Source organism: Scleropages formosus, chromosome 2 (assembly GCF_900964775.1).
Source record: "Scleropages formosus chromosome 2, fSclFor1.1, whole genome shotgun sequence".
Lineage (NCBI taxonomy): Eukaryota > Metazoa > Chordata > Actinopteri > Osteoglossiformes > Osteoglossidae > Scleropages > Scleropages formosus.
In genome coordinates, this window is record NC_041807.1 from 8,156,289 (window position 1) to 8,300,467 (window position 144,179).

General features: G+C 41.3%; 1 long non-coding RNA gene and 1 pseudogene across 1 annotated transcript; one reads left to right on the forward strand and one right to left on the reverse strand.

Moving 5' to 3' along the window:
- Positions 1–5,155: 5,155 nt before the first annotated feature.
- Positions 5,156–56,605, reverse strand: LOC108939601 (uncharacterized). Its single transcript, XR_001966518.1, has 3 exons — positions 56,516–56,605; positions 5,703–6,201; positions 5,156–5,271 (listed from the first exon to the last, which is right to left on the reverse strand). It is a non-coding gene; the product is annotated as an uncharacterized LOC108939601 (long non-coding RNA).
- A 10,831-nt stretch (positions 56,606–67,436) lies between these two features.
- LOC114912421 (uncharacterized) lies at positions 67,437–68,967 on the forward strand (annotated as a pseudogene).
- The last annotated feature ends 75,212 nt before the right edge of the window (positions 68,968–144,179 follow it).

Below are 144,179 nucleotides of genomic sequence, written 5' to 3' on the forward strand. Positions count from 1 at the left end.
TGACATGCAAAATCCTTACTGTAATACTGTACCTTTTAGCAAATGGAACGCTTGGAAATCTAAAATATGCTCTTTCCCATTGACACTAATGCAGAAAACATTAAACAACCATCTAAAACAAATATTTTTGTGAAATATCTAAGTGCCTAAGACTTTTGCACAGTACTGTACATTCTTACTAAAGCAACAGGCAGGTGACTTCTACTGACAGTTTTCCCTGAAAGAAAACTTTCAGACAATTTTGTTTCAGTATGAAGCACTGTTTCCTAAGGCACACCACTTTCTTAGGTAACACAATAAATAGTCATTCTATCAATCATATACAGCTAAAAAATTAAACTTAGTAAAGAAGTTTATGAAAATTAAACTGCAAACAAATATTTAAAAAATGTGAAAACATTATCCAGGTGAGGTAACAAAAGGAAGACAACTCCAAAAATCACTTCACCATGGGATCACCAAAATGCAAATTTTGCTTATAGCTGCAAATCTATGCCTGCATCAGTTTTGTATAGGCTTTTTGTATTTTTTTTCTAGGAGTAATTGATGATCAGTCAATAGCCAGGGGAGAACTGGATGGGGAAAGGATGCCTGGAGTGTGAACGCATCTTTTCATTAAAACATAGGATCTAATTGTTAATGGGGATGACTCACAAGACACATCACAAAAAGTCCATATTAATGAGCTGTCCCATTTACACTGAGTCACACTCTGGTCAAAAAGAATTATTCACTGTAATCTGATCCCTTTAATCCCCATGATTTACTTTATGTATTTTGGGAAAAATTGTTAATATTAATTTAATTGCATTGAATGTGAAATATGCGGAATTTCTTCTGGCAGGGAGCAAAGCTACAGCATTGTTTTCTGTCTACATATGGGTTTGAGTGAAACTGTAAAATAACCTGCTATCACATCATTAATAGTAACATATATTTAGCAGATGTCTTCATCCAGAATATATAATGTTACATTGAACACTGATATACTTACAATGATGTAATCATTAATACAGCAGGATATTTTGGTTCTATCAGTGCAGGGTAAATGTCTTGCTCAATGGCTTTCAAAGCAAAGACCTGCAAATTGTAAGGCAACAGCTCTAAGTATTATGCTGCTTGTCTTAGTTGGAGAGATTGCAGATCCATCCGCAGCAGAATCAGACCAACATAACTGTTCCATAGCATGCTGAGCATTACTTACAGTGTGTTGCAAAAGTATTTGAGTCCCTTAAAAGTAAGCACCAGTTTCTGAATTGCAAAACATATATACACATACTCTTCCATTAAGTATTTCTGCTGTAAGCCTAAGTGTTCTAACTAATTTGAATGTCAACATAAATAATTTGTCAAAAGGTCATGAAAAAACTGGAAAATCGTTGCTTGTATAAGTATTCAACCCCCACACATTAATATTTAGTAGAGCCTCCTTTTGCTGCAATAACAGTCTTGAGTCTTTTGGGGTATATCTGAAGCAGTCTTTGCACACTGCTCAAGAGTGATTTTGTTGAATTCTTCCTGGCACATTTTCTCAATATCATTCCAGTTGGTTGGATAGTGCTTCAGGACTGCAATATTCAAAAAGTGCCACAGATTCTCAGTGGGGTTGAAATAAAGACTTTGAGTAGGCAAGACATTCACTTTTTTGTTTTTCAGCCATTCCAGAGTTGCCTTAGCCTTCTGCTGAGGATCATTGTCTTGCTGTAAGGTGAACCTCCTTCCAAGCCTCAGTTCTCTTCCAGTACTTCTCTGTATTCAGTTCCATCCATTCTTCCAGCAGTCTTTTCAGTGCCTGCAGATGAAGAGCATATCCACAGCATTATGCTGCCACCACCATACTTTATTGAAGGGATGCTGTTTATTGAGGTATGGGTAATGTTAGGTGTGCACCATACATAGCTCTTTGAATTTTGGCCAAAAAACCTCTATCTTGGTTTCACCTCACCACAACACCTTTTCTCACATCCAAGCTGGGTCTTTCTCATACATTGCACCAAACATGCATTTTTATGGATATTCTTCCACAATGGCTTCTTTCTTGTCATTCTCTTAAATAGGCCAGTGTCAGAGAACTCCTAATATTGTGGATTTATGCACATGTACTCCAATTTCAGTAATGGACTTATATTTGCTCATTTAGCTGACACTTTTCTCCAAAGCAACTTACAATGTTAAGGTCACAATTATTACATGCTTACAATCATTGACCCATTTATACAGCTGGGTAATTTTACTGGAACAATTTAGGGTAAGTACCTTGCTCATGGGTACTACAGCTGGAGGTGAGGACCAAACCCACAACCTTTGGAGCCAAAGGCATTAGCTCTAACTGCTATACTACCAGCTGCACCGCTTGTGCAGCCTTTTTTTCAAAATGATGGCTGGTATCTTTGTTTCTTCCCATACCAATTTATATCTTGTTTGGGCACTAAGTTTTCTTTACACAGTGACTGTGTGAAACATGTGTGATACACCTTCCACTTCATGATGATGGATCAAATAACGCTCACAGGGACATCCAAACATTTTGATATGTTTTGTACCATTTATCTCTTACTTTTGTAGTATGCTCTTTAGTCTTCATTTTCACAGTGGGTTCACAGCCTGGCTAATGACCTCTATATAGAATGATTTTTATATCCAGAAAATGTGACCATTAATTGCCCACTGATAGAAACTAATTCAATTACATCCAAATAAGAGGCAAATGTGTCTTGTATGGGAACAATTTACCACTTTAAGCTTTATTTTGTTTGAAAACTTGTGCAAACAGCACATTTCAGTTTTACATTTTATTTGTAATATCAAAGGACAAATAACTAATTTTGGCTTTTGAAATCGACTGTTGGTGTAAAATAAACCTTAGTAAAAATAGAGATTTGTAGAACATTTGTACATATCTTTTGAAATCCAGAAAAGGTGCTAACTTTCAAGGGGCAACACAGTGCGCAAAGCCAAAGGGTGAGGGGACACTCCCAAGGTGGGACGCCAGTCATATAAGTTATGAATATACAAAAACATAATTTTGAGACATGGTTTGCAAAATTAATTTTCTCTGCATTTTGGATTGACAAATATCCATAGCTAAATTGTTCATAAAATTGTCATTTTTGAGACAGATGTTCAAGTTTGAGGGGGGTGTGGTGGCGCAGTGGGCTTGGCTAGGTCCTGCTCTCTGGCAGGTCTGGGATTTGAGTCCCGCTTGGGGTGCCTTGTGACGGCCTGGCATCCCATCCTGGGTGTGTCCCTTCCTTCTCCAGCCCTGTGCTCTGTGTTGCTGGGTTAGGCTCTGGCTAGCCACGACCCTGCTTGGGACAAGCGGCTTCAGCCAGTGTGTGTGTGTGTGTGTGTGTGTGTGTGTGTGTTCAAGTTTGCATGCAGTGCATATTCTGTACATGTGAGGAGCACTTTAGCTAGAGATAACAGCCTGTGACATGCAATCCTGTATCACTTTTCCAACCAGATACAGTAACATGACTTACATATTATGTTAGCTGTGTAGATATTGGTTTACATGCGATTACATTTCAGCTCTTGGTTTGTGTAATGGCACACTAAAACTTGAGAATCTGTTGCATTTAATACTGTTCTTCAGAGAGTAGAAGCTCTACATTGTTTGCATGATACCATATATTATGTAATAGCATCAACACACAAATATCAGGAAATGAGAATAGCATTCCATGTATAACATGTACATGTAATTCTAAGTCAAAAGAAAAAAAAAAAACAAGATGAGTGAATCTATAACAAATCACTATTTTTAAATACACAAATGGGTACTTTTTATGTTTTGGAATGATTTCATCTGTTACTGTACCACTGTATTTCTTTAGAGTGTTAGGGAAGTGGAAAATGATGTGGCATGAGCTGAGTCGGGATTGCAAGCGTGTTCTGGTATTGCTAGAGCAGTAAAGAAAAAGCAGCCCTCAGACTAGTTAGGAAATATTGTGTGCGAAAAAATCAAGTGGCCAACTTCAGAAGAAACTCTGTGTAAAACTCAAAGGGTGGTTCAGACAACATACAAGGCGGTCATGCTTGGTTGGTGTGTTAACAGTGTTGCACTCTCATTAAGCACATACCCTGAACAGTGATTACAGCATTTATGGAAACTCATTTTTCTGAACCTGTTTTATCACCCAACCATACAAAATGTGCACATTAGTGTTTCATAATGTCCATAATTCAATTTTAATTCATGTTAATTACTAATATGAGGTGTTCAGTAAAGTAATTAAATTATAGTTAGATGAAAAAAACATTTGGACAGCTGCTCATGGCCACTTACTGTTGTGAACATGGAAACTAATACAAGTGTAATGATTTTATTAACTTTTTCAGATCAAAGGAAAACATTAAAGTTATTTCTCTTTTTATAAAAATTTGACAATCAGTTTACTGAAAGATGATATTACAGTGCTAATGAATTAGTCATTAACTATAAAAGATTACTATGGGCATGTTAAATCAACAAAACCACTTATAATAACTTCGATCAAGAAGGGCACAGCTATTTACGCAGAGCGACGTAACAATAATTAGAATTCAAAAGGGCAGGAAGGGGGTGCAGTGAGTAGTAACACTGCCTTATAGAGAGTGAGTAGTGCAAGAGAATGTGGGTTCAGTCCTCACTTAGTCTGTGTGGAGTTTGCATGTTCTCCCTGTGTGTGGGTTTCCTCCTACAGTCCAAAGGAATGCAGTTCAGGTGGGTTGGTGACACTAAACCTCCCAAAGTGTGTGTGGCTATCCTGAAATTGACTGGCGTTCCATCCAGGTTAAACACCCCTAGCATTGTGGGACAGGCTCTTAATCAGGACAAAGAGTTAAAAAAATGGAGGGAATAGGTAGAAAGTGTTTTTTAACCCAAAAAGGCAAAGTCTATATGAAAAGTGCAAATATTTACTTATTATATGGTCTTTTATACATAAATTAAAGCCGTATAAGGCATTTTGTAACATTTGAAGAACAAACAGATGTAATCATTTGAGTTAATGCTCCAGCTTGTTAAAAAGTTGTCTGACCTTGTAGCAAAAACTACATGAATAGCTAGCTACTTGAATGAGCAAATAGTTAACAACTGTCTAGCAACAGTAAGAAACAAGTTTATATTTAGCTACAAAGGAGTCTTTCTTACAGATTAGATTTGTATGGGGATCTGGTAGTTTCACTAGCTAAAAACAAACTAGACAAAAGTGTTTCATTGTGAATAAGCCAGCTATGCTTTTCCTGGTATAAGAGACCATCCACATAACGTCATGCCACCAGGAGTTGCTGAAACAGAGGAGGAAATACACAGTTTAGTTGGCATGCAACCAAATCAAACCATTTTTGCCTTTGAAATAGTGCTTGATTCATATAAGGTTTTCTCTATAAGAGAATGTATAGTATATATTATTCATTAAGGACTACTGTGAACTTTGCTGAGCTGTATACCTTGTTTCACTATTTTTGTTAACTAATAGTATGTTTTTATACAATCTGAACAAGCTTTAACAATGAAAGCTCTATCTTTGCATTTTGGGACCTTTCATGGCATGAATATATAACAAATAGCTAAAAATTTTATCATCTTTATTCATTTATGTGTTCACTGAAACTGAGCTATCATATATGATTCATTACCACTATTTACGTTATTTGTGGGAAATTGATGTAACAGGAAAAACATTTTTTCTCCTGCATTTTCATTAACGCATTAATACATTGGCTTTCTTCACCCAGTGCTGTTCCCCCGTCCTTGCAGCCTGTAACAAAATTGAAAGAGCCTTGAAAAACAAGGAAGAAAATGCACATTCCCCTCCACAGCAAAGAGAACAGGGAGTGACAGCTCTCGTAAATAAAGCAGCCTTCACAGAAGCACATTGAAACAAATGCCAAAGAGTGTGAGAAGGTGTTGCTGGGATTACCAATGACGGCCTAATGGCTGCCACGGTGCACAGGCGGCCGGGCCGGGTCTGACTCACCGCGTCCCCATGGGGTCCCGGCTGACGTCACTCGGAGACCGTGGGTCAGGCGCAGTCCAGAGCGCGGTGCTGGTGGAGCCCTGCCGCACAGACACTATCAGACCGCACATCGGCGGACTCCGCTGCATGAGGGGGGAGATACCCCAAGGTTTTTTTTTTTTTTTTTATTACTCTTAATGAATTCCACTGAATTCATGGTGCATCCTTTGTGTTTGCTGAACTGCCATCTACTGCAGGGCTGGTAACAGGAAAATAGGAAGAGACCATAGCTATAATGATCTTTGCATCCATGTGAATGCACATCTGTGCATATATAATTACCATTTACTAAATAATCACCATGACCTCTCCCAGGGCTTAATACTAATGAGTTCCTATATTGCCCAGGGCATAGACATATTCTTTCAGTTCTAAAATTCAAAATGTGTGCGGTAGCTGGGTGCATTACAGTACAGAATAGAAATTATACATAGATAAAAGTGGTATGTTTACTTTAGTGTTTATACTTGATGCTAAGAATGATTTAAAAAACCTTTGTGTAAATATTCTAAGCTCACAGAAGGCTATAGTCCCCTGACAGTCTTTTCTGGAAAAGAAATGTCCACCAGTACAACAGGCTGTCTTGTAGACAGAATGCAATGGAGCAATGTATTGTAAAGTGAATGTAAACAAGTAGGCATTAAAACTGTTAATGGCTTTGTTCTGGTTTAAAAACGTGCTCATAACAAATTAAAAAGAAAATGATGTAATAATGCAAAGGATATAAAGAATGCCTCCCTATAAACTCTACCAAACTGATCACTTCAAGTACAAATGTGACAGGGAATGGGATGTTTGGTTTTTCTGTCCATCTGCCAAATCCCCCAGTTGACCTACAGTCTGAGCAACCAGCTTCATTTAGCTACACACCTGATACTTATCCACTGAAATGACCACAAAGAGCCAGCTATGGCACAGAGAACAGAGAAGAATGCACTTTGTTGTCATGTAGCTGCCATTATGATCGATGCAAACAAAGCAAAAAAATTGTACAAGAAACAGAAAATATACTATTATTTTTTTATACTGACAATTTTTGGTATTATAAATAGAAAATCTTTGAAGAATGCTCGTTTCTTTCAGGTGTCTTAAAAACTTCGTTATTATGTTAACAGCTGAGGCTTTCAGTTCAACTTCTATATATCCACAAAGAGGGGTGAACCATTTTTCTTGGTCATTTCTTAAAGATCTAGACATGGACATAAAGAGGCTTTGAAACAGTAGATGTGAATCTGCAGTTTTAACAAAGGCCTCTGTGCCAGATATGAGTGAAATGTCAGTCTATATAGTCTGATACACAGTCTCTGATATGAATTATCTGTGTAGAACAAGTATTTTGATGTGGTCATCTGGGGAATTTACTGGTTTTCTTGCTCTGGTTATGATTGATTTTTTTTTTCAAATTAATAGCTAATTAAACATCACATAGAATGATTTCTGTTATCTCGGTGTTGAGGTATGCTGTTGATGATTGCAAAGTGCTAGTCAGTTCAGATGGTTGCCTTGACCTACTTTTAATGGAGATTGCACTATGCATGGACTATGAAAGCTCTGAGTGTGCTGCAGAGTAGATGCTGGTAACACCAAGAGTAAGATTGGTTTCTAAATATATCTGTGATGGTACAGTCAGCAAACTGTCAGCAAATAATATGTCAAAACTAGATGGAAACGAGTTTCCATCACAACAGGGGCACGGTCGTAGATAATAGTGCTCAGGTGTCCTGTAAAAATTTGTGACAGGGCAAACTTGTCATTCAGTTGAGAAAAATCAATCCTGGAATCAGAATAAGTTGTGTGTGGGAGGGGTGGGAGTACATCAGTTTCAAGACTCTAAGTAATACATACACAACTTATTTTAGACTTACAACAAAGTACAACTCTGCACTCGCAATCTGGAATATATTATGGTGAGGTGTAGGCCTTTCCATCTTCCTTGGGAATTATCTGTGGTTTTTGCAATTGCAGTCTACATACCACCACATGCTAAAGCTAAGTTAGCACTTGAGTTACTACACTCAACTATTAGCCAACAATTCAAATCCGGAAGGAGTCTTTACTGTAGCAGGGAATTTTAGTCAGGTAAATCTCAGGTCAGTTCATCCAAAATTCTGTCAGAACGTTAAATGCTCAACCAAGGGTAAGAACACACTAGACCATGTTTATACAAATGTTGATAATGCATACAAGGCCCTGCCCTGTCCCCATCTAGGACAGTCTGACCATCTTTCCTTGTTAATGTTACCTGCTTACAAGCCATTCATTAACAGATTTAACCAACTAGCAAAATGGTTAGAGTATGGCCCGATGATGCAATGTTACAACTATAGGGCTGTTTTGAGTATACAAAGTTGGGTGTATTTGCTGAAAACAACTCCTTTATAGATCTAGAGCAATACATCGAATATGTCCTGTCTTACATTAATTACTGCACAGAGAATGTTACCACAATTAAGGAAATCCTTGTGTTCCCTAATCAGAAACCCTGCATGACCAAAGACATCAAGAGTTTACTAAAACAAAGAGATGCTGCTTACAGGGCCAGTGACACAGCAGCCTATAATTTAGCCAGGGCTAATCTAAAATGAGGTATCAGATCAGCAAAACTTTGAGGACAGTTTTAATAACAACCCCCAACATATTGTAACGATCCATGTTACTGTTTTAGGAGGGAAACCTTTGTAATGTAAATAGTTGCATTGTGGGGAATAATGTTAAATGTGGGTGTGCAACCACTGGGGGCACTTAGGGGGAAAATGATGGGGTGACTGTGCCTACCAGTGTGTGGAGAGAGTGCCTTGGGATGCTAAGCAGGCTGGGAAGGTAGGCTGTAGATACAGGTCCTAGAGGAAACAGGGTCCTCGGACTGAAAGCATTATTTCCTTAGTGCCAGTGTTCAAATAAATCGTTTGTCGTGAATGCTGTCTCTGCATTCTTCTTTGCCCCATCCAAACCCACGGTGCTCCGTGCCACAATATGTGGCATGGTATACAAGCTGCCACAGACTACAAAAGGAAGGATAATTTGCTTATAGACAGTAATTTATCCATAGAGGATGAATTTAACATGTTCTTTGCCCACTTTGACAGAGAGAACAATAGTAGGAAAACGGTTAGGCCTGCACTGCCATCTGACCAACATCAACTGCCGACACTGGACACTATCGAGGTCAGAAGGGTTTTGTGTAGTGTCAATGTGAGAAAAGCGGCTGGTCCTGATTCCAGGACCATATATGTTATACATATATATGTTCCAGGGCATATATGTTTAACATATGCTCCATACATCTGTTCCAGGGCATATACTTTGTGCTTGCTCCAACCAGCTGACAGGTTTTCACCAGCATTTTTAACCTCTAATTGACCAGAGCCATTCTCCCTACCTCCCTTAAAACTACAACGATTGTGCCCATTCCCAAACAAAATGTGAGTTGCCTGAATAACTGTTGTTTGATTGCACTTACACCCTTGATCTCCAAGTGCTTTGAGAAGTTGATTCTAGCACATATTAAAAGCATCATCCCTGCCACTCTGGATCAGTATCAGTTTGTCTATCGGGCAAACAAGTCAGAGGATGCAATCAGCCTTGTTCTCAACACTGCTTTGGAGCACCTGGATGGGCCAGACACGTATGTCAGAATACTCTTCATTGACTTCAGTTCGGCCTTTAACACGGTCATCCTCAACGTACTGGTGTTCAGACTCCAGAATCTAGGCCTAAGCACAGCCGTCTGTAGTTGGACTCTGGACTTCCTGACCAACCATCCTCAAAACGTTAGGTTAGGAAAGCACACATCCTCCAATCTCATCCTGAACACTGGTGCTCTGCAGGGATGTGTGTTGAGTCCTTTGCTGTATGTACTCTTCACCCATGACTGTCTACCTACTCATGCAAACACTATTGTGAAGTTCGCAGATAATATGACAGTTATTGGTTTGATTACAAACAATGATGAGACTGCATACAAGAATGAAGAATGAGGTATGAAACCTGACAGCCTGGTGCTCTGCCAACGATCTCATTCTTAACATCAGGAAAACAAAGCAGACTGTGGTGGACTTCAGGAAGAAAAGGAGAACTGACTTTAGTCCTGTGCTCATAAATAGAGAAGCTGTGGAGAGTCCCCAGTTTCAAATTCTTGGGGGTGAACATTAGAGGACTTCTCTTTGGCCATACACACCACTACATAATTGGAAAGGCACAACAACACCTTAATTTCTTAAGACTGATGAGAGTGAGACTGCCCCAGGATCTTCTCGTGAATTTCTATTGACGTACAGTGGAGAATGTACTGACATACTGCATTACAGCATGGTACGCCAGCTGCACAATAGAAGACCAGAAGGCATTTATCTGTCCAGATGTCAGAGCAGGGCCTTCAAAATTATCAGGGGCTCCACTCACCCTGCACACCACCTTTTTAAACTGCTCCCCTCTGGCAGGCAATACAGGACAATTCACTCACATACCACTAGGATGGAAAACAATTTCTTCCCTAGAGCTATGAAACAGCTGAAGACTGCCTGATTTTACCCCCGGAATACACACATAATATATGTAATAGCACATGCACCTCAAAAGTTTGTTTTGTTTGTCCTACTGTTTTACTGTATTTTGTTTAAATTGTTTAGTTTTCTATTTTCATACCTAAGTGGTTGTGTTTCATATTGTTTGAAGAACTCAAGGAATATCATAATTTCATTGTTTTGTACAGCAGTACAACGATAATAACGTCTTCAAATCAAATTCTAATACATTTCCCCAGGAAAAGTCAAGTGACTAGCAGTCATATCTTGACTAGTTATGGTCCAGGTATGAACCCAAGACCTCTGCATGTGCACATATGTTCATCAGTTTCAGGTCCCCACATGAACAACACCTTGGCACCTCTGGCTTTTGTGAAGTAGCTGTTGGAGGAGGAAGCCTGCACAATCAATACTAGTTCCAGCTTCTGTTGCAGCATATGAGCCCTACACATTCACTGAGCTCAGGAGTGCAAATAATTCCTGCCATATTAGACCAAATGTTATAGCAGCAGAATGTATGGAGAGTGCAGGCAGCAATGTAATGCTTAAATCTCCTCTAAAGAATAATTAGCAGCCAGAAAATATTGCATCCCTGCATCACTATACAGTGACTGGATCATAGCCACTGAATGACATTGGTATGGTCAGGAGGAGAAATTGAGAGCAATGCCAGAAAAACTGTTTTGTTCCTATTATGCTGACATTATATGGAGAGTAAATCACTTTTTGGGTCCTGTACAGTTTCTATGTGTTGCCATGGGGATGCTATGCTATTTTTCCTTAGCAAAGTTGGCACTTATTGAAAGCACCAGAGAAAATACCCAAGGACACCAATGTGATAGAGCAATGCAAGTATGAGGCCTGCATAAAACACTGTGTCCATGACAATGGTCAACCCCTTTGCATGGAGAAGCAATAATGGTAATAAGGAATTCACTGAGAGCCATTACTTAAGACAGCAGGGAGAACTGTAAGAAAAGTATGCTGGCTGTGCCAGCGAGGCGACGTGTTGATTGCTTCTCCTTGCAGACTTGTTAGTTTAGTGTATATTTTTTAGTTTGTGTCACTGTTCTTCCATCCAGTTTATTCTCTTATTACTTTTGACTGCCAAACACTTCTGCAAATACGTGAAACAGTGCGATTAGACGCTATTCTTAGCGTTAGAGAGCCGAACTCGCTACCTTCACTCTGCCGCGAACAACATCATGACCACGTCCCACCTGAGACCACACAGAAGATGCGATCTCGGAAATGGGGCCGCAGGGCCGGCATTCAGGTGAGAGCGAAACACCGCGGGCTACAAACTCCGATGCCCAGCATTTTCCTGTCCAACGTTCAGTCTCTGGACAACAAACTGGACGATCTCAGAGGGCGACTTAAATTCCAAAGAGATTTACGGAACTGCTGTGTTTCCTGCTTTACGGCGACGTGTTTCACCGCCAGCACACCAGACCACGCGGTTCAGCCCAAGGGCTTCTCAATCTACCATGCAGATCGGACTGATTCATCAGGGAAAAAGAGAGAAGGGGGCGTATGCTTTCTAATTAACAACGCATGGTGCACGAATGTGGAAGTGATTGCACAGAACTGCACTCCGGACCTTGAATACCTACTGATCAAATGCCAACCGTTCTACCTACCTAGGGAGTTCTCGGCTGTGCTCATGGCCGCAATTTACATCCCATTCCAAGGGAACACACACAGCACGTTGAACAAACTGTACCACGTCGTCACTAAGTACGAGAACAAGCACCCAGATGGACTGTTCATTATCTTTGGGGACTTTAACCAAGCCGATTTCAAGAACGTGTACCCCAAGTACCATCAGTACATCTCCTGCCCCACTAGAGGCTCAAACACCCTCGACCACTGCTACACTTCACACAAAGGTGCGGACCACTCCCTGCTGCGTCCACACCTCGGGCAGTCAGATCATGCCTCGATTCTGCTGCTCCCAGTCTATGAGCAGAAACTCAAGCAAGAGGAGCCTGTGACGCACACTGTGCAGCGCTGGACACCAGAAGCGGAGGAAAGGCTCCAGGACTGCTTTGACTCCGTGGACTGGGACATGTTCAGAAACTCATCCTCCAATCTGGACGAGTATGCCACAATGGTCACGGACTTCAACAGGTTCTGTGTAAATGTCTTCATACCACATAAAACAGTCCACTTATTCCCCAACCAAAAACCATGGATTACCGCAAAAATCCGAAATAAGATCCATGGAGACACAGACGCGTACAAGAAGAGCAAGTTCGAGCTCCGCAAAGCCATCGCCAGCGCGAAACGGGAATACAGCAGGAAGGTGGAATCACAGTTCAACTGCACTCAAGATGCACATAGGCTGTGGCAGGGAATCCAAACATTAACGGATTATAAACCACAAAGGCGGTCATTGACAGGTGCCGCTGCATCTCTCCCGGATGAACTGAATGCGTTTTATGGCCGCTTCGAGTTCGAGAACAAAGACCCTCAGCTGCGCATCCCCACAGTACATAATAACACCGATCTCACCGTCTCTGTGGCACAGGTGAGAAAAACTTTTAGCCAAGTCAACATCCGCAAAGCTGCTGGACTGCGTGGAATTTCAGGGCGAGTTTTAAAAACATGCAGTGAGCAACTGGCTACTGTCTTCACGGACATATTTAACACAGGATAATGGCGTCGCGGACGGTCCCGATGTTGCGAGGAAGATTAAAATAGGGGTCGGCGATGAAGGACTACGGAGACTGAATGCGTCCGGCTTGACTGACGACGAACAGAAACGTCCCGAAAAATTATGGGAGTTATTTGAAAAGCAATTAAAGGTTGCTGTGAACTTCAGGATTCACAGATTAGGCTTAATGCAGTATCGACAGCGCGAACATGAAACCCTTGATGAGTTCGTCACTAGAGCCCGAGCACAAGCACAGTTATGTGAACTCTCTGAGGACGAAATGCAGGAGAGAATCGTGGAGCTTGTCATAATGAGCACGCCCATGGATAACTTCCACAGAGAGCTGTTGGGAAAAGAAAAAGGCTTCATGCTTCAGGACATGCTCATGGAAGACAGAAAACATGAAGCTGCGCTCATCGGCACCCGCCAGTTACAGACTCTACAGGATAAGAAAATCGATCACATCGGGATGAAAAAGCCATGTGGCCGTTGTGGGCTACACCACAAACCCCGCGCATGCCCAGCGTATAAGGATGTGTGCAAGGGCTGTGGGAAGAAGGGGCATTGGAAGAAGATGTGTCGATCTGAAAAAGGTAGAGAATGTAATGAGAGACGAAACAGACCTGAGAAGAGAGATGGCAGGAGGAAAAAGGGTGCAAAGAAGGTTGATGCTGTGAGGGCAAGCAATGATTGCTCCAAGGCAACCGATGACAGCTCCGAAAGCTCCGAAGATGAATTTGCCGAAAAGTTTCATAGCATAGACATACACAGCACAGAGGTTCACACCCGAGATGAAGCCTATACAACAATTAAAATCAAATATCCTGGCTGCAGCAAGTCAAAACTCATGAAAATAAAAATAGATCCGGGTGCACAAGGGAATGCACTCCCACGCCGTACCTTCCGACGGATGTATAGCAATATTGACCCAACAGAGGCCCTGAAACCGATGGGTATGACGAACCTGCATCTTACAGTGGCCACTCCATACCATGTTTCGGGAAGCTCCCCATGCAATGCAAATATGACACGTCCGGGTGGGTGAGTACAGAATTCCATGTCGTAGATGCTAATGGCCCAGTGTTACTCGGGTTACCAATGTGCACTGCCCTGAATTTGCTCACTTTCAATTGCCGTCTCGAATCCTTAGAAAAGGCTCCAATCAAAGTGAGTGCTACAGAGGATCTAGTAAAATTATACCCAACGCAGTTTGACAGGATTGGTAAATTAGAAGGCCCAGCACGAATCATTTTGAAGGAAGATGCAGAGCCACACGTTGATCACCCGAGAAAATTTAACATCAACCTTAAACCGAAAATTAAGGATGAGCTCTGTCGTATGGAGAAACTAGGGGTCATCAAGAAAGTGAGAGAACACACAGACTGGTGTTCCAGTATGGTATGCAGCCTCAAGAAAGACGGGTCACTCCGTTTGTGCCTGGACTCTAAGAGGCTTAATGAAGCAATCAAGAGATATCCGCACAAAACCCCTACATTAGAAGAGGTAAATCCTCAATTCCATGGAGCAAAGTGGTTCAGCAAGCTCGATGCTAAAGCTGGGTACTGGAGTGTACAACTCGATGAACAATCACAGGCACTTACTACATTCCGCACACCCCTAGGGCGTTATTGCTTCACACGCCTACCTTTTGGCCTCAACATAAGCCAAGACATATTCCAGCAACGCGTGGCCGAAATCTTGGAAGGCCTGGAAGGGTGTGTTGGAATTGCAGACGACATTTGTGTATTTGGCAAGACAGAAGAACAGCATGACAAACGCTTATTGTCACTCCTTGAAAGGGCGAAGGAGACAGGGCTGGTGTTCAACTCGGACAAGTGCTTCATAAAGCAGAGACGAATTGCATTCTTCAGGAATGTTTACAGCGAAGATGGAACCTCACCAGACCCAGATAAGGTAAAAGATATAAAAAACATGCCTAGCCCACAGCACAAGGAAGATCTCCAACGCTTTCTAGGACTACTGACATACATGGGTTCCTTCATACCAAACTTGAGCCAGAAATCTGCAAGCCTGCGTCAGTTACTGAAAAAGGAAAAGCCATACGACTCGTCAGAAGATCACCAACAAGCCTACGATATGCTCAAAGATGCAATATCAGAGTATTCTAGTATGGCATACTTTGACACCACGACTTCAGTAACACTTGAAGTTGACGCCTCGCTGAAAGGACTGGGTGCGGCACTCCTACAAAACGGGCGCCCAGTGGCATTCGTGTCAAAGACCCTAACTCCTACTCAAACTAATTAGAGCAACATCGAACGGGAAATGCTTGCACTTGTGCATGGAATCGAGAGGTTCCATACTTACCTATATGGCCGGCATTTCTACATCAACACAGATCATAAGCCCTTGGAGATGATCTGCAAGAAACCAATAATAACAGCCCCACCAAGACTGCAGCACATGCTCCTCCGAATCCAAGGATATGACTTCACTGTCACATATAAGCCAGGGCATCTAATGGTTCTGACCGACACACTATCACGACTGCCAAACCCAGAGGACAACACTGCTGTGGAGGTGGAACCAACCATCCACGCAATCACCTTTGACTTCATAAACTTCAGCCTCGTGAAACAAAACGAGTTGAAGGTCGAGACTCGACAGTGCCCCGTCCTCAATGCACTTGCTGAGGTGGTGTACCAGGGATGGCCTGAGAAACTTATAGAGCTACCCAGTGATCTGCGAATATTCTCGCCATATCGAGACACAATCGGCATCGATAATGGCATTCTCTTTAAAGGAAAGCAAGTCATCATCCCAGAAAGAATGAGGCATGACATCCTTACACAGCTTCACAGGAGCCATCTTGGTATCAAGAAGACAAGACTGCTTGTGAGGGATTCTGTCTACTGGCCGAACATGAACAAGGATATAGAGAGGACTGTAAAGGCATGTCGATTCTGTCAAGAGGATCAAGACCAAAACAGAAAAGAGCTAATGATCGAGAACGAGGTGCCACTGAAGGCATGGCAGACTATTGGGAAAGACCTTTTTGAGATTAAAGGAAGGCAGTTCATCATCATCGCGGATTATTACTCAAAGTATCCATTTGTAAAGGAACTACAAAGTCCAGTGACATCCAAGTCTGTCACAAACGTTTTCAAAGAGTTATGTGGCATGCTCGGAAGGCCTGACCAAATAAGATCTGACAACGGCCCACAATACTCAGCAACAGAATTCACTAACTTCTGCAAAGAATGGGGTATAACACTCACAACATCGTCGCCCCACTATCCCCAATCCAACGGTTTTATCAAGCGCCAAGTCCGAACCGTGAAATCATGCATTAAAAAGTGCATAAAAGCCAGAGAAAGCATATCACAGGCTCTTCTCAACATTCGCGCCACTCCAGTTGACAATAAACTCCCATCGCCTGCAGAAATGTTGTTTTGCAGAACTATTGCCACCCTTCTGCCATCACGAAAAGGAGACGCAGATGACAATGTCAAACACAGGCTCATGCAGAGGAATGAGACGATGAAGCACCAGTATGATGCCCATGCCAGGAAAGATCCACTTCCACCACTGTACCAAGGCCAAGAAGTGAGGGTCCTGGATGATTCTACGAAAACCTGGACTCCAGGGAAAGTCATAACTCAATGCCCAGAACCAAGGTCATATGTTGTTGAGATTTCCAGCGGCGTGTCCCTAAGGAGAAACAGGAGACACTTGAGAGAAGCGCACCCACCACCAAGTTCAACCACCTCGCAAAGTGACACACCCCAGATCACTGATGATATCACGCAAGAGTGCCCGGTTACCAAAACCGAGGTGGGAAATCACCCTGATGTGATCCTTACACGATCTGGCCGTACCATTAAGAAACCAGACAGATATCAATAAAGGAAAAGAACACAACACGATAAAGAGAACATCTCAACACGAGTAAGATGGTCTGCCCCTAGGTAACTTTACTGGTAATTTCTTAGAATATTTCTGTTCCATAGAGGGGGGTGCGGTGGCGCAGTGGGTTGGACCACAGTCCTGTTCTTCGGTGGGTCTGGGGTTCGAATCTCGCTTGGGGTACCTTGTGACGGACTGGCGTCCCGTCCTGGGTGTGTCCCCTCCCCCTCCGTCCTTACGCCCTGTGTTGCCAGGTTAGGCTCCAGTTCCCCGTGACCCCGTATGGGACAAGCAGTTCTGAAAATGTGTGTGTGTGTGTATTTCTGTTCCATTGTGAAGACGTAAAAGGGCACGAACTCTTGCTGTCTTACGTTATGTATATTAGTTATGTTCACACATTTCATTTAGCAGTGTAACTTGGGGGGGGAGAGTAAGCTTCTATATTCCTTTTGTGAAAGCATCGTTATATTGAGGGGTATTATTGATGGGTCTTGCAGTTGTATATTCCAACTGAAAGATCTTTTCAAAGTTTGTAAGTAACTTTGTCTAATGTGATATTTGTTTTCGTTGTATAATGAGGGGGATGTATTGGGAGGTTCTTCTTTCATATTGCCTCGTTCTGGTATAACAAAAAACCAACATGGCGGCACCGCATAATAAAGCAGTATTAAAGAAATGTCTGTGTCGGAGCTTAAATGTGAAGCATCTTATAACCCCAAGAACACTACACTCTGGACCCACTGCAGTTTGCCTACCACCACAACAGATCCACTGAAGATGCAATATCACACACACTTCACACCATTCTGTCTCACCTGAATAATAAAAACTGCTATGCAAGGCTATTGTTTGTAGACTATAATCCAGCATTTAACACTGTCATCCCAACCAAGCTGATCCAGAAACTACTAAGGCTGGGACTGAGTGCCGCATTGTGCAATTGCATCCTAGATTTCCTCACCAACAGACCCCACCGTGTGTGGATTGGCAGTAATACTTCCTCCCCACTGATCCTCAACGCTGGCACTCCACAGGGAAGTGTCCTGAGCCCAGTACTATACTCCCTGTTCACACCTGACTGTGTGGCCAGTCACAGCTCCAACACCATCATAAAGTTTGCTAATGATACCACCATTGTGGGTCTGATCACCAGCAACGATGAGACGGCCTACAGAGAGGAGGTGAGGCTCCTGGCAGAGTGGTGCCAGGACAACAACCTGTCTCTCAATGTCAGTAAAACTAAGGAATTGACTTCAGGAAACAGGATACGGTTCAGGCACCCATCTACGTAGGAGGGGACATGGTAGAGAGGGTCAACAGCTTCAAATTCCTCGGGGTCACCCTCACTGCCAAACTCACATGGACTGAGCACACAGCATCGACCATCAAAAAGACCCATCAACACCTCCACTTCCTCAGGCCTCTGAAGAAAGCCAGGATGTCCACTACAGTCCTCACCACTTTCTTCAGGTGTGCTGTGGAGTCCGTCCTCACAGGGTGTATTACATCCTGGGGTGGCAGCTGCTCCATACAGGACAAGAAAGCCCTACAGAGGGTGGTCAAAACAGCTCAGAAAATCATCGGCACACAGCTACCAACAGTCGAGGACACCTACACCACATGCTGCCTTAGAAAGACGATGCGCATCATGAGAGATCATATTCACCCCGCACGGGCATTTTTCTCTTCCCTACCATCTGCAAAATGGCTTAGGTCTATTCAAACCCACACAGCTAGGTAAAGGAACAGTTTTTACCCCACTGCTGTAAGACTATACAACACTAACTAATGTGCCACCTTTAGTAACTAGAGTTGGACTGCTCCACCCAAGCACATTGGTAAATTACACTATCACTTTAAGCATTCTCATTCTCTCATTCTGAGTTCTCTGACTGTTACCATTATTGTTACTACTGTTACCATTATTTATTGTTATTGCTGTCATTGACACTGTTTTCTTTGTGCTGTATTTCTATTGTCCTTGCCCATAGTCTCTGGAGAAGCATTCAGGAAGATTTTCATGATACATGTTCACGGTACTTGTATCTATGACAATAAACTTGAAACTTGAACTTGATTAGTTTGAACATGATATAGCTGTATTAGAGGTTCCTAACCTTTTCTAGGCCACAGACCCCTTTTAGAATTTGATAAAAGCTAAGGAACCCTCCCTGAGAAATGTTCATAAACTTGATTAAAACCTTACAATATATTGTACTGAAAATTATCTTCACATAGACTTGTCATAGACAGTAACTGCATATTTATTAAACTTATTTAGATGGACAGTGGTATTTTCAAAGCAAGTCTGCACTTCATGAAACCCAGAAACCCATCCATAAACCCCTGGTGGTCTAAGCACCCAAGATTAAGAACCCCTGCTCTATATCAATGGTACAGAATGCCTTAGTTTCCACATTTTTAAATGAGCTTTTCATGATTTTGCAGGCTCCGGTTCCCCGTGACCCCGTATGGGACAAGCGGCTCTGAAAATGTGTGTGTGTGTGTGTGTGTGTGTGTGTGTGTGATTTTGCATATGTGCTGAAAACCACATTAAGCATTTCATGAAGTCATGTTTTAGCATGAGTTTACAAAAGTTACATAATTAAGTTAAACTGTTAGCAGGATACCTGAATGAAAGTTTAGATTTTATTCAGCTGTTGGGTGTCCTTCCTGAAAAACCAAAATTTTGATGGGAATTTCGATGGGAGGTCAAACAATCGAAACATGTCCTGGAACAGCAACGCTGCAGTTGTCGTTGCTGTGGGGAGCCTTTTGAGGGAGATCAACCTGCAGGCCTTAGAGAAACTACCACTACCAGAACAGAGGTGCTCCCCTCAGTTTGGCAGGTCGGGGGGGCGGGAGTCTGCAATGTGACCATAGCCAATTAGGAATGGGCAAGGGTTCTGCTAGTCCAACAGGGAGCTGTCATGGAATCTTTAGTTGAGCACAGGTTGTACAGGCCATTACAAAGTCCAACACATCTTTGATGGTGGGCCACCAAAATCTCCCAGAAACCAGCTTTCCGATTCCCCGTACTGGGAATCATGGGCCCAGTTTAGAAGGTGGGAGCATATCAATACAAGGACATTCTTTGCCTATGGGCTTTTCCCTGGGTCCTGGGTTCTGCTCTTTGGCGGTCTGAATGTCATCCAGGAAACCCCATTGGATTGGGGCTACAAACCAGATAGCTGGCAAGATAGGGCCTGGGTCCTCATCCCTAGGAGAAACTTCAAACTCTTCAAATGGCATTGCCTTTTCATTCTTGGATCCTGGACAATATGTGATCGTAAAATTGAACCAGGTGAGCAGAAGCAGCAGTGCCTGCCAAGAACTGTCTTTTAGCCTTTTGGAGGTATTCCAAGTTTCAATGATCTGTCAGCACTAAGAAAGGGTGAGTGGTACCCTGTAACCAATGCCTTCATTCTTCCCAGGCTAGCTTAATAGCCAAAAGTTCACTGTTCCATAGATCATAGTTCCTTTTGGTGGGTGAGAGTTTATGTGGGGGGGAAAGGCTACAACTTTGGGGGTTTTTCCCACCTCAGAAGCATCCACCTCCACCACAAATGGAAGCTTGGGATTAGGGTGTCTCAGAACAGGGCCTGAAGTGAAACTTGTTTCAGATCCTCAAAGGCACGGAGAGCCTCGGGGTTCCAACAGAGTCAGAAAGGCGCACCATCCATCAGTTCAGTCAAAGGGGCAGTGACAGAACTAATACCCTTAATGAACCAAAGATAAAAATGTGCAAAGCCCAAAAATGCATTTGACTGACACATTTTGTTTGCAGCCGCAAAGTAACAGCAGAGACCTTTTTTGCATCCATCTCCACCCCCTGGAAAAACCCCAAAACTCCAAAATCCTGTGAAACTGGAATCTCTCCCCCTTTACACACAGCCTGCAAGTAAACCACAGACTCTTTCCCACCTTTTCATCCCTACTCTGCACTCCTCCCTCTTACTGTTGACAATTGGCATGTTTTTGTCATGGTTTCCACATGGAAAGGAGGTGTTGGACCCAATCGCAGTGCACAGGGTGGTTTATTCAAAGGGGAATCCAAGCTCGTAATCCAAAAAAACAGGCAAAAGGTCACCAAGGTACAGACATAGCAGCAAGGAGAATCCAGAGATGAAATCCGAGGCAAGCTGTGAGTTGAAGAAACCAGGAAGATGAGGAGATGAAGGATGAGGGAACAGGGAACACGGAGAGGGTCAAGGAGGATAGGCGCTAACGTTGTAGTCAGGTAAGGTTGAACTAAGGTTCCGCACACTGTTGTGTCCAGAGCCGCTCTTTATACTCCCATCCCGTGATCAGCCACAGGTGTCCCTTGTTGTGTGGAAGCAAGAGGCATGACAGTACCCCGCCTCCATGAGCGGCACTGGCCACTCTGTGATAGTTAGGAGGACGTCCCAGGGGCTTGGGCACTGATCGATTCAGATGGTCCCTGTGAAATGTGGAAATCAAGACTGGGTCTAAGATATCATGAGCAGGCACCCAACACTGTTCCTCTAGCCCATAACCCTCCCAGTCCACCAAATACTGTAGTCTCCCTCCCTGGCGGAGGGAGTCCAACAAGGCATGCACTGTATAGGAGGGCTCATCCCCAGCCTGTACTGGAGGTGGTGGCGTAGTGTCTAGTGGTGGTTAGTGCAGGGATGTGGCACAGGGCTTAAGGTGGAAAACACGGGGGTAGTTGAAGTCGATAGAATACAGGAGTAACAGGGCAGAGAACCTTGAAGGGACCAATGTATCTAGGACTGAATTTCTTGGCAGGGTGATTCCAATAGAGGCCTTTTGTGGACAACGAGACCCTTTGTCTGCTTGTTGCTTGACTCTGTCGCTTCTCCTTAGCAGATGTTCTCTGACTGCTCACCACATTTCTGCACTGTCCTTGTACCAGGTGTCCACAGCTGGTACGTCACTGGAGCCAGAGTGTCATGGAAACAGAGGGGGTTGGTACCCCAACACACACTGGAAAGGGGAGAGTCCTGTGGATGCGTGGGTTAGAGAGTTATGTGCATATTCAGCCCACGGTAAGTATCTTGTCCACTGCTGAGGTTTACTGGCACAATAATTGCATAGGAAGCGGCTGATGTCTTGCTGGAGCCATTCTACTTGCCCATTTGCCTGAGGATGTTAACCTGACGTTAGACTTACAGACACTTCCAACTTCTGACAGAATACCTTCCTGACTTGGGAGGTGAATTGTGGCCTGCGGTCTGACACAATGTCTTCCGGCAATCCCGAGAGGCAGAAGACATGAAGGAAGAGGAGCTCTGCAGTTTCAAGGACTGTGGGGAGTTTGGGGAGAGGAACAAGACGGCAGGCCTTGGAGAACTAGTCGATTATCGTGAGCGCAGTAGTCTTACCGTCTGAACTCGGAATGTCCACAAGGAAGTCAAGGGCAATGTGGAACCAGGGACAGTTAGGCACAGGTAGGGGTTTGAGGAGTCCCGCAGGTTTCTGAGTCGAGGATTTTACTTGGGCACAGGTCGCGCAGGCTCGGACAAAGTCATGGACATCCTCCTGGAGGGAAGGCTACCAAAAATGTTTTTGGAGGATGGCTTGAGTCTTGCCAAAACCCGGGTGTCCAGTGGCTGGGTGGTCGTGTGCCCATTGCAGGAGCGTGGGTCACATGCTGGTTGGGACCAATAAGTGGTCTGTGGGTTTTTTGGGAGGTGCAGGCTCTGCTTCTTGGGCTCTGTGGAGATCCTGAAGTGCGACTGGACAGGGGCTACCACACAATTCTTGGGTAGAAGATACTCTGGGGTCTTCGAGGTGGGGTCTCGTTCGTGCATCCAGGACAGGGTGTCGCCCTTTGTGTTTTTACTGCCAGACCTGTGCGTCACTGTGAAGTGAAAATGCGTAAAGATCCCACCTGGCTTGTCGGGGATTCAGGCGTTGGGTGGTTTACAGGTATTCCAAGTTTATGTGATCTGTTAGCACGACAAAGGGATGTACAACCCCCTCAAGCCAGTGTCTCCATTCCTTGAGGGCCAACTTAATCGGCAGGAGCTCCCAGTTACCGATATCATAATTTCACTCGGCCTGGGACATCTTCTTAGAAAAAAAGCACAAGGATACAGTTTAGCAGGGTTTCCCTGTCGTGACAGCACTGCACCTACCCCTGTCTCTGATGCGTCTATCTCCACGACAAATGGTATGGATGGATCCGGGTGTCAGAGGATGGGTGCAGAGGTAAATCGCTTATTCAGGGAGTCAAAGCCCTGCTGAGAACTGTTTGTCCAGAGGAGTTGAGATCGCTTACCTGCGGTCAAAGCAGTCAACGGGGCCGCTATGGTACTGTGGTTGCATATGAAGCGGCGATAGAAGTTTGCAAACCCCAAGAATCACTGCAGGGTTTTCACAGTCATTGCACAAAGCCACTGGGTAACAGCTCTTACCTTGCCTGGATCCATAGCCACACCTTCGCTGCTCAGCACAAACCCCAAGAATGAGATCTGTGTCTGATGGAACTGACACTTCTCCACTTTCACAAAGAGGCGGTGTTGTAGTAGCCAGTGTAACACCTGCCGGACCTGTTGGACATGCTGTTCCCGTGACTGGGAGTAGATTAGGATGTCATCCAAATACACTAAGACACCATTGTTCACCAGATCCCGTAATACATGATTCACAAAAGCCTGGAAAACACTGGGTGCATTAGCAAGGCCAAAGGCATCACCAACTATTCGTGGTGGCCAAGAGTGGTGCTGAAAGCCGTCTTCCATTCATCCCCCTCCCTGATCCTGATCAAGCTGTAAGCACTCCAAAGATCTAATTTGGTAAAGATCTGAACTTTGTTCACTTGTTCTAGAGCCGCTAGGATCAGGGGCAAAGGATGTGGATATCGGACCGTGATACGATTCAGACCTCTATAATCTATGAACGGACGAAGACCGCCATCCTTTTTCTCTACGAAAAAGAACCCGGGCAAAGCAGGCGATGTAGACGGGCGGATTATTCCTGCTGACAGTGCTTCATTCACGTACTGCTGCATAGCTCTTTGTTCTGGCAAGGAGAGCGGGTACACACATCCCCGTGGAGGCACTGTCCCTGGGAGGAGGTCTATAGCACAATCCTAGGGCCGATGAGGGAGCAGTGCTGCTGCCTGTTCCTTACTGAAGACCTCCGCCAGGTCATAATATTCCAAAGGCACCTCTGCCTGTTGGATGGTGTCTGAGCACTCAATTGAGGTGGCTCTACATGGTAACAACAAGCACTTCCTGTCGCATTGGGGCCCCCAGGCCGCCAACTTCCCCTTACGCCAACAGAAGACAGGGTCATGTACGGACAGCCAAGGGAAACTAAGAATTACTGGAATGTCTGGTGAAGTAATCATATAGAAGCGTATATGTTCTCTATGGCAGGCCCCCACTCCCAGGAGCAAGGGCTCGGTTTGGGCATCCATGACCTCCTTCCCCAGTGGTTTTCCATCGAGGGCACTGATTCGCATCGTTAACTTGGATGGGTGCCGGGGAATGCGATGCTTCTCAGCAAACCCGCTGTCCATGAAACAGCCTGCTGCTCCAGAGTCTACTAGGGCAAGTGTGCAAACCGTGCACTCCCCCCATTACAGAACTATCGGAACCGTGAGGCAATTACCTTGGAAGGTTCCACTAACCTTAGATTCTTGACAGGCCTGGCAGTCGACACGGAGGTGACCCGGGCAGCCACAATACAAACAAGTAGTTCTGGATCCAGCGTTGTCACTCCTCTGGGGTCAGCCAGCCGTGCCCAACTTGCATTAGTTCTGACTCTTCTCACAAGGTAGGGGTAGCAATCATGGTCAATTTGGGGCGACGGTTCCTGTCCCGAGGTAGGTCGTCGATTGCCACTGCTGTTTCAATGAAGCGGTCAAGCTTCCAGTCTTCTCCCGATATGTCACTTCTGCTTTCATCTTGGGGCTTAATCCATGCCAGAAACTCGCCAAGAGGGAGGTTTTGTTCCAACCACACTGCTCTGCTAACTCCAGGGAATATTCTGCCATGGAGCAGTTACCTTGTCTGTGCTCCATCAGGTGCTCACTTGCGACGGAAGGGGAATCCAAGCTCGTAATCCAAAAAAACAGGCAAAAGGTCACCGAGGCGCAGACATAGCAACAAGGAGAATCCAGAGACAAAATCCGAGAGACAAGCCGTGAGTCGTAGAAACCAGGAAGACAAGGAGACGAAGGATGAGGGAACAGGGAACAAGGAGAGAGTCAAGGAGGATAGGCGCTAAAGTTTTACTCAGGTAAGGCTGAACTTAAGTTCCGCACACTTTTGCATCCAAAGCCGTTCTTTATACTCCCATCCCGTGATCAGCTGCAGGTGTCTTTTTTTGTGTGGAAGCAGTGGGCGTGACAGTTTTTCAGAGACGAAGTGAAGTCTTCTCCATTATGGAGACGTTCTAGGCATCCACCTGCCCCTGCTGAACCTCCCTGCAAAGTCACATTTTACAGATTTAATCTTCTGTAAAACTGAAATCTTCTACCTCCTGCTGTCATACAGATCCATCACCTGCCCCTTTGATCCAATTCCTCAGCTAGACTCACCACAGTTCAAAACTACAGGCCAGTCTCCCTTCTCCCTTTCCAGAATGATCTCCTTGACAAGTATCAGTCTGAATTCAAAGCTGGATATTCCACCGAGAAAGCTCTCCTGGCAGTGACAGATGCTCTCCATTCAGAGCAGCATCCCTCTTCTCACTCCTCATCCTCTTCAACCTGTCTGCAGCATTTGACATTGTCAACCAGATTCTGTTCTCCTCTTGGACTGCTTGGAAAAGAAACTGCACTACAATAGTTTGAGTCCTACCTATAAGGTAGATCTTACCAAGTGATCTGGCAGTGTTCCTGATCTCCTCAGCCTCTCAACTAGCATCCCACAGGCCAGAGTACTGGGCCCCCTACACTTCTTAATCTATACCTCATCCTCGGCCCTGTCATCACCTCCCACAGATTCTACCACTGGAACTTCAACGATACCCAGCTCTTTCACTTTATGATCACAGCTATGGACATTTCCTCACATATTGTCACCTGCCTCTCGTGTATCTCCACTTGGAGATCTTACAACCTACAGCTCAACCTCTCAAACAGATCCTTCATCTCCCAGCTGGTCCAATTTCCTTTCAAAAAGTGGAAAACTGGATAGTTCTCCAATTTTGCCTACCTCATGAGTTAAGAGCCTAAGAGTGATGTTAAGAAAGACTTGATCATATCAAAGCCACAACCAGGTCCTGCAGATACATCCTGCATAACAGCTGCAGGATCCACCCCTATTTCTAAAACTACGCAATTCCTGGTCCAGGCCAAGATCATACATCGCCTGGACTACTGCAACTCTCCTGTCTGGCCTTTTGGCCTCTGCCATAAAAATTCTCCAGGTGATACTGAATGCTGGTGCACAAGATGCATTTTTCTTGCTAAAGCGTTTCTGTGTGTCACTCCTCCTCATCTCTACATTGGCTTCCTATAGTTGCCCAGATCAAATTCAAGACTCTGGTTACAGCCTACATAATCAACAGATCTACTGCCTCATATCTGTAAGAGCTGATCACTCGCTACATCCAAGCAGACTGCTACACTCCACCTTTGCCTGCTTGCTGGTCCCACACACAAAGGTCCATAATCTAAAGCACAAAGGTTTTCTGTTCTGGCTCTGATGTGGTGGAATGATTGTCACCCTCACTCAGAACTGTTGAATCTTTACATTTAAGAAGGCTCTCAATTCACCTCTCACTGCTCCCTTGATGTCATAAGTGCACGATAAATGTGTGTTAATCTTCAGTAATTCAAGAAGTAGTTTTTGAATGGATAAACTTTCATGCAGCTACTCATGATGCATACTGACTAATATGGTGGAATGTGACAAATTGTCTACTATTGTAGATTGTTTACTAATCATGTGTCTGCATCCAAGTCTCTCCTGGAGATGTAATCCACTATTTTTTCTGACATGTATGTTTCTTTTCTTCAAATTACCTGCTAAATGAATAAATGTAAATAACCCATTTTCCAACAATCATTGCAAAACCTCTCCAACAGAGGCACTCTTCATGACAAGAAGAAAATATCAAGATATCACCAAGACATACCAGAACAAACTGGCCAGTCATATCTGTTAGTACTTCATAAAACCCCTGAAACACTGAGGTGCATTAACCTCATCAAAAAGACATGACAAGATATTCATAATAGGCAAGTGAGATGCAAAATGTCTTCCACTCACCCACAAGGGATGCAGGTATGTAACAATTCCTGCCTTAAGGTCTCGATAATCAATAAAGGTCCTCAGCCCACCATTTTTCTTTTCTATACATAAGCAGCCCAGGTATGTGGATGGGCAAATTATGGCCAAGTATAGTGTCTCTGATAAATACTTCCATAGCTTGCTTGGGCCAGGATAGAGGGCATATCTTTCCTCTAGGGGTGATGGGACCGAGTAAAACCTCTATAACACAATCCTAAGGTCAGTGTGGTGGGAGTTCAGATGCTCGGACCTACTGAAAGCAGCTGCGAGATCCCTATATTCTGGGGAAAGCATAAAGTGTCTTCTGCATGACGACTCTATGGATGTGGCGGCAAAGGGATGTGAAAGACAACACTACAGGCATTGTCTACCCCTAGAGAACAGTTCACCTGTACTTCACAAAAAAACCAGGTCATGGGAAACCAACCACAGATTTCCCAAAATGTCTGGGGTAAAGGGTGCCTTCATGATGTAAAACCAATTAACTCTGGATGTGATATAGACTAACTTGAAGTATGACCAGCATGGTCCACTTGTCAATTTCACACCCAAAGAACTCTCAGTCTAGGGAGCGAGTCTGCAACAGTTGTTCACATGGTTCTACATGTACCAAGGGTCTCATAGTGGCATTATCTAAAAAAAAAATTCCCAGCAGTCCCACTGTCAAGAAATACTGTAACATCTATAACTTGCCCTGGCTAAGAAATCTTAGCAGCTAAAAGTAATTAAGTATGATTAAAAATGCCACTCACCTCTTGCTGTGGATGTGCAGGTCCATGGGGTGGGTTGAGAGTGACAAGACTTAGAAGTAATCAGGAGATCCACAGTAAAAAGAATTAATTTTGGAACCAGCATTTTTACTAACCCTGGGTGAGATGTCCCTCACTGATCCATATTAATTTGTTTCTGTGACAGATCCAAACCCCTGCAGATCTTCTCATTCACCCGTTGTCCTTCCTAGTTCATAGTACAAGGGGAGCAAACTGAGATATGGGGGCTGGTGAGTCCATTACCAAAACAGGTCCAAGCAGGGTGATGACCATGCAAGGGGTTGCAGTTGTAGTATCCACACTATGGAATCATTAAACTTTGAAGGCATTGTAACTCCACTAAGGTAGCGTAAGTTGGGAGATTCTTCTGTAACATACAGACATGAAATGAACACAGGAAAACTTGTGATGTGTCTTCAACTCTTTTAAAGGGATGGGAGCTGGTCATGAGGTCAGTTGAAAGCAGGTATGTTCACTCAGTTACTTGGATCTTGATTGGTGCCTCCGGATGTCATTAAAAATTAGTTATGAAACACTGAAGTTAAAATCAGACTGCTATTTTTTGACAACAAACGGTTCTCATGGGGTTTTAAGTCCAAAACTGAAACCAAATGTTTCAACGGGAGGAAAACAAAAAAACTTTTTTCCAAAAAACCCAAATTTCACCCTCTTAGTTCCCCCACAGTACTATTAAAAAGAATTGTAAGATCATATGATTAAATACTTATACAGGTAACTGCTATTCAAGCTTCTTTAATAAATGAAAACAGAGGGAGTGATAGAAAATTACCTCTGATATTACAGTGAATCAATATGAGGCTTAGTCAAAGTCTGTTCTACAAGACTGTTGTGGTAGGTCCAATGCAACAGGGTGAAGAACCAACGAAAGCGTCAGCTATGGGAAACGCGTACAAAATGTAAAATGAACCCTCTGTCCCTCTTTTTTCTGATAAGTATACAGTCTGACAGATGGCTGCAGTGGTCACTGCAAGGTTGAGGAATGCATAATTACACAGCTGCAGATGAGGAGATGCAAAGACGGAAGTGAAGGCTGACATTGACGAAACAGGAATCGTTTCAAAGACAATGTTCAGACCTGAAGCCAACAATCAACGTGAACTGCTATCATGTACTGAGATAAACTGTTTAATAACACATTGTGAAAAACTTGTATTATTGAGCTAAACATTATAGCCATTAAGTCATCTAGCTACCGTCTTGTAAGAGTTACAAACTGTAGATATTGTGTTGGGATAAGTTACTAGACAACAACTACACAAAACTGTAGCACACAATGAATTGTCAACAAATATTCTATTATGTAAAAATAACCAAATTTTATTGCAACTTAGTCAATTATAAAATTTAATTTATGTGCTTTGAATTAGCAACTTTGATCACCTAGGAAAATCCCCAAGTCATACCCCAAGACATTCCCCTCTCAAGTTATGGGAATTTGACTCTACAAAGAGTTTCATTCAATACCCCTACTTCATTTGTCCACATCAAATCAGAATCAAATTTGCATTTTGTGCATCCCAACAGCTGAGAGGTGTGAGACAAGATTCACCATCTGGTTTTCTTCACAGTTATATTTAAGCTTGTGCTGTGTTAAGTTCTTAACCTCTGTCCAATTCTTTGCTATTTTCATGTTATCTCTGTAAGTATGGCTTCTGTTTGGACTATCCAAACAATGTCAACTTATTTGGTGATTGCAGTTCATTTTCAAAGTTTTTTTATTTATTTAGCCTTGATTGTTCTTTTCTACATTGAAGGCTGAATTAATAAAAACTGTGTATCACATTAATGTTTTTTTGGAAATATTCATTTTACAAACATTTATGTACACAGTTTGTAATACCTGAAATATTTGTAATACCTGAAAAATCTGAAAAATGTTGATAGACAGGCATACAGTACTATGCAATAATTAAAAGAGAAACTGCCCTGTTACTTTGTGTCATGATAACTAATGTCAACTATTGAAGTAATTGTGCCCATTTTAATAAGATTTGGTTATCGTGTTTTAGCATAAATACATGTAAAAATATTTTACCAATAAAAGTAATGGTAACTACCTCTTTGATTTATAATTCACCTTGCAAAGAGTTTTTTAAGGTACAATTTACCTTTGTAAGGCAAGAGATGACTGTAAACTCAATTACAGATTATCACTATAGCATTCTACAATACTGCTCTGGGATAATCAAAAAAAATTTCAGAAAAAGAATTGTTGTTTGAGTGAGTGTTTTAATGAATCCATTCATTTTCAGAACCTTTTGCTTTGAGGTAAGTCTAATTGGTCCAAAATCCTCACTATGGTTGCATAGATACACACACACACACACACACACACACACACACATTTTCAGAACCGCTTGTCCCATACGGGGTCACGGGGAACCGGAGCCTACCCGGCAACACAGGGCGTAAGGCCGGAGGGGGAGGGGACACACCCAGGACGGGACGCCAGTCCGTCGCAAGGCACCCCAAGCGGGACTCGAACCCCAGACCCACTGGAGAGCAGGACCCAGTCCAACCCACTGCGTCACCGCGCCCCCCAACTGCATAGATACAGTAGTACTGAAAGTTTGCTAATCCTTTGTTCAACAAAATATGTACATTTTTCCACCTATGCTCCCCATAAAAAAAACAAACATGAGACTATGTCAATCTCCATTTGATGCAAAGTGATTCCTGCTATTATAGTTTAAACAAGGCTAAAGAGATGCACTTTTGTAATCATGGGTTTAGACTACAGAATACATGTGTTCCTGGGAGGCTACGTGGCATTCTCCAGGCAGGATACCAATTATCTTTTTTAATATCAGCAAAGCATCCTGGACACCCCAAATCGGATGAGACAAATCTTATCCCAGTTTAAAGAAAACAGCAGTAACCAAGGGGCCATTAGAGGTGCTGGAATATGGCAGAAGAGGGGTTGCAGGCGTGCTGCTTGAGTGATTAAGATTGCACGTCAAGTGGAAATGACATTGTTGTTCCCTCCTGGGGGTCTGTGGGTGGGGAAATCCTGTCAGAGTTCAGTCATCACCGGTTAACATATGAAGATGCCACTTCACCAGATATTTGCATATGGGGAAAAAAGTGAAGTACCTGCCAGATTTTAATGTCATTATGAACATCCATTGTGTCTCAATGATGTTGTAAACCAGGCTTTGGGGCCTGGAGACTTAGAACATGACATACTTTTCTTTTACCTATATTTTGCTGGACAAAGTTAATGGCCATCAGGAAATCGATGTCTATGGAACTTTAAAAGAGCTTTTTCTGTAAAACAATTATCACTAAAGTCTGCAGATAGATATTTGGTCAATATTGGCTTCTTGGTAATATCAGCTGTTTTGATATTCCTTTCTGTATTATTCAAGTAGATCTAGTCTTGTGAATGGATGTTGAAAAGACAGTGAAGGATGCTGATACCGAACTCAAATTGAACCCCACCTGAAAAAAAAGTTTAATTTTCTTTTAATTAGTATGTAAAATTGAAATATTGTCCTCAAAAAAAAGGAATTACTATCTGAATGTATAATACATAGGGGGGCGTGGTGGCGCAGTGGGTTGGACCGGGTCCTGCTCTCTGGTGGGTCTGGGGTTCGAGTCCCGCTTGGGGTGCCTTGTGACAGACTGGCGTCCCGTCCTGGGTGTGTCCCCTCCCCCTCCAGCCTTACGCCCTGTGTTGCCAGGTTAGGCTCTGGCTCCCCGTGACCCCATTTGGGACAAGCGGTTTGGAAAGTGTGTGTGTGTGTGTGTATAACACATCTACTACGTGTAGCTATGCCGAGTGCTGAGTTCCTAAAGTCTCGTTCAATCGATGTTTTTGTTCCAGTCCAGAATGCCAGTACTGTCTATGCCTGCTGCTTGTGTTCCAGTCCAGGTCCAGTGTTCCAGTCCGTTATTTCATTACACCTCCGTGTTTCGCTTTTCACCTTTGTGAAAATACACTGTGTGTCACTTCGACCTGCGTTCATCGCTGCACCTTGGCACTGTACTTTACAGTTTGCACTGTGGACTTATACTCTGCACGTGGAGTCATTATACTTTATATGTAAAGTCCTTAAACGCCACAGCAAAGGGTTCGTGTCAGTCTCACCTCCAGGGATGATAAACTGAAATTCCGCTTTATTATTGGACACTTTAGGGGGTGCGGTGGCGCAGTGGGTTGGACTGGGTCCTGCTCTTTGGTGGGTCTGGGGTTCGAATCCCACTTCGGGTGCCTTGCGGCGGTCTGGTGTCCCGTCCTGGGTGTATCCCCTCCGGCCTTACGCCCTGTGCTGCCGGGTAGGCTCCGGTTCCCCGCAACCCCGTATGGGACAAGCGGTTCTGAAAGTGTGTGTGTGTGTGTGTGTGTGTGTGTGTGTGTGTGTGTGTGTGTTTGGCACTTTGAAGACGAGTCACTCTGATAAAATTCCAGCCATAAAAAGAGGGCCTGCCTAATGTAATAGTACATTTGCTAAAGACTTGCAAACATATGTAACTTTAGAACTGAGCTCTAGAAAGTTTACAAAGGTGGGTTTGTAATTTAGTAAAACAAAATACACCAATTAAAATGTTCATTACATGGCTGGTAAATAGAACAACGATTAGCAACTGCACTGCATGGAAAACGTATTTGAGAGTTAATTTTATTTCATTTTGCTGAATTACAGTTTTCCTCCATTTACCTGAAAAACTTGCAGATATGATAGTTATTTTAATACTGTTACTTTAGTGTGTTTCAGTTTTAAATTACAGGACACTCAGTAGTGTAGCAATTATGGATAATAACTTGGAGCCTAAAGGATAAATTTCTGTTTCTATTAGTTGTAAGTCACTTTTGACAAAGGTGTCAGGTTATTATACATAGTGAAGTATATAAACCTGACATTTCAAGTTGCCTGGACAAAGATGCCAGATCAAGGTTAAAAATATTTAGTAGGGTGTGAATTTTTTTTTTATTATTATTTGTATATTTGATTAGCATAGCGGGAAATATTAAATTTTATTGATAAGTAGTTTATAGAAAAATATTCAAAATGTCTTTTCCATGAGTTAAAAGTGTTAAAGAGTTAAAACCATTATCTTTTCTAGTGATTCATAAATGAAATGACTAATTTAAAGAAAAGTAATTTCATTCTTGACTAGTATCTTTGACTTTATTCTTTTTACCCTTCAATCAAGAATGTTTTTGGACAAGTGCTTTCTTTTCTGCATTGCTTGAGTAATGTTTTTGACTACTCAAACTCCTTCCATGGAATTGAAATATAACTATCATACTAACAACCACAGGCGCGTGGTGTGGTTGCATGGTGGATTCAGCTAGTGCCCGCTGTATAGCGGGTCTGGGGTTTGAGCCCTGCTTGGGGTGACTTGTGACAGACTGGCATCCCGTCCTGGTTGTGTCCCCTCCTCCTCCGGCCTTGCACCCTGTGCTGCCGGGAAAGGCTCTAGCTGGCCATGATACCACTCGGAACAAGCAGTTGCTGACTCTGGATGGATGGATGGACTAACAACCACAATGAATAACAAAGACCAGCAATACAAGAGCAAGCAGACCACCCCCCACCCCCCGGCAAAAAAAAAGCACTTTAATATCTATTTGTCCAAGCACCACTAGGTCCTAATAACTGACATGTTGTCAGCAGATTACAGTAAAATAAAGAATATTCCCAAATCCATTCATGTTTAGGAATAGGTGAAATGTTTTATAGTGTAGTATCCAAGCAAACTACACTTCACAGAACATTTTCTTGTTTAAGAAGTGCAGTCTCCTTCAAGCACAGTGGTGTCAAACTTTACATCCATTTGTCTTCAATTCACAAAAATTTCAGATAAAAGAGGGAATTGCAATTTGATTAATCATGTAGCCTACATGAATGGAACAATGAGCAGTACAACTGAAGAGGGACATTTTTCCCAGAAATCTCATAGCGTTGGGATGATTGCTGTTCTTACTCTGCAGTGGTTTTAGGACCAGAACCCCAGGAAGGTAAAGCAGTGTAACACTCAAGAGAAAAGAAAACTAACCTGCTCTCCAGTGAAATAGCTAGTTTCTTCAGCTACTAACTACATATTACCACCTAAGTGCTTACGATAAGTTTTCATTAGTTTATCACTCTACCAGTTTAGTCCTGAAAATAAACAGCACTGTAATTTTTATGTGCAATGAACAGTGCAAATTTCCTGACATCTGCCAAGGCCTCGGGTTGAATTATTTGCTGTATCATAAACCATATTATTACCATGGGGATTGTTTTTCCAACCAGATATTTGCCGTTTTCCCCTGCTGTCAGTCTCCCAGAAGGCCCCTTTGTGAGAATCACAGTGCAGTGCTCAGAATATTACAGGTTGTTGCGACATGTTATTTTCTTTACCCACCTATTGCTCCATAGGAGTTAAACCTCTCAGAGGAGCATAATGGATGAGAAGTGTTGAAGCTGATGTTTGAGTCTGTAAGACCCCCCAGCAAGGAGGATTATTTTTTTAACTGTAGTTATCTACAGGCTCATGGGTGTTGATTACAATCTCCTTAAAATCACTAGGCTCTGTAGTTTCCAACCTCGAGAGTCAGACAGAATTTCCTCCTCTTCTGTCAAAGCACTCCTGATTTAAAGTGTGGAAAATATTTTCATACATGTGCCATTTATATCAGAAAAAAAAGACAAAAACTGTGACCCTAAGTGATAAGCAAAGAATACCATTTGTGCAGTACAAAATAAAAAGTAAATTCAGTTTCTATTTTGTCTGACATTAGTTTTACTTCATTATAATGTACCAGAAAAAAAGCATATTGACAAAAATGTTTTTCTCAAACATTGTGGTGTTAACTTGGTTTTGATTGCCATTGCTTTGTAAACATGCATTGCTAGCTTTGTCTCAACTGTCCACATACAGAAGGGCACAGTGAGAGGCTCTTAGAGGCTTCCTTGAAACAGGAATGAAAAGTGAGCTTAAAGAAGGCTTTAAGGAAAAATTTGTCAAAGTTTATATGTGCATCCTTTTTTTATTACCAAATAAAAATTGAGTGTTCTAATTGACAGCAAAATGTCCTTGCTGAAGCTGTAAAATATGTATGGAAGCTTTCTGAAAATTCATGAAATGCATATGTAGTTGTGCAGATGGCATCCTGTTGTGTAGCAAATTTGTAGGTAAATTGATAGTTTTGTCTTTTCTTTCTAGATGTTTGAATTCTTAGTATTCATTTTAGCACATGGAGTATAAAATGATTTTTTTTTTTTTTTTTTTTTTTTTTTTAAGTATGGATTTTGAAGAGAGAACAAAATTTCACAATTGTGGTAAAATGCAATACAGGACAACCATTATACATCAGAACTATGGCAATTTGTCACTGAAATAGTAAGACCTGGATTAATTAGCCTGTTGCACTAGAATGATTAGGTGAGCTAAAAGAGAGAAGCAGATTTGCTGTTTGGCCAGTACATCCATAATGACCACAGGGAGTGAAGACCTCAATTTAAAATCTCTTCTGGGAGATTTATTAAAAAAAAAACACACACACACACACACACACACACACACACACACACACACACACACACGAAAACTGTGCAAGCTGATAATGGTAGTTATGTGTAGATAAAGTCAGGATGTTGAAATGCTTAATTCATGTGCTATTAAGATGTGTTCTGTAGTGTGATTCATGTATGGAATCGTTTAGAAGAGACATTGAGAACATTTGTTCAAATTTATTTTGGTTGTCATACACTTTGATTTTCATTTCCTCATAAAACAACTTTGAAATCTATATTTTCCTCTAAGGTGAATAGTCAATCTTTATAACAAAACAGTTTGATGATAAAACAGTTTGGTTGGACTGACAGAAGATAAATCCAGTCCCTATGTAAATTGAAGACATTAATGCTCAATATTTAGGTCATCACTAAGTGTCTTCCAAGGCCAACAACAAAGAAGTATCAAACTAAATGTTGAGTTGCAGTGAAAACATATAGCTATTCAACCAATTTCTAAAACCGCTTGTCCTGAGCAGGGTGAGTCAGAACCTAGCCAGGAAGTACTTGACACAAGGCTGAGAATACATCCTGGACAGGATACCAGTTCCTCACAGGGTTGCCTCACACACAAACTCACCCAGTCACACACTAAGGGCAAGTTAAAGTCAATTTAAAGTCCACAGTTCACCTGAACTGCATGTCTTTGGACTATAGGGAGAACATGCAAACTCCACCACACAAACTGAGGGGAATTCAAACAGAAATTCTCTTGCACTATCCAGGCACTATGAGGCATCAGCAGTACTCGCTGCACCAGGAAACATATTGAAACTAAAGCAGAACAGAACTGGGTCACAAAACGGAATCAGTATACCGGGAGAGAAAAGCCAAAATATACAGCAAACATTCAAAATACACATGACATTATATTACACCTGCTCTACACAAGAACCCAGTCCAACCAGCATCCCCATGAAGCCACAGAGAATAACATTCAGCCTTGCCTTATTGGGTACCAACATGGGCATTTCATTGAGATTGTCAAGTGGGGATCTCCCTTCATCAGTGTTTCATTGAATTGGGCCCATGACACCTCCGATAGGCTCAAAAGTGTAGTCTGGTATCCCAGACCTACCACCCCCTGCACACATTAGATGCTCTTCACCTTCAGTAAATACCGCAACTCCACAGACTGTACCCCAGTTAAACCACAGCTCCATACATACTGTTAAACAAACCACCTTCACAGACTCAAACCATCATGGGTTATCACCAAAGCTGCCAGCAAAAACTGTAAGTGCGCCACTCCACGAACTTAAACTAACCTAATTAACAAGGCCATACCTCCTTAATTATCACCAGCTGTCTTCCATTACTTAACACCTGCCACTAATTTTACATTTATTTATTTAGCAGACACTTTTCTCTGAAGCAGCTTCTAGTGAACTCTATGTAGTGTTATTGCCCCTCCCTCCCTTTCTTATTCATCAAGGTAGCTTACACTGCTAGATATACTACTCACAATGGGTCACTCCTCCATATATTAGTGGAACTCTCCTCTCACTCTCTCTCACTATGGTTGACATTTTCCTGGAGGAAACCCATGCGGACATAGGGAGAACATGCAAACTCCACACACACTAAGCGGGGGATAGAACCCATGTTCTCACACACCACCCAGGCACTATGAGACAACAGCACTATTTGCTGTGCTACTGTGCTGCCCCAACCTGTAGCGGTGGTAATTTTACCAGCAGTATACACCTTCCTCCAACCTGTAACCCCAACTACCCTGCTCCCCTCTTAACCACAACCACTGACTTGCCTTCTCAGCCATCTCAGACAGTTCCTTCATTGCCAGCCTTAGTGGGCGGTCTCTAATATCAAACTCCCCCAACAATGACATAGCTAATTAGCCACAAACCCCCTGACACCTACCTCTACTGGTCTCCTGTAGGCCTGCCACCCATGGTCTCTTGCATCTACCTCCAGATCTGCATACTTTGACAATTTCCCCTTGTATGTTTCCCCAATAGCATGCTTGAAGAGCATTATTAACTTTATAAAGTACATGATCCGCTCACACTCTGAATATAACACCATATCTGGACACAATGAAGTAATTGCAATAACCTGTGGTACCTGGAGCTGTTTGCCCACATCAGCCAGCAGCTTCCAGTCCCATGCGTTATTCCACCTACCAGGGCATGTCCGCTCTTGCATAGTGTTACTCTCTCCTGCCCACACAAATCCTGCAAGCAGGCAAAGAATTCACCACTTGCCACTTGCTCTGAAAAACACCTGCTAAACATCTAAGAACTTGATCATGGCACCAAGTATAGTGCCCCTGCGCAAAGCTAACTCTGACAAAATGTGCCTCAGGATCGCCACACAGTTTAAAAGAACCATCACCACCAGCCCATTGCTTAACATTCTGTGGCATTGGCAGCATGTCATAAGTCACTCCAACAATGAACTTAATGCGACTCACCTCCATAGCCCATAGATCTTGCCAACGTAGCTTCCTCTTCTCCATGCCTTCCCAGTTCACCCACTGACCCTGCTTAACTAATGCGATCACGTTCACATGTCTCGCCTGTTCTTCTTGCTCCCAGCCCTGCTCAACGACCAGCCCCTGTTTGTCTGTTTCCGGGACAGCACTTCACAACTGCTACATACAGCCAGAGCCAAACCCTGCCTTCCCCCTCTGGACGTGTCGAACCACGTCCAACAGTTGCGCCCCTTTTGCGTGTTGGAGGCATCTCTGGGGTTCCACCCCCTCCCCATCCTCACCAACAGTGCAATTTTTTTCACAGATCCATCTTTCGACCCTTCTAGAGTCAGCTCCAAACTCACTTTCGCACACATATACTCCTCAGGCATATATTAACAGACAAAAGTGGGGATACTTCATAATACAGCCACATTGCATAATACAACTCTAAGGCAAAGGGTTACAATATTTAGCAAGGTGGTTATACAGCCCTTTCAAAAAGGATCAAAAAAGGTAACCTAATTTTCCATAGTTCCTTCAGGTTATCTTACAAGTCAAGTATTTGCTTCTAGTAAAAGAAAGTTCACCTGAGTCATTCATTTATGAATGGAACGTAGTATTGATCAGAGGGTGACAAATGAAAGTTTTTGTTGAAGGTCTTTTGAACAGTTGAATGAACCACACTAAAGTAAGATTGTGCCTTTTCACACTCTCAAAAATAAATATAGAAAAATTTTGGGAGTGGCCTAACACAGCTAGGATCTCCCCAAATATATCCTAGGAATACAGTGGATTAAGCAAAATTCTCTAAATGAACCAGGAGTGCAAAGCAAATCTCTAATAACTAAAAAAAGAAGTACTTCTTTTATTAAATCTAAACAAAAAAAACACATTAATTTTACCTAGTAAACATTACACCTGCATCATGAACAAATGAAAGGTGCTCAGAGGAGTAAAACAAATGGGATACACAGCTGAAAAAGGGGAAAATAGTGACATGTAAGCTATTTTGACAGTATGAGCAGTAACGAAATAAGAAAATTACATTTTCAGGGAATCTCTTAGACTACAAGTTAATATGCACTTAAATGTTTACTTCAGTAATTGAAGGATTTGAAGATCCAAAGTTAGTAACAGGAAGTTCTACAGATTGCATCTTCAGTGATACTTTACTTGCAAATATATTTGTTACAAAGAAAATTAGACTTCTTTACATACCCAAGGACCCATTTCTGACATTACAGTTATCACATTTAAACTGAAATTTTTTGCAAAATAAGATATGTATTATTTAGAGCAACATCGTTATTCAGGAGATAAAAGTTGAGGGATTATGGCTGAGAGTTTAAATCAGGAGTCAGTTTTGTACATGTGGCATCCATATGTCAATCCTTTGTCCAAGTGGGTTTGCACCCAATCTACAGAGATGTGGTGTCCATAGGAATGAATGTGGGAGTGAATATGAATATGTGGTATTGGCTGGAAAATTGCCATCAAGTCCAACTGATAACAAACCTTAAGCCTTGTGCTTCCAGGATTGTTTCCACATTTCACTAACCTTACTTTGATATGCATTTAGTGAAAATCATGACTAAATTTTCAGACCATATCGCCCACTCCATAGTCACAATCCTTCACCTGGTTACCACACGTATTACAGATATTAGTCATCCAACACACACATGAATCATTATCCCACACACAAGTTACTAATCATATAATTTACAATGATTTCTTCTATTTTTTAAAAAGATAGCTGTATTCTTTGGAAATCTAATCAAACAAGATTAAATTTAGACCTGCTTTAACACCTGTTCTTCTTATTACTAAGTTAAGGGCAAATGCATATCTTCATTTTCAGCTATGAATCCTTAAATCCCCACATCATTAATGCAATTTGCTCTGCTTAGTAAATATGCATGATGGCTCAGTGTTAGTTTTGTAACAAAGAGCCCTTCAAGGATTTCAAAAATCAGTTTTAATCTGGTCAGTCTTTTTTTGTTTTTATGATTTTGGTTCATGCATGCTCTCATTTATACTGGTAGAATATAAAGAACAGAAGAAGTCTTTCTATGATGTAATTTGGGGACTGGGTTTATTTTCCTGCTGAGGTCCCTCCATCCAAACTGCAAGCTAATTTTTGTCATTCAGCTCATACTCAGACTTTAAGAGGAAGATGTACAATGACATGGCAAGACAGCCACTTGGACAGACCTGAGTCCTCATTCTGGCATTCCAGTGAGTAAAGTTGAATAAGTAAAACAACACCCAGAAAAAAAACTATCCTTTGGACAAAAGGCTCTTGGGCTTTCAGCCTGTTTGCTTACTGTTACCAATTGCTGCAGTCAGCTCTGGAGAATTCATTGTTAATCCCATGATCCTCCCAGACTGGGTGGCAAGACAAGGCCAACCTTGTGTTTAATTATTGTGATAGCTGTTGGTCCTCAGGAATTTGGAATGCATTTACGTTTATTCATTCAGCTGATGCGTTTCTCCAAAGCAACTTGCAATATTAAGGTTATTCTTATTATTATTCTTACAACAATTTATCCATTTATACAGCTGGGTAATTTTTTTTCACTGAAGCAATTTAGGGTAAGTACCTTGCTCAAGGGTACTACAGCCAGAGGTTGGGGGACCAAACCTGCAACCTTTGGATCCAGAGGCAGGTGCTATGCTGCCAGCTATTTCATGCAATATTTCCCATCTTTCCTGTTCTGGGTTTCTTTGGTCTGTGTCATTAGTCTCTATGGTATGTCAGAGTGCAGGGGGCCTATTAAACCAAGTTCACTGTGTAGAACGATGAATCCCACTTATAAGTTATTGACTTAGGTGGGATTTAGTGGGCAAATCAATCACATGCTATGTGTGTATGAGGATCTATGTTTCTGTATTTGAGTCTATGAGTGTTGCATACTCTTGCATACGTTATCTCAGTTAACCTCGGTACGTAAAAGGGTATATAAAGCATTAGAATGTATTATAAATTAAAATATGTTGCTTTACAAAAAAAACTGCAAAGCCTCCTCCAGGCAGTTACCCCTGGTCCCCAGGTAGATATATCCAGGACTCTCTTTTTTGCTTTTCTTTTTTTATATCAAAGTTTTAATTGAAAGTCAGCGAAACGCAGGGCTCCTGGCTGCACCTTCAGTCGGCTTTAATATCTCTGTCTCTTTGGCTGGATTTGATCTGTCTCCCATGAGACCTGGGCCCTGCGTCATTCTAAAAAATCATTCAAATGGTTTCGACCTCAAAGACTTTCATTGAGAAATCTTTTTATAGCAAGGGAAGCACACGGCCCCCCTCATCTGATTAGTATTGCATGCCGCGTCCCTCTTGTACGCCTGGAGACGGGGCGTAGCTGTTGTGTTTCCATTCTTTCACATCCTTCCAACAGCAGAGGTGAGTCGGAACCACAGATGGGCAGCGTGTGCTGAGCATACTTCAGATCTGTAACAGCTCACAGGGCTGCAAGTTGAAGAAATACACATACCCCTGGCCACCAGCCATGAAGCATCTTTGCCAACATGCATGTAATGAGGGCATTTATTAATATACACAACACAAAATGTGATAATTTAATATTTCTCTTGCTTATGCTTCTCTGTAGTGTATTGCTTCCTGATTTATGAAACATTCTATTGTATGGATTGCAGTGTTTTAGGTGCATGAAAATAGTCAAGTACTTTCTAAAATGCTCTGAACAATCTTGATAGCCATTTATTCAGTGATCAGAGATTTCTTAGCTTGGAGTTGTAGATAAGTATCTTATCTCCCTGGAAGCTGATATGAGCTTACCTTTTGCTATCTAAAGTTGCCTTTGGCCAGATCTACAACCTAAGAGCTGCAGTAATGATAATATTAATAGGGATCATAATTTTCAGGACCATTGCAATAAAATTGGACTGAAGATAGAATACTGTGAAAAACAATTTAAATCTGCAGAGTAAATTAAGAACAGCTTCCTTGACACCTTTATAAGGATACTGTAACAATGTCATTGACATGATAATACATGTCATGGTAGGTTCGTGACAACTTTCTTAACTCCTTCAACAGCTGTCATAACCTGGTTTGAAGCATGGGATTCAGATCACCAGCTGTCATAAAGGACACCATATTTAAAATAAAATATAGTAAATGAACTGACAGTTTTAATCCTTATCCTTCAATTTCCAGTGATTTGGTCTTGTTAACTGTAATGAATTTTACTTTGAATAGGTGACAGAAAAAGTCAATCCAAGAAGGGCCAACCTTCATCTCAGCACACAGAAGTTTTACTTTTGTTGTGGAGTTATTTTATCTGACATGTGACATGGTATTCTTTTGGTTGGTGAAAGTGTATAATGAGTGATTAAAACCAATGTAATTGTTTAGCTACTCTGATAAAGAAATAACTCAATGTCTAGATATCAATGATGATGGATGAGTACAATTATCTAAATGGCATTGTGCAGGCAGAAAATAAAACTTGAGAAACTAACAATGCTTTTACAAAGATTTTACAATAAGTAGATAATTTTATTTATTGCTTTAGTTTACTAGATTAGACTTGGTAGCTAGCAAAACACTAAATGCTAGTGAGATAAGAATTATAGCTAACTGGTTAACAGTGGCAACCACCGCATCGCAACAACTAAGGCATATGGATGCCACTGTCAGAGCATACGGTTTATTAGTATTAAAATATGAATTTGGTATAACCTGTGACAAAGTTCCCATATTGCCTCTGCATTGTGCTAAAATGTTTATTTTTCATGCTCTTGGCATAATATGTGTTTCCACCAATAAACAACCAGGATAAGACCCCTCTGCAAAGCTCCTGAAGTTTGCAGACAACACCACAGCTATCGACCCCATCTGGGACAGTGACGAGTCTGCATACAGGAGGGAGGTTGAACAGCTGGCTGGCTGGTGCAGTCAAAACAACCTGGAGCTGAACACGCTCAAAACAGTGGAGATGATTGTGGACTTCAGGAGGAACTCCCCAGCACTTCCCCCCCCCCCCTCACCATTCACAACAGCACAATGTCAGCCATGGAGTCCTTCAGGTTCCTGAGTCCTGCAATCTCCCAGGACCTGAAGTGGGACACCTATATTGACTCCATCGTGAAAAAGGCCCAACAGCGGATGTACTTCCTTTGCCAACTGAAGAAGTCAACCTGCCACAGAACCTGCTGATCTAGTTCTACTCAGATGTCATTGAGTCTGTTCTGTGCACTGCCATAACTGCCTGGTTTGGCTTGGTTACCAAATCAGACAGAATTAGCCTGCAAAGGACGGTCAAGATGGCTGAGAGGATCGTTGGTGCACTCCTGCCTACCCTTCAGGTCTTGTGCAAGACCAGAACAAGGAAGCAGGTGGGCAAAATCATCACTGATCCCACACACCCCAGGCACAAACTCATCACACTTCTCCCCTCTGGCAGGCATTACAAAGCACTGTCTGCCAGAACAAGAAGAAACAAGAACAGTTTTTCCCTCAGACCATCACCCTCATGAACACTTAACACTTCCCTTTAGGTTTCCTATCAGTACAATATATCCCATCACTTTTGTAATTTACTTTTTTTTGTATTTATTTTTTTTTAACTCTGTAAATATGCTGGGGTGGCGCGGTGGCGCGGTGGCGCAGTGGGTTGGACCACAGTCCTACTCTCTGGTGAGTCTGGGGTTCGAGTCCCGCTTGGGGTGCCTTGTGACGGACTGGCGTCCCGTCCTGGGTGTGTCCCCTCCCCCTCTGGCCTTACGCCCTGTGTTGCCGGGTGGGCTCCGTGACCCCGTATGGGATGAGCAGTTCTGAAAATGTGTGTGTGTGTGTGTAAATATGCTATTTACTTATTCTGTGTATGTGTCAGCTGTCTGTTTTTTCTATTGTCTGTAATACTGAAAGCACTAAGCACCAAAGCAAATTCCTTGTGTGCGTCAGCACACTTGGCAAATAAAACCTCATTCTGATTCTGATTCTGATATTGTAATTTCATTTTTACTTTTAAGAGTGTTAGGAAGAAAACATTATATTCACTGTAATGTATGAAAGTAAAATATACAGAATCATTTGAAAGGTATAGTGCAAATGTACACCACATTTTAAGCATTTGTAAAAGATTGCTTACAATTCTAAAAATTCCCTAAGATTTAATTACTTGTTTAATAACCCTTTATACTTATATTTACAAGTTTATTACAGGTTGTATTATAGGTATTATGATAGGCAAAACCAGGACAATTTTATGTGAAGACTTTAAGTGTGCCAAAAATGTTTCATGACAGCGTCATGTACAGAGGTAAATGCTAGTGTAGCAATGAAGCATGTGGATCTCTACCTAAAGGTTGCCACTTCAAGCACCACTGCCTAATACTGCTAAAATACCCTTACAAAAATGGATGAAATATTTTGTGTAAAAGTGTCAAGATAAGCAATGAATTAGCAGTAATAATGTATAAGCTGTAACTGGTAATGTCACAACAATTTTAGCACATAATTACAAAGGAATGAAAAAGACAAGGCCAAGTAAAGAATTATCACTACTTCCGCGCTGCAGAGAGTAAGAACGCAATAGTATGGTTATATTGTAATTAGGCAGCTAAAAAAAAATTGTACCGTAATTTCTGGTAATTTATGACAGGATTTTAATCAAATCTGGCAGACATCATGTGGAGATACTCGATATACATCATAAATAGCAAACATGGAAAAGAAACCGTGAACCTTTGACCACGAAAAATGCAAATAAAAATTCTGAACTTACTGAGTGGGGACAATATTACTGTGTGAAAGCAATAGTATGATGATATCCCTGCGAAGCTTAAGTGTGTTTGATGTCATTTTACTGTGTACATAAGCTTGGTGGAATTCATGAATCAAATGACACATCTCATTTTCAGCAGAGCAGGGTGCACAGTTTCAGTATTTAAAAAAAAAAGACTCACTGTGGTGTTAATTTGCCAAAATTATATATATCAATTACAACTGATTGCCCTATTTTGTCTCAAAAATCAAGATAGTTGCATCTTTCAATTACCATCCTCAGCTCAAGAGATAATTATGGTAATTCTGAGGCAATTACACTACACTGGTAGTCACCTTGCTTTTCACGGTGGAGCAAGCCGTCTCTATTTTAGTCAACAATAATTATTTAAATTACTACTAAAGAAAAAGAAATGTGCCCTTAATGGATGCTGAAGTGTAATTTTGTGGTAGTGTTTAAAAAGGATTATTAAAATTATATATTTAAATAGGAATGAGCATGACTCCATTTCTGCTGATCTGTGTCAAAACTTAGGACACTTTTTGCATTTATAAAATTGCAAATGAGAGGGAAACGTACATGCTACAAGCCATTTTTGCACCTGATTCCTGAATCTGCCCGTTAAAAACATCAAAATCTGTGGATTAGGATTGTTTGGTATTGGTGATTGTTACTTGGAATCTGCTTAAGCAGCCTTGGGGTCTTACTGGCTGCAGATGACAGGAAAGTATTCTGTTACTTCTTTGAGTATAGTGATAGCCTTGCAAAATTTCAAACAATCATGTGTAATCAACAAGACGGCATCATATTGGAAGAATTAGCAGTCCTTGGAGACATGAAAGGAGACCCTACAAACCCATGTCTTGACAGAATGAAGCAAGGAGAACAAGTCAAAGCTAATTTCCAAGTTTGCAGAATTGGGACTATCTGTGGCCCCAGCACTTATAATTTGAAAAATGTGTAATAATGCCCACTGTTTCTGCCGGAAATAGAAACATAAGCACGTTGTTCATATATTATATTGTCTTTCACTTTTTTCTGCATTATCACATAGAGGCGCCAGAGATCCATTAGAACCATTTGACATGCCCGTCATGAATTATTACAGTATTATTGCTAAATTCATTGTCATGTTACTGCTCCTTTAAATGCCACTTCTAATTATCCTGTATTAGAAACAATCTGAATTTACCATGCAATGTTTATTTTAGATCAAATATGTGAATAAATCATTCAATTGTTATCACAATCAGCTAATCTAGATCGAGTCTCAGTGACCCAGAGAAAATTCTAAGAAACATGGGCACTAGACTGGGCAAAAGACTGGGTACACATTGAACAGGACAACAGTCAATAACAAGATGTACATCCAAACACACATATCCAGTTAGACATAGTAAGGGGAATTTAGAATCACAAAATCAGATGAAGCAGCAGTATGTGATAGAAACCTATATATAATCTGACAACCATGCAAACTCACACTGGGCTTTTTCCCATATTTTGTAAAATTAGACCATTTACTTTTGAGGTACCATAAGATGTAAACAAGGATATAGGCATATCTACTTTGGTCAAAAATGGCCAGCAAATCTGTTCAGGACAATACAGCTGTGGGTTATATCAGTGGGTCTGAGAGTATGCACTTTGAGACCTGACCTCTTACAGAAAAAAGTTTGGTATTGAGAGCTCTAACAAGCTGTAGCAAATCTGTAACAGTGCTGCAGCAAAATCTAAAGCCTGAGTGAAACTCATGATCTGAGTTTAAATGTGATGAGAAGTTACAACTTTCTTTATTTTTTCCCTGAAAAAGGAAGGTCTGACACAGGTCTCTAGTTTTTTGTGTTCTTAGGATCAAGTTGATTTTGTATGAATATGTTATTTTTTATTTTTTATTTCCAGCCTAGAAATGCAGGCAATGTTCTAAGCCAGCCAGCACCACTTCAAACAAAAATCCCTTTTTCCAAGGTGACACAACCACATGAATCCAAAATGCATGCTGCTCCAACCTAGCTTTTATTCCACAAATAGCATACCCCCCACCTCCATAATTTTAATTTGGATTCATCATACATTTTGATAATTAAAATCTGTCTAATTATAAGTAATTAGCAAGAAATCAAGTGCAGTTATTATTATTTGCTCTGAAATTGCACTGAAAGTGACATATTGTAAAGGAATAACTATACGAATACAGGAGTAACATCAGCTAAGCTAAATGTGTGTGAAAGAAAATCAGACTTGTTTTAAAGGTATGGATAACTTTCATGGTGAATATCGTAACCCATTAGTTTCTAGACTAACTTCACATAGTCTCAAGAAAACACCTTCCATCCTGTCTATAAATTACTTTAGAGCAATGGTACACCTTATTTTAAACTGTCTTCATGAGAAATTATGAATGTTGGAATTCAACTTAAGTTCTCAGCATTGTGGTCACATTTTACAGTCCATTCTGAAAGTATTCAGACTCCCTTTACTTTTTTCGCATTTTTAATGTTATAGCCTCATGCTAAAATCGTCTACATTCATTTTTCCCATCATCAGTCTCCACTCAGTACTTCATAATGACAAAATGAAAACAAGATTTTAGAAATTTTTGCAAATTTATTAAAAATTTAAAAAACTGATTGGCATAAGAGGGGGTGCGGTGGCGCAGTGGGTTGGACCGCAGTCCTACTCTCCGGTGGGTCTGGGGTTCGAGTCCCGCTTGGGGTGCCTTGTGACGGACTGGCGTCCCGTCCTGGGTGTGTCCCCTTCCCCCTCCGGCCTTACGCCCTGTGTTGCCGGGTAGGCTCCGGGTCCCCGTGACCCCATAAGGGACAAGCGGTTCTGAAAATGTGTGTGTGTGTGTGTGTGTGTGTGTGATTGGCATAAGTATTCAGACCCTTTGCTATGACACTAGAAATTTAGCTCAGATGCTTTCTGTTTTAACCGATCATCACTGAGATGTTTCTAGACCTTGTTTGGAGTCCACCTGTGGTAAATTTAAGAAAGAAAGAGAACAGGAAGGTGTTATCCAACTATAACACTTCTTGGCCACCCTGGCAAAGCTAGGGTATTGGAAAGGAGAGACTGAACAACAGTCAAACCTCAGATTCAAAAGGAGCAATGCAGAGCTCATCTTGGTCATGGAAGAGGTCTTCTCTTTGGCACAGCTGTCTGAAGATGTCCCCTGAAGAAGCTGCTGTGCAAGTCTGCACCTCAGGTTCACATTTATGTTATGCTTTTCTCCAAAGTAACTTACAATGTAAAGCTATCTGCAATTCTTTACACATTTTCTCAGCAGGATAATTTCACTGGAACAATTTAGGATAAAGACTTTGCTTATAGGTAGTACAGCTGGGGATAAGATTTGAACCTGCAACTTATGAGGTCAGAAAGAGCAGCACTAACCACTACACTGCCAGTCATCCCTGGCATTGGCTTCACCCCTGTCTTGAGAGTGTGTTGCTCTCTGGGTGAGGGGAGGGGCAGCTGTGCACCAGGTCTTGTTTGTGAGAGATGGAAATGGAAAACAAAAGACCAAAAGGCGGATTTGTTGCAGAATCAGCAGTTCTGTAGGCACTTTCGTCATCCGTTGTAGTGAAGTGGAAACCTTTTGAAAAAACTCTTGGTTTACTGCTTGATGTACATCCCAATTCTCACCAATGGTCATAAACTTTGATGACCAAAACAACGAGGTCAGAGAAACTTAAACTTAGATCAACTTAAAGACTTTTTTTTGTTTGGGTGAGAATCTTTGCCAGCTTCATCTAAAGTACTCTAGCCAAAGGGCACACTGCAAGTTACTTTAGGAACCTGAAAGGAAAACATTACATTAATCATGTTTGATACGCATATTGTTCAGGTACCTTATTGTAACTGTGATATTTATAATTTGACTGCATTGGGATTTTTTTAATATACCTTTAATAAGACTCTATACTTGGTAAAAATATGAACCAGCACCAGTGAACTGCACCTCTACTACCTGAACCATGAAAATATACATCCTCTAGACATCATATCTTACTGTGATATTTCCAGATCTGGTGATCTTTCAAGCCAAAAGCTGGATTCAGATCAAGGAGCACAAGTAAGGAGGCATGATTATAATAATGGGATAATACCGTATCACTTACCATGTCTAGCAAGCGCTGACCTAAAACTGGACTGAAATGGTTGTGTTAAAGAAAGAAGATGTTGGGCAACTATTGGTCCTAGAATAACTGAGAGAAAAGTAAAATTTGTAGTTGTAGAAAACATATTGTAGTCAGAAAGATCTACATAAATTAGATTTGGTAACTATGGATTAACATTCTCAAATACAAGTAAAATCATGAGCTGGAAATTCTGATTTTTTTAAATTTACCACTTCAATTAGTGAAAGTGTTTCTTCTGCAAGAAATAGTATGGATGATTCACTTCATTTTCTGTCCATTTGTGAATTTAGGAATGTATAAAGAAGATACTGAAATATCTAAGTATTCTCCATTTGGCTAAAAGTTTATGTTTGTGTGTATGCACCAATCTTTCTAGGCTTTCCTTCTTCTGCAAAGTGCATTAATATCCAGACTATGGGGCAGGATACCACTGAAGATGTGAGAAATGTTGTCCAGACTGCTTGTGCTTGATTTATTTATAAACTGAATTTAAAGAGTAGTAAAAAAAAGTTGACAGATGGTGCTGGACTGTGAGGAAGAACAATTATATTATTTTCTTCTACAGAATCCATTTAAAATGTAGGGCATGATTATGAAGTTGAGTGAGGTGACACATATCACAGAATCAGTTCTGATTTGAAATCCTTAACAATGTCTATATATGGGTCATAAAATTAAAATCAATCCTCTGCTCAAAAGAGAGACTGAAAAAATTCCATCAAGATGTATACCCATCTTATCAGGGTAAAAGACTACAGTTTACTCATAGCAAATAAAATCACTAAATGAAATTTGTTAAAGTTATACATCAAAGAAGACTATATCATCAGTTAAGATAGTAGTTTCTTTATCTTTTGTCTATGAGGAGGTAAATTTTGGACTCAATGATTAAATATTCAATAACTCCATTTTCAACAAGACATTGCTGCTCATCATGATTTTCATAGGCCTGCAGGTAATTTTTATGAGGTTGTCTTTGCAAATTCCCCTGAGAGGCAGATGATGAAAATAAAGGTTTTCAGAGGAACGGGGCATAGAAAGAGTCATAGTGAGGGCAATAATGTTTACACACAGCCTCCTAAGATAGCAGACAGCTGTTTTGAAATAATTGTGTGCTGCCTGGCAAGCACCTTGTAATGTCAGCAGTTTTTGTGATTCAAACAGTCTGCTTTGTTGCTGCATAATACAAGAAAACATCTCAAGTGTGTAAGCAACCAATTTCTCTTCAATAAGCTAGGCTTATCCAAAATGATTGGGGATTATTAACATAGCCCAAACTGTATGATTTGCACCACTTGGCCAACCACCAAGTTAAGAGACTGTCCATCACATTTCATCTTAATCCTGGTGTATTTATCAGAAACTCTGGCTAATTTTTCCTGTTTTACCCACCAAAACAACATTAACTTTACAAAACCTGTGTCATAAGAACTTACCAAATGTTGAAGCCAAGCAAATATTTTGGTCCCGAAATATTTTAAAATCTTGACTACAACATTTTGTCATAAAACCCTAGAAACTGTTTTAGTGAAGTCTGTCCATATTTTTTTCAAATTCTCATGTCAACGGATCCCAAAGTTTTACATTGTCAAGCTTTGCATTAGGATACAGCAGCTGTCAAAAAAGTTGGGACAATAATGTTCTGTCATTACATGTTATGATATGCATTTTGACATGGTCATGGCATGTTCATGGCATCATTAAGACAATATAATGCACTGGCATCATAATCTCCTGAAAGGAGCAAATGCGATGTTCTATTACTAATACCTTCTCCACCAAATTGTCGCGTTCTTGTACTGTATGAGCGGTTTGTAGAGGTGGCCTGATGGATAAATGGGTAACAATTTCAAATAACCTGTCCAAGTGACAGTGATAGTATTTTACTTCAAGGCACAAGGTATCCAGATGTGGAATGTGGTAGTCATTGACACCAAAAAACAACAAACGTATCGACATGAATAAGCTGATGTTCTGTGTGCTGTTTAGTTTCCAAGGTAACACATTGTACATTTTTAAATCAATCAGGAAAAAAGCAAAAAAGCCCAATTTTCTTAAGTTTTCTTAAATGAGAAATTATAAACACACAAAGCACAATATCAAACTTAAACCCCTTTTCATTTTGCAACAATTTGATTAAATAGATTAAATAAAGGCAACATTCTGCCATTGCCCATTTTTAATTTTATGATGTTTGATTTAAGCATTCACAAAATTTACAGATATGCCAGTTTGAGAAAAAAACTGAAGCAGTAAACAGGCAAATTCCAACTAACTGAAATGAATACACAGGGGTGCAGTGGGTTGGACCAGGTCCTGCTCTCTAGTGGGTTTGGGGTTCGAGTCCCCCTTAGGGTACTTTGCGACGGACTGGCCTCCCATCCTGGGTGTGTCCCTTCCTCCTCCGGCCTTATGCCCTGTGTTGCCGGGTAGGCTCTGGTTCCCTGCGGGCCCGTCTGGGACAAGCGGTTCAGAAAATGTGTGTGTATGAACAGAATTCATTTCAGCCCTTCATTAAGTGACTTAACCTCCTCTGACTCTTCCAATTTACAGAGCACACAAAAGCATTGCACACCTTGAACACAAAGTGGCCAGCAGCTGGACATCCTGCTTTTGAAGCATCCAAAAACAATATATATAAGGAAAAGCTATGAAAGCACCAGCCTTGTAATGCAGCGGAGCAGAAGACAGGATAAGATAATTTCACACTAGAACATTTAGATTCACTATATAATATTATTAATCTCTTGTTAAACTTTAATTTGCAACTACAGTATATTGAAATATTAATGCCCTATTATTTATTAGAAAGTCCAGGAGACACTGCTGTTCATTCAAACTCTGTGCTCTGCGTACCTAATGCTACATATTTCTCAGTACATTTTGCGTTACTTTGACACTTCCTGTGACACAACTTAATTAGCTGGGAACCAAGGTCAGGCTGACACAAATGGAGTGGTAGTGCATCTGAGGAGTGTGAATGAGACAGTGACACTTGCATCTCCTTCCCAGGGCCTCTGCCATGGCCTCCACACGTTTTGCACTTTGCTTCATGGTCTTTCTGCTCCGCTCTGCGGCACTTACCATGAGTCATCAGATCAATATGGACCTGGGCCGGGCTCCCCAAAGAGGCAGAGACTTAACTCCTCTGCCTTTCAAAAGGCGTATCGAAGGTGCATAAGGCCACCAAATGTGCTGTAAAAACACATTGCCAGCCATACAAGGTCTAAGCTCTTCTTAATTTTAATAAAACAGTAATTAATAGTCAGAAAAATAGCTGTTTGAATTAGTAAAAAGTTCAATAGGTCAGACACTATGGAAATATGTATATTTTACGCAAAGGGATGCATGGTTAAAGTGCTCACTGGAGACAGTTAAAATGCAACAAGAAAACACATCAATTCCCCCCAGTGCTGGCATCCAGTGGAAAACCAGCATCAGATACATAATAAAAGTAACTTCACACACCGTTTTCCAAGAGAATAGACTGGGAACATTGCTTACAAAGGCAATGGCTCATCAGGGCTGTTACAGTGTTGACAGTAAACATAAGCAATAGCACATTGTCCTTACAGTGTGTGCCTGGGAAGATCAGGAAGATAATCTTATGAAGTAAGGAACAATGACTAAAATGGATTAAACAGATTTCAACTTGGAACATTTCTGAGCTTCAAGATAGCAGTAGTACACATACATCCCATTAACTGGTCCTAATTTGTTCTTGACAATAACAATTAATATATTGTTCTAAGTCCACCCCAAAATCATTTTAAATTAAACTAAAAATGTAAGGAAAAAGAGATGTAACAGAGAAATATAATGAAGAACTATAAAAACATTATGCACTCAGCCATTTATGTTTGTGCATTATTCGTGGTTTTTTTACTTTACCATTTGTACTCAGTAAATAATTTTTCAGTCCTTTTTTTAGTTGATTGCATTCACAAAGCTTTTTTCAATTGCAGTTGTATGTTTAACCTTTTTCTTCTCTAAAGTATAAATGAATGCAGAAATTGGTTAAATGCAGTATTATCCTATATTTGCATTTTTTCAGGGTTTCTGGGTTTATAGGATAATAGCAAGCTATCAAAGAAAGTTTGTTTTAGTCGAGGGTGAACATGAAGAGTCTAGTATACATAAAATAAATTTTAAGTAATAATTTAATAAAGTAAATTTACCATGATCATGTGTGGACTGGCCCAAGTAAGATGAAGGCTATATGTCACATTTAAATAAGTTAATAATTTGAAAATTAAAGCACAATGGTCCAAAACAGAGTATACAAGCACAAGCATATGAGTATGTAAGTAATTCCACAGAGTACCAGACCACATCTGAGAGTGTGGGTACGCTGCTCCTATAATGCAATGGATCTCATGGCCTCTCTCATACAGTGCAATCTGACACTGAGAATGGAGACTCCCTATTAATTTTGAAAATCACTAACATTGTCCATAGTTCAACTGGATTCAGAGATCTGGCAATTCTGTAAAAGGAATGAGATGTTTGACATATTGAAAAATATAGTCCCTCTTTAAAGTCCAGCCCAGTCTGGGGCCTTATGTCTTGTTACTTTTGACACAGAGGATGTAAGTCTTGTAAAGCAAGCACTGGTTGGTTAAGCACATTAAACTCAAGATAATGGGAAAAATGCCTTTAATGAGAATAATGACCCTGACACATTGCACCAGAGCAACTAAAAAGACCTGGAATGGTGGCTAGTTGGAATTCAGATGAAAGATTTGTTTAAAAATCCCACTGGAGCTCTACAGCAGTTATAATTAGTAAAGACCTATAGATTTTCTACTCAAAAAATAATTGTAACTGATGCTATATCAGGAAATGAGTGTAGTCAAAACAAACTTTAAAATTTAGCAGCGTATTTTTGTCATTTAAAACATAATAGCATCCATTGTGAGGGTAACTGCAGCAGATATTGCCCAAAATTAAAAATGTAATCAGCACAAATAGCTTTTTACTGTAAATGAAATTAAACTACACTTATTTGATTTCATTTTATGACTTAGATCTGCAAGTTTTGCTACCTCATCTTCACTGGAGATGGTTAGCATACTGTAAGTCACTCTTTAATGCTAGCAGTTTTTACTCATAAAGAATTTGTGGGCATTAAAAAGCAATTTTTTTCAAAGTTATTCTGAGGTGCAGTATCCCAGTCATCTGCAAGGATAATAACTGTATTAGATTCCTTCAGAAAACACTAAAAGCAGTAGTTGTCAGTTGTTGTTAGCAGTGATTCATACCTGTGAATAAACGTGCCTTTTTGTATGCTCTATCCTAACAATGCATGTAACACATGCAAACGTAAACCAAATGTTGTCCTCAAATTAATGCAGAAGTAGAGCAATCAGCTTTTGTTCAATGGTCAGCATTCACATTTTGTTAAATGATGTTTCAGCAAAGAATACATTCAATACAACACTGAAAATGAATATCTATGAATTTTTTAAAAAAAAAACACAATTCAGATCATGGTCATAGTCAGCAAGACAAAAGCTTTTTGTTCAGTGAGTCAGATTGAGCAGACAGAACCCATTGTCATTTCAAAAGTGTCAGTGATTCACTCTTGTACATGTCTGTGAATTCAAAATCTAACACTTCTCCCTGCTCAGACAAGAAAAAGATTTACACAGATTTAGCTGGTTTTTATGTCTAATAAAAGGGTGATATATTTCACTGATTGATTCGCTGAACAATGACAAACATAAAGCAACAACTGCAACTCAAAATGCAAACATGCTCAAATGGATTAAAAGCATTACACAAGATTGTTGGGGGACAAAAAGCATAATTAATGAAATTATAAATGTGAATGTGTTCTCTGAGATGTGAAACCCAAATTGGATGAAGACATTAGGTGCTCTGAGGTATTTACAAATAAAATATCACTTTATCACAACACGATAAAACGTCAGAAACACCCTGCTACTTTTTCTAACCCATTTAATATGTGGATCACATGCAGACCTTATGTATCCTGCTTAAAAAGTTATATATAAAATATTCAGCTGCTATATGCTGCATTTGTAGCTACATCTCAGCCCAACACATTCTACAGATGGAAAGCCCCTGCAACCTGCAGACAATTGACAGGTCTGTTGGAGACCCTTATACAGCAGGCCAGCCTAACAACCTCACCAGCACTCCACCCCCTGCCCCCCCAGTGGCATTATGGCAATTATATTCTACTGCTCTGCAGCCCCTGGTCACAAGCACCAGATGACATATCTCACGTTCAAACCTCAGAAGGAGCTATAAGGCTCAGGAAGGGAATCATTATGTGACAGGAATAAAATAGATTTTTTGAAGGAAAAAGTCTTATATCAGTGTCATGCATATGAATTGTCATTCACTGTTTTTCTAAAAATATGACAATAGAAATGTGCTGGGAAAATGAAAATTTTCATAAAAAATTTCTGTCATTGAAAGCAGAAAAATTAGTGGGATATTCAAAATAATTTGGAAGTAATAGTTACAGGTTTAATGAAATATAATGAATTTCCAGAAACCAATTTGTGTGTGTGTGTGTGTGTGTGTGTGTGTGTGTACAAATACATTTTTCTTTTTTCTTTTTTTTAAACAAGCGATTTAGCTACAAAAGTGGTGTCAGAATACTAGGCAAGCCTGATACAAATGCATTGATTTTGTTATGGTGAATTCAACCTTAAATGAATTTGACATTAATTGTTATGAATACAAACTGCATCAATAAATAATAGCACATTTCAGATACAGTGTGAGGCTCTGACTGAGGGATAGCTGACCAGAGCTTAGCCAAAAAATTCAAGGAAATCCTGCCGCATACAGCATCAATGGTTTCAAATTATTTGACGGCAAAGGATAAATTAATTTACACCTATGTGAAATGCTACATGCTGAAGCGAATCAGACTTGGACCAAACCCACTCCCTACCCTGAAGGGCTGGCAAGGCACAAAGGAACAAAACCCGGCTGTGTTGGAGCATCTCCCCAGATACCTATCGTTATGGCGTCTGATTGCCCTCACCAGCCCCACCACCCCCGCCCTTACCCCCATCACGCGCTCGCCTAGGAAACATTGAAGCCATCAGGCTCCTGTTGATCCCATGGGACCTTTGCAAGCTAGGACCCTGTGGATAGATCGGAATAAGTACTGGTGTTGACTCACATGGTCCTTAAAAAAATTGAACAAACAAGTAGCCTCGCTTACACCTGTTCCCTCCTGCGACACATACGCTCACCGGCATTTTCAAGCCGACCCTCTCCACGACGATCAAGCTACTGTGACGCGTATGATGTCAGCAGACAAACAAAAGGAGGGAGGACTGGAGAGAGAAACCAAAACAAAGGGGGGCAGGGAGGAGGGGTGGTAAACTGGGTAAAATTGAGACAAAGAACCGCACCCCAAACCAAGATCTTCTCCTCTCGTTAATAAGCGCCTCATCAGGCGACAGACCCCGTGACAACGCAGCACTGATGTCTGAGGATGATGGACGGGATTAGAGGCTGTATGGTTTTTCCGGACAAATAGATCCCACAGGGAGACTCGGGATTAATATTTCCCCCCTTTTCCATGCTCCGAGACGGCGTGTGGAATTAATGAGTGTACCTGCCATTGTGGCGCTCATCGAAGCTGTGTTCCCACCGTTGACTGTCCCTCCCTGTACGTGTTCGGAGATCGGACGCAAACGCCTGTTGATCCAGGGCGTTCTCCACGTCAGCACCGCTGGGCGTGGTCCGGTACCTACGCACAAAGAGGAGCCCAATTAGTTGCTTGACGTCAGATCCTTGCTGACAAGGGCGAAGCTTGACAGCTCTCAGACACAGCTGTAAACCGTCGTGGCCACGAATTGAGGGTTTGAAATCGAAAAACAGAAGACAGAACATTTGTGCATGTGTTCTTGTTGTAGTCACTCACTGAAACAGATATAAAATGCAACAGACTGAATTTTTAATAGAAAAAATATGCATTATGTCATATTATATATTGTGTTCCTCTTCCAGCACGTACAGGACTAATTTGTTAATAAGAGTACACTTGTGTATGTTCTCAGGTACCAGGGACTAACAGGAAAAACTACAATCTTAGTGTTAGTGATACATTTTTTCATCTGTAATTTATTTCAGTCCTGGAAAAATCAAGTCCTCCAAGCAAAATCTGATCTGATTTGAAATCATACAACTGCAAAGAGATTTAAAATGGTACCTCTAATAAAGGCAGTGTTGAATAATAGTAAATGCTTTTGTGCAATTATTATTATTTCCATAGCAAAAGTACTGGTAATTTGAAATTCAAAAAAATTTACCTGTATTCTCCTTGTTCACCAGCTGTGATCATTTGTGCCAGGGCTTAAAGAGACTTTCACTTGTGAGAAATGCTAAAAAGAAAAATCCTGCAAGGCTTCTGAAGAAAGCTGTCAACTTTTAGCATCTTGCAGCTCTCCTGCCCTGCCTCATCGATTTGTAAGCTCAGGAGTAGGTTATTGTTCCTTAGATATCAGTCTGATGCTCTGGCCTAAATTCAAGAATATTAAGGCTTTTAAAAAATTATTACAACCTTGCAAAATCACACCGATGTCCTTATGAAGATGAAGTAATAGAAAAAATATACTAATGAATTTTCTTTGTATTTGAAATAATTGAAAAACTGAGTATTATACAAAGTATTTCGGAATATTGTGTACATTTTTTGTGTATATTTTTTTTAAGGATAAATTGTATAAGTAATTAACTCCTGGGGTCTTTTATGTAACAGTCACATATCTATAGCATCTAACCGGCGGTGTTCCTAATCGATCATCACTTTGAAATGTTTTCGTGTTGCTCTGTTTGGCTTTTTCAGAAGGAGTACATGGTTTGTTAGAAAAAAATACATCTACCCACAAAATGCTTGTTAGTGATCACGTTTTCGTTTCTACTGGTATGCTCAGTGCATCTATATTTTTATATTTATTTTTATATTTATATTTATTATCTCTGTATGAGGCAGTCTTGGAGCATCTACATTTTGGTCTCAAGTCATAATTCTATGACAGTATTGACTGAAAGTGATTTCTCACCTGCTCAGTCTTCATACCCAGAATGAGATGACTACAAATGGGTCAGTGTTAATAACAAAAGTGTTTTTTTGAATCTCCAAATGACCAAAAGCTTGAGTGTCTTAATTATATGGCAAACTGTAGCTGACACTACAGACCACCTTCTGGACATACCTGGAAAGGGCTCGTTAAAAAACAAAGACAAGTTGAAACCAAACATTAAGACATTCACTTTGTGAATGGTTGCTTCTCCATTTCCTCTGAAGTTTGGTGTGAACTGTTCGATTTTAATTGTCAGTTTTATTAGAAACTTTCCCTCCTCCAATTTCCTCTAACATTTAACCTGATTGATCATTTTTCTGGATAGTTATTTGGTGTGCATTTGTTTTGTTGATTTTCATAGTCATAGCCAGTAAACCGAATAATAAAAACCATGAGGCCATCTGATACCGTTTCAAACATTATCACTTCCTGGACCAGACAAACAAACCACTACTTCAGATATTTCCAGTAAAGGGTTTAAAGCTGTCAAGTGTGAACTTCAAAATATTTAAAACCTGTCCAGACAACTTACAAAGTTACAGAAGCAACATGGAAAATTTTAAATGGGCCACTATTAATGATTTAAAAATTGCACAAAAGTAAATCTAAACTGGAGTCATGTTAAACAATTCAACTGTTAAATATCATCTGTTGTTACTACACAATTACATACTAACAGTCACTAAACGGCCATAAATTACAAAAACTGAGTCTTATTCTGAGCGGAAGAAGGTGCGTCAAGGAAGCTGGATGCTGTAAACATGATATGGTTGTCTGGTTAAATATAATTAATAAAATTATTAGTGATTAGCATCTTATCCATTCCCAGACCCAAGACTCCTGTATATAGTTTATTTATTAATAGCTAAGCAATCCGTAGATGTACAATGCAGATTTTTTTGTATGAATTTCGTTTAAATGATTTATAGTGGGTGCTGAAGCACGAAGCATGACTGATATGTAACACACTCTGATCCTGAGTGGATGTCCATGCATTAAACGCCCAGCATTTTCATTCTATTTATAAACCCTCAGAGAGGGAAACAGAAAAATACAAAAGGACAGCCATATATGCCCTTCTTTTGCCCAAACATATTTTCTGTTAGTCCTTCAGGAAATAATTTATACTTTTTAACCAATGAATTGTATCTTGTGAATGCTGGTGTAAGCCCACCACCAAAGGCTGCCAACAGATTTTTACCCAGGGCAAACAACAGGATGCGTTATAGTAAGGACAATCATTTTTAGGCCTTCAGTTTAGAAACTTTATTCAGAGATCAGTTTGAAAAGTTTTTTTATCTGGTTGTGATCTTATATTGCAGAGGATGTGGTGGTGCAGTGGGTTGGACCAGGTCCTCCTCTCTGGTGGGTCTGAGGTTCGAGTCCCGCTTGGGGTGCCTTGCGGCGGACTGGCGTCCCATCCTGGGTGTGTCCCCTCCCCCTCCGACCTTACGCCCTGAGTTGCCAAGTAAGCTCTTGTTCCCCGCGGCCCTGTATGGGACAAGTGGTTCAGATAGCGTGCGTGCATGTGAGAGATTTTATATTAGAAATAGAAACATCACAAATCAAGATAAAGAACAAATTAAAAAAAAAACTTAAATTCATACATGAAACAAAAAACCCCAGGCGGCACTTTCAGCTCTGTGCATAACTATTGTCACAACCACCTATTCATTTAAGTCACGTCTGTCCCTAAAACGACTGTCAAAAGGAGGTTTGTACACTAAGCTACTTGGTCAAGGGTCACTGCTGCTGGCGAAGGAATTCAAACCTGGGTTCTTGAAAGACAACGGTCTTACCATTACCCCAATATTACTAATAATTCCGCTCATTGAGAACCAAACTACAAAACATGTGAATGTTTTGCTTACTTATCAAATAAAAAGTTGACAAAGCAGTCCTTCCTATTGAAGCACTCAGAATGTAGCCTGCGGTCCTGTGTGTCCCAAGTCAAGACCTTGACATGCAGCACTGTACTTCCCACTTGTTTAAATGTAACAATGATATTATAAAGAGAAGGAAATGCAGCAATATTTAAACATGCCCACAACAGAGTCTCCACCCAAATTTTTTGTAATTTGCAGTTCAGACTGTTTCTGTAACTCCTAATTTTGCTTTTTATTATGGTTCACAACAATTAATAAAGTGCGGTTATTGTAATACCCTGCTTCACAAAATAATGGATGTGCTAAAGCCAGGCAAGTGGTTCAAAAGCTCCTCATGTGATCTAAACTGAAACCTGCTTGAAATCCCCAAAGGAATAAATAAAAAATAATTAATCTATTTTTTGTCCTAGAAACCCTGGAAGTGCTACCAGATCCTCTCTGCGGCTGGTGACTGACAGCAAAACACGATTCCCGTCCACTAAAAAAGAGAGGGTCTCCAATTTAAAGTTACAGCATTCTCTAATTGCAAAAAAAAAAAAAAACAATAGAAATTAAAAAAGAACCACTGAAAACACACTAATTTTATTAAAAAATTAAATTTAATGTAAGTTACACTGGCATGAAAAAAGAAAAATGACAACTTTCACTAGGCTGAATGGAAAATATGTAAAAAGTATGGCAACATAGGGGCACAGTGAGTAGTGTTGCTGTCTCACAGTGCCTGGGTGGTGCTAGAGGACCTGGGTTCAATCCCTGCTCAGTATGTGTGTAGTATGCATGTTTTTTCCTGGGTCTGCATAGGTTTCCTCCAACAGTAGTTGATGAATGACTCATTGTACAGTAAGTGGTGTATGTAACATTGTAAGTCACCTTAGATGAAAAAGGTGTGGGCTGATACTACTACACATTGTTCATTGGAAGTCACCTTGGAGAAATGTATCTGCTAAATGAATACATCTAGATGTTCTACAGAACAAAACAAACTAGTAAAAGCTCAGCCATAAAACTCGCTGCACAGGAATGCTCTTCTTAGACTTAGAAATTGTTCATTGCAAACCACTGCTACTACGCTTTAGGCCTTTCCACCACACTAGCTGGCTGAAAGATTGAGCTGTTCAGTTCTATCTTGAAGACTGAAGGTTGGGTGGTTAGAGTCCTTTTAAGATGAGCATGCAGGAGCCACTAAGTCAATACCCATCAATTCCTTCTTCTGCAGGTCAGTTAACAGGAACTCTGCTTTCTTATTGTGACTTTTCGGCCCCTATTGTTAAGACGTTGAAAAGGGCATGTAGTACCTTTATAAAGTTTTTTTGCACATGCTACTCTTTGACTGATATATTCTGGATTTTGTCCAATGTTTCTATTAATGTTTCTAAGAAGCTATGCCAAGGCTGGAGGGTGCAGTGGTGCAGTGGGTTGGACTGGGTCCTGCTCTCCAGTGGGTCTGGGGTTTGAGTCCTGGTTGGGGTGCCTTGCGATGGACTGGTGTCCTGTCCTGGGTGTGTCCCCTCCCCCTCCAGCCCTCTACCCTGTTCTGTGAGATTAGGCTGTGGCTTGCCATGACCCCACTCAGAGCAAGTGGTTTCAGACTGTGTGTGCATGTGTGTTCCAAGGCCTTTTTCCTCATTACTGTTCACATTGAACATGAGTAGTAACAAGAAATGTATTAATCACTCTTTTACTGCAGTTAGGCTCCCCTCATGTTTCTGCATGGCACAGCTTCTCTGAGCCTCCTATTAACATATATCAGTAGTCGTAAACATGCATCTGCAGTCCTTGGCATTTCACCCTGCCCTTCGGAAGCAAGTCATTTCTTTTCTTTTTTCGATAACTTTTAAAGATTGTCGAAAAATCACATACACAATCACATACTGTAGATTTAGACAGACAGCGTACAATTCAGACATCAGAAAAAATAAAGACTTAATTAAACATTCATTAACAGGTAATTCATCACTTCTACAGGTTGATTTTTAGGTACAGGTGGTAGCGTAGTGGTTAGACCTACTGCCTTTGGACCCAAAGGTCGCAGGGTTAAGCCTTACCTCTGGCTGTAGTACCCTTGAGCAAGGTACTTACCCTGAAATTGCTCCAGTAAAAAATTACCCAGCTGGATAAATAATTGTAACCTTAACATTGTAAGTTGCCTTGGAGAAAAGCATCAGCTAAATGAATAAATGTAAAATTTTTTTCACTTTTATTAATTTTTTACATGTGGTTTGTTTATCAACAGAAGCTCTAAACTTTGTTTTGAGGGTGAAGATTTACTATCTGTAATAGATAGTGCAGACACACTGATTAAATCCACATGTCCCAAGCAGGGCTGCAGCGAGCTGGAGCCTAACCCAGCAACACAGGGCACAGCGCTGAAGGGGGAGGGGACACACCCAGAACGTGACACCAATCTGTCACAAGGCACACCAAGCAGGACTCAAACCCCAGCCCCAGCCCCACCAGAGAGCAGGCACAGGCCAAACCTGCTGTGCCACTGATAATGGTCTCACACACACACACACACACACACACACACACACACACACACACACACTGTCTGAACCGCTTGTCCCATACGGGGTCAAGGCAACACATGGCTTAGGGCCAGAGGGGGAGGGACACACTCAGGAGGGGACACCAGTCCATTGCAAGGCACCCCAAGCAGGACTTGAACCCCAGACCCACCAGAAAGCAGGACCCGGTGCAACCCACTGTACCACCACGCCTCCCCCACTGATAATGGTCATTGACAAAAAAAAATTGGAGTAGTAATATAATCATAGTAATAGAACACATTTAATAAATGACAGGAGTGAGTGCCATTTGGAGAGCTGATTCTTCATTCAGAAGGAACATTTATTAGCTACTGTTGTCAGTAACCAACTGCAATATGCTGTAGTCAATTGATAGCTCAGTTACAAATGATTCCGTATGAAATTCAAGGAGAAAAATGGTACTGGTAGTTTTTTCTGTGATTAAAAATCCATTACCTTTCGGATTACTTTTGACAAGTTTGAAGCTGGATGATACGTTTATAATCCAGCAATAAAGATAAATAAATCAAAAATAAACAGAAAATAACATAGCCCACCTAGTATGATTGATATCAAATGTAGATGTCTATCAGTCCATCTGTCCTTATTCATCTTTAATTAAAAAGTTTTCTTTTTTCTTACAATTTCTTTCAGTATGAGTAGCAAGTAACATACTCTTAATTCTAAGGTTAACTCAAACTCTTAAAGTTGACATAAACATAAAAAAAAAACTGCTTTACTTTTTCCAGTCTAGTCAAATCCTTGAAAACACAATGTAATTTTTTTTCAAGTTGGTGCAGTACTATTTCGGGGACATAATGGTTATACAACTGCACAGACTAATGCTTCAGTACCAGTAACATTTGGGTTGTTCCAGCTTTTGTGTTTGAAATAGAGAATCGTGTTTTTCAGTGACTCATTTACCTTTCCGTGAGTGAGTCATTAATTTATTTTATTATGCATTATTAGTTAAACCAATTAGTTTTTGAATGTGCTGAAGTTGCATTCTGGCTTAAAAACAGAGTTTTCTTCAGAAAGTAAATAATAGCACTGTGTATGTGTTAATTTTTGAATATCATATTGATTCCAGTCGAAACTATTGTCTTTATACTCTGTTTTTAAAATCATTCATTATAGATTACTTTGGATTTAATATGAAAGTACTTCAGTGAAAAGCATAATTCATTACTTATGTATATTTCAGGACAAATAAATCCTGAAATGACCTCAATTTCTCTGGGAAAAAAATTACCCCATTGTACCATTTAGCATGACACATTTGCCACTGAACTTACACATTTTAGCAGCTCAGTGACACAGTTATCTTTCAGTATTCATTAAACCATAGTATTTATATGCCTACCCCAAATTACCCCAAAATACATTTCTTGCCCACAAAATAACCAAAGAAAACATCTAATGAATTATAACGAAAGGAACAGAATTCATAAAGAACAAATGCGTAATTGGTTATTAAATGGTTTAATGGAGGTTAACTTTTTGGAGTAAAGTGTGAGTTTTATTTCAAGGGTTGAGAATGACATAACAGTGAGAGGAGAGAGATGAACCAAGTAAGGGTGGGGGTGTCTGATGAGCCTACTGTCTCTAAATGGGCCAAGTAAAAACATACATGTTCTCTCAAGGGCATTTCACGGAAGAGTCGGTCTGATTACAAGTCAAGCAACAAATGTGAGTTTTCTGGTGACTTATGAATTTAATATCTGTCATATAGTAAAATGTATAGTGAACAACTATAAGGAAGTCCTGAAAAATGGAAGAACTCCAGATGGACTATGAAACACTATTCAAACACTACAGACCAGTAAGAATAAAATTTTGAGGGTACCAGTGACAGCAGAAATAAAGAGGTCAGCGACAACTTTAAAAACAGCTAGAAATAACACTGGTCTGAAAGATGTACTGACTTTGTTGATTTATGTAATAGCTTGTTTAAAACTGCCATATTGTCATGCCCCCAAGCACACCTCAACCACACCCACCTGGCAGGAATCAATGGGACACGGTTTAAAAGCAACCAAACCATCGCTCTCAGGTAGTCAGGATTTCCCAGAGACAACCGTCCCTTCTACACTAACCAGTGTCCTACAGCTTTTTGCCCTGTACCTCCTGCCTCTTCTCCCCTGCCATTTCCTCATCCCAGGACTTGATTGCTTTGGTTCAGATCCTTGCTCCCCACTTCAACTACAACTTAGAATTTGGCTGCTGAATGATGTTTGCCCCTCAATTCCTGAAACTTTGCCTGTCCCTGACCACGAGTCTTGTCTCACCCTGCAATCTCCAAATAAACACCTCCGTGACTGGGTCCTGTCTCTTGCCTCCCATCTTGTGGTTATGACACATATATGGATTAGCCATTGAGAAGCATAGAGACATTAAAAAATTTTGTAGATAAAATAGAGGTTGGAGACAGGCCTATAATGGCTGCCAAGACCATATCTCTTGAGAATGAGGAGCAAGTGAGTTGATTCTACATTTATTTATTTAGCAGATGCTTTTCTATAAAGTGACTTCCAATGAACTCTATGTAGTGTTACCAGCCCACACACCTTGTTCACCAAGGTGATTTACACTACTAGATACACTACTTACAAAGGGCCACTCATTCATACATCAATGGAACATACTCTCTCTGTCACTCACACACTATGGGTGAACCTGAACAGTATGTTTTTGAACTGTGGGAGGAAACTGGAGCAGCTGGAGGAAACTCACGCAGACACGGGGAGAACATGCAAACTCCACACAGACTGAGCGGAGATCAAACCTATGTCCTCCCGCACCACCAAGGTGGTGTGAGACAGCAGCACTATTTCCTGTGCCAGCACATCACCCATTTTAAGAGAAAATAGAACAATATCTCATTCTAAAATTCTCCCACTGAGAACTGCAGAAATGTTTGGAAACCCAGAAGTCATTGCACTGCAGGAAGATACAAGAGGTGACTTTTCAGCCACTGAACTCATAGCCTAAACTCTCTGATACTTTTATTCACATTTATGCATATGACCCAGTTAGTATTCTTCATTTCCTGCATAGATTTATGTTTCACTCGTTATTAGCTATGTCAGCTGTTCCAGTCATTATGTGATTCCATTTTACTGGTATCACATAATCTGTACATTTTGGCAAATTCGGATAATCTTTTAACTGCTGCCACATTACATGTCATGTAACAAGTATCTTTACTTAAAATGAATAAACAACAGACTTCTCTAAAAAATAAATTAAGCAATCCTGTAGATGCATAGATAGATAATATGGAGAAATATATGTTAACTACTCTAGAACTGAACTTACATTTACATTTATTTCCTATATTTATTTACTATATTTAGCTAACGCTTTTCTCAAAAGTTAGAGCATTAAGCTACTCTCTGTGATTTACCCATTTATACAGCTCTTCCTATCAGGCTAACCACTAGGCTACCTGCTGCCCCTGCTCTGTGTTCCATGATTTTAATATCACTGTTGTCAAAACGGGGGGTGCGGTGGTGCAGTGGGTTGGACCGGGTCCTGCTCTCCAGTGGGTCTGGGGTTCGAGTCCCGCTTGGGGTGCCTTGCGACGGACTGGTGTCCCGTCCTGGGTGTGTCCCCTCCCCCTCCGGCCTTACCCCTTGTGTAACTGGGTAGGCTCCGGTTCCCCGCGACCCCGTATGGGACAAGCGGTTCAGAAAATGTGTGTGTGTGTGTGTGTGTGTGTGTGTTGTCAAAACGCCTTTGGGAACTAGAACCTTCACTCTGATAAAATTATTTGCATAAAAAAGGTCATAAAGTAATCCAAAATTCATATCCAATTGGTTAAAGTGGTATGTTGTCATTTGATGGGCAGTGCATTTCACATGCAATACTCCTTTGCACATTAGCACACATATTAGTAATATTCTATTCAACCCTAAGTACAGCTGACCCTTGGAAACAGTGATAAATATAGGGTACATATAAAATGGGTAATTTTGTCTATACATGGCATGTCAGCACACATAAGGTGGAAATGGAGCTAGAAAACATGACTTTACTCATTGCTAACAGTTAGATTGTTGCCAAGTTCCTGCTGGGTTACCAACCACAGTCACACAGCACATGGAAGGAGCCCAGATAATATGCACCCTGCAGAGTAAGTAAAACTGAGTTTGTTATCACCTTGGAGACAGAAAAGATAAGTAGAGAGAGCAGTACCTACACTCTGCAACTGAAGCACACATTGCCACAAAAACATGGACACATACACGCGCACACTCACAGACCTCACACATAATTTGCAAACATGAAAGCTGGACACACAATCGCAAACCTTTAGCCAAATAACCAATACTCAAGATGCTCTAAACAAGAAATAAACAGATCATTTTCTGTTTAAGCTGTATCAAGTCTGCTAATGGGGTGTCACAGAGTTCATACATCAAAGTCTGCCCCAAATAATGCTTGCTTCTGGGTTAATATGTATTTCTGGGTCTATCACATCAGACTTGCATGGGCTTGAGAAAGGCATAATGACTGGTTGTACAATCTCGGTTATACTTTTTGCTCTTCCTATGAACATGATAGTAAAATTAGTGGAAGTGGAATGCAGAAGCCCCTTGACAAAGACTGGAAGTGTGCAAGCCACATAAGTGCATTCATGGATGATTTCAAAGTCACTACAACATCTGTGACTGGCAGGAGGTGGATCCTTCAAGGCCTAGAAAAGTTCATCATGTGGGCAAGCATGAGCTTTCCATCATCAAAATCATGGTCTCTTGTGCTGAAACAGGAAAAGTGGTGGAAACCTTCCATTTAGCTTTGTCTAGACAAACCACACACACACACATTTTCAGAACCGCTTGTCCCTCACGGGGAACCAGAGCCTACCCGGCAACACAGGGCGTAAGGCTGGAGGGGGAGGGGACACACCCAGGACGGGACGCCAGTCTGTCGCAAGGTACCGCAAGCGGGACTTGAACCCCAGACCCACCGGAGAGCAGGACTGCGGTCCAACCCACTGCGCCACCGCACCCCCTATGTCTAGACAAACCATCATGTCCATAATCAAACAAGAAGTTAAAAGTCTTGGAATTTTTTTGACTATTGCCTCAGAGACACTGCTACCATCCAGAGAACCACCAGACACCTCAAGGTCTGGCTTACCAAGGTAGACAAGTCAGGTTTGCCTAGTAGGTTTAAGGCCTGGAATATGCCATATTGCCTAGACTCCTGTAGCCTCTGTGAATATACACAGTCTCCATAACAACAGTTGAGTCTCTGGAAAGGAATATCAGCAGCTACCTCTGCAGGTGGCTTAGCTTGTCTCTGAGTCTCAGTAGTGTGGCCCTGTTTGAGAGAAGTAACATTCTGTAACTCCCATTTCAAGGTTTTGAGAGTTCATAGTGGCACACATGACAGAAGCACTCCAGTACAGTGACTCTACAGACCCCAAGGTACAAACCAGCCAAAGATGGAGGGCAAAGAAAGAGCTGGAGGGATTGAAATTGCATCTGTGATGGAAGGCATTGGTGGGCACGGTGGCAACAGGGAGAGCAGGCTTAGGCCTTTTCCCAAAAAGATCCAGGTGAGCAAGGTCCATGGCAAAGAAAAGCACCATATGATTCAGGAGGACATACAGGCAGGTTTAGAGGAAGTAAAAGCCAGTAGGATGGTGGGGCTCAAGCAGCAAGGAGCATGGAAAAAGTGGGAGAGTGCATTGCAATGAAAAGTCACCTGATCAAATCTGGAAGGCTAACTTCATTTGAGTCAGTTTCCTGGTCCAATCTGGATATGACACCTTACTGAGTTTCGACTAACCACCATGTCTAGAAGGAGACTAAATCGTTCCCCCCTGCCTTCTTTGCACCGCCAGAAGATCTTCTAAGCAGTTGCCCAAAAGCTCTTGGAAAAGGTTGTTACTGTTGGCATTACAACCAGATGCTAAAGGCAGTTGTGGACCATGTTACACAGCCATCAATGCCACCAAGCATCACAACCCTGGCAGGAATACTATCTGCTTTGTCAAGGCTGGCCAAAAGGCCCATCCACAGCCTAGAGCATAGACAGGCCCTCTTGCTATGTCTCTCTGTCTCCTAATGTAATGCACAAATTCTATTTCTCTGAGATGTACGTCGCTTTTGAGAAAAGCGTCTGCTAAATGAATAAATGTAAATGTGATGTAATGTAATGATAGCTTCCAACTGGCATCTGCGAGTAGACTTGGGGAAGCAGCTGAGGTTCCCAAAAATCATTGTATTTACAACTCTCCATGTAGATATGATCATCTTTTGGCTACTAAGTATCAAGCAAATGGTCATGTTGGAGCTCCCAGTGACCTGGGAAAGTGCCTGGAGGAAGCCAATGACCAAAAACATGCAAAGTACCAGGAGCTTGTGGAGGCAAGTCTGGAGAACACACTGTGTGCCCACTGAGGTGGGCTGTCAGGGATTTGCAAGGCACACATTGCGCCAAGCCCTAGCACTGCTGGGCATCATGGGGGAGGCAAAGGTGAAGGCCATCTGATCAGCTACTGAAGCCGCAGAAAGAGCCACTAGGTGGCTCTGGTTTAAGAGGCCAGATCTGTGATTAGTTACTGCTGGGATGCAAGTTGGGGCTTGATCAACCTTGGCTGAGTCGCCTGGGCTAGGATGTCTGATGCTGAAATACCTGAAACACCCGATGATATGAACTCACGTCACTGACGATGTCTCCTAGTGCATCTACAGGATGTATCTCACAACAATTGTCATGTTATCTCAACAGTAAAACTGTTTGTTTAAAAACTGAAACCTATTTTGCTTTTAATAGGTTGACTCGAGTTACTCTAAATGGGTTCTTAACCAAACTTCATAGCTAGGCTTATTTTTCCAATTAGGGGTGCTTTATAATGATATACCATGAGTCCTGAACTGATTTTGCAAAAATAGGAATATGGTGATTTTCCAGAACTCTGCCAAGTGCTTCTCTCTTTGCACATGACACGTACATGATGAAAATATATGAAATGCACTAGCCTTGCATGTCTGGAGACTAATCAGAGCTATGTAATGCAAGACCTTCTCTAGTTGCATTCTCAATAGCATACCCACTAATTTCTGTTCATGCTTTTACTATAAACTCCTAGTAGCACATAGAATTGCATGGGCATTTTTCTTCTTGCACTGTGGGTGCCAAAGTTGAAAAACCGTTCAGAGCTTTTGCTGAGCAATGCCGCAGATCACATATCATGCTGTGACTGGATTGTTTTCTACAAGTACTGATGCAGTGGCGGAGTATCACTACTCTATCAACTGATTTAGGAAAAACATCCTAACAAAACCTGAACAAAAATATGACACAAAGAATATCTGCCATGGTGTGAGCAGATTCACATATTTTAGAGATATACCAAAGAATAATAATGATTTTTAAAGTGTGCAACTATATCAGTAAAACATAGTGTAATGCACTTAATGACAATCCGATTTGATTGGGTAAGACGGGCTCGGTTCTCCACCCATTTTACTCCTAATAACAGCTATAGTTCACACATAGAACTCCTTCCAAAAATAGAGCATAGGCCATATATTTTTCCTCCAGAGCTAGAAGAACTTTGTGAGGTCAATTTAATTGTCATGAGATCCTCACACAGATTCCTTGCATCAACTCTCCTTGCATCTTCACTTAGTAAATCGTGGCACTTTGTGGCTTCCTGCATGACTAAAGAGAGAAAATTCAGAAGCCTTCATACATTTATTATGTACATATATGTTTAACTGTATTTTGTGAGCTTGTACAAGATGAGTATGTAGCACAGGGATGAGATTACCTACATCTGGGTATTGCTTCAGCCTGTTGTAAATTCAACAAGTCAATTGTGATACCTGGTTTGTTACAACTGACCAATTTTTTATAAGCAGCTGAGGTGAACACCGACAAGGTAGACTGAGGGAAAACTGGTATTCTAGAGCAGCAAAACATTTTAAGACATAGATTTGTAACCTGGGGGCACGGTGGCGCAGTGGGTTGGACCTGGTCCTGCTCGCCGGTGGGTCTGGGGTTTAAGTCCCGCTTGGGGTGCCTTGTGGCGGACTGGCGTCCCATCCTGGGTGTGTCCCCTCCCCCTCCGGCCTTATGCCCTGTGTTACCCGGTAGGCTCCAGTTCCATGCGACCCCGTATAGGACAAGCAGTTACGAAAATGTGTGTGTGTGTGTGTGATTTGTAACCTGGAAGCTAGCGGGTTTTTTATTTTTTTAATTTTATTTATTTATCATATAATCAAAAACAGGTCTTTAGCAACATAGGGCAAGATTTAAGCTGTAAAACTGGCTTCATGTAGCCAAAGTTTAACATCTGTATTGTCTATGTTAATCAAATCCACTGGTTTGGGCATGTGCGTGGGGCAGTGATCCAGCTAATGTTTTGCAGTTTGTTGCAACTCTCTGCATGGGCATCCAGGGCTGTTTACTAGCCCCATTTTGTACATGTGTGTCCTGAATCAGCAGTGTCTGGTACGTAATCGATTTAAGTGCTCCCAGTAGTGTCAGTGTAGCTGGCTTCCAGGCGGTTCAGGGGATGGCACTGGGATAAACCTGTGTAGCCATGAGTTGGCAGTCTTTGTCCATTGCTTTTGCCATTCAGTTTCCACCTGGGCCTTCGGTGACATGCCATTGCTGCTGTCAAGCAGCTGCACCACACACCGATGGGATGGCCTTCAAGATCTCAGGTAGAGTCGCTTTTGTTGGCCAGAGGTAATAACGGTTAGGTGATTGTAAAGCAATGAGCTTTTATTGTTTATGGAGTGTTTTGCTAATCACATACATTGTGCATTTCTTCTGATATCAGGAGGATGTATACTGCTTACAATAGGTAGGTAATTTGTTGTTGTGGAGCAGATGCAGCCAGATACAATTCTCATTGTGGTGTTCAAAGCACAGTCTACTTTCTTGATGTGGGCATTTCTAGTCCATACAGGTCCAGTATTCTGCTGCAGAGTATATGAGTGCTATTGAGGTTACTTGTAGCACTTTGAAGTTTGCCAGTAGGCCAGCTAGTCTTCTCAATAAGTTGTTCCTTACATTTATTTTCTTTTCTTTGTCTAGATGGTCTTTGTGAGAAAGTGTTCTGTCAAGTGTTACTCTCAGACATTTTGGGAAATTGCTTGAAGGAACAGCATTCCCTTTGCATATAACTCTCAGTTTGTAGTCTGAAAAGGCATTAGTAAGGTGGAAGCAGCTACATACAGTCTTACTAACACTGAACTTAAATCTCCAGTTTTGAAAGTCAGTTAGTTTGTTTAAATAAGAACTTAATACCATTTCTATTTCTTTGAAGTTTTTTGATACAATTCAAAAAGTAATATCATCTGCATACATGAACTTCTTGGACACTGTTGTTGGTATATTGGCAGTGTATACATTGGAAAGACAGCAAGAACCAATCCTTGGGGAACTCGGTTTTTCAGGAATCTTTTTTTGCTGCTGTCCTTTCTTACTGTCATTGTGAAGCTTCGGTTGGTTGTCAGAGTTAGTATAAACTTAACTAATGTCTTGTATAGAATTCTTGGATAGTTTCAGTGTTAGACCTTTGTGCCAGACTGTGTTGTATGCTGCTGACAGGTCAACGAATACAGCACTGCTTTTTAGAGCTTTCTGGAAGTTCTCCTCAATATTTTCAGCTAGTAGCATGACTTGGTCAGTGGTGCATCAACCCGGGCGGAAACCACCCTGTTGCGGTTATAGACTAATCTCTCGAATAGCTTGTATGTAATGCACAGCAGGCTGATAGGTTGGTAGCTATTAGCTTCTTCTGGTGGTTTATTCAGTTTAAGTATCCCTATCACTTTTGCATGTCGCCGTATTTTCGGAATTTTGTTTTCTTTAAGACATATGTTATAGAAAACCCTAAGTCAACTGATGGTCTGTTTGCTAACATTTTTGAGGAATTCTTTGTGTATGTTGTCTGGGCATGGAGTTTTACCAGGTTTGACGCATTTGATTGCAGTATCCAATTCTTGAGGTGAAAATTCTTGATATCAGCCCATATCTGCTGAAGGTTTGTGTTGCTCCTCTTTTAGTTCATTGAGCACTTTATAGCTAAAAATGTTATTGTTTTTTGCAAATTTGCCATTTTTGATGAAATATGAGGCCACATCTGCAGCTTTGACAGATGTGTTGTTAGTTTTTGCCTTTTTTCCTTGTGCCAGTAAGTCTGTGGATGGCCATCCATGCTTTCCTAGTAGACTATGTGCTTCTTCATTAGTTTCAGCGCTTTGGTGTTTCTTGTACAGTTCTTGAGATTCTTTGTCCCACCCAGGAACAAAGAGTTTTCTGATACCTCTACGAATGTGCTTTTTGGCTTTTTCCATGATAATTTTGGTGGATTTATTATATAAGTCATTTCAGTTATCTTTAGTTGGTTATTCAAGACTGCTTATAGCTTCTTCAGTGTCCTTGGTAAAGTTGTTCCAGTCGGCTTTATGCAGATTCAAACGTTTGAGTCGCTTGGTGTGGACATGATCACTGCAGGGTGTTGTAATTATAGATGGTTAGCTGATTGAAGCCTTACTTCCTGCTACTGTTGTAGTACGCTTGAGTAAGGTACTTACACTTGTTCCAGGAAAACACCAAGCCATGTAAATGGGTGAAATACCGCAGGCTGCTTTGGGAAGAAATATCAGCTAAGCAATTAATTAATTATAATGTTGCTTGTGTTGCTATGCTTTTCAGGTCTATATACCTTTTCTCTCTGCTTCACTGTGTTTATCAGGCCTCAAGTAATTAATAACATTGACTGTGCTCTTTCTTAAAGGGCTGCAGACACTTTTTGACACACTTCAGCTGTCCGTAATTTGCATTTTATTGTAAAGTTAGCTTTCACTCGAAAGATACATTATTCAAGGTTTGAGAGTCAGCCATTAAAATGAGAATTATAGAGCTGTTACAAGTTACACTTAAACTGGTTCTTAATTCAGAGAATAATTGCTTGTGCTTGGTCTTGAACCTATTTTGGATTACTTTGTACATTACAAGCCTATTTATATTGATTAAGGCATAGTCAAAAAAACAAAATATGAAATTGTTAAATATTCTGGCTGTCATGGCAGCCACAAGGAACTGAGACGTCAGACCCAGGTGCAGGAGTTTTATTCGGTAGTGGTTAAACAGGGACAGGCACAATCAAGTTCCAAAACAAGCAGGGGGTTGCTGCGGTGCAAACACTGTCACAGGGCATGAGGCAGAAGACGGGGTCCAAGAAATGATGCAGAGGGTCAAAAGCCAGGTGCCCAGAACAAGGGGCATACAGGGTAGGCAAGGGAAGCAGAGAAGCAGAGAAGCAGGGAAGCAAGGAGACGAGGTTGCAGTTCACAAGGTTGTTGCGGTGGCTCTAACGAGGTTCCGCGAACCAGTCATTGGAGCGGTCCTTTTATAGCCAATTCTCTTAATTTGCCCCAGGTGCGTGAGCCTGACAGTACCCCCCCCCCAATAGGCGGCTCCTACCACCCTACGACCCCTGGGACTGGGGTGGTCCCTGTAAAAATCAGAGATAAGAACAGGATCCAAGATATTTCATACCAGCACCCAAGATTGCTCCTGCAAAGGGTGGCTATTCCAATCTACGAAATACTGCAGGGCCCCGTGCCACCTTCTGGAGTCCAGCAGGGTTCGCACGGTAAAGGCGGGAGCGCCGTCTAGCTGTATCGGCTAGGGTGGTATACCATCGGGGGCCTGCTGGAAAAGAGACATACCATAGGGCTTGAGGAGCGACACATGAAAGGTTGGGCAGATCTTCAACTGGAGGGATAGCCGAAGCCTGTAGGTAACCAGGTGAATGCAGCGTAGGACTTTAAAGGGGCTGATGTACCATAGGCTAAGTTTCTTAGACTGCAGGCGTATTTTGAGATCTTGGGTAGACAGCCAAACTCTCTGTCCAGCAGAAAAGAAAGCATATGGCAATGCCAATTCACCTGCTGTTTGTATCTGCGGATGCTCTGGCGGAGATGGTCATGCACGGCACACCACATCTCCCCGCTTTCCTGATACCAGGCGTCCTCCGAGGGAACATTGCTGGGGTTGGTATACCACGAGAACAGTGGAGGCCTAAATCCAAAGATGCATTGAAAGTGACAGAGCCCTGTGAAGAAGTGCGTTAGGAAGAAATGGGTGTATTCTGCCTATCGATTATCGTAAGCATGGTGGTCTTACCTTGAGATGATGAGAGGTCCACTAAGAAATCAATGGCCACATGAGACCAGGGGTGCATTGGCACGGGGAGAGGCTCCAACAATCGGGCTATTGGATCGGGATTTTGGCTTGACAACTGGTGGCTCAGGCCTCGATGTACTCCTGCACAACTCCCCGGATGGAGGGCCACTATAAATTACCTTGGCGAAGGGCTAGGGTCCGGCGGTGATGTGGATGCAGCTCCACTGGAGAGTTGTGGGCACACTGAAGCAGCGACAGTCACATGCTTAGTAGTACATACTCTTTTCCTATGGGTTTGTCAGCCGGTCCTGGTTTGGTCTCCTGAGTCCCCAGGGTATCAGTGATCCCGGGAGTGTACCGGGCCTGCGGGATCCATTCAGGGGCCAGGTTGTCAATGGTGACCACTGTTTTGATGAACCAGTCGAAGGTCTAGCTTTCTCCTCCGTAGGCGAGTTCAGCTTGGATGCGTGGGCTCAACCCATGCGGGAAGCTGGCGAGGAGGAAGGCATCGTTCCAGCCACTCTGCTTGATCAGGGTCCGGAATTCCAGAGAATAATCAGCCACGGAGTGGTCTCCCTGTCTGCATCAGTTGATCACTAGTGGTGCAGGTTGAAAGCATCAAATACCACTTCGAAGAGCCGTTTAAACTCTGGGTAGGTGGTGTTCGTCTGGTTCTTCCAACCCGCCCTGGCCCATTTTAGCATAGGTACCAAGAGCAGTGCAATGAAGTAAGCGATCCAGCTTTCCTTGGTGTGCTATACATGCGGCAAGCTCGCAAAGACAAGCTCACACTGCATGATAAAACCTTAGCTTTTGTTGAGCGAGACATCTGACCTGTCAGGTGTTGCCAGCTGGGGACCTGCAGTTGGGATTGGTGGACCAGCTGCAGTGGGTGCTGGTGCGGCTTCAGTGTCGGACAGTTCCATGAATCCCTTTCTTTTAGCACCAAGAGCAGCCCCTGGAGGGCTTCTGCCATCTGATGCAGAGTCTTGGCATGGGACCCCAGCAACATGCCTTGGGCGAGGACGGCACATTGTAGGCGCTGTAGCTCTGCTGGGTCTGTCGGAGAGGCAGAACCTTCTGTCATGGCAGCCACAAGGAACTAAGATGTCAGATCCAGGTACAGGAGCTTTATTTGGTGCTGGTTAAACAGGGACAGGCAGAGTCAAGGTCCAAAGCAAACGGTGGGATGCCGAGGTGTAAACGCTATCACAGGAGATGAGGCAGAAGACAAGGTCCAATAAACGATGTGGAGGGTCGAAAGCCAAGTGAGCAGAACAAGGGCATACAGGGTAGGCACAGGGCAAGGGAAGCAGGGAGGCAAGGAGACAAGGTTGCAGTTCCCGAAGTCGTTGCGGTGGCTCTAACAAGGTTCCACAAACCAGTGCATTAGAGTAGTCCTTTTATAGCCCGTTCCCTTGATTTGCTGCAGGTGTGGTCGTCTAGCACGAGGGCATGGGCGTGACAGTAACACACAGATGGGGCAAAGGAGGACTCGGCGATACCATTCACAATGAATATTTATTGGAACACCGGCACAGAGCGAGAAATATTGGTGCAAACCAATGCTCTTCATCTAAGAATCCCTTTTTCTCAAAGACCTGCACTTCAAGCCAGCCTTTCCTGCCTTTCTACACTCCCCAACAGACACTCACCCTCTTATAATCCCTGTCAGCTGCTACAGCGGCTGCACATCTATGTTAGATTTTTTCCATAATTCCCATAATTCCCATTATCTCCCACTATTTACATTTTTTTATTTAGCGCTTTTCTCCAAAGCAGCTTCCAACAAACTCTATGTAGAGCTATCAGCCCACACACCTTATTCACCAAGGTGACTTACATTGCTAGATACACTACTTACAAGGGGTCACTCATGCATACATCAGTGAAACACACTCTGTCTGTCACTCACACACTATGAGTGAACCTGAACAGCATGTCTTTGGACTGCGGAAGGAAACCGGAGCACCCAGAGGAAACCCACGCAGACACGGGGAGAACATGCAAACTCCACACAGACTGAACAGGGATCCAAGCCACATCCTCTCACACCACCCAGGTGCTGTGAGACAGCAGCACTACTCACTGTGCCACCGTGTCACCCACAATGAACATATATTCCCACTCAAACATGATGCTCTTCAGTAACGCGGGTTGTTACAATATGAATGAAGTCATAATGACAATAACACAAAAAAAATTAACTTTCTTGCTTTCCAGTTTGTTTTGGTGTTTCACAGTTCTGGGTGTGCTTACTTAAAAGCTTGACACAGAACAGAATACTTTTTTCATGTAGACAGTAAAGCGACCTTCGATGACTGTCATGCATTTTTCATGTGACCTTTTCAAATTGCATTCCTGGAAGAACTAGTAGGTAAGTTGAAGGAACAACCATAAATCATCACAGATACCCAACAGGGTTGCACATCTGGGATGAAGAGAGAAGGAACTACCAGGGCTGTAACTAATTGTGACAGCTGGCATTGCTGTCTTCTCCCACAGTCTGCCTGTTGCAAGGCTTATATTTTTTTTAATTGTCCAAAAACACAGAATAATCTGTAAAGGTCTCTCCCACCAGTAGCTCAGCTGAAGTTCACCTTTTAGACCCAGGGGTCTTCTGTTTATACACCCACTGACGCCTCTTGATCAAGGGCTAAGAGAACATTTTGGTTGCATTGTCAGGGTTCCCCCTTCCACACTCTGTAACTTTCCATGTCTTCATTAATTTGTGGAAAATCTATAGTGAGGCATTCTCCCCACCCACACAGCAGTCCCTCATCTCTGCAGATTGGCTCCTGAGACTGTGAACCTTTCAGTGCTTCAAAGTTTTAGAGAAAAGATGCTGTATATATTAAACCTTATATCAATACAGTGAAGATTTAAGGCTTCTACGCCCCCTGGTATTTGTTGTAACCTTTCTCAGTGGAAACCTCTTGTTTCTTAAGAAATTGGAGACCTAGTCTGAAATTTGACAGCCATCATTCTGAACTATAATGTAAAGCGATATCTTGTTAGTGACAAAACCTCTGCAGAAATCTAGTTTCTCTGTGTAATGACAAAGTGTTTAAACATTCCTGGGATACTTTAAAGTCATCCACCATGTGGTGACATCACCCCATCATCTGACTCAAAGAGACTATGTTTTAGATTTATACTTTTTTTAATAGGCTAAGAATTTTTTTTTTGTTTTCTGTGTTGTCTCTTGGAGTAGGAGTCTAAAGTGAATTTGAAATGGCGCTTCTTAGTTTTGTAAATTTTAAAACAAATGTCTTTAGCTTATCAAAAGCACACACACTGGCTGAAGCCACTTGTCCCAAGCGGGGTTGTGGTGAGCCGGAGCCTAACCCAGCAACACAGGGGATGGGACACCAGTCCATCACAAGGCACCCCCTAAGCGGGACTCGAACCCCAGACCACCAGAGAGCAGGGCCAAACCCACTGTGCCACCACACCCCCTCTTTATCAAGCAATGTATGGAAATTATCATGTGATCAATGTGCCTAATGAGGGAAAATGCATATTTATTGACAACAAACTCAGAATCCATCCAGCAACAACAATCACTCGCCCTTACTGAGGAAGCGGCAAACCGGAGCCTTACCTGGTAGCACAGGGCGCAAGGCCAAAGGAGGAGGGGACACACCCAGGACGGAACACCAGTTCATCACAAGGCACTCCAAGCAGGTCTCAAAACCCCAGACCCACCACACAGCGAGCACTGGCGGAATTGGATGAACCTGCTGCACCACCACATCCCCCATATCTCAGAATCCTAATATAGAAATGGAACTGTCTAAATGCCAGGGAAAGTTCTCTTGTTCAGGACAGACACTTCTTCTCAATTAATGGAAAGAGTCATGCAATCAAGGGTCAAAGGAAATGCCCAAAAGATGACTAGAGAAGCGATGTGTGTTTGTACGTGGGCAGCATGGTGTCAGGGGTGTGTGATATGCCAGAACTGTCCACCCACAGAAATACGTAAATGAAAATTTAAAAAAAAAAAGAGTGAATTAAATTTCCATTGACACAAGCAAATGAAATATATTGAGTAGATGTTTTACAAATCCTGATGAATGTTGATCAAAGACAAAAAGACATTTTACCAATATATGATTTAGTCCTGGATTAGAACTAGTTTCGGTCAGAGGAGACCTTATCCCGAAGATTTTTCTGTAATACTTTTTTCACTTAACAAGTAAAATTAGTTTAGAAGGGCATGAGAGATATCCCCAAGGAACGGACATTGAGGCAAAGTTCAACTGCAGATTTGACAGGGAAGTGTTCAGCACCCAGGACAGTGGCTTGCACCGTTTAGGCTGGCAGGTCTGAGCCAGGTTTGAAAATCACTTGAGACAGCACCAGCCCAGGATACTCTTAAAGGACCCATGTTTGGCTGAGATTGGAATTTAGCAAGCACAGAGGTTGTGTGCTATCACAATGCTCCAACAGGGCTCTGTTCTTTGTAGTTATGCCTCCTGTAAGTACACCAGCAATGTTTGCACAGAGCAGCCAGTGTCCAGCCATATGGTTCTCTCATTTTGCTTTTAGACCTGCTTTCCTCTGACTGGCCCCTTGGTTACTTCTTGTTAGGCCTCTTGGTTACTTCTTGTTGTTATTTCTCCTGACAGTGAAAAGCCTGCCAATCATTAAACCATTTGGTGAGTTTCCACATCTCTCATGTTCTGCCTACACAGCCCAACCCTGTTCCTTCTTTGTTATATGACCATAAAGTACAAGGCTATACTAGAACAAACCATACGTTACAAACAGTAGTCGTGGCAACTAATTGTCATTACAGCTAACAAGGAAAATACAGTGGCTTAGCCTGCCATCCTTTGGTCTGTTTATGACAACACCTCCAAAGTTTAAGTAAAGACTTTACACATCATTACAAATCATGAAGATTTGGCTTAATTCAAAAGTTATAAAGATATTATATAATCTATGGGAAGCTGCAGTGGAAGAAGGTGTCTTTATTTTAATATAACCTGAAATGGCGACATAAGCATAGTTGTCTATGGGTATTGAATTCCTTAGTTAATTCAGTAATGAGCTGTATGGGACCTACACCAGTGTATGGGAATCCTACAGTAGGTATAAAAATAAGGCCAAACAAGGTGGTCTGATATTCAAAAGCTGGCATTTCAAGCAAAGTTGTAGAGGCCATTAGGTATTGCAAATATTTGCTGCCATGCTAACACACTGAACAGCTTAAGTCTGGATAGAGTATACAAAGGATCATGCAATGTAGCAAATGTGAGAAGACTAAACATACTAGCAGTAGGCTGCTAAATGAGTGTGGTTGGTGACATAGTGGTTTGCACTGAGGTAAAATCATGTCTGATGAAGACCTGTAGCTGTATTTAATAGTTGGTGATAAAGAATGGAACAGTTAGTCCATTGCAAGGCACAGATATTGCTAAGAAAACATTTTGTCTGCAAACTCCAGGCCATTGTCAGTGGTAATGCTTTTGTTCCTAGTGGTCTTTGAAAGCAGTAGTGTACCACCATCGTTGTTGATAGAGAGACCCAGTGGAAACTGGCAAAGGCTGATGGTCTAGCTGTTAAACAAATCAGTTCGGTCTTAGACAGATTGAGTCGTAGGTGGTGGGAAGTCATCGCATCAGAAATAGCAAAAAGCCACGAGGCGATGCACGAGGAGACCTGTGAGTCAGAGGGAGAGAGAAAGCATGTAGTGGCATCAACATCACAGTAAAAGGAGAAAGCATAAAAAGAGGTTACAGAGCCAAAGGACAAAGTGTTGAAAGAAAATAAATGAGAACCCAACACAGAGCCCTGGGGTACCTCTACAAAGAGGCTTACATGAGCTTTGGAGGACCCTTGCCAGATGACCTGCTAAAAGCAGCATGTTTGGATACAAAGTTGTGGAGGGTAACAAAATTAGGAGGTGGCTTACTGTTCTGAACATCACCAAGAGGCTGAGCAGGATGAGAAGAACTGTTATTCTGGCCAAAAGAATGAGTGTAAGTGGAGAATAATAGGAGTGCAGTCTGTGTGAAATGTCCCACTTTCAAGCCAGACTGTTTTGTTGTCCTAACTACATGGCCAAGATGAATTGCTTTCCACATCTTCAGTTTCTGTACTTTGCTTTTGGTCGTTTCTGTTCCCAGGTGATGCTATCTGACTTTCAGGCAATAGTAGAAAACAATGTTAGAAAAAAGCAAAAGTCTTGCTTTTTTCAGCCTCAGATATATGTACTGTCTATACAGCACTGTCGAAATAAACCTTTTTTCCAAGTCGGATGACATTAGCTGTCGACAATATGAGATAAATTTATTAAAGCTATGCTCCTTCTGGTGGCAAAATTTGCAGCTTGCTAATAACACACTAATTAGGCCATTACAAACTTTTCTGAGAAGTATTTAGTTTTTTATGTTTTAATAAAGGTGGGGCGCGGTGGTGCAGTGGATTGGACCGGGTCCTGCTCTCCTGCGGGTCTGGGGTTCGAGTCCTGCTTGGGGTGCCTTGCGACGGACTGGCGTCCCGTCCTGGGTGTGTCCCCTCCCCCTCTGGCCTTATGCCCTGTGTTACCAGGTAGGCTCCGGTTCCCCGTGACCCTGTATGGGACAAGTGGTTCTGAAAGTGTGTGTGTGTGTGTGTGTGTGTGTGTGTGTGTGTGTGTGTGTGTGTGTGTGTGTGTTTTAATAAAGAGCTGGCATACCAGTTCAAATCGCCAACAAAAGCTTCACCCGATATGTCAACAGATAGCCATCATGAACACTGTCACACCCAAGACTACATCCCAGGCATGAGCACCTGGCCATAATCAGCACAGCTTGGTATAAAGAGCACTGCTCCACCACTCGTGGGTTGCGGAATCTCTTTGAGACAACCGCCCACTTGCCTTACCTGACCAGTTCCTTGTGTCTCCATTCCTTGTTCTCCTGTCTGTGTCCCCATCCCCGAATCCTGTTTCCTACAGCTACAATCTTTGTTTCATTTCTTCAATCATGTCTCCAGATCATCCTTGGTAAAACATTCACCCCTCGAGTTTGGACCTTCATCTGCCCCCAACCACAAAACTGCTTTGCCCCTTCAACATGCCAATAAAGGATCCCGCATCTGGGTGCACCCTCCTGTGCCTCGACTTTCGATCTCTGTCACAAGCACTGTCCTGCCTTTTTCAAAAAGAGTGGAGAATTTAACGGAAGTTGAACAAAATGTAAAGGATTCTGTGGTTTCTGCACCTACCACTCAGTAAACAAAGCTGCATTTCACCATAAGACAGAGCGATGCAGATGCAGACACATAACTCTCATAGCAAAGTCAGTTTGTCTAATACCAGCATTTTTGCTGGGGCAAATTACATGAGTAGCCACGTATAGAATTGATGGTAAGCCCGTCATGTTATATTCATACAGTGTGTTACTCTTTGGAAACAAATACTGTTTGGACCTATATGGCATTTTATAATACATTGTATGATCCTGCTACTCTTAATTACTGTCATGCTTTATTGATTTAGTTATATTAAGTAAAAATACTTGCACTTTAATACCCACAATTATTAACTTCTTGTTTTTATTATTATTAGCCAAAGAATTATTTTAGAATATGAAAAAGCTTATATAAAGTTTTAAATTATTCATCTATTTATGTAGCTTAAACAGGTCTGGAAGATATGTCTTATGTAAGACATTATATTATTAAAGAAGTCAAGATTTTGTCTGTGTGTATGTGTGTGTGTTTCAGTGCAAGTGCACATACACATATCAGTGTCTAACTGTAGGCTTATAATTACTTGGAAATATATGCCTATTAATAGCTGCAACCCACACCATCCATATTATGTTGAACATGAAACAAATTCTCTTAGCAAGCCTATTGTCTTAAATTCAGTAGATTCAAATAACAAATCATTTTCATGTAAATGTAGTGAATAGTACAGATTCACACACACACACACACATTTTCAGAACCGCTTGTCCCTTACGGGGTCACGGGGAACCGGAGCCTACCCGGCAACACAGGGCGTAAGGCCGGAGGGGGAAGGGGACACACCCAGGACGGGACGCCAGTCCATCGCAAGGTACCCCAAGCGGGACTCGAACCCCAGACCCACTGGAGAGCAGGACTGCAGTCCAACCCACTGCGCCACCGCACCCCCCTCTTAGTACAGATTCAGAACTTCCAAAATATTGTAATACACAATAATGTGGTTATGCGATTTGGTAAATATGGTTAAATTTAATTCAGTTTATTCTTATGCAGGGTCCTCTGTAGCAAGGCTGCCCAGGATCACCTAACATGGAATCAAGCAAACAGAAGGCTGATTATTTTAAATAGTATAATCTTTGAAAGAAATAAACTATACATATAGAAAATTTTATAGCCTTTGAAACAATCTAAATTAGATATATTGTGAATTTTTCTTTCCTTCATTTCATCCTTCTTGTCATTTGCTTTGTCATAGTTTGTCTAATTTTTGGCAGGGCTATGCCAATTAAATGACATTTTTATGTCACTATAAATGCCTTTTTTTAAAAAAAAGTATGCAAAATTAATATGAAAAATCAGATACACTGACAGATCACATTTTCCGTAAGTAAAGCACATCTGGTGTCCTCATGCATACTGGTATCCTCACAGGAGCTCTTTGCTGTTATTAATATTTGCATCCAGTTGCCAAATGTCCAGCTGAGGCAGAAGGTGAGGATGGACACATGAATAAACATTGTCCTGCCATTCACACAGTGCATCCAAAGAAAGGAAACCTTCAGTAGGAACTTGACAATGCCACTGAAAATCCAGCACAGCAGTCTTTTCTGTTGCTTCTCCAATAAATGTTCCCCCAAGTTTGGCTCAAGATCAGCATTTTATTGGAAAATCATGCAGTCACAGTAGTTTACAGTAAATGAATTGTAGATACATTATTATAAAATTAAGCAAATCTCTGGAGGCATATTGCTGAAATTAGTGACACTTAAACAATATATGTGTCCTTTTAATAATGTATCTACATAGTATTTATTTCTTGGTGCGAAGGCAGTTCAAACACCTACCTGCAAAAATCATTGCTTTTAACATGTTATTAGCATAGTTTTATTCAAAATAATTTGTTACTACACTTAAAAAATAATTTTGTAGCTTGCTGAATATTATTAAGCTAGCAGAGATGGCTATAGCTTTTCACTGATCACACAGCAAAGGAAGCAGTATTAGCTATATCAACGGCTATGAGCCAATAAGTTGTGTAGTACAACAAAATGTACAATGGGTTTCTTTAATTCCTCTCAGATTTTTCTTAAAATACTGAATAGAACATCGCAGTAAGCTAATGCAAAGCAAAGGTTTAACATGGAAGTTTTTAGATGAATTGCATATGACGACTTATTGAACAAGACTTTAATGGATGCCAGGCTCATTTTATGAGTTATGGCTCTTGATGGCTTTCGTAAAAGATCACTTATGTCATCCAGAAGCAAAACAGAAGATGAGCTAGAATTCTTGGTAGTGGAAAATGGAACTGAAGATGAAAGGAAAAAAGGTTTTCGATTTATCGTTGTTCAATGCAATGGGAGAACTCTCCCAGAGGTGATACTTTTCAGTGTTATTAACTTAGTTTGCTCTTGTTGTTACTTTGTTAGCTGTTGAATAAACTTGAAAAAGACAGGAGAAGCTTGCTGGCCCAGCTTCCGCTTGGGTTCAAATGCCGTTTAAGGTGATAGTGAAGTTGGTGTGAGTAGGGAAGGGTATGTCAGAAACCATCGCTTTGCAAAACCACTCCCCTGAACTGCGTGTGAGCACTATGACAGGCCGCCTTCTCCGCACAAGCTGGGCATTCAAGATGCTAGTCAAGCTTGAAATATTCCCCAGTGCTGACCTGCCTGCTTCCTCCGCCTGCGTCACTGATGCAGAAGACGAGCAGCTGATTGATTGCTTCCAGCAGGGGAGCAAGGATGAAAATATCTTGAGGACATGTGCAGAGGTAAAAAAAAAAGAACACACTGAAAAAGTACCTGAGTTGAAACCTTTGTGTGATTCTGTTTTATCTGGAATGTAATGTGTGTCTGAATGCCTTCTGCTCAGCCTTAAAAGTTCACTCTTAATTAACTGTGTTTGAGCTATATTGCTGCATACAGCATGCTAAATAAAGTTATAATAAAAAAGGTTCATTTAGTCCACCTTAATTCTCAGAATTCCTTTCATTTATTTATGATAATATTATTCTCTGTTCTTTCTGTACTTCAGTTATTAGAATCATTATTCTGGCCATTTTTTTGCACGTTACATCTCGAACATAAAGATATCTGTGATGATTGCACATTTAAATCACACACACATTTTCAGAACGGCTTGTCCCATACGGGGTCACGGGGAACCGGAGCCTACCTGGTAACACAGGGCATAAGGCCAGAGGGGGAGGGGACACACCCAGGACGGGACACCAGTCCGTCACAAGGCACCCCAAGTGGGACTCGAACCCCAGACCCACCGGAAAGCAGAACCGTGGGCCAACCCACTGCGCCACCGCACCTCCTTCCCATTTAAATCACATTTAAATGTTAATGCAGTGATACATAAGACAACCTTTTCAAAACATCAAATGAAACACTGAACCATATCAACTTTTAGTACTTGCTTGTGTTAATTTGATCCTTTTTATCATTTAGTGGTCATCTTCATAAGCTTGGAGATGTGCCCTGAGCTAAACATTTTTGGTAGATGCTGCTGCTAAAAATATTAAATATTTTCTTTATAATAAATGCTATTGTACTATTAATAGGTTTGTGTGTGGTTTGATTAAAGCTGAAGCTGATTAATTATTTTTTGAATGGTCTCGAATAGAGTGTGATATGTCATCGGAAATTTCATTTCACAGTTGGAGATGAAGCAGTTTTTAAATTAATGAGGTTGTCACAAATTTGTTACAACAGCTGTTATGTATTCATACCTTAATCTAAATTAAGAGTCCATCTAAAATTTCAGTTCTGGTCACTTCAATGAAAAATACAGAATAAGAATAAATAAACACAGGTTTGTGGTGAACTCGCCTTGCCATTTGTCACTTTATATTGTATGTCAATGCAAAGAATAAAATGCAGTCATGTTGTAGAAGTGGCTGATTAGTTCTACACAAACAAGGCAATTTTGCTGGCTTTCATTTTCTGAGATGGACTGACTGGGAGGCAATCACACATTAATACAAAAAACGTGACGTGTACTGCAATTTGCTCCTGAACATACAATACTTCTTTGCTAACTCTAATGTCTAATGCACCAGATTTGGAACTAGGCCCAGTAGGCCATATTTATTTCCTGAATTAGCATATCATTTTCAAATCATTCCAAGTTTATTTTTGCAGTTTGCTGCCCACTTCTCTATATAAGATATTTTAATGCAATCAGCTTTCTTTGCTCAATAAAAAGACCAGATTTTTTTTTGTCATAATGCCAAAGTATGGTTTTTGTTTGATTAACTTAGCTGTAGTCACACTGAAATTATTTAGCAAAATAATAACTGCTTTTGACAAATTCAGTTCATTTGCCAAAAAGTTATTTAATTTAAAATTGTAATCCCATTTAAAACTACTATGACAATGATGATTTGCCTTAGCAATAATGCTATAATGAATGCTATCTGACATACTAATATTAGAAACTCTTCATACAAGACCTTTGGATGGGGTGAAGAAGGACACACAGGCAGCATTCATTTGGAACATTTATTAGAACACTGACAAACAGGGAAACGACGCTCATGAGCCAAACACCCAGTTTCCTCAAGGACCTATTTTATTATTTTTTTTTTTTAAGCAAACTTTATTTAATAAAGTTATCAATAATACACAACCAAAACAATACATTAAAATCCACAATCAAACAAACCCAACACCATTGTCCTACAGTTGGTCAACAAAGTTACCAAGCAACCATTACATAAAACACATTGTCAAGACAAAATCTTTCCCATAACAATCCCTTTCTGGCTTCAAAATATATAACTGACCCATGTCTTCCCCACACCAACATACCAAAAGGACTGTCCCCCAGTAGCAGCTCAGCCGAAATCACCATCATAATACATGCTTCCTTCAAAACACATAAAATACTTCTAAATTACAACATAAAACTTGATCATACCCCTAAAAACAGACAAATAAATACAAAACAGACATACACACGAATAATCATCAGTATAAAACTCAATGTGCACAGGAACACATAATAAAACAAGGCCATTAAAATCTATAAATAAAACACTATACAAATAAAACCCAGATAAGTTATGCCTCAAGCTAGCCTCACTAGCCTGCTTAGCACTCTTATGTTCTTTCTTCCCACCGGCAAACACACCCCATTTTTTCCCCAGAAGTGCCCCCAGTGGTTGAACACTTTATTTACAATTTACCCATAATCCAACTTTTAACAGTAAACACATTTCCTGCTCAAACTTAAGGTAACGCGGGTCATTACAATACTTAGCATGCCTATAATGGGTGGGCAGCTGGTTGACTTTTGGGATTTTTTTTGTTCCTCTGTACCACATTTAGGAGTTCTGCATTCTCTCCTCTGCTGCCTTCTAGCTTTTTTCCACCATACTTAGTTTTAACTGTTTTTGTCACTAATGCTATTTCATGTACCTGTCTCTCTATCTTTGCATGTCTCGCTGTATCTTATGTTAAGGCAAAATTTCATTCAGGTGGGTTAGAATTACCATAGCAGTCGCGTTCAGCTACCACACACACACACACACATTTTCAGAACCGCTTGTCCCATACGGGGTCACGGGGAACCGGAGCCTACCCGGCAACACAGGGCGTAAGGCCGGAGGGGGAGGGGACACACCCAGGACGGGACGCCAGTCCGCCGCAAGGCACCCCAAGCGGGATTCGAACCCCAGACCCACTGGAGAGCAGGACTGTGGTCCAACCCACTGCGCCACCGCACCCCCACTGTTCAGCTACCAATGTTCTTGTTATTTCCACAAATGATTTGCAATGATTGTTCTCTAATTCTGCATGGGGTTGTTGAAATAACTTAAAATGACACTTGAAAATATTGGACTGGACTACTGTAGGTTCTGATTTATGAGTGAATTTGCTGAGCATACACAGAAAATGGTCAATAATTGACCTCAGTTGCTGAAAATACAATGCACAATGCAACTCCCATCGGTTCCTAGTGCAAAACTGTGATCAGGGTTAATCAATCTGTAGCAATAAGTGTGAACATATGCAAAAGGCCAGCCAGCAACTGGGTACAAGCCAGGATAACTGTAGCTAGACTCAACTCCTTGGCAAAAAGGGAATGCAACAGTGTTTGATTTCATAACATGAAATGTACAATGGTCTTTTTACTGGATAAGCCATGCCATTGAAGCATTGGTGGGGGGAAAAAAAGACAGAGAATGTGCTGGCAAACAGTGATCCAGCGGATTGAAGAGGAGATTAGACTCTGCAAAAAAACAAATCCCAACGAGGCTCAGAGAATTCCAGCGGCGTGAGACCCAGTCACCATATCGAAGGTGCACAGTGGGATAGTTTTTGGCATGGCCATTGCCACTGGATTGGGGAGGGCACCATGGAGAGGAAATCAGCTGCTTAAGCAGGTGTAAGGTCACAAGGCCAGCATTCTTGGGAACCCTTCCTGTAATGCACATTTCACAGCTTCCTGTCAAGCTCTGCATGGTGAATTGAAAAAAGGCATAATAATCAGAATAACACACAGGTACTGGATGGAGGCATTTGAACGCACTGCACTGATAAACATGTAAATACTGCTGCAATCATGCACCAAATTAGGCTTTTGTGAGGACATCCTGAAACCACAAGGAAGTTTAATGATAAGTTCATGTCTCTTTCAAACTTTCAGTAAGTGAAAATTATTTATCTTTATTTATTAATCACACTTATTTCTGACATATCAGATGATGCATCTTAGGGACTGAAAAAAAAAATCACACATTTTTTCCGGACATTCACATCATCCTGTGTATACCATCCCACTCGACAAGTGTCATTCAGCAGAAGGCACTGATATCATTATTGACGTATTTCTCTGTCTTAGTGTGGCAGCAGACATAGTCCCTAATGGTCATTAGCAGAGAAGAGGCTGTTTTCTTTCTTTCTTTCTTTCTTTCTTTCTTTCTTTCTTTCTTTCTTTCTTTCTTTCTTCATCCTAGAAACCTGGATGGTTGTTGAATTTTTTACAATTATAGGTACACATTTAAATACTCACTGTTAAATACTTCACTGTGACTTCCAATAACTACCCACACACGCCTGTCTGAATCCACTTGTCCCAAGTGGGGTCGCAGTGAACCAGAGCCTAACCCGGCAACACAGGGCATAAGGCTGGGGGGGGGGCACACCCAGGACAGGATGCCAGTCCGTCGCAAGACACCCAAAGCAGGACTCAAACCCCAAACCCACCAGATAGCAGGACCTGGCAAAACCCACTGCGCCACCACGCCCCGTCTTAATTAAATTATTTAAATATATAAAATATATATGCAGGCATATTAATATAATGCATTCTGTGTAAATCAATTACTGAGGCCATTTGTCTTGGAATATGTCTCTGCCAAGCACAACAATTATGTAAGTTTAGATTAATATACTTTCTTTACTTTTTAGGGTGTACTTATCTATAAAAATGGCAAAGAGGAGGGGAGGCACCCCCTGCGGTCTGCATGTGGAGGCCCTCTGTAGGCTGCTCGTCCTTTCAAATGGACCGCTGATAACACTGGCTAATTGCTAGGTTTCTCTCGCTTCTTTTGCTTTTCATTTTGAGTGGGTGTCTAAGGTTTTTTTTTTTTTGTAGAGGAATAATGCTGCTGACGGAGTTGCATCGTCCGAGATTTTTTTTCCTTTTTTTCTCATTCTCCTCCTCTTTCCTACGCTGTGATTCTGTAGCTCCGAATCCCGAGAGAGAGGTTTCCCCGGAATCGACGTCAAAGGATTCCTTCCCACGCTGCGGCATTAGGAACATCTCATTCTCTTCCTCCAACGTGTACGTGCTGTTCCCTTATTAAATGATACTAGCTGGAGCCCCCAGTCCCCCCATCCCCCATCCCAATACCCTACCACCTTCGCTGCTTTAACTCTCCCCCGTCTGCCACCCACACAGGGTGAATAACTCAAAGGTGCTGTGTGTTCCCCCTCATTAGAGTCGTGGGTTGCTCTGACAAATGAGATGCAGGCCCACTAGTCTGGCGTAGGCGTTCGGGGTTTCTCTCTCTCTCGCCTCTCCTGCTCCCTCTGTCTCACTTTCTCTCTTTCCTTGTGTCTGCAATTTAATATGGATAGATAGCACAACACGCAACCTTGGCAGTTTTTAAGTGACAAACGTTTTTCAGAAAACGGAGGCGATGGAAGGTAGGTTTTATTGCTCTCAATATCAGAAGATGGATTCTTTCTCATAGGCTCAACCATCTTGGCTCAATGCTGCAGACATTAATATTAAAGATAACACATATTTTTTCAGCGTAAGCTATATGAGCAACACGTAGATGGAGATGTCCCTCCGCGGTATATTTGACAAATGTAATGTTGTTTGTGGTCTGGCCATGTGATGTTACTAGGAAATTCAAAACAATATTATCTTAGATATTAAACATCAGATTACTCTAACATCTTTGATCAGAGAATTTAGGTTATATTCTCCAAAACCTCAAACACACCCTTAAGAAAAAATGTTTTCTTTTCCTCTGTAGATACTTTTTGGTACTACTCACATTATATCTTAGAATTTATAAGCTTCCAATAAAGCTCCAAACTGAAACCATTCTCAAAATGTTGTGTAACCACACAAACAAACAAAAGGAACAAAAAACAATATACGTTCATAAAACACTTACTCCAAAAATAATTGCCTTTCTGTAAAGGGAGCCATTTTATCATTTATAAACTATTTAAATATTTCAGCAAGAATCTTTGACAGCTGCCAAGTGCCATTGCATTTATCAAACATTAAAAAATAGAAAACATCTACTGGACCAGTGAAACATTTGTTTCAAAGGAGGCTTGAATGAATGAAGAAATTAATATCTATATTTCACAAGGATACAGCACAAATGAGAATATCTGAATCATCAAAAATTTCAAAGGAAATGTGTCATCATTGCACAAAAATGACTAAAATGAAAGAGGAACATTGAAATTGTGCACATTTACATTTACATCTATTCATTTAGCAGACGCTTTTCTCCAAAGCAGCATACATCTCACATTAACATGATGGTGCCTTCATAGCTTGAGAGCATTCCTTTCCACGCCAAACCATAGAAGGGAATTTTTAAGTGACTCACCTTTATATCTGTGACTTTTAAACGTCTGTCGGAGTCCAACTTTCCCTGCAAACTTGCTTTAACTAAAGATGAAAGCCCATACACCTGACCATGCTTTATTTGTTTGATGTAAATCAAATGAATAGCTTGATGGTTTTATCACATGAATAGATGAAAGACTGAAAAATGGGGGTGGTAGTAGTGATACTCTGATACCTCTCGACAGGCTTACTGTCTTGGACAGCATGATGGAGTTACTGAATACCTTTTTTCAAACACTCTTGAAGTAGAATCAATGGCTTTGAACTTTTGAAAACTTATTTAACTGAGTACCTCACCTGAGGGTATTACTGTGAGAGCTGGGATGCAACCATGGGACCTTCTCATTGGAGGGTGATGCCCTAATCACAACAACACCTGCTGCCCCATATACATCAGTCTTTGTTTAGACTGATTCCTTCTTATTTTGTCAAATTTTGCAGCGTTATCCATTTCAACAAAAAAAAAAAAACAAAAAATAAATGAATGCATTCATACTGTGGGGGGCGCGGTGGCGCAGTGGGTTGGACCGCAGTCCTGCTCTCCGGTGGGTCTGGGGTTCGAGTCCCGCTTGGGGTGCCTTGCGACGGACTGGCGTCCCGTCCTGGGTGTGTCCCCTCCCCCTCCGGCCTTACGCCCTGTGTTGCCGGGTAGGCTCCGGTTCCCCGTGACCCCGTAAGGGACAAGCGGTTCTGAAAATGTGTGTGTGTGTGTGTGCATTCATACTGTATATGTTCGAACCAAATAAATTATTAATTGTAAAACTGGAAAAATGAAGTATGGCTTTCAAAACCATTCACACAACTCAGGGCTAGTCAAGTCCATTGAAAGATTTAAAAGCAGAAGGGCAACATTTGGGGGGGCGGTGATGGCGCCCTACAGCACCTGGGCTGTCTGACATAGGTTCGACCCCTATTCAGTCGATTTGGAGTTTCTATGTTCTGCCTATATTTATAAGGGTTTTCAACCACAGTCTAAAGATGTCTGTTTCAGGTGAACTGGTAACTCTGAATTGCCCTGTGATGAATGGGGGTCCTATGCAGGGTATACCCTGCCTTGTGTGCTGCGTTTCTGGAATAGGCTCCTGACCTTTATAACTCTACTTTGAACCAGTGGCTATTAAGAAAATGGGTGGGAAGAAAAATCATTCATTCGTTCCATTATGTTCAAAATCTCTTGTCCAAATAGACTTGAATTGATAACAATATTCTTTGAATCCTACAATGAAGGAATGGTGTATTCCCTGGAATGCCAAACAATGCCAAACTTTATCAGTGCCAATTGTCCAGCAGGCCTAATAAGGAAAGTCAAGTTCAGCATGTCTAGAAATACCCAGTATTCACTATTTCGGTATTCTTAGATACACAACAAATATAAGTTAAGAACGTGCTAAATGTACTAGTTAAGAAGAGTACTAGCATGATTTTAAAAGTCGTCTGAAGGAAGTCTTGAATCTATTTACCTCTGAGATTGTAATTAGTGATAGAAGCAGTAGTGGGTTAGTGAAAACACACTTTTCTCCATCCCATGAGACAGTGTACAGAGATTTTGGATTTTAGTTCTAACTGTCTTCATGTTAAATGCTAATCTTGATAAAGCTCAAAATTAAAAATTAAAGTGAAACTGCTTTGGGACACTTATGCAGGACAGGGTCTGTTTTAACAAAAGCTCTTTAAAAAACACTTTTTTACCTAATCTTAAACTTATTCTAGTAGAGAAATTGCTGGATTAGTATTTAAGGAGAGTACCAGTTCCATCGAAAACATGTGTGTGCCATGGCTTGCATAACAAAAAAGTAGTACCTGGGGTTTAGGTGTAAGAGTGCAAGGAAAAACTGAGAAGGGATCAATAACAAAAGACATACATTTCCTTCTCATTTAGACACAGCAAAGGGTGAGTTGAGGGTGACTCACAGGTCTAATGAACTTGCCTGTTGCGTTTCTCAATACACAGTCCAATACAAATAAAAACAGCTCCGTTGGTTGCCCTTTACCAAAAGGCTAAGTATAGCTGCTATTCACTAACTGGTCTACCAAATACGTGTCCTGCTCAGGAATAACTAGTAGCTGTTTCTGATACAACTAATCTGTTATAGAATAAGGGCACATAAAATTCTATTCTAACACTCAAAAAGAGAAATAAAACCACAGAATGCACTGTAAAAGTGGTTTATTTAAGACCATCAACCTTGTGTATATGAAAAATCGAACATTTATTTCATGGCTATTTAAATAGAAATGTACAAATTATATGTATTTAAAAATAGAGTCATGTATTTAGAACCCCGTCCTGGGTGTGTCCCCTCCCCCTCCGGCCTTACGCCCTGTGTTGCCGGGTAGGCTCCGGTTCCCCGCGACCCCGTATGGAACAAGCGGTTCTGAAAATGTGTGTGTGTGTGTGTATTTAGAACAGAATTTTTAAAAATCTTCATAATTTTTTCAGTTTGGGCCACTGGTCTGTAGTTCTGCAAACTGCTGCACTTCTGCAGTTACTGCAGTGTTTATTATCACTTGACAGTGAACAGACAGTTTATATCCAAATGGGGACATTTATGCATTCATGGGTGAGCCAGGGATGCTCAGATGTGTCTGTAGTCTTATGTGGCAGTGACCATAAAATTCTTTGTCATGAGCACTTGAGAAATATGGTAAGTACATTGAGATATGAAGAGAGAAGTATGGTCCTATAGCTGCTTTCATTAGCTCTTAGCTAAACTTTACATACCTGCTGATATCAGGACATTCTACTTTCACCACACCCTTGATATGGCATTTTGCAGCACTCAGATATGAGTGACCTATCATTTTTCTTCATATACAGGCAGTCCCCAGATCACGAATGAGTTACATGTCCTCAGTCTGTCTTTAAGTAGGATTTGTTTGTAAGTCAGAACAGTTAGGTATAGTGGGTATCTAACGTCAGTTTGTCAAATGTTTGTCTTAGTATATCATATATTGTGTACCTTTCTATGTATAAGAAACATTCTGGATACACTAAAACATCTTTAACACAAAAATAAAGTAATAATAATAATAATAATAATAAAAATAATACAATGTAATGTTGTTGTAATAATAATAATAATAAGAAGAAGAATAATAATAAGAATAATAATAATAAATGTAACTACGGTATTTATAATAGAGACACAGAAAGATATAATAATAAACGTTAATACTGTCATTATGAACAGAGGACACGGAGGAGGCTGGACCCAAGTGCAGGATCGTTTATTCAGAATCAAAGGACTAGACATGTTCTCGTGGTCAGGGACAGGCAATCGGTCGGTCGATCGACAAACTGAACACATGCAAGGATCCGAAACTGTGGTCGAGGGACGAGGCAGGCGGTCATCATCAAAAAGATGTGGAATGGGACTGGTAAATGATGAGGGACAGGACTTGAAAGAGCAAAGCAAGGTAGCTTTGAGAACAGGAGGTGGTGTCCAGTGAGATTCCGCAACTGGGAAGAGGTTGAGAAGTGTCTTTTATAGCCGGGTGCTCCAGCTGAAGCTGTTGGATGAGGTTCGGGCCATGGTTGTGACAACTACAGTATTTACAATAGAGAAAAAGAGAATGAAAGAGAGAGAGTGTACGTAGGTGCATGAGCGTGCATGCAAACATTAAAGAAACTTTAATATTTTCTTTTCCAATGTTCGTTGGTGTAAAAACAGAAAAATTAAAGGCAAATACAGAAACACGAGTCACTGTTAACAATTAACAATTACCATCCAATCAGGGTGGTTCGTAACTCGGACATTCGTAACTCGAGGGCTGCCTGTACTTCTCTTTTTTTCTTTGTCATACAGTAGTTCTTGATCAGTTTTAGCTAAATGCTTTAGCAATACCATAAACAGAATAACAAGGGTAAAGCAAAAAGTATCTGCAATTTTAAAAATTCTGGACAAAAGCCTTTTATTGGGAATACCATTTGACTTATGTTTGTAGATTAAGGCCTTAAGCTGCACAAAAAAGCACAAAATAAAGACAGTGTTGTCTATACATTTTCCAGAAAATGTGGTTTTCACTGCTATTTTTTCCATTCTATGTTCTTTACACATTTTTGTATTCCTTGTTTCAGCCATTTTTTTCAGTCATCCGATACTATACTCCCTTATTTGTATATCTATCTAGTAAGGCATGGTTATTTCATTGCTTCTGCTGCTGTTAACCTGCAAAGAAAAAACTGTGAAGGTATGCCATGTGAAAAGAAACATGGAAAGTATAAATAATCACAGGGAATTAGCATTCTGTAAACATAAAGTTGCTGTTCACAGATGTAATTGTTATAGCAACCCAGACTAACCACAATTTTCAACCACAACTATATTGATGAGATCTACACATCAGGTTCTAGAACATCTCATTTTTCTGTAGCTCATCAAGGGAATTCCTCTGAATAATTGCTATATTGCATTTTTTCTTAGAATATATCTCAATAGCAAACTAATTATCTATATGTAATATCTACATATAGCTATACATAACACATAAAACTGAAAAAAAAATTCCAAGCTCAAAACGGCAAGTAGAATTGCATGGAAAGCAAGATAAACCGGCAAATGGATCTTAGATTGAATCGAGACTGATAAGACTGAGAAGATTTGAAGGGTAACACTACCACCTCACAGGGCCTGAGCTGTTCAGGCATAGGTTAAAATCCAGATCAGTCTTTGTGCACTTTATATGTTTTCCCTGCATCTATGTGGGTTTCCTCCCAATGGCAGGTCAGATGAATTGGTGACTCTAAACTGGGTGACAAGGTGAGTATGTGTATGCATGTGTGGCTAATGTGCAATGGACTGGTGTCCTGTTCAGGGCGTATCCCCCTGTGCCTTATCAGTTTCAGGATAGGCTCCACATCTCCACGATCCTTATCAGGACAAGCAGTTAATGACAACTGATAGATGGATGATAATACTTTTCAAAAGACCAATGCTTTGTGAAGTTGCAGCAACCAAATGGATGGGCAGATATCATTCAAAGCTAAGGACACTAGGGGAGGACAGAACATTGAGGAGGAACTCTATTTATGTGATCACCAATAGCTCACGACAACATCAGCAACAGCAGGACTCCTCCTTGTAGCTGAGTATGAAATCTTTTGCTCCAAAGTTGAATTTCTCTAACGATACATGACTGCTAAAAATTTGGGAATCTGAAGACAAACCTTGACACTGAGTTTTCTAATAGTCAAAAGAAAAAAGAATCAAATTTGGACAGCTTAAAGGTTCCCTGAGGACAACCCCTTCCTTCAGTTTTCACCGTTGCACGTTTCAGTATTTTTATTCCAGGTTATCATTCCTGTTTATGAGAGGAGAGCCTGTTTTTAGAAAATGCATGAAATATTAACGCCTTCTCTATCATCTACGTAGGCATCCTTAATAGGACACTAGCCCCTTTAAAACCCCAGCATCTCTGTACTAGAAACAGACGTAGCATCTCCCTGAAGGATCTGGCTATAATGGGCTTGGCATTTGCAATGGTGATTGACACTAAAGCAGAAGTGAGTCATCCGCATTGATATTTCATACAAAGCTGCACTAGTGCTGCTTTTCCTCTTCCTGCCAGAACAGAGCAATCCAGATCAGCGAACAGAACCATCACACTGCAGTTTCGTAGGTGCTGCCAAAATCCCAGCCCGAACTCTTTTCTCATGGCTGTAGCCGGCGCCTGAGAAAACTTCCACTGACATCAGTTTAATTACAAGACGCTGGCCACAAAACTGCCATCTAATGCATTGTGTACCAGTGACCAAAAGTTCAATATTTAAGTGCTAGAGGGTTGGGTCTAGCGGCTATTTTAAAGGACAAGACCAGCACTAAAGTGGTATAACTAAATTATTTAATGACACATATATGAAAGAAAAAATAAACTCCTGAATATCCTTCCAGTAAGTTATTAAATTCTGATCTCACCAGGACAGTTGGAACCAAACCACGGTTAAAGGATCGGTCTATAAATGGATATAGTGCAAAACTTCCTTGGAAGATTTTCCCCTAACACAAGAAAACATGATTTTTTTTCCAAAATTAGCATGGGGACTGATTCAGAAAATTCTGAAAAATCTGGAAAATTGGGTAAGGATGTGCAATTAATGCCTATCCCAGCAGAGGGTACAGCAGAGTCAAAAGCAAGGAGCCATTTAATTAAAGATAATTTAAAAATTTTAAAAAAGTGACTGGACTCACATGTTCTTGCCTTTTTTTTTTTACTGTTTTTAATTCATGAGTTTCTGCTTAAAACAAAGCTGCCATTTTTTTCACTTCAGAGACACAGGACTACCAGATGCAAAGAGCTGGGTCGTTATTTCTATTTGCATAAACCTTTACAATTCAAGTGTATCACTCCACACTTCTTTGAAGGTCTTCTCCACACAAAGATGTGTACCTCATTTTAATAAGTCAAAAACCAATGCAAAGCGGTTCTTCCAAGAACCTCAATGGCAGAAGGGCCTCACGAAATAAAGTCTCACAGATCCACCCACTGGGCTGTGCAGTTCAGTTACAGCAGGTGATCTAAAATGTCAGGAGGGAGTCTTGAATATCTCCTTATAATAACGGACAGACCATTAAGGAGAGAGATCGCCTGGGATAAGATCGCTCACTAAGCTACGCGTTGCCAGGGTCTGTTTTCCTGTCACCCAGGGTTCAGCAAGCGATTCAGCTTACATCTCATTTGTAAATCTTGTAATTAATTGTGTGCTCTTATGTCACTCACCTGCCTTAAATGATAGCCAAAAGTGCAAAGAGGACATGAGCGTGCAAGACCTTCTGTGGGTGTGTAACAGCACTCCCTCCTCTACGGCCCTATGCCAGCCTGTCACTTTGTGCCGTGTGCCATGAAGAGGTGATGTCAGCTGGATGATCAAACTCAGATTGCCTCCCTCTGACACCTGTTCATGTCCTGGTTTAAGGGTTGCACACATATTCGATCATAAGTGTATGAGGGCGTGAGGGTATTATGAACATGAAACAACAGGATGTGTACTTATATTATTGTTTATGCTTTTAGTTGACTCTTCTCTCCAAAGAGACGTACAATTTTAAGGAACTTACACTTACAGTATTTATCCATCTATACACAGTAGCTGTGTCGTTTTTATAGCACTAATTTATTTTAAGTACCTGTAAGGGTACTGCAGCAGGAGCAGGATTCTAACCTAGATCCTTGGAGAGCAAACTCTGCATTTACATTCATTCATTTGGAGGTGTTTTTCTCCAAAACAAAGTAAAACTTAGAAAACAAAAGATAAAGAGACATAGAACGACTGATACAGATGCTGACACGCCATTATGGAAGTACAGTTACATAGTCCAATACTGCAATTTAACCAGCAGACATTAAGCAAATACCTGTGCACAGAATCGATAGACAAAATTTTTTACACAAAAATGAAGTGCAAATGTATGGAATAGATAGAAGATCACAGAAGTGAGTCTGAAAGAGACATGTTTCAAGACTCTTCTTAAAAACTTTGAGGGATTCAGCAGTTCCAAGGGACAAAGGTAGGTCATTCCACCACAGAGGAGTCAAAACCTTCATGCTCTAACCACCTGCTTCATCTTTTCAAGTATAGCACAGCCAAAGAGGGAATGCAGGGTTGACTTGGAACCAAAAAAACATTGTATTTTCGTGTTACTTTGCATCCCCCATGAAGCAGGGCTTCACATTTTTCATCATCATTACTGCCTTTCTGTTTACATTGCTCTCCTCTGACTAATTTTGTCTATTTACTGGGCTTGTGTGCTATTAGCCAACAAGTCACTTTGTAGGAAATGTAAAGTTGTAAATGTGCTATTACGTGTCCAATAGCTTGCAAAGGGCATCCCATCCAGCAATCACTTGATCTGGAGGTACTTGTCATTTGCAAAGCTACTTTTATTCTATTGTTTGCCGTTTGGATGGCATTCAAATGTAGGTCCCTGATGAATTAACCAGGGATGTCTTCAGGCTAACAGTGGTAGAGGAAGCAGGTTACAAATACTACACCACAGACAAACAATTAAAACATTTTAAATTATAAATCTGAGATACTTATTATGAAAAATGTATTTTGGCCTATTTTTAACTGCCCTCTATGATGTCAGCATGCACTTTTCCTAGTGTAAGGAATTTGTTAGCAATGTCTTGTCTTTCCAGTTTTGTCTAAATACTGTATCTCAGAATTCTGTAACACAGAATTTTGCAGAGTCATTTTTAACGTGCTTCTCAAAGCACAATGACTGCACTACAATAACAGTAATTTTATATAGACATTACGTGTTCCACTGTTATTCGCAGCCACATGAAGAAGCTTGAAAGTTCACTGGAATGACATCATTGATTGTTTATATATGAATACTGAGAAGGTTACTTTTGTTGGAGAAATTTCCTTTTTCAAAACAAGGAGATGTGTGTGATCACAGCGAAGGTTAGCAGGCAGAAATTCTACATATGGAAAAATTTGCAGTATGGGATGTTGTGTGCATGTATTTGCAAACATGTATCTTGGTACCTGCACAGTGCTTTCATGCAAAATAATTTCAGTCATTTGAATATCTGGGTAGGTACCTTACTGGAGTAATTCAGGCAGAGTACCATACTCAGGAGTATAACAGAAGGGCCCCTCCTAGGACTTGAGATCTTCAGGCTCGAAAGCCACTGCTTGAGAGCAGTACACTGCCTGCTGTTTCCTGCAGTTGCAAATGTATATTTTATATCTCTGGGTCCTTAGGAAGAAATTCACTCTTGTGTGATAATATGGTCTGTTCTAAAAATGGTCCCAGGATGAGTTTCGATGGGACACAAGTAAAATTTGAAGTTTATAGCAAGGTCAAGGCTTTGCTGTTTCAGGAAATGAGCAAGAGCATCTATCAGATGAAGAAACAACAGTTCACAAAATTTCTTGGTAAATACATAATGAGATGAGTCACTTTGTGTTCTGTTGAGAGGAAGTTTTAGGAGACATGACGGTACCTGCTGATTACTGACACAGCCACTGGTCTGAGAGCCTAGAAGAGGGTCTGGAGTAGCATCCGTTTCCCAGTCGGCCTGTGCAATTTCCCGCCGGATCCATCTCGAGGAGGCACTTGTGGCCTCGACCTCGCCGCCGCCGCGTCCCGGATACTGACCTCATCCGCTCCCTAGCTTCCCGCCTCATGCAGCTTTTATTAGCCACCCAGTATGTGCGTAAGCCAGATGTCAGAAACGGCAGTGGGACATCCGCACAGAGCCAAAAGCAGCAACGCATGCAATTACCCGCATGGTCCAACATGGTGAAAAATCCGCAGCTGAAACTCAACCTCATACTTTTCCACTTCCTACTATAGCTACTTTTTCCATGTACCTGACGGCCATGATTGTTTCACACAGCCCTTTCAATGTGCAGCTTCTTAGTGTCTGAGCACACTTCCCATTAACCTCTTTGAGTGGCAGGGCATGTTTTAGCTGAGCTTGTATATGGGCAAACGGTACCCTTCACCATGTTCTCAATCGCATGAAACGTGTGTAGGAAAGCAGCTTGCTAGCTTAGCACTGTCTGCTATAACATGATCGGCCCTGTCGCTTCTGAGTGGGAATATATGGCATTGTTTTAGAATCAGGAGGTGTGTTTTGTGCTCTGATGAAGTAAATGAAATTGAAATCTGACAGAGATTCCAGGCACAAGAGGCCCACTGAATACTAGGCTGCTAGGGGTCTAGTCAACTAACTACTATATGCACAAGTAAATCATCCCATACTTACAATCATCATGTTTTATGATAGCTGGCAATGTGTAGTTCTGGGAAGGTATGCAAGCTTATGTAAGTATTATCATTAGTTTGAAACTTGCAGTTTTTAAGTTTTTGATCTATCATATGCTGTAATGCCACTTTAACTGTAATAAATTAGTTTTTCTGAATGAGTGATGAAGTACCTGCAAACAATATAACACCTCATCTTTTTTTCAAAAATCTGATTTGGCATAGGAGCTAACACTAAAACCTATGTTACATCACCAGCCTGGACCTGACATCAACACTGCTGATGTAGACCATTGTATTTTGGCCATAATAGTTATTAAATATACTCTGGATAAGGGCAGAAACTAGGTGAATAAACATGGAGCACAGGCATTTAAGTAGTGTGTAGGGGCTGTGTGGAGAAGGAAAAAAGCATGAACTAATCGATTCTGGCAACATTTTCACAGTTGGTTAACGGCCTCATCAAGGTGATAAAGTCCTTAATGGAGCTATGGCGATTCCTGTTTCCTGGCTCCCTGATGAATTGGGGCCTGCCAGGCCAAAGTGCCCCATTCTGTAGCTTTTTCCCAAGTCACAGGCATTGCGTCCAGGGCAATTTCCTCAAAGCCCCCAAAGACCCAGGTACAAATCTGATGCATCAACACTATTCCTTTATTAAGATCCCCACTGACAATGTATTACTTCCTGCTGTTTTAAGCCTTAACTTGAGCAGGAAGCTACTGGTGAAATGGGCAGCAACATGGACACTGAATCACGTCAAGTAAAAAAAAAAAGATTTATTGTACTGAAGTTAGTGGCCAACCCACCTTGAAGCTCTTACTAAGGAATACCAGCCAAAAACTGACTTTATCAGCATGATTAAGTCCTCCCACAAACTTTTTCAATATCTCTGTTTGCTGATGCATTTTGGTGAAAGTGCTGTGCTTTCTGTATAATTGTATAATTGTTGCTGTCCAGTGCTGACACAGGACAATCATACCTTTCACTGTGTACCCACAGTGGTTTGAAACAGTTCACATTCCCAAAGGCAAAATTCAGGGGATTCATTATTATTATTATTATTATTATTAAGAAGAAGAAGAAGAAGTAGAAGAAGAAGAAGAAGAAAAATAAATAGTAATAATAAATTGCCTTACTAGAGCCCTATAGTACATGTCCTGAACACAGCCTAGTAACAGGGATTTGGATTCTGCTCTTCAGAATCCAGACTTACTGTATCTTTGCATTAGCACTATTGCCAGGAATTAAAACTTTCTATGAACACAACAATTCATAAAACCATCCGTAAGGCCTCCATGATGGGGCACTCGTAGAGAATTGTTTTAAAAGCCAGTGTTCAGGGTTATTAGTTAATAATTTAAACCTTTTTTTTTTCGGTTTACTGTACATGAACAAGGGATTTCCAAGGGCAAACTGAACATCTTGGTAAAACCAGAGGGCATGGCATGACAATGGTAGCTTTTTTTCCACTGTTACGAATTCTTGCGTCATGCTGTTTATGTACTTTTAACAAATGTTCAGTTTCAGTGTTCATCTGGTTAAAATCTAACAGTAGTGTGTCACCTCAGGAGATGGCATGTGGGGAAACGTACTCAACGAACCGGGGAAAACATTGACTGTGGAGACTCTGAGCACAAGTATTGGCAATGTGAATGGAATGTAACAGCTGGACAATACAATGAGCTCTAAAATTTCAAACTGCTACCTGTAGCTTGCTAGTTCACTGCAGCAACACAAGTATGAACACACCTGACATGTTCACTTCCTATGAGTCCTCTTAACAAATAACCAACCGCGGCAAAAGCTACACACATGTTCAGCTTAAGTTACAGACAATTTTGCTGATTAAAATAGCAATAATAAGAATGGGCTATTGTGTAAGACTGTTAAGGCAACATCTGTTGCTGAACAAATTTGTTTATATTAGCTAATGTCAGTGGTATTGTTCTCATAAACACATCAAAATGCCCTCCAGTTGGAAATGGTGTGAAATCTAAAAGGTTCATTTAAATGACTGTGACACAGATGCCCAAAGTCTTTAATGAATAAACATCACTGAAGTTTACTGTTTGTGATGTACTGCCTGAAAATAATACTAAAAAAGTTGTGACCTGAGGGGGCGTGGCAGCACAGTGGGTTTGGCCTCTGCTTGCTCTCTGGTGAGTCTAGGGTTAGAGTCCCTCTTGGGGTGCTTTGTGGCGGACTGGCGTCCCATCCTGGGTGTGCCCCTCCCCCTCCAGCCTTACGCCCTGTGTTGCCGGGTTAGGCTCCAGTTCCCCGTGACCCCGTATGGGACAAGCGGTTCAGATGATGTGTGTGTGTGTGTGTGTGTGTGTGTGTGTGTGTGTGTGTGTGTGTGTGTGTGAAGTTTACTGTTTGTGATGTACTGCCTGGAAAGAATACTAAAAGCGTTGTGACCTGAGGGGGCGTGGCAGCACAGCGGCACAGTGGGTTTGACCTCTGCCTGCTCTCTGGTGGGTCTAGGGTTTGAGTCCCTCTTGAGGTCCCTTTCAACGGACTGGCATCCCATCCTGAGTGTGTCCCCTCCCCCTCCAGTCTTGTGCCTTGTGTTGCCGGGTTGGGCTCCAGCTCACTGTAACCCCGCTTGGGACGAGTGGTTTCAGTCAATGTGTGTGTGAGTTGTGACCTTTGACCTATTTTAGGTCAAAAACTGGCCATCATGGAATGTGACCATCTTCAGAACCCTGGCACACACCTTTGGATTGGCTCTGCCACTGACAAATTTGTATGAAGATACCACTATTGCAAAATCACTGTTGCTAGACCTTCTCTGTAATTTTTAACTTGGGCTGATACTGCATACTTGTAACATTTTCATGTGTATTATATTTGAGCAGAAGTTTGGAATAATTCTAGATAAGTCAGAAGTTTATCGGAGGTGTGTAGTATAAGTATTCTCTTTTAGCTTTAAAAAAATGCATGTATATGAGAATAGCCCAATAGGCATCATTAATAATTACTCATGTAACTTTATGATAACCCATCAACTTTCATTTGTTTTGTTCATGCATATACTAAGTTTTGAAAAGCACACAATTTAAAAACAATATACCCTTAAAAAGCTCCAGGCAATAATAACTCTTGGGAAACATTTTAAAAAACACACGTAATAAGAGTGTTTGGATCTGTTTGGATGGTATCAGTTTAATAATAGATTCATCCAAACAGGAGTACCGAGCACTGTACTCATCAGCGGGGCATGCAAATAAAACAATGTATACTATATATATCTCTTTAAAACAGAACATAAATTTTGAAAAGAGAAATGACAGAGGAGTTCTCTCAGTATATTCAATAAATGTAAAGGAAAGATGGGATCTCTCCTGAAGGTGAATTTCACGGCACTCAAGAAGACAAAGGAGACGGAGAACATATCCATTAAGATGTGTAAAGAAAGTCCAGTTAAACGAAGACCTCGGGAAAGGACAAACACAGAAGCACTAGGGAAGAAACGCTTCGGGTTGTCGAAGACCATTTTTGCAATATCCATGAAAGAAAGGAAAATGGGTGGAAGGAGAGAAGGTTTCTTTCAGCTTTTGAATTTTGTACGTAGATCTTTTTTTCTTCTGCTTCGTTTTTGTAATATTGGTGGGTAATTATTCTACAGAGTGCTGGCCCCAGGCTACTCTAGCATAAGACTGAGGAATTATTATCAGTTCATAGCAACTTTACACTAACAGCACTGAAAGAGGACGCCACCGATTCAACGATTCAACCCAGTTCCCAAAGTCCATAAAGAAAACATGGTGAGTTTACAACAGCAGTCCAAAATACTCCAGTAAATCCATCACTATATTTCAGCTGGCATAACATGTAATTTGTGCAAACCTTCACTCATGCTAATAGAGAATGTGAATAAACCTTTTTGAACTTTAAATTGAAAACCTTTTAAATGCTGAACGCATTAAACATTACAATTCAAGCTGGATGTATGTCTTGTGCATATAGAATGAAAAGTTAATATACTGTATTATGTACGGGTTTTAGTTTTCAAATGTTCACACGGTAACTCTGCTACAGTTAAAGTGTGTTTCTTAGTCAGTCAGAAACAGGATTTCGGAATGTCCCCATGCTGGAATCACTGGCAGATGTTGGAGGAAAAAAAGAGGGTTTCTACGGGAGGCCAAGCACATGTCCTGTATGCCTCGGCCTCACTCCTGTCCCAGTTCAGCGTCACAAAGTAAGCACCGATCCACAATAATTGCCCTTCATTGTGAGCTGTTGTGGATAAAGAAGTGGATGTTGAGCCAGACAGCTTTCGACAGCACTCTTTGTTTATGGGGTGAGCCCTATCTCCAATATCACCTTACTGTACTGACAAAAGGAGGAGGCCTCCATTTATTTAACGAGGCAGGATGGAGGAAAAAAATGGAGCTAGTTAAGTCACCGCAAAGCACGCACCTCTCACCTCCTGGCTCGTACTTATTTCCCATGGCATGTAATTTATTAAAAGTCATTTAGCACAGAAGATAGCAAATAAACAGAGCACAACGTAGGGATTGGGAGTGGAAAGGGCGATATGAGTAATCTCAATCACTAATGCAAAAACGCCATGCAAATTAATATTCTGGAAATGGGAGGAGAAACTTATCAAATATCACTGTTGAGTGTTACCAAGTAAATTGAAAGAAGGCAGGACACAAGAAATTTAGAAAAAATAATGTCAACAAAGTTATCATGACTTAAAATTAGATCAATGTGAACATACTGTATTACCTTTGTATGCACAGTCCCAGTGATGTTAGAATTCAATAAAAGCTTAATTAACAGGAATTTATAAGGCACTGGATTTTTTAAATTTTTTTTTTCCCAGAACCACTTGTCCCATACAGGGTCACGGGGAACCGGAGCCTACCCGGTAACACAGGGCATAAGGCCGGAGGGGGAGGGGACACACCCAGGACGGGACGCCAGTCCGTCGCAAGGCACCCCAAGCGGGACTCGAACCCCAGACCCACCAGAGAGCAGGACTGTGGTCCAACCCACTGCGCCACTGCACCACCGCACCCCCCGATTTTTTAAATTAATAGTTTTTTTCTATATTCATGTTTTATTCTATATATTTTTTAAAGAACAAGTACATTTTGTCAAATTGCATTTAATGGGCACCTTGACTTTTAGAATACAGCACACCACCATATTTTTTACTCTGATTTTCATGTAATGGATGAAATGGGTATTGCATATGCTAATAATACACAACGTTGTTTTAAGAATACATTCACTTATATCTGAAAACTATTTAATGCACTTGACACACAATGAAATGGATACTCAGTACCAGCCACACACATGCCATCCCACATACTAAACACAAACTCTTTGCTCAAGACAATGTTTACTTTGAAATCATTTGCTGAAAGTCACATGCAGTAGCTATGACATAGATACAACACAAACAGAAACTTGTCCTCAATCACCAATAAACAATAATGTCTCCTCACTTGTTTCAGAACAATTGTTTTTTTGATTTACATAATTTTAAGTGCAACATATATTGATATATATTGGTTTAATTTAGCTGACACTTACATATGTTATATATAATTGCCCATTCATCATCAACAACAGCTTCTCAAGTGTAGGGGTATGGTGGTCCAGAGCCCATCCTAGAGCCATGTGACATGAAGTAGAGCACACCCTGGATGCTACAAGACATAGATTTTATTTCTGAACAATTTTAGTCCATCTTACATTTATCCATTTTTCTCAGGAGTGCAATAGTAGGACCATTACTATAATTTCAACCACCAGCTTTCTGATGACAACGATTGTGCAACCTGCTGTTATTGTACACAGACACATACAACAGAATTCATTTTTGTCGTAATCACTTTGGAAAACATGAAATCTCCTTTTTGCAGAGACAACTGCATCCCCGGGGCGCTGAAAATAGAAGAGTCGTAAACAGGAGGCGAGCCGCCTCGTGAATAAGCTAGGTTGGGTTCACTGCTTGGGATCTCGTTCCCAGATAACTCCAGTCATGACACCACCCAACTGTCTGCTTGGCTCAAGTGTAGCCAGAGTAGTCAGGTCATAGCCATGTGAAAAACAATCCTGGTTTGTTACTAAACACCAGAGACAGCAGGGAAACAATTAGGTCATGACTTGTTAAGGGGAAGCTCTTGAATTGCCAATACAAATTTCAGAGGAATTTTCACAAGTTGAATAAAGTTTGCTTTGGGGGATCTCACTGAGCATAAACCCTACTGTAATGGTGACCTCCTGGGTGAGATCATTTCAATTTGTTCAGTTTCATGCATTCTATATCCTACATTATTATTATTATTATTACTATTATTATTATTATTATTATTATTGTTATTCTTTACCTGACCCTTTGTCCAAGATGCCTTACAATGCAAGTCTTACATGCTAAGCCACTTATAGTAACTTACCCGTTTACACAGCTGAGTAATACTTAGTTATTATCTTGTCCAAAGGAACTACAGCAGGAGTAATTAAAGTGTGAAGCAATATTAATATTACTAGTAAGTGCTGTGGCTGGTAACATGCCGGCAAGATGCCGAGACCAGAACTCGCCAAAGGGTTTATTTGCAGGAGTAAGTTCCTTTCCATGTTCTGCTGGGGTATAGGGCTGCACAGAGGAGCTTTGGAGATGCCCTTGTGATCCATCACCAGGTCTGTTTAGTCAGAGTGAAATGCACATTGGCTGAGCTGGAGCATCTTTTCCTCACTGACATTTACACGCTTTGGAGCAACAGAGGGTTTGAGTCAGACCTTAGGGCTCTCAAGACATTGCTGCAGTTCAGCTCTGCTCCGAATATCACATCCATCACCTGTGCTCCACCCCCGTCTGACAGCCACAGAACACCTTCTGATAATACACCCGATCCACTTGTTCCCCACCGTTCCCAAGACCTGGACCTCAGAGCTGCTCGAGGGAAGATCCGATTTCAGGTGCTGTGGCAGAAAAGCACACACACCTGTGTATGGTAATATGAGCCCATGCAGTTCAGTTATAATACATAACACAGGAAAAGAGTAATAAATTATTGCCATACGTTTAGGTGTACAGCATGTGTGTGTTGACCATACACTGGGTACTGGTTACATCCAATAAAAAGTGTCAGCTGCGCAAGAAAAGCATTGCTTAAAAAATAAGGAGAACACCGAATACATGGAAGCTGCAGCCTCGAGGACACCTAACCCTAAACCCAAAGAGCTGGATGTGAACGACTGATGCTTAACTCACAGAGCGGCTTTTCTGTGGGTGTGGGTGTCTTCCTGCTTCCGACACTGAAACCCTTTCATGTCTGCCCACCCACTTGATATGAATGCTAAACGACTCATTATTTTACAAAGAGGCAGGTCAGCCTTGGCTCAGTACCTGTTACTCCACTACTTGACAGACACCATTTTCCTTTTTTTCAACCACATGTCTCACTCTGACATCAGAGTCCCCTGGAAAACCCAACACACTTCTTTTTAATTTTATATTTTCTTTTATTTGCCATCGTTTTAGGTACCATGACTTTCTTCCAGCCCAAATTTCCTCTAAATCTGTGTATTTAGTTGAGATTATTTGTTTAAGGTAGGAAGAGCTACTCTTGAGTCATTGAACTGGGCCACTTCTCCTTATTGACGTAAACAGAGGATTTTCCTACAAAGCTTCAGTAGCCCTATATACCTATTAAACTAACAACTGACATTTTAATTAGTGCACATTTGCCATTCATGGGCTTTTATTCATAATTGGCCTTTTAAAAAAGAAGATAAGAGGGAGAAAAAAAAAACTTTTTTCCTTCAACATCAAAGACATGTTTGAAAGACTGGTGCAAGGGATCTGTAGTGTCTCAGAGTTGGGAAATTGCAAATGAGCCTTGTCATCAATTAGGTCTCTCCGTGTGCCCCTGATGCACAAACTTTTTCCCGCCGGTTCTGAAGCTTGGTAGGATGTGCGCCCATAATGTGGCATGTCAGGTCTGTTTCATCTTTTTTTTCTCCCTGATTCATCCTTGGTATTAAAATACACCCATGCCCTTCTGTTCTGGCAGTTTGGTGCCGTCAGTATTTCAGGATGCACGAATTTCACATGATTTAAATAAACAAAAGAATCCAGCAAAGCAATCGCATGAAAATCAGCTTGGAATTTTTTTTTAATCTTAATTAGCTTTATTGCTGACGATCAGTTCCAGCTGATGTTTATACTGTCCAGCAAATTCATATCCTACTTGCTCTTAAAGAAGGCGAACGAAAACACCCAGCCACCTCTACAATGGTAATGAACAGGCTTACAAAAGCGTGAGGAGTGAGGGCAGGCAGACATTGCAGGGAGTCTGCAAAGGGTGCCATTCATAAAATAAATAAACAAATAACATAGGAGATACTTTGGAGACTTGTCAGTCAGGTGTGTGAAGCTAACAACTGCACTTTAATTAAATCGGAGGCTGTTTCCAATTAGTTAGTCGAGGGCACTGCTGGCCACGGAGGCTGTGAGTCACTGCGGCTGACTCATCCTCCAAAACTTTTCTTTATTTTATTATTTTGTGTGTGTGTGTGTGTGTGTGTGTGTGTGTGTGTGTGTGTGTGTGTGTATAGCAGAACAGAAAATATCTGCTGAGAAAACACTGCAAAAAAACACAGTATACAAAGGCAGGATTCAGATGACTGCCTCAAATCACAGTCCAACCTGTGAAAACAAGCTCGACCAGCACTGCATCTGACATCTTAAGCGCCAGTATCATTTCACAACACCGGACATCAAACCGAGAACCTTGTATCATTCTGGGGATGCTTTAAAATTTTATTAATTTTTTTTTTTTTTACATTTTTGCAGATATTTAGTGATACTTAGATACTTACATAATATTGCACATATGTGGAGGGCACAGTAATGAAATGACAACCTGAGGTTCATCTGAAGATTGGACATAGCAATCAGACTTGAGTTTTTTTCTAGAGGCATGCATTGCCATTGAACAAGCAGATCAGCACTGAATCCACTTTGCTTATACCAGACTGAAAACGCCTTTCACAGTTTATTAAATCGTGCAACTGGGGTAAATTAAACAGAATTCTTTCTAATACGCACACTGTCTGTTGTGGTGAACCGGATCCTAACCCCACAACACAGGGCGCAAGGCTGGGGGGAGGTGGGACGCACACCCAGGATGGGACACCAGTCTGCTGCAGAGCACCCCAAGCGGGATTCAAACCCCAGACCCACCAGAGAGCAGGCCCCAGCCAAATCCACTGCGTTACAATGCCCCCCACCTTTCTAACAGAAAAAAATCAAACGCTGTGAGATATCATGTAACACAGGAGAACTGCCAACAATCTGCCGTTTGATGACTTTAACGTGACCTCTGAGCTCTTGAGGTGAACACTCTGCATTTGCCCCTTAAGAAACAGTAACAGGAAATATTATGCTTGCCAATATTGTAATTTTTTTCTCCGCAGCCAATCAGACATGGTGAACAACACTTTCACTGAAGCTTTATTCCAGATACCTATTGCAGCAAATTACAGGGCATCATAACTCTGACTATAATGTGCCAGAGGTTTTGCTTTTCTACAAATCCCAATCAAGGACACGTTGCAGATATGAGTCATCCTCTTATTCCAGCTGTCCACAGGGCATTCTTCTGATTACTATGCCCACGCTCACACATGAGCCGCAAATGTAAATATTGTAATAAAAACCCCAGTAATAAATTCACTTGAACATCTTGCCAACACTTCACTTTGTTTTTATTTTTATTTTTTTCCATTTTAAGCAATGCTACGTTGCTGGGAACGTGTCTCCCAAAACTATTATTAAACTAGGCCTCAGGTAGATCTACCTTCAGCCTTGAAAATGGCCAACATTAAATCATTCCATAAGGCTCTCACAGCTTGATGAGGGTGAAAACCTGAGACAAACACAGTGTTGTGTCTCTTGACCACTTTTCACCCCATGTCTTATGATGATAATCAATGCAGTTTAAACAGATGCATTTGAAATTCACTGCCTGTAAAATGGGAACCTAGGTAGCTCCTTCAAATTAATTAGCAGTACTGTTTAAAGTTAAACAAGATGGTGCCTCATAACACAATAAATGCAGAACACCTAACAGTATGAAATTCAGGATGATGGCTGCCATGTTCAGGAATGAATTCAATACTTTGCTTTCTGAAAAAGAGAAATAACAAAGTTTTCGTCAGTCCTGATTTTTAAGTAAAAATTGTTTTTAGCCTTCACTATAAACAGGACAAAGCAATAGCAAAATGTACAGTAACCGAAATCCTGAACTCAGGATTTAATACAAAGGTATCCACTACTGTCTCTACTGTGAGAGAAGAGGGCAAAGTTGATATAACTAGGAAGTGGACAATTTACTTGCTTTCTTGAACAGAATACCGGGTTTCAACTCATATATATGAGTTCACTGGAAGTCACTTTGGAGAAAAGCATCTACTAAATAAATAAATGTAAATGTAATTTTAAATGATATCTATGTATATATATCATTTAAAAAATTTAAAAATATATATAATCCTTTTGCATGTATTCATTCAGTGTTTAGTGGGTAGTCATCTTCCTGTCTAAATGGCCCAACATTGGTTTTCCTCTGTTATGTCAACTCTTGTTGTTGAAATGTCACAGTGACACAATTGTCTCAGCTGTCACTTGTGAACACAGCATCAGTTCAACAACTAAAACACTTTCTCATTATGCGACTGTATTTTGTTTTGGCTTATATTGTACTTTTCTTACCTGCACATTCAAAACATCATTATTTTGAAGCCTTATGGGCTCATCCTTGAGCAGAGCCCTGTTTTAATCACGAGTTTGGAAAATGGACTGGGCAGATCAGCCAGTGTGAGATGTGTCCTGCCAAACTCAGTTAAGAACATTCCCACTCTACTGGACTACAAGTTAAACTTACTAAAGATACAGAGAATCATGACAATCATCTAACATTGAAAATGATAAATATCAATCAGTTATGTCTCTGTTTTGTAAAAAATTATCAATTTTATACTGATATTTGGTAATATGCCTAGCATTAAAATTTCCCATGTCATGCTTACATTATAGAGTTATAAAAGTGGTACCCTTTTTGGCAGTGGTGTTTAATAAGGAGACTGGGGACTGGATGTTTTTCATCTCTGAGCCAAGAACAAGGTCATTATCACAGGGTGACTAGGCACTAGAGAAACACATTGTAGAAAATAAATTCCCATAAACAAACCATTATATAGACATCATGGTCAAGATGTAGAAATTATAGAACACTGAAAATATGTAAATATCACCAATGGCCTCACTGACAACAGTTTATAATTCCCTATATATCATAATTCTATTAAAACCATTTGTTGCTGACAGAAAAAGTTACTGAGAATCATTCAGGGGGGCAGTACCTCATCCTATGTGTATAGTCTGCTACGTGGATGAGGTGGAGGATTGTGGGGGGGTGACAGAGGTATGTTTGAAAGTTCCTTTTGGCAAACTTGGACCTCCCAGCTCATGATAGATCTCAATGAGCAGCCGTGTGAAACAACTCTGCAGTCAGGATTTGCCTTGCCAACACGCCACCAGGACAGATGGGCATGAGTCAAGTCCTTCTGCTACGGTGGGCAGTGAGGGAGGGCGCGCCCGGCCCTCAGGCGACTGCTGCACGACGCGGACACCGGCAAGTGGACGGGCAGACAGGTCCAGGTTGCAGGGCTGAGTCAGGACGTGCGGCAGGCAGCTTTTCGACACTTAACTTTTCGCCCTCCGCCCAGTGGCCAACTGGCATGTGGGAGGCTGCCAAAGGCTCATCAAAACTACCCCACTGATAATCACACATAAACACCAACACACTTAGGTAAACAACTTGTCCTAACTGTGTAAAGTACACTGTACATCAAGTGAGACATAAGGCAGACTTGCCTCCAAAATGTATGTTGACACAAGTTAGTCTAAAAGCATAACTTAAAGGAATTTGTCTGTTAGCCCATGCATAGTCTTTTTTCAATTCAGTTTATTTTTATAAAGCGTTCTTCTCACAAAGTGACACAGAACTCTGATGAAAAGGTCACAGGAATAATATAAATAAAAGCTTGGCTATACGTTGAATTATTACAATAACTATGTAATTATTAAAGCGGTATGTAAGTCAACTGGTCACGAAGGAAAGGAACAAAAAAACTCAGACCTAAAAAACAAAAGAGAAAAAAAAATCTCTGGGGCTTCTAGATGTAAAAAAAATAGGCTTGTAAATCAATTTACAGCTATTTATAACATTATTTATAATTACTAAGAAGTTGATAGTTTTTGGATGGAGGAAGTTCCAGTGAAAACAGGGATTCATCTTGGATGTGTAGGACATAAAAGGACTTTGCAACAGAGGCTCAGTATGGCACAAATCAAGATGTGAGTGGCAGAAACTCAGTGATCATTGTTTTAACGTCCATTCTGCTGTTTAGATAGTCCTTTTAGTACAACCAACTAAACATTTATTCATTATCTTTAATCACTTGTCAAACACCCAGAGCCTATCCCAGAAGCACAGGGTGTGAAGTTGGGTACACCCTTGACAAAACCGTAGACCATCTCAGTCAATCTCTCTCTCTCACACACACACACACACACACACACACACACACACACACACAATAAGGGCAATTTATAGTCACCAATTCACCTACAAATATATATTTATTTTTGGACTGTGGGAGTAAAGTGGAGTATCCAGAGGAAACCAACATAAACACGAGGAGAACGTGCAAATTCCATATTCAGGAAAAAACTTTCTGAGGTATGACAACAGCTCAGCCCTTGGCTGCTGGAAGAGGGAGCAGGTTGCAGCGGTATCATGCAGCCAGCGCTTCGCAGCCACGGCTTCAGCTGCGCTTCACCTGCGTCAGACATGCAATTTCCAGATTATCAGTTTCCGAGAGGTGCCCCCTAATTGAGGGTTTTCTGTCAATAGGAAGAGCTCAATGTTAATAAAACACTCACTCAGATCGCCAAATTGAATCAGAGCATTATTTTGATGCGAGCAGCTGGATGTTACCTAATCAGCTGGGTGCAGTGCTCTTTTCCGCGAGGTGGAGTGCGTAAGTGGAGCACTTTGGAGATGATGGGCGCCGGAGTGCAAACACTGCAATTACAGCAAGTGGGTAAATGCAGCCATTAAGGACTCGGTGACTTCCCACATGAAGAAAGAAGAGGCACCAAACCAGCTGCACCGCACCATACACACACAGGGGGCACTGTTCTCTCAACGTGGCAGGGGCACGCAGGAACATGTCTTGCCGTATCACCTGCAGTGCCTTTCTTCTAAACACTCAAATATCACCACGAATGTCCTTTTTTATTGTGCCAGTGTGCTTAACAGCACCGTTTAAAGGGCTAAATTATGATAGCTGTGGGTCTTTCAGGTGCTGGTCACTCTGTACCTTTCTCGGTAGGGTGACACTTGGCAGCGCTTAAGGACACAAATCGGGAGGGATTGGCTTTTGCCGATATCCATTCACGGACTGTTTAAACTTGGAAGGTTCGAAAAATCCCTTTGGTATTTATGTGCAAATCCTCTACGCCGCCTCACAGCTGAAGTACCACCACTGCCTGTAAATGACGGCCTCAAGTTAGTCACAGCCAGAAGGAGAGGGGGCGGAATTCTTTTCTGCTCAGCTCTGACAGAGACTTTGGATCTCTGCTCATGTACCATACTGTATAATGGTTTTAATGAGGGTGGCAGCATTCCGAGGACCCACCATCGAGATATGACCAGTGCAAGTACTGTTGTGTGAAGAAACTTTGTTTTGAAGTGTCTCCTTTACAGTGGAAAAAAATACCTTTGTTTAGACAAAACACATTCAAATAAAGGCCACTTACCTCAAGCACTTTTAGCTGAAAATCACACACACTGTCTGAAACCACTCGTCCCAAGCGGGGTTGCAGCAAACTGGAGGGGGAGGGGACACACTCAGGATGGGATGGCAGTCTGTCGCAAGGCACCCCAAGAGGGACTCGAACCCCAGACCCACAAGAGAGCAGGACCCAGCCAAGCCTGCTGCACTCCCCCCCCCCCCTTCTCTTAGCTGAAAATAGTAATGGCAAAAGCATTAAAAAAAAACCATCTTAATATTCATGGGTGTGTTAGTATTAATAGGATTCTCATGTCTGAATATGGGGGGGGGGGGGGCGGTGGTGCAGTGGGTTGGTCCTCGTCCTGCTCTCCGGTGGGTCTGGGGTTTGAGTCCCACTTGGGATGCCTTGTAGCGGACTGGCATCCCGTCCTGGGTGTGTCCCCTCCCTCTCCAGCCTTACGCCCTGTGTTGCCGGGATTGCCTCCGGCTCCCTGCAACCCCATATGGGACAAGCGGTTCAGATGATGTGTGTGTGTGTGTGTTTGAATATGATATGTACATATACAGTTTTTTTTTTGTTTTTTTAACTTTGGGTCATCCAAAGAGCACAGTTACACAATTTATAATTTTATCACTTTGCCCTCACCCCAGCCTCCTATTCTTCATTGCCTTTTCTCTTTAAAACACACAAACTAGAAAGACCTCATTAGCTACCAAATTAGCCTCTAAAAGATTACACTTTACACAAATGGGTATTATCCTGTACACCTTGATCCAGATCTGTTGCACCAGCCGGATAACCGCTTTACTCTAATTATTTTAGCCATCAAGATGCAATTGTAGCATTTGGCTAATTGAATAACGTCCAGTGTGAGGCCTACATCATAATTACTGACCATGGTGTGAGAGGCTGGTCATGACAATAACCTGCACCTCCAAACCCAGCTTTTCAGGAGCTGGCAACATCTGGATTTAAGCACACATTGTATTAGGCTAAAAGACGGAACAAACATACTTTTAAAAATTATTGAAAACACTCAGCTGTATGAAATGTGTTAAATTGCCACAGGAGTAACAAGCACATGTTCCCTCAGACACATGTGCTGATGTAGATTTGCATGCCATCCCAAATAAGGACAGTAGCTACATGTGTTAACAACACAGCTAAAGAAACAGAATTCATTTCAAAAATACTGTATGTGCTGAAACAATTCATTTCCTCTTTCATTATCAACCACTGTCATAAGAAAAGAGTGTCTTGGAACTCCAAGTTATTTTTTTACATTATTTAGCTGATACCTTTGCCTAAAATGATTTGCAATACTATGTTTGTATACCAAGGTATTTGAAATTATATAACCATTTATACAGGTTATAATTTTTACTGTATCAACTCATGATACTATGACAAAGGGCATGTGTGCTGTTGCTAGGAAATAACTCAGGTGAGAGTTTGCACTTGAGCATTGCAATGTGACAGCTTCTAACCACTGCAGTACCTGCTGGCCCTGTTGCATCTGGTGCGTATATTCTAATGTCATGCTTGATTTTTGTAACAACTTCACAGAATAGTAATTTTTTTAAAAGTTAAAACTGGCAATTGATTTGTTTTTAAATGATTTCTGGAATTGTAATTTATTTGTAACAACACTGTGGTCTCAGTGCCTACCTATAGAAAACTGCCCTGCATTTTCAGATCACCTACATATTTTGTGTAATTTTAATGTCACTGGTTTAGGCTTTCTGCCAAACTAATTTGGGAATAGAAAACATATGCTGTTGAATCATTGCTTTTTATTTCTTCAGTTCCCAAACCTGTACAAAATATGAATTTGTTTTTTAATTTGGGGTGTGTAAAATTAAAGATTAGTGTTACTAATGTAGGGCTGTGTTGTTGCACCTTAGTGCCAGTTTCATAAAATTTCCATTTGTATATGTAGTAGATGTTTTTCTCCAAAACAACTTCTAATGAACTCTATGTAGTGTTATCAGCCCACATACCTCATTCATCAAGGTGACTTACACTGCTAGATACTCTACTTACAATGGATCACTCATCCATACAGCAGTGGAACACATACACTCTCTTTCTGTCAGTCATACACTGGGTAGGGGGAATCTAAACAGGATGTCTTTGAACTGTAGGAGGAAACCAGAGCACACCCATGCAGACATGGGGAGAATATGCAACCTCTACACCCACTGAGTGGGGATTGAACCCATATCTTCTCACACCACCCAGGTGCTATAAGACAGCAGTACTGCTTGCTGTGCTACCATGCTGCCAGGTGACATACTGGCACAAGTTTAAATGAAGAAAAAAGTGTGTAGCATTATTGCACTTTTGATAACAAAACAAATTAAAAAAATAAACTTAGAAATAAAAATAACAAATAATATTCACAAAAATTACCAAAACCCAAGAAATTAGGTAACATCAACAGGCACATATTTTAACATTTAAAAAAATTGCATTGTAAGAATTTTTCTTAGAAAAACTAAATCAAAACTATCAAAAAAATTGTATAAATTATTTAAAATGTATATTTGCAAAATATATTGAACTTCAAGTGTTTGTAACTTTATAAAAAATTATGTCTGAAGTATGACCAAACAGTATTTAATAGTGAAAAGCTCCCTTACTAAATAATTAATTGCTTTATTTGTGCCAAAAGATTTGTAACTTCAGCCTACTTTTCACTAGTCAACATTGTCATTCCCACTGCATGTCAAGATGGCACCCAGGCAAAATTCTCAGGGAAGAGGTGCACAAACGTCAGGGCGCACTTCCCCATGTCATAAACAAGAGACAAAAAACCAAAAGACAAAAAACGAAAGCTGTTGCCTAGCAACAGCACACTTCGCACCACACGTGGCAAAATGCACTCAGAGGAACCTGACAGCTGGTACTACGTACGTTATCGGTCAATAAAATTCAAAATATAATGAATAAATGGATGCAAGATACAAAAAATGATTATACACGAGACTAAAACAACAACAAAAACTAAAAACTACACTAAGTCTATAACTGGTTTCAGGCTGCAATAAACTAACTTTATTATTTCATGTTACTTATTTCAGTGCTACAAGAATACAAAATTGGCAGAGATTCACTTTTGACATATAAGTGTTTAATTTTAATAGTGGTTGAAACATTGTCGCTAGAACAAAAGTCTTGCTTTCCTCTTTATATTTCTGGAGGAATGACCACAGATATTTATTGTAGTCTAATAATTACATTTGTTATTTATGGTTGTATGTTTCAGCTATAGGGCACATCTTCACAATAGAAACAAAGGTAGTGTTTGCAGGACTGTTTTTATTTTTTTTGGACAGAAAAAATTGTCTTAGATCTAACATGTCTAGTAAATTGCAAGTAGTCTCCAACATGGAACATCTCAAAGTCAACAGCATGACAGTAGTAGGAGCACTTGCTTGACTTGGTAAATACAGTGGTAGGCTTAATTAGATGCCTTCTCCAAACATTAAACAAACAGCTCAGAGCTTATAATGAAAGTGCAACAATACAATTTACCGCAATCCATTTGCTCGACATACTGTAAGTGCACAGCCATACAAAACACAGGGCAGGTCACTCAGCTTAGGGGAAAAAAGCAAACACCATCAGGTCTATGGTTCAGTTAACTGCCCTCAGAGAAAATGTAGCATCGTTTATTCATCAGGGAACAGGCATGGAGTTGCCACCATCATGAGCATCAGAAAAGCAAAATCATGATAGCACTACACTGAAAGGCAAGACCAGGGACTGTATGATCAGTGAGCCGACTGTGGACGTACAGCAAGTGAAAGATAAAACTTCTCGACAGCTCGAAGTCAACAGGACAAGTCCTGGATCTAAACGTGCTGCTTTCGGAGCACAACAGAACCCAAAATGGACAGCTCTAATTAATCTGCTGTCTATTTAATGTGAGAGATAACAATGATTATGCAGCCTCTGAACTCTGGGGGGCACTTTTGTTTTTTTTTCTTGAAAAGTGCTGAGGGTCATAGCAGCAAGGATACGGAGGAACGTGGTAGCTAACTGAACATCTGGTTTTGAGTAATTAAGAGCCTGCAAGTTTTGAGACATAAATAAAATAACGTGCAGGAGAACAACTGGAGTCAAATACGAGAGAAAAGACACAGTTTCGTATTTTTTCTTACTGGCGTACTGCGTTCATTGTGTTATCAAAGCAGCAATGAATTTTTCAGATTTGCATATTCACAGGAACCTTGAATAACCGTTGTGTAAGACCACAAGCGTGGCTGGTTATTAGGGAAGATTCGCAACTACTGCTGTGTGTTGCCTGAGAGGTAACACTGCACGCAGAACTCATACTGACCAAGCAGCTCCAGCGATGGAGGAGCAGTGCCGCATTGGATGAATCATCACACAGAGAACAGACACCCCTTGTTGGGAATGGCACATAAAAGTCTGCGCATCACTTAAGAATCTTTACACCTTTTGTCGAAGCTCCAGCACTGATCGTGGCTGTTTCTCTTATTTCATTTGAAGCCTATTAATGAAGGTGCAAAGTAGATTCCTGACACCGTCTCACTTGTATTAATCCATGCAGCTACAGGAAGTATCGAATGCTATGTCTGACATTTGTTTAGGGAGGGGGAAAAATCTAGTGTAAGGTAAAGTGTAAATGTGCATTTCTTTAGTTGTCAAAATATACATTGTCTATAATGGAACGCTTGACCCCTGGTGCTCATATTTGTTGATAAAAATTTAAGAAAATGATAAATAAAAACGTTTGCTCTCTGTGCCAGCCCACGCTTGGCCCTGTAAGCCCCCATCGACAGATTTCCCCCCAGTGACACACCTCAATACCGGCCCACGCAGACAGGGGGAGACTGGTTTTGTTTCTGCTTGTGGCAGCTGAGGATCTCTCTCCCCTGTGCCGTGAGCCCGGCTGTACAAAGTTCGGACACACAAAGGGCTTTGGCTTTAAGCCTCTCGCACCCCCATCCACAGAGAGGATTTCTTTTGTTTATGTTTAAATGTCATTTTAAATCTTGATGCCCACACCCCGAAAACGAGCCTTCCACTCCTCCTCCCCGCCCCCGGATGGGAGCACTGCAGGGACAGACAGGGTTTGGGGAATCCTATTCAGTGTTTCCTGCAATGTGGCCGCAACTGTGGCGCATTTGTGTGCGCAGGCGTTCAGCATGGGGAGGGGTCCCGGGGAACACCTCCCTTCTTCCAGAAGGGGTCTGCTTGCAAAGGAGGGGGGGCTAATTAAATTGGTTTCCTATGTGTTATTATCCTGCTGCGCTTTGGCAACTGGCATTGCAAGCAGGAATCCCCTCTATTGGAAGAAGCCTCCATTTTGCTAATCAGATGCCGCTGTGCATTATTCAGTAGAGTGTGGGCGGGTTTCCTGTCCCGCCTCCATGCTGGTCTTCTCTAGCCCTCTCAGAGAAACCTGTGTAAATGTTTTTCTGGCATCTATGAATCTATCTGCTCTACCCTTTTAGGATAAGCAGTAGTTTTTGGGTTAAGTCCCGCAGAGGATGATGCTCCAGCTTGAAAACAGACCTAAGTTACCTGACTAGTTAACCTGAATTACTTCGGAAAATACGGCTATTTCTTTCATTTGCTCAGTAATTACTAACAATGGGTGTTATTATTATTATTATTATTATAATCTTCTGTGCTTATGTTCACAAGCAATTGTATAGAGTACACTTACATTTTTACATCCCTCTTTGTTGAATGATATGAGACTGGTCCTGAGATTTACCTCTTGTTTTTCTAGGTAAGGGACTGGACCCAAATGTGGGTACGTTTATTTCGGTGCATTCGCAGGGACAGACAAAGAACGAAGGTCGGGGACAAGCGTGGGTCTTCCGAGGCGCTGACGTCATTTCCAGGGCGAAGCAAAACTCAGTAACCAGGAGAGCAATCGGGGATCAGAAGCCAGGAGAGTCGGAAACACAAAACAGGGAATAAGGTACAGGGAGTAGACCGGTGAATTCACAAAGCCACATAGAGAAGCATTTAACAGGATTCCGCAACCCTGTGCGGTTACGGTGCTCCCTTTATACCTGGTCGTGCTGATTACCAGCAGGTGCGATCGCTTGGCTTGCTGCCGGGGGCGTGACACTGTAATTTTCCGAAGTGCAAAAAGCTAGCCAGTGAACAGAGGAGATGTGTAAGATTAAAGGGGATGTAGAGCTCTTTTAAGCATTGGGACAAGCCCATTTAGCTTATAGGTTAAGAGCAATGCTTTGAAATCAGTGTCGAATTTGAAGCGGGGGTGCAGAACAGGTTTGCTATGGTCAGCTTGTGCTGGTGGTTCCTGATTTTAGTTTAAAGGCCAGTCAAGGTGCAGCTAGAAATCCCTGAAAATTAGACATTTGTAAATGGCAGGCAAGTTGTTGAGTCTAGATGATGGAAAATATCCCTCCATTTATTTTTATCTCTTAGAGGTTACCAGTGTGACTGGGAACCAGAAAGACTTATCAGTTGACATATGTGACCCAATCTGTCTTTTTTCTTTATTTTTTTATTTTTAATCTCAAGTTTTGTTATAGTTAAGTAACACACCATGAGATTTTACTTTCTTCACAATCTTTGTTTCATTCTCTGTGTTTATGGCATTTAAAAAATCAAAAATGTTAGATAATTTGGTGAAGTATGTCACCTTTCTCCTAACTGCAGTTTCAGCATTATGTAAAAATATGAGGTACCACAATGCCTCTGCAATCGAGGGGTATAACATTCCTGGAAATCACTACAGCTTGCAATACTGCTGGAAATACGAAAGACTAATGTGTAGTATAGAGTGAAAAGCAGTAAGACTGTGGTTAAGTGGTTAACACTAATGGGCACTCAATACATTCCCAATTCCTTCATCAATTAAACAAACAGACTTGCACAATGCTCCTAATGAACTGCACAGTATGACAGTAGTGACAGTAGACATTCATGAAGCATAAAGTATATGCATTTTACCTTTTATAAATTTGACTTTAAAAGACAGCATGTTTGATTTTTTTTTAATCTCAGCAGTATCATTGCCCTTTATTGCCCTTGTTTCCAACTAGAGGAGAATTCAGCTACAGTATTTTTTCTACTGATTTCAATTAACTTAGGGAGCCCCCCCCCCCAGCTAAATCCTCCCTCCATAGTCAAATCCATGTGTACAAGCTTGCTCAGGAAGGGATAGGTCAACAATCCTCTAGTCTTACCCCACCCACCACTACTTGCATTTCAAGCACACGGGTCGATGTGCCTTTTCTGACAAGACAACACATCCTTGGTTCATTTACTTTTATTTTGTGACTAATGGGAGATGTCTTACTTTAGAAGGGGAAAAAACATTTCTTTCTGTCAGCGCTAGACAACAACCAAAGGAAATATTCACCAGATCAGACCATTCATATCATACTAAAGATACAATCTAATGGGCTTACAGATTCTCTTTCAAGTGAATAATACAGATAAAGATATCATATTTAAAAAATGCTTTTCCTAACAGATTTGATGTTCAGTAAACATTTCAACAGCAGTCAGCATCAGTCTGAACAGCCAGTGTGTGAATAACACTCTTTTGCAAGAGGGACCATTTAAATAAAGCCTTGTTAACCTTGTCAGCTCTTATTACTAACAATGATGTATTCCATATACTGTATAATCCTCACTCCCCAAAAAAATCAGAAAGCTGACTTGCCCTTAGAGTTGTTAGGGTTAGGGCAGAAGCTGGAATAGTTTACAACTGAAGTGCCTTACTTTATTGTTCAACACATCTGTAAAGAAAGCCTAGATCTTCGTATCATTATTTTAATAGAAATATCATTATTCATCACATTTTCGGAACCGCTTGTCCCATACGGGGTCACGGGGAACCGGAGCCTACCCAGTAACACAGGGCATAAGGCCGGAGGGGGAGGGGACACACCCAGGACGGGACGCCAGTCCATCGCAAGGCACCCCAAGTGGGACTTGAACCCCAGACCCACTGGAGAACAGGACTGCGGTCCAACCCACTGCGCCACCGCACCCCCTTCATTATTACTAATCCATTTTATAGAAATATTATTTTTATTTAAGTATTTTTTTTATTTTGTAATCTTTTTTATTTGAATTACTGCAAATAAATACAGATAATTGTATTTATTTGACTAAAGCAGGAAACCAAGAAAAAGTTATAGTAGTCAAAAATTTGAGTACACCTGAAGCCAGGCTTTCCTGGACAAAAAACACAGAAACTGGACATCCAAGCTTTGGAAGTCAGTCTTAGACTGATGGCTCAAAACTGGAAATACTGCCTATTATTGTGACTGACAAATATTTGTATGTCGCAAAAAGAGGGATTATACGTGTTGTGCCTGTGTGGTTCTCACTGTCCTTTACAAAGATGGTAGTGTCATGATATGAGGCTACTTCACGGGTCCCAGAGTTAGTGATCTTCACCAAGCCCATGGCATCTCAACCAGCATAACTATAACAGCCAACTCAGCTATAATTTCAGAGGCATGCTGCTCCATCCAGGTTGTGGCTAATTGGGCAGTCCTTCACTCTTCAGCAAGATAATGACCTGATCTACACCTCAAAGTTGTGCAAGAACAAACTGGTAAAGAAGGAGAGTAAAGGGCAAGTGAAATTAATTATCTGTAAAACGACTGTATTTTCCAACAGTGTTCAGTTTTCTCTGGTAATCCCTTCATTCTGTGCAGACTGGCCTGGTCTCATGTATTGTAAACATCCAGTGAAAGTGCTTTGGTTAATCCATCCAATAGCTTAAGAATGTATGTGGAATAACTCTGCTCAAGCCGTTGTACACAAGTTTCGTATTTTGGGGGGTAAAGACACAACCATCACAGTACAAAGCAACCCAGTATCACACAAACATAACACACACCCAGCACATTACGTCTGTGACAGGCTAGTGGCACCCAGATAATCAGCGCTGAGAAATGGAGGTGCCTAATTCTTCATCTGAAGTGCTGTTAGCAAGCTGCATGGTTCTGCTAAGTACAGCCATTTAGTTATGCTGTCCTTAAAAAAACACTTGTTTCTTTTGAGCAGCTTGAATTAAATGACTACCAGAAGACAACTGTAGGTATATCACTGCATTTTGTGTTTGCTTTCAAAGCAAAGACATGGTGTAGTTTGTTGGGTCTTTCCCCATTAAGATCACATTATGGTGAAATAAATGTAACGCTTCAGGAGCTGTGTTTACCCTCATGAATAATTCATCATGCATGTGGTTGCTAGAATTACTGTTTTTAAAGAATTCACCTTATTTTGTAAAAACACGATTTTCAGGTCAACCTGAGTCCAAAGTTCAACTATGTTGCAATTCATGTATGTTTGTCCTTGGGCTGCATATTCTTTGGCTATTATACAATCATCCAGAGTAATTATTGAGCCACAGAACTCCCATACTGTTACAGTTCCATGACCATTCTGACCAGATGGCAACAGACAATATGGGTTACAGGTATCTTTTGGCGTATTCCGGACATAAATCCATCTGGATGTCAGAAGAAGAGTAAAAGCAGGAATCTGAACATTTTATTTCTTCCTGGCACTCAGGGATCCAGGTTTTTGTGCTCATTACTCCAGTGGTTATGAGATTTTGTGCATTGGTCTTAGACGCAAAGGGTTTTCAAATGGCTGCCCCATTACAAACACTAGCTTTGTAAAGCTCCTGATGTAGTTTTTCCTGAAAATGGCTCACACAGGTGTTGATTCCATTCTGTGAAAGATTTTAAGGTCATTGTTTTGCGGATTTTAGCAACTGTCATTCTAAGAATCTGCCTATCCCTGTTGGTGAGCTTTGACTTGCACCATTGTTCAGCTTTTGTGACATAGCTCTTCTTTGTTTGGCATGATTTTTTGGCACCATTCCTGTTGCCACATCAATTAATTCTGCTGCTTTTGTGACTGATGCACCTGCAAGTTGGGTAGCAACTGTTTGGCCTCTTTTGAACTGTGATGGCTATCACAAACAGTTTTAGAAACAAACCTTTAGCTGATTTTAAGACTTTTTTAACTAAGACATATTACCAATTGGTACCTAACACAGTTTCATGCTGAAAATGAGGGGTTCTTTAATAATTCAGTAGCAAGCCTGCAAATACTCATTTACACCCACATATTTTTTCAAATATTTTTTGGCATTTAAATAATCACAAATGATCTGAAACTCCACAAATAATAAGATGTTTTGCTTTTGAAAAGCCTTGAAAATATGTTTTGATGTCCCCTCTGACCACTGAGTCTGTAACTACATCTCCAGTGTAACAAAGGTCTCCCAGTTTTCTCTACTGCTGTTATATTTGTTTTCGCTCATGCACCTCAGTTCCAGACATCCAGCACACAAAAACAGGGCTATTAAATAATAGATCTCTGTAACTGAACACTCCCACTCGTGAACACCGGACTGACAAAGAGATATTAGGTCCTCCAATCGTAAATTTGCAGGTATTGTCTAGTGCTATCAGTGACCAGAACACCTTTCCCTACTTCTCAGTTCTTTAATAAATAGACAGTTCCAATGGGGGCTATAGTGTGAAACAGAGTTTGGAACTGAGGACCAGCCGTGAACCCTGCAAAAGCAAGAAGTGAACAGGATAGTGTGTGAATATGGAAAACCACCCCACACCATTTGGAATACCAAGCTGAAATACATAAGACCAATGAAATTACTAGGTGACAGTAAGCAACTCCTTAATTTTCTCTATGTGCAGGCATCAAAATACTACAGATAGATTGTTTTCCCTAATGTGATCAGTACTCTCACAAAAGTCAATATGTAACATGAGATTCAAATTGTATATGGGGGTGCGGTGGCGCAGTGGGTTGGACCGCAGTCCTGCTCTCCGGTGGGTCTGGGGTTCAAGTCCCGCTTGGGGTGCCTTGCGGCGGACTGGCGTCCCGTCCTGGGTGTGTCCCCTCCCCCTCTGGCCTAACGCCCTGTGTTGCCGGGTAGGCTCCGGTTCCCCGTGACCCCGTAAGGGACAAGCGGTTCTGAAAATGTGTGTGTGTGTGTGTGAGATTCAAATTGTTTTGATCACAAACTTGATAGTGTGTCTTCTTAAGAGAAATATCTTACCCCTGCACAGCTAAACTGCTGGGCCTGACTGTGAATCTAATTATTATTAACTAGTATATAGCAAACATCTTTGTCCAAGGTCATCTCTAATGCTAGATATACTTCTTTAAACTCCCTGCAATTATTTTCCATCTCTAGAGCACAGCAGTGTAGCACACGATCACAGGGTCACACACTAATGACAATTTACAGTCAACATGCATGGAAAGAATAAGCAAACTGCATAGACTGAGTGAGGTCCAAACTTTGAACCCAGGAGCTGTGAGATACCAGTGCTACTCTCTGTGCCACTATGCTACTGAACAATGTGGACTCACATTACATTGCCATGTTAAGCCATGGCAAAAGGATAAAAACTTTTACCCAATCTAAAAATGGGCACTGAATAACTTTTTGGAAGTCCTTTTTAGGATAAATATAATTTGGCTATCCATAACAGTGGACCACGGACCAAGCTGAGCTAAAGGTGTTGTTTTCCAAGCTCCTCAGTGGTGGAAAGGTCGTACTTCTAACAAGCTATATTAAGCTCAAATTTTTTTGCATCCCAAATCTGAATATATATTTTGATTGATCTCACATTTAAATGAATCTGTGCCCAGGGTAAAAAGGCAAGTATTTCACTGTCTCTTCCCTTTGTGTACATTTTGCTTTTGTTTTGATTTGCATAAAACAATGAAATCACATTGATGAAATTCTTCTAAAGATAGGTGTTCTGCTATGGTCTTGCACTTTGTAGCTTAAATCCACTAAGCACATCCTTGAAGCTCTGGATTACAGCAACAGAAATAGATCTGGGCACCCAACTGCTGTGAACACTGCCTAGTCGGAATCCCACACTGAGTTCCAGGTGAACACAGTGCCAGCATCCAATCTGAAGAACTGCAGTCAAGTTCCAGAGGTCCCCCACCCCTCTCCACATGCTGACACAGAAGTAGCGTGGCTGCTGCAACCAAAGGAAAGCAGTAGAATAGCGCAACAGGTGTTGCTCTTTAAAAATTAACCCTGGTCAAAATCCGTAATTGTAAAAAAAAGGTTTAAGACACAACTTGCATCGAAAAATGGTGCAGCTGTGCAGAAAGCTCTATAGCTGAATGCTTTCCAAAACTCTGATAACTTATGATGTCAAGCCAGCTGGGAGTTCGTGCATGTGCATGGTTCCAGTGTCCAGGAATATAATAGGGAGACAAAAAAGAAACCCCTTTTCAATGTACACCATCACACTTAGTGTGCTCATGTACATCTTTGGCACATGCACACAGGCCATGTCAGTGCTCATTAGAAGCCTTAAATGTTTCTCTAATCAAATGTGAAATATTACCTCCACAGTACACAGTAATCCGACAACTTTTGCCAAAACACAGAGAGGCAGTTGCCAAACAGTAGCAGTACTTGCCAAGGAGCATTTACACACATGTTAATGAATACATGAATGATGGTGTAGCTTGTTCATTTGAGCTCTTTAAATTCATGTAAAACTCCTTCTGGCATAACACTAAATGGTTCATTGTTCATATTATGTCATAAAATTTATGACTAGACTTTTTTTGTTTCTATAGATTTCATTAGAAAAAAATCACTCACACACACACACACACACACACACACACACACACACACACACGCACAGTGACTGAAACCGCTTATCCCAAGCAGGGTCGCGGCAAGCAGGAGCCTAACCCAACAACACAGGGCATAGGGCTGGAGGGGGAGGGGACACACCCAGGATGGGACACCACTCCATCACAAGACACCCTAAGCAGGACTCAAACCCCAAACCCACCAGAGAGCAGGCACAGGCCAAACCCAGTGCACCACTGAAAAATATGAAAAATATAATGTTTACATTTTGTTCTGTTTTACTTGAAAATGGAAAAAAGTACAGAAAGGAAAGATTATGAAATTAGCTCTGAAATATTTCATAAAACAATACTTGTGTGTGATAGTCATTTATAATGGCCAATTAATATTATCTAATAGGTCAAATGTGGTGGTGCGGTGGGTTCAGTCGGTGTCCACTGTGTGGTGGGTCTGGGGTTTGAGCCCTGCTTGGGGTGCCTTTTTGACGGACTGGTGTCCCATCCTGGGTGTGTCCCTTCAGCCTTGTGTTGCTAGGATAGGCTCCGGCTTGCTGCGACCCCACTTGGGACTAGCGGTTGTTGACAATGGATGGATAATAGTCCAGAATTTTGATTTTAACTAACAGATATATTGTTTTGTACATTTTTCAGGTACTTGACCTTAGGTCTATGTATGCCAGATGTAGCTATTATTATTATTTGTTTAGCTCTTCTCTGAAACAACTTCAGATGCTCATTTTGCACTTTTGCATTTGGTTTTTTGGTTGTTAAGATAGCTGCAAACATAAGCTACCTGTTACCTCAGTTATACAGACAACAAGAGGCAAAGTTGATTCACCGCTACATTATCATACAATGTGACAAGTGCATTCAGTCCCATGTCACAGCACTTCCATTGTGCAGAAATGTTTTTCAAAGCAAAGCAACACCCCATCTGTAGTCAGTGGTTTTCAGAGCCTCAAAACAGTGTTATTCATTCTTCAGGCCCTCTCAGACCCTAGACCTTTGGTCTAGAGGTCCTCTGTGGGCAGGACCAGCACTACAGTTTTGAAGCCTCAGGCGAGAATTGGTCCAGCACTCCTTACACTTCTACCTCTAAATTAATAAAGGTATAAATAAAGGTACAATAAAGGAACAAATTCATATCTATTTTTAATTTAGATACCAACATACACATCATAACAAAGGGAGAGTAAAATTTGAATTTATGAATAAAATGTTTTTAATGTAATTATTTAACACATGTGAACATATATATTATATATATGTAATGACTGAAATCAAACTGACAACTAAACTTATCAAGACTGAAGATTGTTAAGTAACAAATAGATATATATTATCTACTGTGCAGACCAATAGTTTGTTTCACAGAAAATGGTACCTACTAAGTTGCAACGTTGTAAAGACAAGGGGAGCAATGTGTTTCACAGTGTTCAAAAATTATATGAATAAGATCTTTGTTTTTTTGAATGAAATTTTTTCCAATTTCATTCAATTTTTGATTATTCGATTTGATTTGATTTTAATTTGATTTTCGAATGCAATTTTTTTTGTTTATTTATTACAAAACTATTTGCCGGGTTGGGCTTCAGTTCGCCATGACCCCGCTCAGGACAAGAGGTTGTAGACATTCTGTGTGTTGTGTTGTGTTTTACAAAATGGCTTTTTTCATAGATTTTTTTCCAGTGCTAGTGAATGCTAGTCTAACGCCATATAATCACACATGTGATCTTTCATTCACAAAGGAATAATCAATCCAGGTAGGAAAGGAAGGACAGGAAGGAAACCAGAGCACCAAGAGGGAAGAAGAAACCCATGCATACTCAGGGAAGACACCCAAACTCAACACAAACTGGGCTGGACTGAAACACACATCCCAAGAGCTGTGAGGCACCAGCACTACTCCCAGAACCACAATGTTGTCCATATGTCGCATACAGTTGTTTGCAGTTGAAAGAACGTTATTTGGAAAACCCCGGGATTACTCTACAAGAAGAGCTACTGTGCACCACATGACAAAATTTTATCAAGGTAATTGTACATTTGGCCTAAACAAAAATAAAGGTACAGACTGTCAAGTGAAATCTTGTATTTAAGATTGGCAGATATCTGCATTGAAACGTATCATAACGGATATTTTTTAAATTAATTCAGAACAACAAAGATTACACATTGCACTTGGTTGGTTCTTTTGTGTCCCATAATCCTTTGGAATGAAAATGATCCCCTGAGGGATTAGTCTCTGTGTGGGATCCTCTGAACGTGTTATAAGTCCTCCCTGCAATAGATATTGTTTGGATTGCATCCAGATTTAATTCCTTGGAAGAACCAGACACTGAGATCCTTCCTTCCCAGTTACATGGCAATCTCATTAGTCTGTGACGGGTGAAATTGAAGGCTCTGGAAATGACTGTTAAATCTGGTATCAAAGAGCTGTTTTCTTCTTAAACACAGTTACATTTAACAGTGCTTGGCTCTTTCCTTTATCTAATAAAATGCATTTTTTAATGTTTTTTTTCAGGTGTAGTGTTTCGTTATACAAACACTGTTCTGTGACTGAAACAAAGTATGACTGCAACTATAAGGTAATCCGTAATTTTTTTGACCTACAATACCATATACCATTTATGAAATAAAAACAGCTGCCATCATCATATATGTAGTTTTTATTGAGCAATCATGTTTCATGATTACTAAAACCCTTTTTGTAAACCAGAAAGCCATTTTGGCAAACATTTTTTGTTAGTAAGGACATAAATTCATTGAAAAATAAATGATCAGATGCATTATATGAGATATGTCACAATTTAGCTAACCTTTTTGATAATCTATCTCATCAGCTTAAAAATTGATTTGAAGACTAATTTTGAGAAAAATGAAAGGTGAGACATACACTAGGTGCTGGCATAATACTACAAAATATTTAATGAGTATAGATAATATTTTATGTGATAATAGTTGAAATAATTATAGATACATAAGTAACTGCTGCCACTGCTTCTTGCAAAGGTCCAAAAAAATTGTATAATTAAAAGCAAGGTCTATAATAAAATACATTTTTGTAAATATAGAAGTTATCCTGACAATATGTTCACCATCCTGATGGCCGTTGTACTAGTAGATAAAGGTTCTTTGTCTTCAGCAGCATCTTCATGCTAAAGTGCGATAACACACTAAAAATACTTCATTACTGGTCTGTCCTTCGATACCTTGATTAGATGCACCTTATTCCACCCATATTCGTTGAATGAGCTCTTGAATTCTATTCAATTTGGAGCTCCCATCCTCCCATGTAATATTGTTAATCAGCACACAATCTTGTCTCTCTTTCCTCTGTTTTACTCAGGACTCAATCTCTGCTCTCTTTCCTCCTTTTTACTTTGATTTTATATTTCTTTTTCCTTGTTGTTTTCCTTTTATTTAGATTGATTTTATTCTTGTTTATAACAGCAATGTAGCTTATCTTATTTTAAAAAGGTAAAAGCATAAATGACAAAGTCCTAAATCCTAAATACTGAGAAAATCAGAGACAAGAGAAAAATAGAGCAATATGTTTTAAATGAACTAAAATTAAGTAATATACCTAACCTTTTACATAGACTGAAGTTTCAAAGAAGTAAGATGGAGTGATTACAAATCAGGGAAACAAACAAAATAAACTTTTTTTTTCCGTTTTTCTGCACCCATACACCCTTGGGCAACTTCCTGTATAGCAAGCATTTGTTCATCTGTAACAGTGAGTAACATGAGGTCATTACCGTAATTGAATTTAGTTTGCTAGCCTTTGATTACATCTATGCTGTTGTTCTTAATCAAACAAATAACCATAGGCATTTTGTCAACAAAGACAAAACTTGTATTTCAAAGAAAGGAAGCAAGCACTAAAAAACTAAATTTGTGGATTTTTAAAGAAAAAACATTGAAAAACAAAACTGAAATAACGTCTGGCCAGCCCACGACACACTCAATTAATTTGATGGTCAATAATGATTAGCACTTGACATGGCTGTTAACTCTTAACCCTCATTAAAGGTGTGACATTGTGTTTTCACATTGGCTGCTTTTCATGCAAACAGACTGAAAATAAACGTTTCCAGAGAATGGTTTCCTAAGCAACGTGACAGTCGACAGGAGCGGTTATGCTCAGGTAATCAGAACTGTGATTGCTTTATGTTCTGGGGCCAGGTTATCAGGTGTAATGTACACTATCCAGCAGCTGCAAAGTCATTTAGCACTAATGGTGATAACATTGCTTACAACAAAAGGTGTTTAAATTTCTGCAGAAAATAAATGGCAATGTCAGCTGAACGAAAAATAAAAGAAATTCCCACCTGTTTCCAACCTGGGCTAAGTCTTAAATCCAGTCACGGAAGTGATATTCAGCATGCAAAATCTACATCTGGAGGTTTTTGTCTAAACTCTCTGCAGTTTAAGTTTCATGATTGGTGCTGTTCTATTTTAATGGTGTTTGCTGTCCTTTTTTTGACTTAGGCGTAGGCTTTTATTTCAGTAAAGTTGTTCAGATCGGTACTAGTAGGTTTGCACAACCTACAGTTTTTTTAGGCGTGATGCAAGAAGGAGGAAGCTTTAACTTCAGCCTCTTTCAAATTCATCTTTCATATTTTGATTCTCTATTTCTTCCTCCCTCTTTCTCTCTCTGTCTCTACTTTAAACAAAAACTGATCAGTTCTGGTGACAGCAAATAAATATTTCTCATGACTGGTGCTAAACATGCAAAAAAAAAAAAAGGCAGGACAAGCAAGGCAAAGTCTTAATACCCAGAATCTTTTAAAAGTAATATAAAATTTATTTCCAGATGGGTGTTGTTGAGTGACAGCCCAAATTTGCTCTCAACCTCTGGTCATAAATGGCTCAATGTTAATTATTTAATTAAACTGCCTTTATGCTTGCTCCAAAGTTCCGATGAACTCCTGCAATGCAGACTTGCTTGAGGTTCACACACACTTTGAACAGCTGTACACTTCTCACACCTGCATCTGTTATTGTTGGCGTGCTCTCTGGATTCATTTGGGATACGTATCATAATTGGGGCCAAGGCAATGTTATTGCTCGAGCCAAGAAATACTTTGCTTGTTGAGAACAACAGATGAGAATGTGGCTTGAGAGTTGCACTGGAGTCTTTGCAGAGCTACAGGAATTGCACATTGATCATTGTTAAAAGCTATTAACTAGTCTCTAGCGTGACTAGAACAGAACTGTAGAATATGAATCAGCTTTCACAGAATATTTGTTTCCTTGCATGCCACATTTTTAATTAATACAGTAAAATTTGAGAAATTGGTTTTTTTACCTCATTTACAACAAGCTGTAGTTTTACATAGCTTTAATTCATTTTTTGTGCTTTGTTCTATATATCATTATTTGTGAAAGTGTATAAAACAAAATGAATTCATATTTTTCACTCTTTTCTTTAACATTTGACGATTCCTGTTCATTACATCACATCTAAAAAATGAGACTGTTCCTGCTAAATGTTTCCCAGAGAACCCAGAAACAATGCAGAACCTATGTATGTCTGATTCACTTTATGAGATCATGTATTTTAAAGCACATTTCATTTCCGTTGTGGATATCAACAATAGTCCGTTGTGCTTTGAATCAAAACTGTATCTTTTGGTTTGTACAAATCCCAGAAAATAGACTTGCTGTATCACAAGTATGAGCAATACAACTACAGAATGTAACAAAGCAACCATATATGTTTTACATTTAGAGGTTGCATGTTAGGTTTGCCATCATCCTTTATTGATCTGTCTATTTAAGACCACAGAGGTCGAGAGAAGAACCGGTCATCTAAACCACAGGTTGGCAGCTTCAGTCCTTGAAAGCCTCAATCCTACAAGCTTCAAAATACATGTCCATTTGTGCGTGATTTACGGTTTGAAGGGAAAAATTGTGCTGAGGTCACATGAAACCAACAAACCTTCCTGCTCCCTAAGATCAGACCTGCTAGCTTCTGACTTACCATCTGTGTTGCATGAAATACATTAGCCATTTTAAATACAGTAACCACACATTTATTGAACAGAATGCCTGAAGGAAGGTGTAGCAGTTTGTTTATGGGTAAGCAACCTGATTGTGATCAAAGGGATAGATGCTCAAATTCAAGAAAGGAAATTTCTCTTGTGTTACTGAGCAAAATATCTAGCCCTCATTAAGCCAGTAAGTCTGACGAAGCTCTATAAGTACTATATACCACTCCTCAGCAAATAAATAAAACTATAATGCAGTATTTTAAAGATAAGTTAGCTGTTTTAGTATTTATTATGAAGCCAAAACCATTGGAAACTAAAATTTTTTGTGTGTTAATCATAAACGAAAAGTATGACATGCACTACATCCTCAGAAGGCACAGATTCCTTCTCAGAATGAAAATGCATCAGCAGAGTCTTTTTTAACCTTTCTATCCCAAGCTCAGAACAATGTGCGTCAAGAACCTGCCTGCCCCTCGGACTTTTAGGAGAAGAGATGTAGTGGTGTTGGTCCAGGCCAGGCGAAGCGAGGCAAGGCCGAGGGCAGCGGCAGGCGAGCGTCTGCAGAACTCAATGGGCCTCATCTCCCACACAGCCCATTCAGCAGCACAGGAATTCACGGCTCACACAATGAGGTGACCGTGAAGGCCTTCGTGCTTCGTCTATTATTTAATACTGAGGATTGTGGCAAGGGTGCGGCAGTGCCCATGTCAGTCCATTTACATTGAAAAGTGCACGCATGTTTATTGATTCCCCCCCCTTTCATTTTTTTAATCCCCCAGACAGTATTGACGTAAATGATGTGTCAGAAGATTTTTTTTCCTCTTCTCTCACCAAATCCGATGCACCGTTGCAGTTCAGCCTCCTTGCCTGTATCGTTCTTTCATCCATTTTTTCACACAAACCTGTAGTGCTGTAGATTCGCACCATCACCAGCCTGTTCACATTCTCCTTGCTGCCTTCTGGGAAGCTGTCTTTATTTACTGTACTGTTGAAAATTGATTTCATGCTTGTACTGTATTAATGCATATTCCCTGTTTAAACTTGTGATCATTTTAATTTTAAAATAATTTAATGAAATCTAATTTCTAAGCCATTACAATCTGACTTGGAGTTTTTTTTTGTCAAAAATGATATCTGAAGCACTATATGTATATGCCTTTGGGTAGAGGTACTGTCTAAAAGGTTGTACTCTTGAAACACCATGCTGACTTTACAGCAAAGCACCAAAATTCTTTAGTACGACTTATCCCCATGAATCACCACAGACTGTGACACGTATTCAGATAAACATGAAAGTACATGACAGCAGACGCCATTACAACAGCTCTTTTGCCAGCATGGGCCAAAGGGAGCACAGGGAGAAGAGCTCCTCCCAAGAGGGCAAGGAAATGAGAACATCCCAACACCATGGGTCAAGGTGATACCTACTTTCAGACTTAACCACTCTGCATGTGTAAACATTGGCATCACACTGTGAACCTGGCGCACGTCATGAAAGAACGCAGAGCGGTCAGCGCTTCACGTGTCCAATTTGCAACGCTCCATCATGCTGCTTTGTGCGATAACCAGTTTGTTCCCTCCTGCCAGTTCTCCCTTTAATGAGAACAGGATTGGTTTAATTCTTTCTTGTGTGTGAAAAACGAATGGTCTTAACTTATCTCTCACACAGGCAGTTACGTGAAGCTACATCTGTTTCTGTGTTCTGGGAAGTGGCAGAGAACAGTGACGCACACCTTGTCAAATGTTCTCAGTACTGTCGTTCTTGGGTATCTGCGTCAGAAAGGCTACCCAGAAGTCATTCTCTGGGAGAAAGTGTACAAAGAAATGTAATTGTTTTGGATCTATATTTACGACAGCAATGGCTTTGAGCCTCTGAATATCAGGCATATTTTTTTTCTTTCCTTTATTCTACCACAGGATCAGCTGAAAGATGTGCAAGGTCACACACTACAAACATAAGTAGAGAATTCAAATTTATACAAACAATGTTATAGTATTTCTATGCCTTTGGAACAAAAATAAAATGTGAGCATCTAGTTCTTGCTCGCTCTTCGGAGACATCAGAATTTACAATGTTAAAACTTAACTGGCTCACTATGAATTAAAAAAAGTATTTATTCCCATTTTATTTAGCTAATGCCTTTAAGCACTTTAGAAAGCTGCATTTGTATAATATCTTACAAATGTTTCTCATTTATACAGCTAGTCATTTTTACTGTGTTAATGGAGGGGAAGTACCTTGATACTACAGTAGGAGTGGGCATTTGTACCCAGGTCCTCTGGTCACAAGACAACTCTCACCCCTACCCTACCTACTGTATCTAGCAGCATTGACTAAAATAATTTACATAATGTGAAAAATTATCATTTAATTAACATTTATTTCAGATGTTTACATTTAAATGGGAGAGTTCAAATATTTCTTATGTCAGCCAACAGCTGATTTTTGTAAAAAGATTACAGCTAAAATTGTAAGCTCTTAAATTCTGTTGGAATCATGTCTTTCCAAAGCTATTAAATTGTGAACACAGTTTTAATGGTTGTTCTGCAAATTTTGAGTAATACTTACACATAATCCGAGACCTGTACTCTCTAGTGTAGTGGCACAGTGGCACAGCGAGTAGTGCTGCTGTTTCCAGCACCTGGGTGGTGCAAAACGGCATGGGTTGGATCCTCACTCAGACTGTGTGGAGTTTGTATGTTCTCCCTGTGTCTGTGTGGGTTTCCTCTGGGTGCTCTGGTTTCCTCTCACAGTCCAAAGACATGCTGTTCAGGTTCCCCCTACAGGGTGAGTGACACAGAGAGAGTGTGTGATGTATGGATGAGTGACCCATTGTAAGTAGTGTATCTAGCAGTGTAAGTCACCTTGGTGATTAAGGTGTGTGGGCTGATAACACTACATAGAGTTCATTGGAAATCACTTTGGAGAAAAGCATCTGCTAAATAAATAGCTGTAAATGTCATCATGTTGTTACCAATGGTAGTATTGAACATGCCAGCACAGCCATCCCTTCCAACTAGAGCTGGTTGGGCCTGGTCTCAAGGGCCTATGGAAACAGAGCTGACATGCAACCAGCAGAGTGTTGAAACTGTCCCCTATTTCTTACACCTTCCTGACCACAAGGGCACTCCTTACAGTTGGTAATATCAACCCACATACTCACCTCTCCCTTTCACCAAACCTTTTCATCTTCCCCTCCTCAAAAGCAAATGAAACAATGGTACACGAGTCAAAGCCCCAATCTCTCCTGTTCCCGATCATCAATGGCACTTCATGAACCTTCCATCACTTGTCAAGCTGCGGCATCTCACACCTGTTACTGTAAGAAACATTGAGCCTGTACCCATGTTGTGCCTTTGTGATAGCCTTGCTAAACCTAGACTGTCGTTCTGCGATACTATGTAATTTGAACATGTCTCCCCACCCCCACACCTATTCATATACACTTGCAACCTGGAACCATTCATTTTTTCACTTGAAAAGGTCCCAGCCACCTCTCCGGTGTTTTGTTCCCGCTTTCATGAAATTCGCTTAAGAGTGAAAGATCTCTGCATGTCTCATCCTGTTACCTGACCCATTAACTGAAAGCTGACAGTGTGACAAAGTTGCACTGCCACTGAAAATTAACGTGACATGAAGTTACCCTCAGTGGTGAGACAAAAATAAACCCTTTCATGCTCGCTCACTTTTATGCTTGTTCCTTAAATTCCCCCTACATGCTGGCCCAATGTCACGTTCATAGATGGTTTCCATGAAAGGAACCAAGTGCTCTGATCTAGTGATATAGTGACTGGAGTCCTCTTCTCTCTATTCATTTCTTGGCATACGCAATCTTTCATCTTCAGGAGCTTTCCCACGGCTGTGTTGCAATAAATACGATGCAAGAAAAAAATAAGCAGTTGGAAATTGAGTGTGTTTTCAATTATATTATTCTTCTGTAATTAATACATGATAATATTCTGATAAATTTGGAACTGGTTTTTTGAATTAGGAATCAGTCCAACAATCCACCATTGTTATCTTGTCTTTTTGTGTCAAAGCATCTTTTTTTTCTGTTCTTTACATGTTTCAGATGCCATTTTTATGCTTCTTGAGAACTGAGCATATGTAATATATACATCTCCCACCTCTCTCAGAATATATGGTACCTGTGAGTTAACACAGTTTGCTGGGATTTTGCTGACGTCACAACACCTGCTCCTAAGACAGAGGATTAATTCTGCTCCTCAGCCACAGTGGTAAAGAGTCATAACATTATCCTTTCTGTCATACAAAAAGGAAAACAGATTCAGTCTGATGTTTCTCAGAAAAAACATATCTCTAAATGTTTTCACATTCACACAATCATAGAGAAACATGTGTGGTGGGGGGGGGGGGGGGGGGGGGTCAAAATTCTGGCTCAACAATCATTTCGACCACCATCATTTTTTCTCAACAAAACCATTTGTCCTTGCTTGGTCTCCTTACAGTCCACAAGCTCTCTCAAGGAAGGAGTTTGTATCATAAAGCAGAACATTATGTTTTTCTTTCAAATCCTGAAGGAAACTACACTGCTGTACATTCTACTTCCCTAAAAAATATCTTTATGAAACTTTTCCCTCATGGTTCCTGTCTATGCTTCCTCATCTGCTCCAACCTCCAGGAGGATTTAGTCTTCTGGCCTGGGACTTATGTTAGTTTCACTTATTGGTTCCATGTGTTCTTTTTTTTTGTACATTTAGATTTCTCACCATGTGTTGAGCTCAAACACACACCACCTGGTAAGCAGTGGATATCATTACTGCTTATTTGGAGAGCTATGTATTTTATGTATTTCCCCTTCTTGTATTCCTTTCCCAGGCATTTTTCTTTCTCACTTTTTTGTTTTTCAGATGTCATGTCTAGTATTTATTTCATTTTGTTATGAAAGCAAATATTAGAAAGATTTTGGCAACCTCAATGTCACTCAATGGGGAACAATTTATTCATTAAATAAGTCTACTGAGTTCTACTTCCAGGGCCAAAAGGTATAGTAATGCTTAGAGCAGTCACCTTCCACTCACAGAAGTAAGATTCAAATCTCCTTCCCTATCCTGTTATACCTGTCTGTGACTTGACATAAAGAAAAGAAGGCTTCCCTGATAGTAGGGTAAGATTCAGTGTGTTGCCAATCCTCTATTTCAGTTACAATGCTGATATTAGAGCTTCATGCTAGGGCAGTAAGTAGTGTAGTGCTTAAAGCTATTGCCTTGCTGTCAAAGGATGGTGGGTTCACATCACTGCTCTTGTTGTAGTACTCCATTGGCAATGTATTTAGATTCGACGCAGTAAAAAGTGACGTCTCTGTATATCACTGTAAGTTGTCCAGTATGCAAATCTAACATTGTAAATTGTTTTGGAGACAAAGCTTAAGACATATTAATTGGTAATAATACATGAACTCCATTGCCATTTGCCCATTTTTGTTAAAATATTAGCATTTTCTGATTACATTGTGACATACCAACAGAGGGGGGCATAGCGAGTTTGGCTTGTGCCCGCTGTGTGGTGGGTCTGGGGTTTGAGTCCCATTTAGGGTGTTTTGCAGCGGATTGGCTTCCTGTCCAGGGTGTGTCCCCTCCTCTTCCTGCTTGCCGTGACCCCGCTTGGGATAAACAGTTGTAGACATTCCATATCCAAATTCCATATCAAGGGAGTCTTGACTTAACAGTCCCCAGATTTTCTATTAAAGAGCCTTTTTTACTGTAAATAACATTTGTATATTGTGATTCTTACAATACTTAATATGACAGCACATACATGGAAAAACTGAAAATATTACAGTACAGTAAGATGGGGTAAGTGCCATTGAATCAAATAAGACTCTGAGCATCCAATTATATGGTTTCCAAGCTAAGAAGGGGTGCAGAAGTGCTTTACTACTGCTTTCTTCAGTGGTGGTCTTTAGACTGTAGTCAGAAACCTATGCAAACAACTTTACCCACTGCACCATTGTGTTACTACAATATGCTACACTTGACAAAAAATGGAGGAATATATAGTATTTTCATTATGTTGTGATAATTATTTCCTGCAAGGGATCATTTTAGCTGAGTGAAGGTGGGGGTACTGTTCTGAGACTTGCTGTTTGTCCTTCAAGGGAACCGGAGTGATAACTGAAGAGTTGCGTGCACTGCCATCTCACCTGTTACCTTACAGGAGAAATCACAGCCTCTGCATCCCGTACCCCAGCACTCATTCATAAAAACAGCTCTTGCCGAGATTGTGAAAGCTGGGCCTGGAATACATGCACATCCTCATTGGAGGCGAGAGAGGCGCAAAAGTAACATCACCCAGGGGGATCTATTTTTAATTCCGCGTGGTCCCCAGAAATAGTGCCTCATGCATGTATTAATACCATGCCGAAAATATGTGAATGAAAAAGTTGCTGCACTACGCTCCGTGGCCAGACTTCTGTGGGAGGAGCAGTGCTGTTATAAATGTCTGTCTGTCACAGTCCCTGCTATTTCTGAGCAATGACTCATATTTTTAAATACTGCTTTTGCCTTTCATACTAATACCTAGATTAGGGGTGGATAACTGTGCTGTAGCAAGAATGGTCCCGGACCAGGCATATGAGGTCTGTATTTTTTGCGTTCTTAAATTGATTATATGATTAATTTGTATTGTTTGAATAGACAATAATATCCCCAGGTTTTTGCAAATTAAAATTTATTCTTCAGTGGAATTTGGAAACTAGAAGTGGTAAGTTAGTTATCCTAGCAAGAGCCAGATGGATGTTCTGTTCCTCCCAGACAATAATTTTTACATTTACCTGATGCTTTTCTCCAAAGCAACTTACAAAATTAAGGTTACAATTATTATAAACTGACAATTATTTACCCAGCTGGGTAATTTTACTGGAGCAATTGAGGGTAGGTACCTTAGTCTAGGATACTACAGTCAGAGGTAGGGCTCAAACCTGCAATCATTGGATCTAAAGGCAGCAGCACCAATCACTAAGCTACCAGCTGCCACTCTGTCATGGCGACAGGCTGACTGGAGACTGACGTATAAGTAGTGGACCAAGTGCAGGTAGTTTTATTCATTCAACAGGGTTCGCAGGGCAAGATAAACTCGAAGGCCAGGTACAGGCGAATGTCTACGAGGTACAAACATCACTATCCAGGCAAGGTGATACGTCGTGGTTGAGGAAAACAGGTGAGGGTTGAAGACCAGGAATAAGAGAACAAAGCAGGGCAAGACAAGAACTCTAATACTGCAAAACCACAAGGATGATTGCAAAAATCTGCGTTGTGGTGTGGACACGGAGCTCCTTATATTCCTGTAGTCATCAGTTAGCCACAGGTGTTTCCGCTCCACTTGTTCCTGGGGGCATGACAGTACCACCCCCCTTACGGCCGGCTCCTGACGCTTGCGGGACCTAGAGGTGCAACACCTTGTATGGCTTGAGAAGGGAGACATGGAAAGCTGGATGGACCCAGAGGGACTGAGGCAGACGCAGACGGTAAGTTACCAGGGTCACCTGGTAGACGATCTGATATGGGCCTATATAGTGGGGGCTGAGATTCCGGGGTGGGAAGCATACTTTCAGATTTCTAGTGGACAGCCATATCCACTGGCAGGGACAGAAGGTGACGGGACGGTGGTGGCAGTCAGCTTGGTGGTTGTACTGGTGGTGCGGCGGCGTAGCAGGGCCGTCACCACTCTCCAGGTTTCCTCGTTATTCCCGTACCAGTCGTCAGTACGCTCTGCATGCCAGGGGAATAGGGAAGGCTGATACGGTAGAGCGCATTGGAACAGATTGAGTGCAGTAGAGGAATGAGACAGGGAGTTATGAGCGTACTCCGCCCAGGGCAGATATCGGGCCCACTACTACTCCTCCCGGCTGCAATGCGACCTGAGGTACCGTCCTAGGTCTTGATGAAGTCTTTCCACCTCCCCATTCACCAGCAGATGATACCCCGATGTCAGGCTTACCTCTACCCCAGGCTTTTGCCAGAAGGCTTTCCAGAGCTTCGAGGTGAATTGTGGGCCTCGATCGGACACAATGTCCTCCGGAAGGCCATAGAGACAGAAAACATGGTGGAACAGGGCCTCTACAGTTTCCAAGACTGACGGGAGATGCAGCGGGGGTATCAGGCGACAGGACTTTGAGGATCAGTCGAGTACAGTGGGAATGACAGTATTACCTTGGGATGGGGCAGGTCCACCAAGAAGTTAATGGAAACATGTGACCAGGGCCGAGCGGGGATGGGTAAAGGTTCCAGCAGACCGACGGGCTTCTGTGTGGGGGTCTTGGCTTGGGCATACGTTTCGCAGGCTTCAGTGTAATCCTGCACATCCTCCCTCATGGACAGCCACCAATAGTGGCCTTGCAGGAGAGAAAGGGTCCGCTGGGTGCCCGGGTGTCCAGGTGTCCTGCTGCTGGGGAGTCATGTGGCCACTGCAAAAGAGAAGGTCGGAGTCGAACCAGTACATACTCCTTACCTTCCGGTTGGTCGGGTGGTCCGGGATCCTCTTCTCGGGCCGCCTGAAGCTCTTACTGGAGACGCCACTGAATTGGAGCCACAATCCAGTGCTCTGGCATGATTAGGGTGGGCTCTGCTGGGTCCAGGTCCCTGCCATGTCCTCTTGACAGGACATCAGCCTTGGTGTTCTTCGATCCTGGCCGGTAGGTCACCGTAAATCTAAACCGGGTGAAAAACAAGGCCCAACGCACCTGCCGAGTGTTCAGCCACAGCGCTTTCTGCAGATACTCAAGGTTCCTATGGTCACTCAGAATGAAGAATGGGTGCGCCGCCCCATCGAGCCAGTGGCGCCACTCATCTAATTCTAGCTTGACCGTCAAGAGCTCTTGGTTCCCAGTATCACAGTTTTTCTCCGCTCCAGGTACACTAGCACTCCACGGTTCACAAGATCTCCCAATACAGGGTTCACAAAGGCCTGAAACAAGGACAGCACATTTGCCAGGCCGAACGGCAAATACTCATAATGGCCAAGGGAGGTGCTAAATGCGGTTTTCCACTCATCACCCTCCCAGATACAGATAGATTATAAGTGCTGCGCAGGTCTAGTTTAGTAAACACTCAGGCCTCGTGGACCTGCTCCAGCGCTGCGGTGATCAGTGGCAAGGGATGGGGGTATTTAACTGTGATTGTGTTTAGTCCCCAATAGTTGATACAGGGCCATAGCCCTTCGTCCTTCTTCGCTATGAAGAAGAAACCAGCAGATGCAGGGGAGGTGAACAGCCGAATAATCCCAGAAGCTAAGGCCTCCTTAACATATTCTCGGAGCGCCTGTTGCTCGGGTAGGGATAGGGGATATATCTGGCACCACGGCGGCAACGTGCCCGGCAGTAGATCTATAGCACAGTCCCACGGCCGATGTGGTGGTAGAATGGCTGCCTTGTTCTTACTGAAGACCTCTGCCAGGTCCTGATATTCACCGGGGATGACAAAGGTCTTAGGCATGTCTGGGCTCTCAACAGAAGTGGCGCGGCAAGGCAGGACTAAGCAGTTGGTGGCACACTGCGCTCCCCATGTTACTAATTCCCCCTTGCTCCATGAGAAAACGGGGTCATGTTTTGTCAGCTACGTGAACCCCAAAATCACCTGCATCTCAAGTGAACTGATCAGATAAAACAAGAGGTCCTCGGTGTGGCAAGCTCTGACCCGGACCCGCAACTGCATGGTCTGCTTCTCCACCATGCCCATGCCCAGCGGCTGCCCGTCCAGGGCCTTGATTCAGAGGGTAACCTCACATTCACCTATCGGGATGTCATAGTGCTGGGTGAACGTTGCATCCATAAAGCAGCTGGTGGCCCTTGAATTAACGAGCATGCGGGTCTGTACCCGGGAGGACCCCCAGCTCGCCTCGAGGGGCATGGTTAACTGTGACTTGCTGCAGAGGGCAGCACTCACTTCCGTTCCAGGTTGGGGCTTGCTGGGTGGCTTCATAGCACAGGTGGTGCAGTAATGCCTCAGGCCTCAGCAATACAGGCAGCGCTGGTCCCGGAGCCGGCGCTGTCGCTCCTCAGGGGAGAGGTGCCCCTGTCCCAGCTGCATTGATTCTGGAAACTTCGATGGCTTCACCGTCTCCCAAGAGCGCAGACCTGGAAGGGGCAGATGGCCTCGAGGGAGGTTGTCCATGAGGATAGCATGCTCAATGAAGCAGTCCAGGGTCCAGTCCTCCCCGCGGTACGCCAATTCGACTTGAATATGCGGATGCAGCCCACGGCGGAAGGAGGCCAGTAGGGCCGCCAGGTTGCAGCTGCTCTTCTCAGCCAGGGTCCGAAACTCAAGGGAGTAGGCAGCCACAATCTGATTCCCCTGCTAGATCTCCATCAAGTGGTCACTGGCCATGCGTGAGGACAGCAGGTGGTCGAAAACAGTCTGAAATCACTCAAGAAAGCGCATATACGTGGTTGTCTCCCTCTTGTACCATAGCGCCGTCGCCCAGTCTAGCGCAGGTCCAGTCAGCAAAGAAATCATGTATGTGATGCGGCTCATATCAGATTGGTACACTTGAGACTGACTCGCGAACACCAGCTCACATTGTAAAATAAACCCCCGGCATTTTTCGGGCACCCCATGATACCGTTTAGGCATGGCCAGTTGGGGGTCCTTCGCTGGCAGGAATGGAGCAACTGCTGATGACATAGGTGGTACAGCGGAAGCGGATGCAGGCATACTCCCGGTGATCGGTTTCTGCGTCATGGTGAATTCGGAGACCGGCGGCTTCCATACCAGTTCTCGGAGCTTCTGAAGGATCTGCTGCAGGAATTGCTCTTGTGCGTCCAACAGTCCTGATAACCTTCCTAATTTTTTTTTTATAAGGTACACAAACATTTACATACAATACAGGAGTAGTGGCTGTGTAAAGGCTTATCTGGGGATGATCATGAAGTTACACCGTACACGAGCTGGAGAGATCTTGGGCAAAAGATGAAGGTGAAGAATCTCTGTTCTGGAGAGGTTGAGTTGGAGATGGTGATCAGATATCCATGCAGAGATGTCCAACAGACAGGCAGCAATGTGTGTGGAAATGTCTGATGCTCCAGGTGGAAAGGAGAGGAAGAGCTGGGTATCATCAGCATAGCAGTGGTATTTGAATCCATGGGAGGCTATGATCAG